Source organism: Brassica napus, chromosome A7 (genome assembly GCF_020379485.1).
Source record: "Brassica napus cultivar Da-Ae chromosome A7, Da-Ae, whole genome shotgun sequence".
NCBI classification, from domain to species: Eukaryota; Viridiplantae; Streptophyta; class Magnoliopsida; order Brassicales; family Brassicaceae; genus Brassica; species Brassica napus.
Genome location: NC_063440.1, coordinates 7,114,204 through 7,258,382, shown reverse-complemented (window position 1 = coordinate 7,258,382; position 144,179 = coordinate 7,114,204). Strand labels below are relative to the sequence as shown.

Sequence of the window (144,179 nt, the reverse complement as noted above, 5' to 3'; positions counted from 1 at the left end):
TATACATGTTTCCAAACAAACCTAATTTGTACTTGAGTTTTAATAAGATAGATTATATCTATACATATTTGTCTCGTCAAACTCTTAAATCTTTTTCACAGTTGAGGGATCACTATAACTCACTCCATTGAATTCACCACCCATCTTTGTTTGAAAAAAAAACTAAAATCTCTTAAGAAAATAATCACAGTTGAGGGATCACTATAGCTCACTCCATTGAGTTCACCACCCATCTTTGTTTGAAAATACACTAAAAGGGATGTCCGCTCTAACAATTTCGTCTCCGTCTACCAAAACAACCGAAAATGTTTCAAAAATTAGACATACGGCTTACTCCCATCTTTGTTTCTAAAGACGGTGTGTCCTAACCATCCAGCAACTATTCCATCCCCATTTTCCAATGAACCCACTCGGAATAACCCCCCTCTCCATTTTATGTATTATTACCAATATAGTATTATATGCTTTCTGGATCATTGTGTTTCCGAAGGAACAAATTCTCAAATATTTTCAATTACAGTAACTAGTGAGGATAAAATACTCTTTTTAATAAATTGTTTTTATTCAAAAAATGATAAAACCTAACTAGTGATTCATGGATTTAGCTATTTAGTAACTTTATCACTCTTTTATTTAAACTAATACTCTTCTCCTCCCTTCTTCCATATTTTTTTTTCATTCATCTTTTTCTTATTCTGTTTTCTTCAATCTTATCTTTTAATTTTCTGTGTCTTTTTAACTTCTCCAACGATTTTTTTCTCTTCTTCTCCAATCTTCTATTTTGATTTTTTCTCTTTTTTTCTCTTCCATTTTTCTTCTTCAGTTCCTTCTTCTTTGGTTCTTTTTCATTGTTTTATTTTATCAACAGATCTGGATGTTAGTAAAATTGATTAAAAATGCATAAGTGTAACTTAGAATCATAAGAGATTTATACTAAGTTGAAAACTTTTTTTCATACAACTTAGTATAATTGGTTCAGAAGTATAACTGAAACCAAGAAAACAGTTATAACATAAGTTGTTCGAGTAAGTGGTATAGTTATAATAATACTTGGTCCACAATAATTTTAGTATAACTCAATATAAATACTGTATAAAACAATATTTATATGGAGTTACTTGTATCAAGTCAATGACAATTAAATATGAAATTTGAAATTTAAAATTAACTACTTAAATTTTGAAATTTGAGAAAAATACCAGTGGAAAAAATGTATTAGTTCATTAATAATAAATAGGATGTTAGATTAAGCGAGATTATTGTATATATGTTCTGATTTTTAAGTGTATCTCAGATTTTGATCCATTTTCGACGGGGTTAGAAGGTCAAAATCATAGATACTCTTAAAATCCAAAACCTAAGCTATCATACTTTCATTTAGTCTCACATACTACTTTTATTGAATTAAGATAATTCTAATATTCTCTTATGTTTTTTTCCTCCAAATTTAATCTGAAATATTAATTTTAAACTTAGTTCAAATTTAAAATTTAAGGTACAAATAGGTGCAATGAATTTTTTTAATTAGATTACTATATTGGGTAATACTAAGTTTTACTTAAAATTTTATACTAATTTATATCATTGTTTGAGTACAACGTGGTATAACTTCATAATAATTGTGCACCTAGAAGGAAGTTACATGTGTACTTACCAATATGTACACAGAAGTAAAATGAGGAAAACTAAAGAAAAGAATGAAAAACAAGAACAAAGAGATTCAAGGAAAAAGAGAGAGAACCAAAGAAGATTGAGGAGGAAGAATATATATTGAAGAAGAAAAGGGATAAGAGGACACATAGAACAAATTATAGATTATAGAAATTTAATTTTAAAATAAAAATGACAGAATGTTTAAAAATTAGAATTTATAGTTCAGTTAGGGTTTTACACCAATTTTGAATAAAAATAATATTTGTAAACTGTACTATATATGTTTTCCTGCTAAATGTTTTGGTGTTCCTCTAGTCATGTAAACTGTACTATATATTCAAACAAGAGTTATTCTTGGGTTCAACCCCTAGGGTGAACCTATAGGTTCACCAATCAATAAAAATTAGTTATTTTATAATCAGTATCTTTTAAAAAAGGAAACAAAATATTATTAATTTATATCATATTTTAAAATAAATAAAAATAAATAAAAAATAGTACTAGCTGCAAAAAAAGAATTAAAAAAATATTTTTAAATCTGTTAGCAAATCACTAAATCCTAAACCTTTGGGTAAACCATAAACCATTGGATAAACCATAAACCCTAAATCAAAAACAATCAACACTAAATGTTAAAACACTAAACCATTAATCCTAATCTTCAAACTCTTGGGTTTAGTCTTTTTAAGATTTAGTTTTTAATGTTTTTGATTTAGGGTTTAGAATTTTTCCAAGAGTTTATGATTTATCCTAGGGTATAGGGTTTACCCAAGGGTTTAGGATTTAGGGTTTAGTGTTATGCTGACGGTGTTAAAAATATTTTTAAAAAAACTTTTTTTTTTGCAACTAGTACTACTTTTATTTATTTTTAGTTTCATTTATTTTAAAATTATGATATGAATTGACAATTTTTTGTTTTCTTTTTTAAAAGATACTGAATATAATAAACTAACTAATTCTTATTGGTTGGTGAACCCAATAATAACTCATTTTCAGCTATTTAAATTATGTTGATAATGTTAGTAATATTAAATTTATTAATTTATGGATAATAATACATAAATTATATTATTCAGTATGATGGTGTTTAGTTCATATAACTAAGAATCACTTTCTTTAGTTTATTAAGTATTGTGATTTACATCATCTGCAAAAAGACAATCTATTTTAAAGTTTGCAAAATTTTATATTTGAAGTTCAAGTTGTTTTTCTCTTAAAGCAAAACTTCAAACTTAATTGCAAAAGTGTTTATATTTTATACTAAAGTTCTTATATTTTCATAATTAATATAAATCCATACAATTTTATAAATAACAAGCACATATATAAAAATATCACAGGAATATTAATTAATAATTTGTTCACTAAAATATAAAATTTTATATAGAATTACATAATTAAGTATTAAATTGCGAATAAAATACCACATTATTACATATATGATCAATTAGTGCATTTGTTAACATTTTTTGTAATATTTTTGTTGTCTAAATCTAGTTTTTAATTATTTTAAATCTTATTTTAAAGTTTTTATTTAATTTTATGTGTGAAACTTAAATTGACCAAAAAAAAATTGAAATATTTATGATATGAAAACATTTAAGTATTGAAACGATAAACAACAAAATACTTAAGAATTATAAATGAAATATGTAATTGTAAGAACTAAAATGTAAATAAAATATGAATCTTTAAATTTGAAATTTTGAATAGTAATTTTTTATATTTGAAGTTATAGAGAGTTTTTGAAGATGTCAGTATAGAGATTATACTGTATATGTCTTTTTGTTCTTTAACCGAAATTATGTGTTTTTACTTTCTTACACGTTTCAGACAGATTTGGATGAGTGGTAAGATTATCAGATTTAAGTAAATATGTAATGTAAATATATCATCACTGAATAAAAAGAAACAACAGTTACAAACCACTTACCCCATAAAAGATCCTACACAAAGGTCTATGACAAATGTTTATTTGAAATAAACATGTGGTTAAGTTAGAAAAAGTAAAAGTAAATGAAAAAGACAAATAGCTTAAATCCAAAACCAATAAAACAAACAAAACTGAAGGCAATTAATCACATTTCAGTCGTGTGTAACGGATAAAAAATCAAAGTTTCTTTCCACTACATATTTTTGTGAACATAAAAAATATTCAATGATCGAACTTCTATTTTTGGCAGTATAAGCTTGTAATCTATTATATTAAAGATCTACATTATTATAATGCAAAAAAAAAAAAAACCTTCTAAAATTTGTCACAATCTCACGATTGATATAAGAGAAAGCACTTGTGAGATACAGACTCGTAATGATGATGCAATCTGCAAATATTGAATAAGAAATGGTTAAAAAAAAGGTGCGGACGAACAAGTAGAATCAAAACCTTGCATCTTCTATTCCATACAAGTAGAAGCAAATTTGTTTTTACGAATATTTTTTTGCATGGTATATAAAAATAAAAATTAAAGAAGTAGTGAACTACATATTTTGTAAATTTTAAACTTAGTTAACAATTATAATTATCATATAACCAAAGAAAAAGTTATAATTGCCATAAACTTTTTTCTTTTCTTTTTATGTAATACTTTATATAAATAATAATGTGAATAGAATTTGTAAAATCATATGTTAGAATAATAATTATATAAACTTATACATTTAATCTTTAAATGTAATCAAGATATACATGTATTTATATATTGTCGGATGGAAGTAGATATCCACTTTTCAAAATATTAATATTTGTGGTTTATTTCGATTTAAACGGATATTAATTTTTAATACTTGTTTTGCTTTGAAAATTTATAGATATCCGAAATTTTTAGATCGAATCAAAACAAATAATGAATGAATCGAAACAAATAAAGAATGAATCAAATTTAACGGATAAAAAGTCTAGCCCTACATACGGTGCACGTAAACAAAGGCGGTCTAACAATGACACAAGAGCACGGTCAGATCAGAGAGTACATTGGTGTAAAAACGTTTATCTTGTATATAAATTTACAAAAAGATATGTGTTCTTAGATATAATATTTGACAAAAATAAAATTTCTAAAAGTATATGTAATAACTAAAATAATATATAAGTAGTTGATGGATAAATGTCATATTTATGTGATTATATAAGATTTTTTTTTAGAAGGTGCATTTTTATTTTCAGTTTTGTTTTGTTTAAATTGTTTTCGGTTTTGTATAGGCTTTTCGAAATATAGTTTTACTAGAAAAATGAGATTGTAGACATCTTTGGTTGGCCATTCCCATAATATCATGGCTTGCTTAGGGTATGAACATTTCTCCTATGGGTTTAAAAGGTATACAGAGCACTAAACGACCCACAAAAATGTACAGAACATACAAAGTGGATGGTGGTCTACAAACGTTATGAGTTTGCTTTTGACCACTTGTCCCCAAGTCTGATGCACTAATTAAACCAGTCTGCAGATTGGCGTTCATGCAAAACTTTTAGAATTTTGTTGCAATGCCCCATAAGTATTTGCTCACCTTTTTTTTAACAATTTCTGGTTCATAGTTTTGTTACATAGAGGGAATGTTGTGCTTTTTTTAAAAAAAAAATGCATGTATATATACGCATATATCGCCAAAGATCTAGAATACAAAGTAGAGAATATTATTTAGGGATAAGGCAGGAGGATGCATAGGCCCTGACCTCGGATAACATTAGAGATAGCATCAGTGGAAGCTAACTCGAGGTCAAAACCATGAGATATTAAGAAGATTGTCAAACAGGGTGGTGGTGTCTCTTAGATAACAGTTCCACTAGGAATCAGAGCATCCTTGATCACTGTAACAATGCCGCTCTTGATGAAGTATCCATCCGTCTCTCTGGCAGCTTCTTGCACATTGTCCGTGTTGATGATCTGAATAAACGCAAAGAGTAGATGATATTAAAACTGTCAGCCGTCTAGACAACTGGAACAAGAGACAATGGAGTTGATAACAAGTAGTTAAAATGAAAATGACCTTGACGTTGTCACCAATACGAGCATTCTTGTCAATGATAGCTCTTTTAATGTGAGAGTCTCGGCCAATGCCAATCGGGATGCTGCCTTTTGCAGCCAGGAGTGTCCTATCCGCATCAGTCTGAAGCCAAAATATCAAAATAACAAAACGAATTTTTAAGAAAGGATCCTGATTCAACCAAATGAAGTGAATTTGATCAGAAACTGTGTAACATACCTCGTAGTAGTCAGCACCCATCAACAAGGTGTCTTCTATGATTGCACCCTCCGATATGCAAGACCGAAGACCAATGACGGAATGGTGGATTTTGCAATTCTGGAGATCAACACAAGAAGTGTAAAGCCTCTATTTCAACATATGAAAGGGTAGAAGGAGAAAGGGTGTTTCTTTTTACCTTGATGACACAACCTTCACCGATCACACTATCGGTAACATCGGCATCAAGCATCTTGGATGGAGGTAAGTACCGAGGCTGTGTGTAGATTGGTGCTGAACGGTCATAGAAGCTGAAATCTGGTACTGGTTTCTTGGTGATCCCAAGATTAGCATTGTAAAAGGCTTCAATGGTACCAATATCTTCCCAGTATCCATCATACAGATAAGCTTGCACCTAGATAAAAAAAGACTTAAGTCAGATAAAAGCACTAAACCAATCCAACAAAGAGAGCGAAACACTTACTCTGAGTCCAAGATCAGTAGCACCAGGGATAACTTCACTCCCGAAGTCATTAGCTCCAGGGAACTGGTCTCGGAGCAAGTCCAACATCACATTCTTGCTAACAACATATATCCCCATACTAGCAATAAAGGGCATCTCTTTGGCCCTTTCGTCATCAAGTCCCAAGATTGTTGTATCAACCTAATCTCACCAAACAAACAAAGTCAGTCATGAACATTTAGAAAAAGCAAACTCCATGAATGAACTGAACTGAACTCTCTCACCTTCATAGCCTTTAACTGCTCCCCTTTAGGCTTCTCAGCAAACTCAATGATCCTTCCTTCGTCATCAATCTTCATAAGTCCAAAAGCCGTGGCACGTTTCTCATCCATAGGAAGAGCAGCAACAGTGATATCAGCGTCGGTCTCACGATGCGCTTGAATGAACTTCTCGTAGTCCATACGGTACAAATGATCCCCTGCAAGAACCAAAAACTCCAACACATTGTGCTCTTCAAACAGCCACAAGTACTGCCTCACTGCATCAGCAGTCCCCTGAAACCAATTGGGATTCTCGGGACTCTGTTGAGCAGCAAGAACCTCGACGAAGCCTTCGTTCTTGTAACCACCCATGTTGCTGGCGTAAGCTCGGGAGAGATGGCGGTTGAGAGAAGCGGAGTTGAACTGAGTAAGGACATAGATCTTGGAGATGTTACTGTTCAAGCAATTGCTCACAGGGATATCAATGAGACGGTAGTTGGCGCCGAGAGGAACAGCTGGCTTCGCTCTCTTCTTCGTTAGCGGATACAATCTCGTTCCAGCACCACCTCCCAGAATTATCCCCAACACACTCTGCCCACATTCATCAATAAAGTAAGAATCATCTAAACTCTTGGCAAATCGAAAGAAAAAAGCTACTTACTCTGCTAGCGTCAGGATCAAGGCAAGTTTGCGAGTTTTGCGAATCGGAAACTGCTTTTGGAGAGACGATCGATGGCGTTCTTCTCTCGTTGCGACGTGGGAGATTGGAGATGATGATCTCCTGCGTTGGGTTGAGTTTCTCTCCGGTAAGAGAAGACGACGAGAACGAGAGAGTCTTCCGTTGAGAAGAAGATGATAATCTACGGGTGTGGTTCGAGGAAGAGGAAGGGACTTTTAAGGATCCGATTGCAGCCATTGTCGCCATTGTTGTTCGAGACTCGAGAGGAGGAGCTTCACTCTTCACTCTTCTTCTTCTTCTGTCGCTATTATTGAGTGACGAGATCTTTTTTATTTTGGCATAAATCAAACTGTTGGTTATTTACTTATCTACCCCTATTTTGGCTGATTTTTACGGGAGTGGATGACGTGGTATGCTCGTATATTCTAAGCAAGAGAGGTTTATTCGTCTAATAATAAGGGTGTTTATACGTTTTGGCGGTGAAAATATCTAAGAGATATATAATATCAAGGTGGTTGGTGGATGTGGAGAGGATGCAAAATGAACGGTCTATTTACTGCTTTGCTGCCTTTTGTTTTCTTCTTCATTTTTTTCTTGTGGTCTATAATATCACGCCCGAGGATTCTCCACCGTACGCTGTTTTCCTTTTTCAAAAATCAAAAATATCGCTTTAGTGTATTGCAAATTTGACTCCCAAAACTTTAAAGTTATAATTTTACCCCCCCCCCCCCCCCCATTTAATTTTGTTTGTTTCCCATATCCAATTTTCCCAATTAAATAAAGAAAACAACCGTTTATTCCCCAACTTGGTATTAAATCTTGGTTGCATCAACGAGTAAGGAATTTTATCTTCAAACTATTATATTAAACAAGAATTCATAAGTAAAAGAGTTGAAATATACATTCTAAGAGTTATATAATCAATGAGAGAAACAAAACTTTAAATTTGGACAATAACGATCATGCTTCAACGTAATGGCCATTCTTATTTTGATGATCAGCACAACATTACACTGCGGAAGACTCAATTACGCCATTCATTCTTCTTGCAAGCCTTAAAATTCAAACATCATGGAACAAATATTCATCATTGGCACTAAAGATCTACTTTGTCCCTTTTTATATATCTAAAAACTTGGATTCAACCCAAGTCACCACAATGGGACTCCTCACACGATGTTTCTTGTCTGACCAAACCAATTCTCCAAACACATAACCCTTACCCAGATTCCCCTTACGCTTCACAAGTGTCACCTTAAACGTCTTCTGCTCTCCAAATTTGGTGAAATTCAAGCTCGTCGGCTTTACCGCAACGTAAATACCCTCTGGGCTATTCACCCGGACGGTATAGGTCGAAGGTCGCCCGATATTTTTAACGGTCCTTAAGACTTTAACTTTGCTTGATGACAGGTTTGGAACTGTGATGGAAGGGATATTTAAGGTTGTAAAGCCTGGTTTGACGGCTTGAACATGTAAAGTTTCTTCTAGAGAAGATGGAGATTTTTGATGCATTATATCCAAGGGAGGATAAGAAGTTGAGTTAGTCTTTGGTGCCTGAATCGTATAATATATTTTAGAAAACAAAATATACTTTCTCATCAAGTTGGAAAATATTCATTCCTACTCTACAACAATAAAATATTTTTATTTAACTGATATTTATGAGTTATTTTTCAATTTATGAGTTCATTATTTCCTTGATAATTCTTGATAACAAATTAATAAAATTTGAAAAACTGATATATGACCCGTACAATGTACAAATGTATCAGTCATAATAAAGTGACACTACAACTAACGGGAAAAACGCCTTATTCATGTCTGAACTAGGGGTTGCTGAGAAAATACATATCCTAACTTTTACTACATGCCAAAATATACCTTCACTAATTAAAAATTTGAAATTCATGTCTTCTGCTCTCCAAATTTGGTGAAATTCAAGCTCGTCTGCTTTACCGCAACATAAATACCCTCTGGGCTATTCACCCGGACGATATAAGTCAAAGGTCGCCCGATATTTTTAACGGTCCTTAAGACTTTAACTTTGCTTGATGACAGGTTTGGAACTGTGATGGAAGGGATATTTAAGGTTGTAAAGACTGGTTTGACGGCTTGAACATGTAAAGTTTCTTCCGGAGAGGATGGAGATTTTTGATGCATTATATCCGAGGGAGGATCAGAAGTTGAGGTAGTCCTTGGTGCCTGAATCGTAAAATATATTTTAGAAAACAAAATATACTTTCTCATCAAGTTGGAAAATATTCATTCCTACCACTACAAGAAAACAGCGGTATTCTGACGGACGTTCCGACGGAAAATGAATTCTTCGGAATATACCGAGGAATTTCCGAGGCAATTCCAAGGAAACACAAAATTTGGCTTCCTCGGAATTTCCTCGGAATATTCCGACGGAATTCCGAGGAAAATTCATCTCGTCGGAATATTCCGACGGAATACCGAGGAAACTAGTATTCCTCGGAAAAAACCGTTGAATTCCGAGGAAATATTATAGACGTTAGAGAGCCGTTGGAGAGCCGTTGGGGGATTTTAAAAATTCCGAGGAAATTCCGACGAACTAGCCGTTTGCATCGGAATTCCGTCGGAATTTCCTCGGACCGTCGGCAGGATTTCAACTATAAATACAAGCACCCCTCTTCCTCTTCATTCACTCCATATCTTCATCCTCCCTCTCACTTTCTTTACACACGAATTTGATTCATAAAAAACATGTCTTCTTCAAATTATTTTCGTTCTTGGATCGATCGACCTCATTTGGATCCGAACACGAGATTGCTTACGGAAGAATACCAACAAGGTATAACCGAATTCATGGGGTTAGTTCACCGACAACCGGAAGCAAAAACAGGTATGTTAAGATGTCCTTGCTCTAATTGTAAAAATAAAAAAGTTATTAAACAATGGGATGTTTGGACTCATCTATATTTGAGTGGGTTTACACGAAGTTACAAAATTTGGTATCATCATGGAGAAACTGATTATGAACATGGTAGTACTAGCGAACCTCAGCCAGCGGTTAGATTAGAAGATCCAATTAGAACGGATGTAGATTACGGTGTAGGTACTGAGCAGATGGTAAATGATCATTTTAGAGGGGAAGATTTACCCAATGCCGAAGCTAGGAGATTTTATGATATGTTGGATGCTGGAAAGCAACCATTGTACGAAGGTTGCAGAGATGGTCATTCAGCTTTATCATCTGCTACAAGATTGATGGGCATTAAGACGGATTATAATTTGGCTGAAGACTGTGTGGATGCGATTGCTGATTATGTAAAAGGTATTCTACCCGAAGATAATGTAGCTCCTGGCTCATACTACGAGGTTCAGAAACTCGTAGCTGGTCTTGGTTTATCGTATCAGGTAATAGATGTATGCAGAGACAACTGCATGATTTATTGGAGGGCGGATGAACAGCGGGTTTCATGCAAATTTTGTGGGAAGCCTCGTTATAAAGATACGAGTGGAAGAGTTCCAGTACCATATAAAAGGATGTGGTATTTGCCTTTGACGGAAAGGTTGCAGAGGCTGTATCTGTCTGAACGCACAGCGCAACCAATGAGATGGCATGCGGAGCACTCAACAGATGGTGAGATCAGACATCCTTCAGATGCAAAAGCGTGGAAGCATTTCCAATCAAAGTATCCCGACTTTGCGTATGAGAGAAGAAATGTCTACCTTGGATTATGTACTGATGGTTTCAGCCCGTTTGGCAAGAGTGGAAGACAGTATTCTCTATGGCCAGTCATTCTTACACCATACAACCTACCCCCAAACTTGTGCTTGCGACGAGAGTTTTTGTTTCTCTCGATTCTCGTTCCCGGACCAGAGCATCCTAAGAGATCACTTGATGTGTTTCTTCAGCCACTAATATATGAGTTGCAACAACTATGGGCTCAAGGTGCTGAAACATACGATGTTTCGTATAAAGAAAACTTTCAAATGCGGGCAGTACTAATGTGGACAATAAGTGATTTTCCAGCATATGGTATGTTATCTGGATGGACAACGCATGGAAGGCTATCATGTCCATATTGTCAAGATAACACTGATGCTTTCCAACTAAAACACGGAAGGAAAACGTGTTGGTTTGACTGTCACAGGAGATTTCTACCACCAGATCATCCATATCGTAGAAGTAGGAATTTGTTTACCAAGAACAAGAGGGTGTTTGACAGTCCACCTCTGGAAATTCGTGGGAAATATTTGAAGACACAACTTAGAGATTTTGGTGCAGAAAGGACGCCAGACGTCGGTGGACATGAGCATTTTCCGGTAGATGGTGTTGGAAACCTACATAACTGGCACAAAAAAAGTATTTTTTGGGATCTCCCATACTGGGAGGATCATCTACTAAGGCATAATTTAGATGTCATGCATATTGAGAAGAATTTTTTTGACAATCTCATGAACACGATCCTTAATGTTCAAGGTAAAACAAAGGATAATTTGAAGTCAAGACTGGATTTAGTCGATATATGTGATCGTTCAGAACTTCATGTTGATGAGAGTGGTAGGGCTCCTTTTCCCATATACCGACTTGATGCAGCGGAAAAGGATGCGTTCTTTGATTGGATTTCAAACGATGTGGAATTTCCAGACGGTTACGCATCTAATTTGCGTAACTGTATCGACAGAAAGGAAGGAAAGTTTACTGGCTTGAAAAGCCATGATTGCCATGTAATGATGCAGCGCCTCCTTCCGTTTGCCTTCAAGGAACTATTACCACGAAATGTTCATGAAGCAATTGCAGGGATAAGTGGTTTCTTCCGCGATTTATGCACAAGATCAGTGACTCTTGAAGGTATTGAAAATTTGAAGACTAACATAGCTGTGATTCAGTGCAACCTTGAGAAGATATTTCCTCCCTCATTTTTTGATGTTATGGAGCATCTTGTTATTCACCTGGTAAGAGAATTGGAACTTGGTGGTCCTGTGCAGTATAGATGGATGTATCTGTATGAGCGGTATATGTTCCATTTGAAGAAGATGGTGAAAAATTTAAGTAGGGTGGAAGGGTCTATAGTCGCACAGATGATCAATGAAGAAACTTCAAACTTTGCCGAGTACTACTTTCCAGCAGAAGTTCAGACCAAAAACAGAAGACCTGCTCGGCATGATGATAGAGGCGAACGGGCAACATATCATTGGAAGGTTCCAGACATTTTCACAGACGTTGGACGACTTAGCGGAAAACCAAAGGACCGTCGACTTACTGATCAGGAGCGCAGTCATTTGCAAACATATTTACTCACCAACTGCGAAGATGTTCTTCAATATGAAAGGATTTTCATGGCAGAAAAGCGGTTAGAATATAGATACGCCACAGAGGACGAACTAGAAGAAATGAAGCAGAGAGAATTTGGTGGATGGATGTTTACTTATGTGAGTGATGGTTTGGCCAGAGGTGAAACATTTGACGATTGGATACGCGAGATGGTCGTTGGACCAAACTTTGTTGTGAAGTCATATCCGAGATTTTGTACTCGAGGATATGCATTCACAACTCAGAAGAGGAGACGTTCGAGTACGACTTACGATGCTGGTGTTTGTTCTGCATCAGGAGATGATGTATACTACGGACACATAAATGAGATTTTGGAAATCAAGTATTTGGGCATGGTTGGATTGCGCTGTACTGTTTTCTATTGTGATTGGCACGACAACACTCCAGATCGAGGTGTGAGAACAGATGCATTTGGTGTTACATCAGTAAATTCAAGACGGAAGCTGCAATATTATGATCCTTTCATTCTTGCTTCTCAGGCCGATCAGGTTTGTTATATCAAGTACCCCCGGGTAAGGAACAGAGATGATCCATGGGTTACTGTTACAAGACTCAACCCGAGAGGCCGAGTTCAGGGAAGTTCTGAGCTGGAAGACCCACTACAACCAAGCACATCCGGCAACTTAAGTGCAGCAGAAGATTTAGGTGGAGTTGGCCTTGTAGTCGATTTAACCGACTTCGGAGAGGAAGCCGCCGTTCACGTAGAGGATGAACCAGTGATTGGAGAGTTTCACCAAGATTCAGATTCAGATTCATCTGGTGATGACGACTCGGAAACAGACTAGCGTCGACCTTTTTTTTTTTTTTAAATATAAATACCGAGGAAATTCCGAGGACAGATAGGTTTTCCTCGGAATTTCCTCGGAATAGATCTTCTCGATTTAAAACCCCAAGTTCCTCGGAATTTTCCGAGGGAATTCCGAGGAAATCTTTATGTTCGTCGGAAAATTCCGAGGAAATTCCGAGGAACTTGGGGATTTGATTATAGATTCTTTTTCCTCGGAATCTCCTCGGAATTTTCCGAGGAAATGCCGACGAACATAAAGATTTTCTCGGAATTCCCTCGGAACATTCCGAGGAAATTCCGAGGAACTTGGGGTTTTAAATCGAAAACAACGTTTTACGGATTGAATAACACGTATATAACCTTCATTAAGTGTCTTAACCAGATTATGATGTTTGGAACTAGGAACTTTGGTGTTTTATCCAATAACAAACACTTTTACGATTGCATGAACGAAAACCACACAACATAAGAGAAACACTTATACACTTTAATAAACGGTAAAGGGAATACTTACAATTATTTTTGAAATTGTGTTATTTCATGGTTTATGATCATCTATACAAAGAATCCTCAATGGTATGCATTATAATTGTATAAGAAATGAAATACGGCGAAAATAATCGATGTTTTAAAACCCCAAACCATGGTTCCTCGGAATATTTTCATTTAACCGGGTAAACCAAGCCGCCAAATATTTCGGGAAAATTGAATCAAAGAATTCCGAGGAAATTCCGACGGTAATATAAAATATTTCCGACGAAATTCCGACGGATAGTTTCCGTCGGACGCCTCATAATATTAGGGCGAGCCCGATCTTCTTCCCCATTTCTCTCTTTCTCTCCGCGCCGCACAGTCTCTCCCTCTCGCGATTTCCGGCGACTCCACCGTTCTCTCTCGCGATTTCCGGCGAATCTCCCCTAATCCTCCCCCATAATCATGTAAGAACCCTATCCCACTCTTTTAGGTTTGATGATTTTGGAATGAGATTTATAGATTTTGTTAGGGTGAATGGTAGATTTGTGTAAAATCGAGTTTGATTATGTATTTCACTTGATTTGAATTTTTTTTTTAGTTTTTATTAATTTTGTGGTTATAAAAATCGAATTTGTAATTATATATATATATTGAAAACGTTTTTTGTATATAAAATCTATTTTTTGCATTTTAAATTCATTTATATATTTATTAAACATTTTTAAAATCTATAAAACTTTTTTTAAGATTAAAAATCATATATATAATGTTTAAAATCATTTTTTGTGGTTATAAAACGTTTTATGTATTATATATATAAAATATAAATTTCTATATTTATTAAACAATTTTAATATTATGAAAACTATTTTTTTGTAATTATTTAACATTTTAAATATTTTTAAAACTATTTTTCGTAATTATTAACTGTTTTTGGGATTTATTTAAACTATTTTTTAAATTTTTAAACTATTTTTTATTTATTAAAACTTTTTTTATTAATTATTAAACTATTTATATTTTTGTGATTAAAAACTATATTTTTTAACTATTTTTTATTTAAACTGTTATTTTTTAATTAAAATTATTAGAACTAATTTTTAAATATGTTTTTTTTTAATTTACAGGTCTAATGATGATCAGATCCGGCCTCGCCAGCGTCGTAGCCGGGGTGGTATGGGGAGCCAGTCTCGGGGTTCTTCCAGCCATGTTCAGGATTCCGTTTCGCCCCACAGCTCATACCATACATCTCCCTCTCCATTACTCGCTCCTGCTGCTCCCGCTCCCGCTGCTGCACCCGCTCCTGCTCCTCCGGGTCCTCCGGGAGTGATGAGTGTTGCGGAGTTGGTTCGACAGCCTGGTCGTGACCATCTTCCCTATCTCACTGAGTATCCACATGGACATGGTCAAACATGGTAATTTAACTTTTATTTTTTTAACTATTTTTTATTTAAACTGTTTTTTATTAATAATTAGTTTTTTTATTAGGTTCAACCGATCCGGGAACGGGATCAGCGCATGGATCAACCGTATGATGTACTCGGCCCTCGACAGGGGACATCCGACTTTCACTCACTTCCCTCTCGAGAAGCAGCATCTGTGGTTTCGTCAGTTTGCGGTAAGTATTCAAATTTTTAACTTATATTTTTTATTTATTAAAACTATTTTTTGTAATTATTAAACTATTTTCTATATTTATTAGACATTTTAAATATTATTAAAACTATTTTTTGTAATTATTAAACTATTTTCTATATTTATTAGACATTTTAAATATTATTAAAACTATTTTTTTAATTATTAAACCATTTTTTAATTATTAAACTATTTTTTATTTATTAAAAATTATTTTTGTAATTATTAAACTATTTTCTATATTTATTAAACTATTTTTTATTTATTAAAACTTTTTTTTGTAATTATTAAACTATTTATATTTTTGTGCTTAAAAACTATTTTTAAACTATTTCAGCAAGAATTCAACTGGAATTCCGATGATACGCTCTCTATCTATCACCATTTTGTCCATAAAGTTATGGACAACTATGGGAAGCAGATGTACGAGTGGAAGAAAAAGTGGGAAGTAAACAAGGTAGTTTTTAATTTATTAACAATTTTTAATTTATTAAACTATTTTTTAAATTATTAAACTTTTTTTTTAAAATTAAAAGGTCCCAAAGTCGATGAACGACACGGTCTGGAAGGAGTTGTGTGCGCATTGGGATAAAGAAGAGACGAAAGAAACTTCTTCCACCAACTCCAACAACCGCAGGAGCGACCGTAAAGGAAAGGGCATCTACAAGCATAACTTGGGTGCTCAATCTATTGCCACTCTGGCGGATCGCATGGTAAGTTCAACCGCTTTTTCTTCAATTATTTAAGTTTCAGAATTTTATTTTTTGTACATTTTTTCAATATTTCTAATGTTTGTTTAATTTATTTTTTTCAAGGCGGAAGAAAATGAGGGCGACCCGGTTGATGATCTCGCCCTTATGAAAAGGGCGTATACCAACAAGAAGACCGGCCAGATTGATGATGGTCTTGTGAGGGACGTGGTCGACCTGGTCCAAACTCAGGTGTATGACGAAGTGTCTCAGCTTCAAACCGATGATGACGATTCGACGGCCTCGACCAACTTGTCCCGGGTTCGAATCAACGAAATCGTTGAATCGGTAAGTTTTTTTTTTAAAAGTTCAATTTAATTATTTCTTGATTTTTATTTTATCATCAATGTATATTATCTAAATTTGGTTATTTATATTTCAGTCGGTTCCAAAGAAAAAGGGACGTTTGGTCGGTTTGGGTCGTCGCTCCCGGTCGGCTGCTCCTTCTTCTGCACCACCGGCATATGTTGATCCAGAAGTTCTTACGGCTCAGCTGAAGGACAAGGATGATCGGATATCTGCGTTGGAGACCCAGATGGCAGCTCAACAGGCGGGCTATGAGACCCAGAAGAGGCTGAACGAGCAGATGATGGAGATGATGAAGAGGATGTACCCGAACGAGGTGTTCCCGAACATTCCAGACCAGTAGTTTTTTTTTTTTTACCAAAAACTCTGAATGTTTTATTTAACTTTGAATATTATCTACTATGTTTTAATGTTTTATGTTTTATTCAATTTTAATTTTAATTTTAAATTCTCGAATTTAAATTTTAAAATTTTTAATTTTTAAAAATAAAAATAACTTTTAAAAAAAATTAATTTTTTCGAAATTCCGAGGGAAAGCAGATCCTCGGAAAATTCCGAGGAACTTTAGTCCCTCGGAAAATTCCGAGGAACTTTTGTCCCTCGGAAAATTCCGAGGGAAACATGTTCCTCGGAATTTTCCGAGGAACTGAAATTCCTCGGAATTTTCCGAGGAACTGAAATTCCTCGGAATATTCCAAGGGACTAAAGTTCCTCGGAATTTTCCGAGGGACAAAAGTTCCTCGGAATTTTCCGATATACATTCCGAGGAATATTTCGTCGAAAATTCCGAGGATTGGGCCATCGGAATTCCATCGAAATATTCCGAGGAAGACGTCCCTCGGTATATTCCGAGGAACCTTCCGACGAACTCTGTGTCCTCGAAGTTTCCTCGGAATTTTGTTTCCTCGGAATTCCGTCGGATATTTCCGACGGAATTCCGAGGAAATATGATTTTCCGAGGAGATATTTCCGACGACTTGTTTCGTCGGTATGTCCTCGGAATAGCGTTATTCCGACGACATACCGACGATTTTTTCCCTCAGTATACCGCTGTTTTCTTGTAGTGTACTCTACAACAATAAAATATTTTTGTTTAGGGAGTTTTTCAAAACCAACCCATCTTTTCAAGTCAAACCCAAAACCTACCTCTTTTTTGTCATTACTATTCATCAATGAAATTTCTATATTATCCCTATGTTTTTGAATTATTTACAAAATTGCCATTATTATTTAATTTTTTTATTAATTTCGAAATTCACAAAAAACCAAATACACCCACACCATTTCTTCTTATTTACAATAATGTCATTATCATCAATTTTTCCCACCATCATGAACCACCACTCTTGAGCTCTTAAAGCTCTAGAATTCAATTTTCAACCACTTTATTTCTCATTCTAAACCAACAAATCTTCATTTCCTATCATTTCTTCTACATTTCCATCTAACATTCATTTTAAAAACTCTCATAACATTCATTTTCAAAAACACAAACTTCATAATTTCGAGTTTTTTCATTAGTGAATCGTTAAAGGCGGTTCTTTTTGTTCATATTTGGAGTTTGGACGGTTGAGAAGGTTGGAAACGAACTTTACACCAGAAAATGATTACTATTTACATGGTTTTCATCTTTTTCAGATCTGTGTCGAGATAGTAGACTGTTTTGTATGTCTACGCCTATATGTAGACATATGATACAGTCTACTTGTCAACGCCCAGGTCAGTTTTGCATTTGACTAAACGATTTGTTTTTGTACCGCAGACTTTCCCGGCAGTCTTCGTCTTTATCTTTGACAACAAAAACAAAAAGTTAGGTAGGCTTACTAAGACGTCTATGTAAAAGAGGTTAGTTTTGCATTTGACCGAACTTTTGACTTTTTATTGTAGACTTCAACGGAAGTCTACGAAGTGTAGACTGCCTGAGAATTTTGCAAAAGGTCAGTTTTGCATTTGACCAAATCTTTGACTTCGTTGAATATGTTACTTTTGTGTTTGACTAAAAAGTTTAAAAATTAATTAAAATTTTATTAAACTGTAGACTTCATATGCAGTCTTCTTAACTTAGAAAAAAAAATAGACTACATGTGAAGTCTACTATTGTATTTTGGTCAAATGCAAAACTAACCCGTCGATTTTGAGAGTAGACTTTAAACGAAGTCTAAAAATATGTAGATGTTCGTTTCCATTTACTCGTAGAAAGTCAAACTTGGTCAATTACAAAACTACCTCTTTATAAAAATATCAAAAATGTAGATTGCATATGCAGTCTACTTCTGAAAGTCAAATTATAGGTGAATTTTGGTCAATTGAAAAAAATAACTATTTCGAAGTGTAGACTGAAATGGAAATCTACATGTATAAAATCACAACTTTTTTTTTTCAAATATAGAAAGTAACCCGTAAAATTTTCAATTGCAAAAACTAACCCAAAGAGTAGACCTATTTGATAGTCTACATTAGTAAACTGAAAAGAACGTCTACATCTTCGTAGATTGAATATGAAGTCTACATAAAAAATTATATTAAAAGTGAATTTGTATATTATTCATTAAGTTTTTTAACATTTTTTATGCTTGACAGTGTGTATTAGTTAATCATAATGGGTTAGAGTGATTTTGAAAATAAAATTTGTTATAATTATGAAAGTATAATACTTTTGATTTGACTATGTTGTTAGCTAATAATTGTAGATGTATTTGTAAGTCTACCTATATAGTTTTATAAAACATAAAATATTTCTCCGCTAATTATGTAAACTGTATTGTTTTCCGGAAATAGCTCTGTTACCTGTTGTATACGTAGAATAGGTGGTGAAAGACTCTTTGTGGGAATTTGCGGTCAATAATCAGAAAGGAGGAAGAATGTTCCTTGTGCATGATGGCTGTACACATGGTGAACTTCTTGAAATAGCACAAGAAGATTATGAGCTGGACAAGAAAATCGAGAAGATGGTGCTAACATATTCCTTACCATACGTCATTTTACAACAAATGACTTCAAATATGCAAATACTCTTCTTATACATGTCACGAAATATCAACAAGTACGGAACTTGATCAAGTTATCTAAGACACACTTTGTACGCCTTTGTGTATCAAGCCAGCGCCAAGTACACTAGAAATTTTTGGATTGACTATATGTTAGATAATAAGTGTAGACGTCTTTGTAAATCTACAAATGTAGACTGCAGTTGAAGTCTACGTCGTAAATTCTATTAAAAGTGCATTTGTGTATTATTCATCATATTTTTTTCGTGATTTAATTATTTTACAATGTATGTTAGTAAAATTTTAATGGTCTTGGATGAATTTCAAAAGTTAATGTGTTAATAACTATACACTTGAAACTTATTGCAAATTTTTTTGATTAGTTTTACTCTTGAAACTTTTTGGGAAAATTTTGTATATATTTTTTTCTTCTCACATGTATGTTAGTTATTATTTTAGCTTATGGTGGTTTTACTTGTTTGGTTGGTTAGATCTTGTGAAAAAATTGATATCTAACAAAAAAATTAATAATATCATACAAGTGAAACACAACTAAAATGAATACAATGTTTATACATTATGCATTAAAAATTATTTAAAATTAATATTTTATTATGAAAATTATTACAGAGCAACATATTAAAAATTATTCTTGAGTATGTTTGATTTTTCATAATCTTGATGCCTCAAATAAAGTCTTGGAAAAAAGTACCTGCAAAATAAAATAGAGTTATGAGAAAAACATAAGATACAAAATTAAATCATATTTTAGTAGACTTTTTATTAAGTCTATGTAAAGTTATTGTTTAGTAAACTTTAGTTGAAGTCTACACTATTGGAAAGTTTTCATATCTAAAAGTGTACATTTAGAAAATTTGAAAATACTTTGTTCTGGAAAATATTTCGAAACTAGTTTTTCATCATCCTTGTAAAAAGCAAAAAGATAAATTATGAATCTATAAATTTAGTTCATTATAAACACAAAATATCTTATAATGAATATATGTAAAGCTACATTTTTGGGAAGATGATTTGAAAACTTTAGAAGAAAATACCTGCAAAATAAGATAAAATTATGAAAAATAAGGTAAAAATTAAAATCATATTTGAATAAACTTCTAATGAATTATGCTTAAAAGTCAAGGCTAGTAGACTTCACTTGAAGTCTACCAGTCCTAACTTTTAAGTAGACTTCATTTGAAGTCTACTCAATCAAAAAAAATTAGATCTGAAAAATATATACATTAAAAATATGAAATAAGTTTAAATCTATAAAACTTTTAAAAATATAATTTAATAGACAAAATAGTAATAAATTAAAGATATAGAATTTTAATATGTAACTTTATTTAAATATAAATACTAGAACACATATTTAAAATCTATAGATGTAAACCTTACATTTTTTGGAGGAGAAGATAACAACTATGGAAGAGAATACCTGCAAAATAATATAAAATTATTAAAAAACATAGAAAAAAATTAAAGTCATATTCGTGTAGACTTCCAATGAAGTCTGCTTAAACTTTGTGATTTAGTAAACTTCATATGAAGTCTACGAGCTTTAGTAAACTTCTTTAGAAGTCTACACTGTCTCATAATTTTCAGATCTAAAAAAAATATATACATTTTGAAATGTGAAAATAATTTTAAATCTGAAAATACTTTACAAAATAGAATTTATAAGATAAACTAGTAGCAAATTAATGCACAGAGCTTGATCTATAAATTTATTTGAATATAAGCATATAAATACATATTGAAAATCTATTAATCTAAAAGATGAAATCCATGAGTAATAATACCTACAAAAAAAAAGATAATATTGTGAGAAATAAATAACATAAAAATACACATTTAAAATCGATAGATCTAAAACTTACTTTTTAAAGGAGAAGATGAAAACCATGAATCATAATATCTAAAATGACAAGATAATATTGTGAGAAAATTTTAGAGAGAAACAAGAGAAATGAGAGAGTTTTAGAAACAATTGAAAGAATTTCAGAGAGAAGGGAGAGAGTTTTAGAGAGAAGAGAGAGAGTTTTAAAAACTTGTGCATCCACTTTAGAGAGAGACTGTATAAATTTTGTTTATATAGGGAGACAAAAATGTAACTAGGTTAAAATTTACGACACTTTTTAGAAGACCTTTCATTATTGTTTCATAGTAGATTTTGGAGTAGATTTACTGTAACATAGTAGACTTTTTTAGAAGTCTACTATAATAATTTCATTATTGTTTTTTATTTATTATTTTAATAATTTTAATTTATGATTTATTTATTTATTTATTTATTTAATAGTTATAGTATATGATTTCACTTTTTTATTCTTAAGGAACTTAACTTAGTTTAAATATAATATTTTTTATAAAAAAAAATAGAAAAATATAGACTGAAAAAGACGTCTTCAGATGAATAGACTTTATTGTAGGTCTACGAAACCATAAACCACAAATCTCAAACCCTAAATGTTTTGCTTGATAATCAAAAAGTCTCAATCATACAAAATATAAACTATAAACATTAATATGCAGATTTAAGTTAATAAAACAAAAAAAAATCTAAAATCTAACCCTATGAAATAAACCACTAAAAGACATAACTTGTTAGAACCTTTTGTTTCTAAACTATGAAAATTGTCTAACACACGATAACCAAATTAGTATATATTCTTCAAAATTGTTCAATTGTATGAAATTTTAATTTATTTACTTCATATTATCCATTATATTGATGATTAGTTAAAAATATCACAATAATTATTTTTTTTACATTTTCAAAATTAAATTATTAGATCAAATTAGAGTGTATACTACAAAATAAGTCTAAAAGGTAGATTTCGTAGGAAGTTTATATATATGTAGACTTTTTTTTATTACGTGTAGACTTCCGAAGGATAGAAGCGTGAAATACATTTCTGTTTTTTTTGTTTTGTCATAAGGGTTAAGTAGTACTTTCACTACACCTTTAGGTTGGTTTTGCATTTGACTGCAAGTGAGGTACACTTTTAAGTTTGACTTGAATATTTAGGTTGGTTTTAGCAAATGTCCAAGGAAGGATAAGAAGTTGAGGTAGTCCTTGGTGCCTGAATCTTAAAATATATTTTAGAAAACAAAATATACTTTCTCATCAAGTTGGAAAATATTCATTCCTACTCTACAACAATAAAACATTTTTATTTAACTGATATTTATGAGTTCTTTTTCAATTTGTGAGTTCATTATTTCCATGATAATTCTTGATAACAAATTAATAAAATTTGAAAAACTGATATATGACCCGTATAATGTACAAATGTATCAGTCATATTAAAGTGACACTACAACTAACGGGAGAAACGGCTTATTGATGCCCGAACTAGGGATTGCTGAGAAAATACATACTCTAACTTTTACTACATGCCAAAACATACCTTAAATTTTTGAAATTCATGCCTAAACTAAGAGTCGATAAAAAATACATATCTCAACTCTTATTGCATGCCAAAACATACCTTAACTAATCAAAAATTTGAAATTTATGCCTAGTCTTTAGAAGTCAACGCTAATCCCAATCTATACTATTATTTGCGAAGTAATTTCTCGTAACAGAGCTCTCACGTTAAAAATCAGGGCAATCTTGTAAATTGGTGAAGACTTGGGCTTTAAGTCGGCTGTGACCAAACGGGCTTTCTGCGCGCTTCGCTGTCGATCGATGTCATGATATGAACATCGATTGATTATTCCTCTTCAATATCGACCGATGGTCGAGCTCGATGGTCATCTCGGGTGCTTGCTCCAAATATCTTCAAAATGCTTCAAAATCATCACTTATTTCCAAATCACTCATGATCTTATAAATATAGTAAATATACTCTATAATATAATAATTATTAGTAAAAGCACCTATAAACCATGGATAAAAATGGGTCAAATCCATGGTCTATCAACTCTTCCAGACTTACCCTTTTGCTTGTCCTCAAGCAAAACAAACAGGCAGTTTTTCTGAAAGAGGTTTTAAAACAACAGGGACTCACATGATTAGAACTTAGAATCATAACCTCTACAATATTGCAATCCACATCTAAAAATTCCTAATCACAAAAGCACATTATACCATATCCTAGTTTAGCAACCAAATTCATCTAGCCAACAACTTAGCAAATCTTGTTTGACATTCCCCTCTACCAACCTCATTTCTTAGCATAAATAAAAGTGTAAGCTTTACCTTGGGGGTATCGATCACAGGATGCAAGGACTTCCAAACAAGTATCTGGACATGTATGTAAACATTAGTTTCTATCATCTCTCTCTACTAATTTTTTCTTTTAGTCAAAGTCTGCTTATATTAGCAAGATCATTGACTAAGATTGGATAGGCTTCCATGAATCAAGCCTTAATGGTGGTTGCCACTAAGTCATGTTCACTTCTTTTTGATCTATATTCTAGGATTATTTGTGAAGCAATCCTTAATGGTTGTAGCCACCAAGTCATGTTCTAATCCTTTACCTATAGAATTCTTATGAAGCAAGCTTTAATGGTTGTAGCCACCAAGTCTTGTTTGAATTCTGATATCTTGCATATTTCCATTGTTTTATCCATCCATCCATGTGCATTTTGATCATATAGATTAGAACTTAGCCATGTTTAGGTTGCATTTTGCATACATGAGTCCTTATCATGTATTGGAGTACCACATGGAGTTCTTGGAGACATTTGGGTGCATTTGGAGCTCAAAAGAAGTGTTTAAAGTGATCATTGGACGAGCAGCGCATGGGAGCGACCTTTCCGGAGCGACACCGTCAAGTCGCTCTGACCTCCCTATCAGAGCGACCTTACCAGAGGGACGGGGAGAAGTCGCTCGCGTTTTCATCACTCGGAGACTGCAAAATCGAGCTTGGAGCGACCTCTCGCAGCGACCCATCCAGGTCACTCCTGAAGCCTGGAGCGACGTTTCGGAGCGACTACTGGAGGTCGCTGCGTGCCTATTGTTTGCTCGAATTCAAGTTTACTCAAGGGCCTTTTGGTCATTTTATTATGTACGTTTTTACTTTCTAAACCTATGTTTTAATACTCTGTAAGCCACCAGGAGGAGATTATCTTTTGTTCTTAAGAAAACCACCAAAAACCTTTGGAAAGTCATCTCTTTGAATCAATTGATCAGTTTGTTATTGCAATTCTGTGTTCTTATATCTATTTTCTGTATTTCTCTACATGATTAATCTGAAATCCAATATGGGTTTAAGCGGAATCATGGAGATTAGTGAGTAATCACCTTTTGAATTCATGGGTTAGGGAGATTAAGGATGATTAGGTTAGAGCTAGGATGTTTTAGTGTAGATCATTATTATTCCTTGCTAGTAGAGTATTCATAATGCATCCTCTGAATTGGCCTCTTAGAAGTTGATCCTTAGGCATTTCCCACCCAAAAGGTGTTCGAGGAAATGCCCGAGACAACTCTTCTAATCTTTTAGCATACTTTGCCAAAGACATTTGTTGTTAGAGGTGCTAAGATAGCCATTAGACTTGTTAGTAATGATTGCTTTCATATTATTCAACCAAAGACATTTGATGTTTGAAATGTGTTAGTAAATGAACATTCATCTAGACATAGAGTTTGTTTAGGATTGTGTCTAAGCTTAAGCTTGTTAGTTTGATTGATCGTTTGCCATCCTTAGTTTGAAACTTGATCACCCAAGGTCGTATGCCCATGAGTTCTCTTTTCCCATAGTCAAGAAAGTATCATTCCGTTATTGCTTTTTAGTTTTAGTCATAGTTTAAAACCCATCTAAATCATTGGTTGCACTTAGATTAAGTGAGTACTTGCATTCTCGGTGCTTTGATTTCTCACAGAACTGGTTCGACAATCTTTTATACTACATCATTTGTCTTAGGAGCCTTGAAAACTCCTAACATCAAATTCCTTCTTAATAAATCTCTAATAGATATATATAATAGTACATATTTTTTTTTTTTATCTATCTATAATTTCGAAAATAGAGAAAGAAATAGTGATTAATCTATCTACACAAGGCTTTACTTTCCAGACTTGTTTGAAGAATCTGATCACATGCATACCAAGCCCCAAGACAAGCAGTTGTGTCAAATTTAGTGTTGGAGGTCAGCTTTGGTTCCTTCAAACAATCTCAGCAAGTGTGAATAGTTGACATGTTGATCCACTTTAGTATCTCTAACTATATGCAATTGGTAAATCTAGAATGATGCTAAAGAGTAGTTAGATAACAAGCAAAATCTATAAGTTCATTATTCCCTTCTTGACTCAATAAAACTTTTTGAAAAACATTTTAAAACTCATAAATAAATTACTATCAGTAAACCTCCCTCCATACTTAAACTACACTGTCCCTTTTGTAAATTCAGTCGGAGTTATGGTGATAACTAAATCATAAGGACTTAATGTAACAAGTTAGAACGATATACCAGACCGGAATGGATGTCACCTGATGTAGAGATGTTGATATCGGTCGCGGCAGATTAGACAATGTCGATAGATGTCGACAGCTTCTCGTCGGTCGATACTCACGCCAATCGTCTACTCGAATCTTTTTTTATGACCTGCAATAATTAAAAACCAATATGAATAGTATATAAATAAAAACTAAATAAATATTACCTAGTAGTGGGTTGCCTCCCACTCAGCGGTTTGTTATAGTCATTTAGCTTGACTTTAGAGGTGATTGGGCTAGTAGTGTTGAAAGCTGGAACTTGTTGGAAAACAAGTATCCATCTCTTCTTTGCGTTTGTTGAACCATGTACCAGTGAAATCTCTCATAGCTTCATCCCCTCTACGCCATTTTTCTTTCATTGTTGCAGTTGTGTTTTCCATCCTCTGCGTGTAGCGTAAGTGTCAGCTGAGATCTCCTCTCCATGGTAGTGTGTTTCGGACATGTCTGATGTCATCTTTGGTACTAGCCGGCCTCGGTTTGTAGCGTCGTCGACCGATGTTCTTTGGTGAATGTCGGTCGATTTGTTGTTGCGTCTGTCGATCGATGACGATGCTTCTGGTCGACGGGCAATGTAACTCTGAATCTCCACCAATTCTCCTTGTATAGCTTTAATCTTGGAAGTCAGCGCACTAATGTCAAGATCGATTGGAAAATAGATGTCATCACATCTCCCACCAAGCCTCTCTTTTGTAGTTTCTAAAGCTCTATAGATCCCTTCTACCATATGATCTATCTCTTCCCTGGTGTAAAAAGTTTCTTGTGACTTCATCGTATATAGGCGTGGTGGAATTTTGTCGACCGATGTTGGCATCTGATGTGTGTTGACGAACGTCGATTGATGTATGTTGATCTTTGTCGATCGACGACGATCGAGCAACGTCGGTATAATGCTGAATTCTGGCTATGTCTTGCTTCATCTCCTCTATGCAAGTAGTTAGCTAACTGATATTATCATTCAATGAATAGTAGACACCATCAAGCTTCATCTGAATAGCTTATTTGTTCTTCTCTTGTTCTCCACAGATTCCATAAAACATCTCACTGATCTCGTCTTTGGTATAGATCTCTGGTGCCAGCTTCGTCTGTGTGAATAAGTTAGCATGTTCAGGAAGACATATATAGCTTAGCTCATCTCTCGAAGTTCTTTCCAGAACTCTTCTGATATCCATGTTGTGAAGACGGATGGTGTTTCCATCTAGATCTCTGGCGTATCCCTGTTCATCTCTGTAAACTCCATACTCATCCTTTTCTTCCCAGAAGAATTTTCTGGTACCGTGGGAATCGAAGGATCTTCTACAGAATTCTGGCTGTCTGTCGACCGATGTTGGGGCGTCAACGTCGATCGATGGTCGAGTGGGATTGCGAGACCTTAGTTTGAAGCTTTTGTCTATGCCACCATCTGTGTCATAGTACTCCTTTGTATCCTTCTGATGGTATTCTGGAATGTTGCGTTGATGAACGAACAAATTTTCTGCTCCATTGGTTGTCTGAAGGATGTCTGCAATATCTTCCCGAGATACATTCAGTATATGTCCGTCTATTGCTCTTGCGTGGCCATCTGGGTCCCTGAAAATACAAAATTCGTCTGGAGTTAGATACTCGTTATTAAATTTATCTTTTTCCCTTACAATGGTTTTTGGTTTAGAGCGAATGTCGATCGATGTTGAAGGATTTAAGTCGATCGATGGTGAAGGGTTTATGTTGATCGATGGACGGTGTGTACTGTCGATCGGATGCGTGTATCGTGTTCTTCCCCAAGCAGTTTCTGATCGATGTTGGCCTGTTTCATCGCGTCTTTGCATGTTGAGAAGTTCCTCATATGTGAAACCTTCATGTAGTTCATCTGCTCCTGGCTCATAAATTGATGTTTCTACTGCATGGCTTTCGTGATGGTGATCATCTGCCCAACTGCTAATCGAATAGTCTCCCTCTCTTACTCGGTTCACTTCCGCGTCGATCGATGAGTAGTTGGCGATGTCGGTCGATGTGCGTTTTCGGTATGTCGATCGATGGTGAGATAGGTATGTCGATCGATGGTGAGATAGGTATGTTGATCGATGGTGCATTCTTTTTCCAAGAGGAATGATATAGAAGTGTATCCTCCTCATCAAGTATGGCTTTGTACTTGGTAGCTTGTTCATCCTCATAGTCTTCATCACACTCTTATGTATGCATGTGTTGTCTGGTGTATGCGGCAATAGTGGGGTTGTAGTAGTCGTTCTCCCAATCATCTGAACAACTATCGACCGATTCTTCATGTGGTGTGCCAGTCGATTTATGATGGCCACTGTCGATCGATGTTGCTGTGTGAGTCTCGATCGATGCTGAATATTTTGTCTCGTACTCGGCTCCACAATGACAAGCTGCAATGATTCCTTGACATTGATTCTTTTGGAGGACATCTGTGGCTTCTTGACTGGAATGGGGTCATAGTGGGCATTAGGATCTATGATCAGACACAATTTGTTGGTTTGCAAGTTGCACACTGCTCCCACTGTTAACAAGAAGGCTCTCCCAAGTAGCAGAAAAGATTTCCAGTTTAGCTTGATGTCCAAGACATGGAAATCAACTAGAACTATGGTGTTACCAATCTGCACCTCTAGGTCTCTCACAATTCCTCATGAGTTCCTCTGGTAATAATCCACAAAAGTGAACAGTTCCAGCGAAGGCTCCACCTGCAGAGCCAGATGATCTGCCATGACCCTAGGTAGGATGCTGACTGATGCTCCTGTGTCGCACAAGGCATGTGGGAATTCAATACCCTTCACCGTGCATGGTATTATAAACCGCCCAGGATTACTCTTCTTCTTCAATGTAATCCTCATCCTCATATTCTCTCTAGCTTCACAGAACATTCTCTTGATGTCTTCTTCGTTCTCTCTAGTTTCTCTGAAGAACATCCACAATATGTGGGTATAATAAGCATCCTCGAATGGTTTATCTATAGGAATCCTAAAAAACTCTCTTTCGGAAATTTTCCTTTTTCTTTTCATTAGCCCACCCTCCTCTTCAGATGTTTCGCCATTTTTTCCTTTCTTCTCCTTAGGGTTCTTCCAGTAGGAATCCTATCCTCTTCCATAGGATCTTCTCCATCATCTGAAGGCGTCCTGACGGTCTCTAGTGGGTTTTCTGAAGGTTTGGGTTTGGGCCTGAGTGCATTAAGATGTGCATCATCTATCTTTGGCATCTGTACTCGGTAGGTAACAGGTGCTCGTCGATCGATAGGAGCCAGAGGTTGTCGATCGATACTGGCCTCTGTTTGTCGAGCGATAGTAGATTCTCCATGTCGATCGATGGAGGTATCAGCTCGTCGAGTGATTCTTACTTTATCAGGGCTGGGCGCATGTGGATGTTTCGCTGCGAACTCCTTGTGAGTCAGGATCCTCACGGCATTGCAAGATACGGTTAACTCCGTTGGTGTCATCGGTCGATGCTCCGGATATCCTGTCGGTCGATTCGGACTGGGCGACGTCGATCGATGTTCGAAGTCTAGCGTCGATCGACACCAATTCGATCCGCCAAACTCATCAGACTTTCCACTTCGAAATCTCCTTCCTGCAGCTTCTCTTCCTTCACCACTTTCCAAAAACCATTCTCAATGATAGCATTCACGTGGTGTTTCATCACATCATCCCCTACCACTCTTGTCAGGGCTTCCTGCTTCTTGACATCATCTCATGTCTGCACAACCTGCATCTCAAGCTTCTTCACATGAGTTGTGGGAACCGAAATTCGCACTGTCGATTTCTGTTTAAATTAGGAAAGTAGGAGAACCCTAGTTTCCCAGAGGTCCCATATATCTGCTAATACCACACTTCAAGCAATCAAAACACGAGATAAAAACGATGAAAATATAAGAAATCGTAAAAAGAGCAAAATGTGTCTTATCCCGAATTCGCGTATGAGCTTTACAACAAGGTAGAAGCCTCGGCTATGAGAGATGTCGGCGAGATTCCTAGTTCTAACAACCTAAGACTGCAAAACCTAGTTGAGTCGCAGCTCGAAATAACAAAAACGGAAAGTTGCGTAATTGCTCTAAGTGATAAGTTTTTTTATGTGCATCTCGCCTAGGACTCGTTATATACTCGCTCCTAGGTCGGTTTGCACTTTTTCCCTTCTGTCCTTAAGCCGTAATAGCTTAAAAATAGAGATATTCCATTTTTCTCGATCTTCGTAATTATCTTCGAAAATTTCGTATTTATCTGCGAAAATTTGATATTTATCTTTCTTTTCGAACCAAGCATAAACCGTCCTACGGTTTACGAGCTTTTGGTTAAGAAATCGTAAGTGGGCTTCGAGTCATGTCTTAGGTCTCTTTGGACTGCCTTTTGACTCGAAACGTTTATTACGGCTTCTTTCGATAAAAACAAACTTTCCGCGGTTTTTATCGTAAAGTTCGATTGATGACAACGAGAAACATGAAATGGGTTAGCCATGGCATGCGGGAGATAGCATTAAAGAGAAGACGAGAATACATGGATTCATGTCTTATCGACGTTTTGGGAGAACTCGGTTGCTACGTGCTCGGTCGCTACGTGCTCGGTCGATACATGCTCGGTCGCTACGTGCTCGGTTGATACGTGCTCGGTCGCTATGTGCTCGGTAGGTACGTGCTCGATCGCTACATGCTCTGTCGATACGTGCTCGGTCGCTACGTGCTCGGTCGATACGTGCTCGGTCGCTACATGCTGGGTCGATACGTGCTCGGTCGCTACGTGCTCGGATGCTACGTGCTCGGACGATACATGCTCGGTTGCTATGTGCTCGGTCCATATGTGCTCGGTTACTACGTGCTTGGTCGATACGTGCTCAGTCGCTACGTGCTCCGGCGCTACGTGCTCGGTCGATACGTGCTCTGTCGCTACGTGCTCGGTCGATACGTGCTCGGTCACTATGTGCTCGGTCGCTACGTGCTCGGTCGATACGTGCTCGGTCGCTACATGCTCGGCTGATATGTGCTCGGTCGCTAAGTGCTCGGTCGCTAAGTGCTGGGTCGCTACGTAGTGACCGAGCCGTGTACGTACTCGGTCTGACGTAGCGACCGACCCATGTTCGTGCTCGGTTGCTACATAGCGACAGAGTTGTGAGATGATTTTTGACTTGATTACTATCTAAATGCGAACAAAGGACAAAGCTTTCTTTCTTATGATGAAACAAGAGGACTCATTGGGCTAGGCATTTGATCTTGGGTGATGTAGATCCAATCTAGAGGTGGCAAGCTATCAATCAAACACTTTCCTTATGCCTAGACACTAAGCTAAACAAGCTCTATCTCTAGATGAATGTTCTTTTGGTAAAGCAACTCAAGCATCTAATCTCTTAAGTTGAATGTTACTAAATCAAACATAGAGATCAAGTCTAATAGCAATCTTAACTCCTTTAACAACTAATCTCTTAGGTAAAGCAAGCTAAAAGCATTGAAGAGTTGGTTCAGGCATTTCAACATACACCTTGTGGGCAGGAAATGCCTAGAGATCTATTTTAGTGTGATCATGACTAAAATAACATTGAGAACCCCCAACAAGCAAGGAAATAAGTAGATCTAGCACTAAACACCCTAGATCTTCTCTAATCACCCTTAATCACCATGGATGATTCAAGGCTAAACATGATTAGAGAGCTAGATAATCAATCAAAGATTAGATCTTTTAACTCAAAGTTCTTTTTTTTTTTATTAGATAGAAATTAAGATCCCCTCTAATTTTAGGATTACAAGAGTATTTATATCTCTTTGGTAAACCTAGTGGTTTCCATTAAAAAGTCTAAAAAGCCCTTTAAAAACATTAAAATTCGACTAAGAGCTTGATTGGTTTTCCCGCTACCACCCGCAAACGCAGCTTTTGCGATTGGTAGCGGTTGAAAGCGTTTCGAAACAATCATACAAACCGCTACAAATCGCTTCAAACCGCTCCGAACCTCTTAAAATCAAAAGCTGGTTCCAGCTAGCGTTTGCGGTTGCGGGCGGTTGCGGGAGGATAATTTTTTTTTCTCTTTTTTTTTAAAAAACCATATAAATACAAAAATAAAAATAAAAATAAAATTTTTAAAATGGAATTATAAAAATACTAAAATATATCTATTATATTTTAATTAATATTATAAAATTTTAAAATAAAAATATTTTCTATAATTTAAAAAATTTAAAACTATAACTTTGAAAATATAATTTACATATTTATTATAATATTATGATTTTTGATATTTTTATAATTATATAAAATGTAAATATTGTTAATTTATTATTTAACCGCTGCTGTATTTGGTAGTTAACCAGTCATAAGTATCCCGCAAACGCACCAATTTCTAACCGCAGAACCAGTCGTACAAATCTCTTAAAACCGCTAGAAACCGCAACCACCCGCATCCACAAACGCCCGCAGCCGCAACCGCAACCGCTGCGTTTGAACCAGTCAGACCCTAAGATAGAGATTCGATGCGGGTTGAAATCGCCAACTCCAACCCGAGTCACTCTCCCCGCGTTGGACCGTCGAACTGCTCCGTTTCATGTGTGCGGGTAAGTGAACCCGCGGCCTTCACCCCGCGTCAATCGTGGTTGCGTCTTCTTGGTTCGTGTGTGCGGGTAATGGATCCCGCGGCTTTCACCCCGCGTCAGACCGTCGAGCTTCATCTCCTCCGCGTGGCCGTGCCGTCTCTTCGTCACAGTCGGGATCGAGGCTCACCGTCGGGATTCAGATCCGGCGAAGAGAAGCTCCGGAACCAGACTCGTCACTTTGCTCCTCTTCGTCACAATCCACCACAAAAGTTTCTCAACCACCACGAACTCCTTCTTCCTCGCCAGGATCCGCCATGGAGGCTCCGGAATCGCCGTCGGGAGTCGTCGCTTCAGTCTGCTCGTCACGGAGGAAGAAGCTCGTGCAACAATGGTGGATTTTGTAGTTTTTGCACATCTGGCCCTTCACCTTTTGGATAATTACGAATTGGCCCCAAAACTATCAAAAGTGCAGAAAGGTCCACCCGAATCAACCCCAAGGTTTCCAATCGTACGATTTAGCCCAGGCGAATATTCAGAATTTGCAACCTTGGTCCCTGGATTCTTGTTACCATCACAGTGGACCCAAAACTTCCAAAATGTACAATTTAACCCTTGAATTTCACCCCAAACTTCCAAATGAGCATTCCAACCCTTATGATATGCAAATGAGTATGCAAATGCAACCCAAAGACTTAAATGCAACCTAAAATGATCATAATAAACTAAAAGATGAATCTAAAACTTATTAAAATTATGTAATATCAAGCGACAGAGCTTGGCTTGTGCGTGGTCCGATGGTCATACTTGAGCTTGTCTGTAGCCGATTTTGATACATGTCTGTTGCCTTCGGACAATCGGTATTTAGTGGTTCGATTGAGATTTGAACAAGATTTTACTGTAAGGCTCTTTGTAAATATTTTTTTATGAAGATTACTTTTCGTAAAAATGTTCATGCCGATTTTTGCGGACTTTCACATTGATTCCGTCGTGACCAATTTTGATCCCAACAGTTAGTCCCCAAGCTCGTTAGAACCATGAGCTTCTAGCGTGAGGTTCTAGTGAGTGGCTTGGCATGTTAGGCAAGTTAGGTGAGTTAGGCGGAATTAATGGTTGAAAAGGTCCGTGGTAAATGGTCTTCTCGCTCTTCTAAAAGTAGACTGCGATAAGATTTGGGCTGCGCCTTATGACGGCTGCCTACGTACCCTTGTTTAAAGGGATCAAGCCTTTCGTAGTTCGTCTTGGAGTTAAGGTTCTTATGACTAGTTTTCCTTTACGGTCTAGCTTTTATGTAGAGGTTATCAGGCGTGTTGCTGCCGATGGCATTTTATATGGGTGTAGAAGAAAGACTACGAGTTGTCATCTCGTAATCTAACTCTGTGTAAACTGCTATATCTGTGATCTGTTTCGAGAGTTTTCTGCAGTGTGTAAACTTGCGGAATTTCTGAAGACGCTCGAATATTGGCAAAGAGAAATTTTGGGATCTCGTATCAGGGTGTTTGATACTATGCCTAGAGATGTTAGAGACCAGTGCGCTGGGTTTAAGGCAAGACCTAGGTTTACTCTTGGTTTTAAAGGGTGCGATGACTAATTCAACTTACGTATCCCGTTTTAAAGGGTGCGATGACTAATTCAACTTACGTATCCCGTTTCAGTTTCATCTTGATTCCATACCGATTTAAAGTCCGCGATAGGTTCTCGGCTTATACGACTTGTATGGTTGGAACCGAGCATCTCTCCAAGGATAATTTTTAAGCCTCCTGGAAGTGCTGACCAAAAAATTTTGGGTTTCTTTTAAAGCGCTAATATCCTTGTGTCGGATGTACGAGAGTCATCTCTACGAGATGGTTAAGTCTGTTTAGGACGTTAAGAGTTTCTTGTGATCAGCAACAAACTTAATCGTAAAAATGATTATTTTGAGTCTTCGCGAATGATATGTTTTGAGAAGATGTTTGTGCGCATGACTGTCTGGTCTTCCAAGAAGGATTTTTTTATCGAGGAAGGAAATTTTGTCGAAAAATGAATGTTGAGGTGTCTGCGACGTCTCGCGATGCTAAAGATTTGTTATTCTTTCGTATGCCGCGTTTCGTGCTTGAAATGTTCGCGGGTTTGAAGATGTTTCGCGATGTTGCAAGGGTTTAGTCTTAGCCCTGCGTTTGAGAAACATTCTGGTTTGACTACAGATGTTCGCAGCCAAAATTGTTGTTCCTAGGATTTTAATAATTTGATATGCGATCGAGGAATTAGGACTGAGGTGTCGCGTAAATTTGCCTATTGGAAGAAATGTTTTCCTTCATAGTGCTTTGTGAAGTGTTGGCCTTCCGAGATCTATTTCGTGCATTTTTAGGATGTTTCGTATAGTTGTAGAAGCTTTGTTACGAATTTTTTCATACATGCTGCGTATTATGGGTAAAACGTTGCGGACTTAAAGTGAATTGTGGAGCGTATTGAACTTGGTCAATTTTTGAAAAGTTTATATTTTCCGTTAACCGTTTGGTTGTTAGGACTGAGTTTCGTTACGAAGAATTTATCATATGACTTCCGACTGTGGTCTATACGATAGTTATTCTCTTAATAGTCACACGACGATTTTAGACAAATTGTAGATTGGCCTTTAGCCGTTAAGTGATGGAACGATGGTTTCTCAAATAGTTTGGCTTGGCGTGAGGGATGTGTTCACTCAGATAGCCAAGGATGTTGTAGGCCAAGGATTAGACCATGGTATTTTAACATTTAAGGTCATGTTAGTTTACGATCGTCCTTAAAGGGGACGGCAAATATTAGTTTGGACCTTTAGTGGTAGGACCGAGGGCCAAATAGTGCTTGTCGAGATTGATAGGCCAAGTTTGTCGGGGTTATCCAAGCTAACATGGCTGTTAGTCGTAGAAAACGATTCTCTGCTCTAGGTTTCAGTTATAAGACGAATATTTCGTATAATGTGATCTATAGTCTTATGAAAATCAAGTGTTTTTTGTCTGAGGAAGACGAAGCCCAAAAGATTTGCTACATAACCATTGTGGAGTCAGCGGCGGGATGACTGCTTTTTCGGATGTGACCAAGGGAAAAGAAAAGCAGAAGCCAGCGAGCCGTAGGGTTCTTCATAAAGCATGTTAGGTTAACTTTAGAAAGTTTTTTCGTAATACTTGGTATGAGTGTACGAAGGATTTTTAGCGTAAGTAACGGGGACTGGTTTCACGAAGGTTGTAAATCGGTGATATGTTTACATGTGTCAAAGTAGCGTTGTTTCTGCGGGTTTTACGAGAAACGTTTCTGCTGTGATTTCGATCTTAGGTGAAAGTCTCTTTGAGTTACTCATGGAGTGTTACCGAAGTTTATTTCAATACGATATAGTCGCAAAACGTTTTTCATAGGTTTTTTGAGAAGATTCTCATGACACATTCGTTTCTGGAACAAATTGGTCAACCAGAGGTGGATCTAGCCAACCATCGGGAGGAAAGTGCTCCTTTTAATGTGCACGATGCTACATCTATTCTCGAGTTTTCTTCATCGCAAATGTTTTCGATGCTTTTCCGTGACTCACTTGGTAGAACGAAAACTGAAAGATATGCTTTGGTGATTCAAGATTTCTCTCAGAAAATCTTAAACGAAACTGGCTTTTTAAAGGCGGAAAGGGCTTCAATACTTTGGCTAATCTTCGAGTTTCAGTTTGATATTGGTATATGTTTTCTGTACGCATGATTGAGACAAGAAATGATGTATAGTATTTGAGATTATGTTCATGATCGTCTGGATATGTTGCTAGCGTTCAGACGAATTTTAGATTGTCGTTTGCCTATTTGGGACGATTTGTTTTGACGAAATCGTTTTCTTGACAATTTGCAAAAGTTTTTGAAGTTTGGGAGTATACGAGTATAGTATACGTACGTACTCCCCTTTTTTCTTTTATTTTTTTTACGAAAAAAAACGGTTGAACCGATACTTTGAAGGGTTGTGTACGTTTTTTCTTCTGAGGTTTGGAATGATCGATAATCCGAGACAACTTAAAGACGACGCTTGGACTGTGATTTGGTTGTTTCCACGTTGACGACTTGGACTATGGCGGTTCCGAGAAAATTGCTAGTAACGAATCGGTTTTAAGACGACGTTCATGTCTAGTTTTTTTTTCTCTTTAGGAAGCGAGCTTGATATGCGTGGCGATCGTTTCTCGATTTTCGGAGAGTTTAGATCAGTTTGCAAGATCTGGCTGAACAGTTATGGAACAATATATCGAGATAGAAAAAAGAGCCAAAGACTTAATTCGGTTTTACGTTTCCTAAAGTTCTATGGCAGTCTCAGAGGCGTTTTTATTTCTTAGTAATTTCCTATGAAGATTTCAAGTCTGATTTAAAAAATTCCAAGTCGGAAATACCTTAGTTCTTTCGAAGATGCATTTTTGTCTATTCTCATTTTTGCTTGCTTATTTCTCCTTCCTCTTCTCGTGTATGTTCGCCATTTTCGATATTGGTGTTTATCCTTTGAAACTTGACATTTATCTTCCGAACTTGACTGTTATCTTCTCCTTAGATACGACGTCGATTTTTATAAAAAGGTTCAACGTAATCGTATAGTTGAGGCGGCTAAGGTGTTAAGTTGACTGTTGCCGTTTTATACCATTAATTTGAATCCATGCGAGAAAACAAGTCTTTGCGGTTTTTTTTTATCGTAAAGTTTCAATGGCAACTCCAATCTAGACGATACAAGAGTTGTTTTGATCGAAATTCGAAGGAGAACGCAAAGATGGAGGTAAGGGCGAGCAAGCCAAGGAGTTTAGACGAGTCTAACTTGTTGTCGTCGTAAAATCTCAACCGAAACTCCGATTGAGACGAAACGAAAAACGTTTCGATCGGGATTCAAAAGAGAACACAAAGGAGTAGCTTTTTGAGGCCTGAAAGGTCGCTATGTAGCGAGCTGGAAGTCTGAAAGGTCGCTATGTAGCGATTAGAAGTAAGCCAAAAAGAGTCCTACTTGTTTTCGTCGTAAAATCTCAACGGAAACTCCGATTGAGACGAAATGAAAAGCATTTCAATAAGGATTCAAAAAAGAACCCAAAGGAGGATCTTTTTGAGGCCTGACAGGCCGCTATGTAGCGAGTGGAGGTCTGACAGATCGCTACGTAGCAAGTAGAAGCAAGCCGAGAAGAGTCTTACTTGTGTTCGTCGTAAAATCTCAATGGAAACTCCGATTGAGACTAAACAAAAAGCGTTTCGATGAGGATTCAAAATAGAACGCACAGAAGGACCTTTATTAGGCCTTACAGGTCGCTACATAGCGAGTGGAAAGTTGGCTTGAGCTTGGTTGCTATGTAGCGACCGAGCCGTGTGCGTGCTCAGTCGCTACGTAGCGACCGAGCTGTGCGCATGCTCGGTCGCTACGTAACGACCGAGCCGTGTACTTGCTAAGTCGCTACGTAGCGACCGAGCCCTGTGCATGCTCGGTCGTTACGTAGCGACCGAGCTGTGTGCGTGCTCGGTCGCTATGTAGCGACCGAGCTGTGTACTTGCTCGGTTGCTGCGTAGCGACCGCGCCGTGAGTGTGCTCGGTCGCTACGTAGCGACCGAGCTGTGTGCATGCTCGGTCGCTACATAGCGATCGAGCTGTGTGCGTGCTCGGACGCTACGTAGCGATCGAGTTGTGTGCGTGCTCGGACGCTACGTAGCGATCGAGCTATGTAATCGATTTGTTGTGCTTCTTTTTTCCGCGATTAACCTAGGGGTTTTCGATGGTTTTTGGGAGAACCAGTTTTACCCTTCCAAAATATTTTCGAAAAATGTGTTTTGGTAAAATCCTTACGCATTGAGATTTCTTTTGTTCGGTAATGAACCAAACTTACGGGGTTTGATAAGATTTATCATTTCCCTTTATGTTTAAAAAGAGAAATCGCGAGCTTGTTTCATCGCACTTCCTGTGGCGAAAAGTCGCATCAAGGTTTTCCATTTTCTCAAGAACTGTGGCGTTTGCGTAGGCTTTGGCCATAGGTGCACTGGCGGCTGGGATTGTCTTACCAGCGTTATTGCGAACTGCGATTTTGTCTTTCGTATTTCCAGACATTGTTTTGATCAAGCGTTTTGTGGCTGAGAGTTAGATTGATCAGTATTCCCCTCTTTCTAGCACCAAACTGTGGGAACCGAAATTCGCACTGTCGATTTTCGTTTAAATTAGGAAAGTAGGAGAACCCTAGTTTCCCAGAGGTCATGAATATCTGCTAATACAACACGCCAAGCAATCAGAACACGAGATAACAACAATGAAAATATAAAAAATCGTAAAAAGAGCAAAAGGTGTCTTATTCCGAATTTGCGTATGAGCGTTACAACAAGGTAGAAGCCTCGACTATGAGAGCTGTCGGAGAGATTCCTATTTATAACAACCAAAGACTGCAAAACCTAGTTGGGTCGCAGCTCAAAATAACAAAAACGGAAAGTTGCCTAATTGCTTTAAGTGCAAAGTTTTTTTTTGTACCTCTCGCCTAGGACTCCTTATAAACTCGCTCCTAGGTCGGTTTGCGCTTTTCTCCTTCTGTTGTTAAGCCGTCATAGCTTAAAAATGGAGATATTTCATTTTTCCGATCTTCGTAATTATCTTTGAAAATTTCGTATGTATCTGCGGAAACTTGACATTTATCTTTCCTTGCGAACCAAGCATAAAACGTCCTATGGTTTACGGGCTTTTGGTTAAGAAATCGTAAGTAGGCTTCGAGTCATGTCTTAGGTCTCTTTGGGCCGTCTTTTGACTCGAAACGTTTATTACGGCTTCTTTCGATAAAAACGAATATTCCGTGATTTTTATCGTAAAGTTCGATTGATGACAATGAGAAACATGAAATGGGTTAGCCATGGCCTGTGGGATATATCATTAAAGAGTAGACGAGAATACATGAATTCATGTCGTATCGACGTTTTGGGAGAGCTCGGTCGCTACGTGCTCGGTCGCTACGTGCTTGGTCGATACGTGCTCAGTCGCTACGTGCTCGGTCGCTACGTGCTTGGTGGATACGTGCTCGGTCGCTACATGCTCGTTCAATACGTGCTCGGTCGCTACGTGCTCGGTCGATTCGTGCTCGGTCGCTACGTGCTCGGTCGATACGTGCTCGGTCGATACGTGCTCGGTAGCTACGTGCTTGTTCACTACGTGCTCGGTCGATATGTGCTCGGTCGTTACGTGCTCGGTCGCTACGTGCTTATTCGATACGTGCTTGGTCGCTACTTGCTCGGTCGCTACGTGCTCGTCGCTACGTGCTCGGTCGCTACATGCTTGGACGATACCTGCTCGGTCGCTACGTGCTTGGTCGATACATGGTCGGTGGCTACGTGCTCGGGCGCTACGTGCTCGGTCGATACGTGTTTGTAGCTTCGTGCTTGGTTGCTACGTGCTCAGTCGCTACGTGCGCGGTCGCTACGTGCTCGGTCGCTACGTGCTCGGTCGCTACGTGCTCGGTCGCTACGTGCTCGGTCGATACGTGCTCGGTCGATACGTAGCGACCAAGCTTGGCCGGAGATCGGTCGCTACGTAGCGACCGAGCCGTGTACGTGCTCGGTCGTGACGTAGCGACCAAGCTCGAGCCAAGCTCGGTCGCTACATAACGTCCGTGCCATGTTTGTGCTTGGTCGCTATGTAGCGACCGAGCTTGGCTTGTGCGTGGTCCGATGGTCATACTTGAGCTTGTTCGTGGCCGATTTGGATACATGTCTGTTGCCTTCGGACAATCGGTATTTAGTGGTTCGATTGAGATTTGAACAAGATTTTACTGCAAGGCTATTTCTTTACGAAGATTACTTTTCGTAAAAACGTTCAGACATTGATTCCGTCGTGACCGATTTTAACCCCAACATGAGTGCTCAAAGTCTCAAATTTTGTGTTTAAGTTGGTGTTGACATAATCAATCTTCCCATTTAAGTCCACTGTCATTCGTTGCTATGTCTCAAAAACCCAATCAAGCATCTCTTCAATCTTGCTCTCTTGAGTAGGCCGCGGTGGCTTCTGGTAGTAGAAACTTCCATAATATATGTTGTTGATGTAGCTATTGCTGTAGGGTTTCTGATACTGTGAACTCTGGTTGAAATTACCACTATTTCCATAGGAATTTCTGTATCCACCCTGGTTCCTAGAATCTTAGGATACAGTTCCACCAATGTTGTTCACCTCTTCTTCTTCCTCTGCTCTATCCGCTGTGTCTACAGCTTCTGCATCTTCAACCAAGCAGACGTGCTTCCTGAGAAGCTTGTGAACACTGTCCAGCTTTGCCTTCACCTCATCCATGTGATCGTTCCCAAGGATGGTGGCAGACTTCTTCCTCTCAAAATCAGTGTTCTTGGAGCTGTTGCTAGATGCTAGGTTTTCAATGACCTTCATTGCCTCTCCTGGATTCTTGGTGTTGAACTTCCGATTGTTGGAAGCATCAAGAGCCATATGGTACTGCACCGCGATGCCTTTGTAGAAAGTACTGAGAAGTTGTACTTCATTGAATCCATGGTGCGGACAGTCTCTCTGATAAGACTTGAATCTGATCCAAGAGCCTTTGAACGATTATGCAAGCTCCTGAGAGAAGGTAGTGATCTTGCTCCTCAAGTCTTCAGCGCGTACTTCATCAAAGAAATTGCATAAGAATGCATTCTTGATGTTGCTCCAGGATGTGAGAGATCCTGGTGGTAGCTGCTTAAGCCAATGCGAAGCTTCTTCAGCAATAGAGAACTTGAAGAGCTTGCATAGGAGACAATCTTGAGGGACTCCTTTGACTTTAATAGCAGATATCAGATCATCGAACCTCTCCAAATTTTCCATTAGATGCTCGTGAGACAAACCATGGTAGGGTATCTGTCTCACGAGTGTGTAGTATTGTGCCTTCAACTCAAAATCCCTTTGAATAGTGGGAGGACGAATGGCTGATCTGTTGGTATAGAACTGATCTGGACGGTTGTACTCAGCCAACGTCTTGGGTCGTGCAACCTCATCTACGGGTGAAGTAGCACCTGTAGCATTAGCATCAGACTCAGGGATTGCAGCCCCCTGAGCATCTATCCTCTGACCAGCTGCATTACGCAGATGACCCTCCTGGTCATGCAGGTCTCCATTATCATCTCGCACAAGTATCAAAGTCGCAACCATGTCTCGCGGCTCAGTATTGATCGATGTCTGGGACGGAGTAACGATTGATGTCGGATGAACGATGTCGGTCAATGGAAGATGAGTGTCTTTGGTCAACAGTGGTTAGCGAGTATCGGTCGACGAAACTAGTGTCTGGGTTGACTGTGGTTGAACGAAATCGAGCGACGAACGGGTATTGTTGTCGATCGATGAGGAGCGCGCTTCTTTTCGGATTGAACGCTCCAAACTTGCTGGATCTGGTGAGAATAGTAGTTGGGTTTCCTTGCTGAGCATGTACCTCAAAATCCAAGAAAAAGTTTTTGTGTCAGAAACTTAACAAAAATTGGATCGAATAGGGGATCAACGCTCCCCAGCAACAGCGTTAAATTTGATACCACTCAAATTACCATAAGGAGTGATTTATACTCTTTCAAATAAGAAGTCGAGTTGTAGTACTTAGAGATCAAATTCACAGGGAGCTAGGAAACCTAAGAAATCTAATATGATTTGTTAAGATAGATGGTTTTAGAGATTTAAATGTAAATTGCAGTTTTATATTGAACAAGTGTTTGTTCAATAGATTGATTCAGGTTTTGGTGCTTTAAAAGAAAATAGTTAGACTTAGGGTTTTTATTTAGGAAACTTGAAATTATAATCCTAGAGATGCCTAATGAGTTGCATGCATGATAATGTAAAGCTCAACTACTTTGTATTAGACGTTTTATGCCATGACATTTTAGTATAACCTATGATACTCTTTTTCGCTCAAGTATTTTTACTCATCCTTAACATTATCCGGTAACAACTATAACTATGATTTCAAGTTACCTAAATTGATAGCAGTCACTTCATTTTGGTATGGGTTAGTTAATGTTTCTGTTTCGAGTCAATAATTCTTGAACACGAACTATATCGACTCATCATTTAAACCATGTTTTTCCACCTAACATATATATTTGTACATATCCATAACATATATTTCAGCTACTACTTTACGTAACACATAACAGTTACTTTATCAGATAACTTTTATCTTAGACATTAAAACGTTTTACTACATTGGAGGGCAATCTTATTCAAACCCCCACTGTGCTTACATATTTTCCAATGAGGGGCTGCTTAGAGGAACATTTTCATTATATTACTGATACCATTCAAATTATCCTAAGAAGTGATTTATACTCTCTCAAATAAGAAGTCGAGTTGTAGTACTTAGTGATCGAATTCACAGGGAGCTGGTGAAGCTAAGAAATCTAATATGATTTGTTAAGCTAGATGGTTTTAGAGATTTAAATGTAAATTGCAGTTTTATATTGTACAAGTGTTTGTTCAATAGATTGATTCAGGTTTTGGTGCTTAAAAAGGAAATAGTTAGACTTAGGGTTTTTATTCAGGAAACTTGGGATTATAATTCTACATATGCCTAATGAGTTGCATGCATGATAATGTAAAGCTCAACTACTTAGTTAACAAGTCCATCAGTATTCGCAATGTTTGAACTTGTCTATTAACTAGATCTAATGATCTCAACTATCGTATATCGATCAATAGAAAGTGTCGATCGATGATCCTATAGGGATATCGATCGATACACCTTTCCCTCCGTCGATTGATTATTCAATAATAATATAGATCGACGCGCTTCTAGTCAAGCATTATGAGCAGGTTGATTGAATGCTTACTAAGCTCACTAGATCAGCTCTCGCCTTACTCATTGCAAGAAATTTAGCTCAGTTAGAATGTTTTCAGGATGAGAATGAAGCTCTCGCTTTTATCTATCAATCCTAGGACAGATTCTAGATAGCTAATCTAGAGACATGCATTAAAGAATAATCCAATTGACAATTACCACAACTCAGAAATCTATAGTTGGGAGCTTATCCCTCTTAACCTATTTAAACCCTAAAATCTAACAATGGAACTACTCAGACATGGCTAAGCAATTCATAACAGCAATTACATAAGAAAACTTCATTAGAATAGTAAATAAATATTAATGGAGTTCCAATCACAAATTATAACTTTGGATCTTCTCTCCAATCTATCAAAATCCTAGAAAACCTTGCTGTGAAAATAATAAAACTAGAAAAGCACACTTTGCCTCTAACATGGTGGCAAAACTTATATAATTAGGTTAAAACTCGTCAGGGACAATCTTGTAAATTGGTGAAGATTTGGGCTTCACGTCGGCTGTGACCAAACCGGCTATCTGCGCGCTTTGCTGTTGATCGATGTCATGATATGAACATCGATCGATTATTCCTCTCCAATATCGACCGATGGTCGAGCTCGATGGTCATCTCGGGTGCTTGCTCCAAATATCTCCAAAATGCTCCAAAATCATCACTTATCTCCAAATCACTCCTGATCTTATAAATATAGTAGATAGACTCTATACTATAATAATAATTAGTAAAAACACCTATAAACCATGGATGAAAATGAGTCAAATCCATGGTTTATCAATTATATAAGAAAATCAAGGTCGCCTCTGATCAGACCTTCAAAAGACCAATCCTTCCTTCCTATTTCTCCTCCCCGCAAGCCTTCCTTATCATTACCTTACTATATAGGGATCCTGCACGTAGCGCGGTTATGGTCAAGCCTACCGCACCTTGTGCACGCCCTACATCTCTTGAATATCCTGGATCCCTAGTATAGTGCACAATATTTTAATTCAGTTAATATTCAATGTAACATCTAACAATATCTAAACCCTTGATGTTATTAAATTAATCACATACCCTGAACTCTCCAGCCGATAAGATCCTACTCTTCCGTGGCCTCCCCGGTGGCCTACGTGTCCTTGGTGGGAGTAGCTTCATACCATCACCACCGGTGGCTGACTCCGAGTCGAACTGACAGTCGTGGACCGGGTTAATTGTGCCTACGTAAGCTAGCCGCCAATATTCGTTACTGTACTCCTCAGCCACGAGTGTTTCAGCACTCTGATTGGAGTTAACAGCGGCTGCAACCGCATGAGTGCACGGTACGCGTAGCGTGTCAAATTCCTTGCAAGAGCAACTCTTCCTTTGCAAATCCACTCGATAATATATCCCCCCATCATCACGAACCTCAAACTCTGCAATGATTATATGCCTAACATCATACCCAGTTGAGACGGAGAAGTTACGGGTCAAGACCTCATGGACTTTCGGCGTCACGGCACCTGCGTTAGAAACCGACGCTGCTCTTTGACACGGAAACCAACCCATCATCATTGACCGTATGTACACGATCAATGAGACAATGGGATACTCCCGGGCTGTCGAAAGTGCCGCGTTAAGAGACTCTGCCTGGTTGCTCGTCATTATGTTGTACCTCGCACCCGCGAACTGCGACCTGGCCCAGTGCTCCAGACCAGTCCCCATTATTTCTCTTACCGATCCTGGGCGTGGAAAAACCCCCAGGCCCCCCGTACCTCTGGCGTATCATATCACCAACGATACTAGTTGTTGCATGGTGGCGGAACCCCCATCTTTCATTCACAGAGCACATGTGTGCTGCCTGAACTGTCCTTATCTCAAACCTAGTGCTTCCTCTAACCTTAACCACATAGACTCGCCATCCGCAGTTCGCACCCCCACACTGTAGGACCATCTTCCCTGGCTCCGAAGGTTTCACCAGGTATTTGAACTTGTTAGCAATGGCGTAAAGATACATATGAAGTTTAAAGGCATCCCTAGTCTCGAATACTCGTCCAACGTATAGCTGGTTCTTCGAAGCCATATCACGCCCCCTGTAACGTCAACAATATGACTCTTCATGTTAATATGTAACCCACAGAATATCATTTAACCTTCTATGTAGCGCCTAACTTATCAGTTACCTATAATCTGGCAATCATCAGCTCCTCCTTCGTAAGGGATGCCCACGGGGACGCTGATCTTATCAGCTTGACTACCGTTCCAGGTGCCCATATTGAATGCCAAACCAACGTCTTCTTCTTGCAACGACAGTTTGTCAGCAGCCTTATCATATGGCAAACCAATACTAGCAATGGTTACCCCTAATAACATCATAACATGTTATCACTAAGTATTACATGTAATTCTCATTATCCGTTGCTATTATTTGTAAACATCAGTAAGTTACCCACCATCGCCATGACAAGTCTGCGTTTGCCCTGAAGGCAGGCCGTCCTGTGGCCCTACATCTGCCCAAAGCGTTGTCAGGCTGACCACGCTTGCCCCAGCAGGCTCTTTCTCCTTACCCTTTCCAGACAGCATCTCGGGGGTTGGTGCAAGCACACCGGTACCTGCTAATTATAGGTTTAGCCTTTAGCGAAAAAAAGTAACTGCTACCATGTGGGCCACTTAAAATGGGGCTTACATTGGTTCTCACAGTTACGTATTATCACTGGCGGAAACTCCTCAGGCGCCATCTCTGATAGGCTTATCACCCCCCCCCCCAACCGCCGCTGGCTCGTCAGATCGTAGTGCCAAATGCGACGAATCAGTATACGAGTCACTTGAATCGCTATCACACATATCATCCCTGCATCCCTCCCCCTCGTAAGGCACCGATGCCTTTTTTATCCTCTCGAACTCTTCCGTTGTGCAGATTTCCCTGAGGACATTTTCGCTGGCCAAAAAGTAACCGTCACGACAAAAATCTGTCACACATTTTACCAAATCTTAGCACACTCCAACTATTTTAGTATCTAAACCACAGTGCTAACTATAATTACTTTTATTTCCTTACCTCAATGTTGTCTGCGCTCGGGAGGCCTCATCACAACCTCATCTTGTTCGACTTCATCTTCCTCCATTCTCTGACGCCGGTATAAAGATACATCTCGGTCGCCAAAGGTTATGTACAACTCCAGACCCCCATGTTCAACCCTTACCGCCATAAACATCTCCACATCGCCGTCTGCTTTTATCTCCACCGGCGGCAATGTGTACTCTCCAGATGTGGTGGTATACTCCGAGAAGTCGTAAGTTAACAACACTGGCTTGGTAGGCAACAAGATCTGATCGAGTTTGTATTTTGCCCGAACTATACCTATGACTGTGCTGTAGCTATCGTTTCTTTCATGATAACGTCATATTTAACCCTAGTGTGATCCACATGGAATTTTCAAATACCTGGCCCTCCTCTTTCCCAGTCTCCGACCTCAATTTTCACCAACTGGCCCATAGTTCCTGCAACGAAGAAAATCAATTATAGTTTGTCTAGTTTTATCAAATAAAACCGGTGTTTTTACACAAAATCAACCTCTCCACGAACGAAATTAGACTGTGGGGATATTTATTTTCGCATACCTTCCTACTATGGCGATAACGTTTACTGTCAACGGAGATCCAAAATTCTTCACTTCCACTCACAGGTTTCGTTTTTGCATATCTCCCAAACAAACACTCTCTCAAGCAGCTAAGTCTTACAACCTATATCTACCCTCCACAGTGCAGCAAATTTAAAATTGTAAATATCTTTGGTTTCTTTACCGATGCCACAGAGGTTATTGCGTCTAAGATTTTCAACACACAAACCGGAAGAAACGTGTGGACCGTATGAGTGTAGGCCAGGCTATGTTGCACAGTGAAGTATGCTTTCTGTCAGGAAATCCAGCGCGTCCTTTTCCAAGCTGCAACTCGACGGATTCTGTGTCAGACGGGAGGGGCAAAACCGTCCATACCAGGCGAGAGAGGTAATGCTTGGGCCGCTAATGTCAGTTCACGGTCACTATTCTATAATGGGCCTGTGTTTAGGATATTGAGCTCATTGTCCCTATACATAATAATAAATAACTATTAAAATAATAAAATAAAATAATTTTGTTTTATGTTTTCGAATTATACTTTTCAAGTTTGAATTTTTTTTAAAAAAAATTTTGATTTTTTTTTCAAAATTTCTTTTTGTAAATCGAAAACTATATTTGAAACTATTTTTTAATATTTTTTAAGTATTTATTTTGATATTTATTAGAATCCTAAATTTCACATTCTGAAAACCCTACTCTACCCCTCAACTCTAAACCCCAAGTCCAGATTAGTTAACCCTGTGAGTATAAATGTTTTTTACCCTTCTTTAAAAATGAAGGTAAAAGTGGTTAGTGTAAACATGAAAAGTGGTACTATGAATGTGGTATTTGTGGCAATTTCTCCAAAATCTTTTAAGAATCTTTTCAGTTGCATTTTTCAAATTTATTTCTGAAAATTGATTAATTTAAATTTTTTCTTATCATAAAATATAATCATAAATTTAATTTAATTTAGTTTTAATTTATAAACGAAACTTAAAAATTATATAAAATATATTAATGATAATAACAACTCAACATTATTATTTTTCAAAAATAGATTCTCCAAAGATTTTACAAAGATTTTGTTGGAAAGAAATATCCATTTCTATTTCTATTTAAATTTTAAAATAAATATCTTATTTATTAAACACATAAGTCATGACTTATTACATGTGTTATTTTTTTAATTAAACTATCTCTTTGAGGTCACAATTTTAAATGTATCTATCATGTAACATTACAATTTATGTCAATAATTTCTAAGACAACTATAATATTCTTATTAATGGTTAAATTTAAATTTACACCCTCTTTCGAAGATGAAACATTTAATCTTTTTACATATGGTGTATATAAAGTTTTACTCAATTATTATTAGCGTTTATATATTTCACTGAGTACTATGTCATCCATACCTTCTGCATGTCGAAGGTAGAAGATACGGACAGTTCCGTCATTCTGCACTCATTAAACCTAAAATTAAAATATAGTCCAACACATGCACCAACCCCTTCGAACCCAAGACCATAAGGTTAACCAACACGGCTATAAACACTAGGCCAAGCTGATTTTCTTAGTATCATTCATATAAGATACATATTATACATTCATGTATTTTAAAAATTAAAAATAGACTCAAAATTAATCCATGAGTAATCCATGATAAATCTTTGATTTTTTCATTAGGTGCTAGGCCATGCCCGAACGTACGGATAGCGCCTAGCGATTTTATTAGCAAGCTCTAAAACGCTCTCTGTGCACCCGCTTATTCGCCAGAAAGCTGTTACATGCTGACCGACCATGGCGAATTAGATTTATTCGAGCAATTAATCGCCCCAAAGTGAAAAGTTCATTGTTTTGTACTTGTGCATCTAAAAATCGCACGCTATGCTATAGATTTTATATACTTGGGTTAAAACTCATAAGATTATGACAAAATACAATGAAATCGTGAAAAACAAATACAGAAAACAATTGTTGAGTTGCATGTCGAAGGTAGAAGATAAGGACAGTTTCGTCATACTGCACTCATTAAACCTAAAATTAACAAATAGTACAAAACATGCACCAATTCCTTCTAACCCGAAACCTTAAGGGTTAACGTCCTCGGCTATACACACTAGGCCATGCTGATTTTCTTAGTATCATTCACATAAGCTACATATTATCCATGTATGTATTTAAAAAAATAAAAATAGACTCAAAATTAATCCATGAGTAATCCATGATAAATCCCTGATTCTTTCATTAGGCACTAGGCCCTACCCGAATGTACGTATTCCGAACAATGATGGTATGGTATACTTATTATTATTTTGTTTTCAAATTCTTAATGAATAAATTAAAGAAAAATAATATTTTAATAGAAATATTTTATTTTCTTGTATGAATATTGTAAGGGATAATGTATCTCATGAAGGAACAGAATGATCAATCTTTTTTCCAGTGTCATTTCGATTATGGTTGATTTTTTACATTCAAACCATGCAGTTGTAGTGGTGGTTTAGCTTAGGTTTGTTTAGCTAAGTTTTTTAAAGGTAAAATGTTAAGATTTTCTAGCTAAATTTTTGTTGATGGTTTTCTTTTTCAATAATAACATTATTGGTTTAAAATCATTGATTAATGATAACACATACATTATTTTTATAAAAATTTATTATTTTTAATTAACTTATTACTTAGAAATAGGAAAAACTAAAATAAGTAAACCATCCAATGAATGCATAACCAATTTAGCAATTTATCTATAAAATTCAATGAATATCTAAGTAATAAAAGGCAAAATGAGAAAAGAGACAAAAAACATAATTTATTTAAGATATTATGAAGTATTCATAAGACTTTTAATTACATTTGTTAATGTATAGATTACTTACACTATTTTAAAGATTTATATTAATTAATTTATTTATTTTTATTAAAAGAATAATCTTTTATGATTTATATTTTAGATACTAGAGTACTAAGGTTGCTCTTACATAATTTTATATATATAATGTCTCAGCTGTACGTCCCTAGAAAATACAACCATCAATTAGAAAACAAACACATCATTAATTAGAAGAGTATTAGGATTATGTCATCATCACATCTTGCTATCATGTGTCTCATCATGATTTCTCTTGTTCCTCTGCATCAATGTATGTATAATGCAATGATGCATATATAAAATATATTCAAATTTCCATCATTTTATCATGACAGGCATTGCAACTATGCATATACAATTATATTCGCAATTTTAATCCTATTTTTTCTTATATAGTGGGAAATGCAGATGGTTTAGAATTCGACAGAAAATGCGTCCGTCTCCTTGGATGTACCGGAAGACGTTGTATTTGCTGTAACAACGCACCGGAAATATTAAAATGTTATGATACACAAGCAGCATGCATGGCTCATTGCACGAATCCAACTATTTGAGTGGCTTAAATGTTAAAAAAAAAATAAAAAATAACCATGTATCTCAATAAATATAATATATATATTATAAAATAAAGATGTTAATAAAATTTTACTTTGGGTATCACAATATATTTATATATATATATCTAGCATCTAATTTATAATATACGTATGATTAAGAATAATACAGATTTGTGTAGCAGAAAAAAAAATGATTTTGTCGTTGTGTGCAACACTGTTGACATGCTTCGACATTCACATTTTCTCTCTTCTTTTTCTTTGTAATTTGTATTCTTGATCTGCTCTTTTTTTCTCTACTTGCAGTTTGTACATGGTTTTAAGCTTCTCAATAAAAAAATATCTTAAGCTTTTCTTTCTCGCTAAAGTTTCCCCTACTATATACTACCATGTTCCTCGTTACTTTTCCTCATACTTCCACACAAACAGGTATAATATCGATCCGCACAAACCTCTCGTCGTCAATCGATGGTGACGTGCTAAGACGAGCCGACTTGTTCGTGGCCAACTTAAGCCCAGAAGATCCACATAATTATAAGACTACCATTGGCCGCCTTTTACCTAGTATTTATGTGTCTGCCATTGTATTAGGAAAAATGCAATGTTTTATATCTTTATTCACATCATATAGTTTTAGGGTTTTCAGTAGATTTGTAACGAAGATCCAAAACTCCTTCAGAACTTGTATTGGAACTCCATTGATTTATTACTCTATTCTATTTATTCATTATATTAAGACTATTGATATGTTTTGCTTTATCATATCTGAGTAGTTTCCCTTGTTAGATTTAGGATTAATTAATGTTTTGATGCATTAGCCAAAACTATTGAATTGCTAGGATGATTACATAGATATCAATCATTAGAATTGCATGTACATACTACATGTCGAACAAATAAATATCAATCATTAGAATTAATGTTTGACATGTACATACCACATGTCGAACAAATAGAAGAGATTCCTTCATATGAAACAAAATACCTCTCACCATTCACCATCACTGTCTCCTTCAATGGCTTATTAAAATTTACCTCCACACAAATTCTCGCATATCTAGCTCTTTTAAATTTTAAAGTTGTCAAATCTACTTTGATCGGCCGCCCTAAACCTTTGGCTATTCCCATCAGTATCGTCTTATGGTAGAAATTCACTGGAATATGTGATAAACGAATCCAAACCGGTGTCGTAACTATCTCATCCTTCAACGGGTCGAACACAGGAGACCATGCTTGTGCCATAAGGTAACTGCCAAACGCCCTCCACGAGCCACCTGATAGTGCAGCCATGTACTCCTCCTCCAACTTAAAGCGTACCATAAAGAAGTGTCTGGGAAGATCCATAACAAACATCGACCCTTTAGGCTTCCATAACTCCTTTATCTTTCAACTCAGACTCAAGATCGGGACGTTTCTCCCCAGAACACTAACGATCATATATCTCTTCCACAAGCCATTCATAGCCGTCAACACCTCCTCTCCTATCGTTATCACCGGTTCTCCATCCTCCCCATTCGGAAATTCCAATCTTAATCTCGACTCCACAAACTTTTCATCCACAACTTCCTCTGGGACAAGCATCCATCCCTCATTGCACCCTACTACTTTCCTCACCCAAGATCCAGGAGCATCTGGCGGCTCTCACGGTGGCCTTCTCTTTTCTCTGATATCCTCCATAGTAGCATATTTTTTCCTTCCTCCTCCAAAACCCTAAGATCGCCTCCTGAAACTCTAGCCGTCATGTTTTATGGAGACTTTCTCTGGCTCTTTTTCAAGTTATAATATATTAATATGCAGCTTATGTAATAGACTTATAAAAACATTCATTGCAATTAACTAAAAAAACCCACTATATTATTTTACTTAGTTAGTCAGAAAGAGTTAATTTGATTAGTTAACTGTTTGTTTCATTTTTAATCTAAAGATTTTTTTTCAGAAATATTAAAACTTTGAAGATTAATTTACCAATTCCAGATATAAAGATTATGAATTTCATTCTTATATGAATAACACCATGACTTTAATATTAAATATAAGTTGTTTCTTGAATCTTTGTATTCTTTTACATTAGTATGAAACAGTCTATGTTTTAGATTTTACAGAGATGACATTATTTATAGTGTTGATACAATTCATGTACAGTATCCAGTGTGTGGGCTTTTATCCAGTATCCAGTTACCGAACAAGAAAACTACATAAGACCCAATAGAGTTGTGATAAATCGTAGAGTATTAGTTTATGGAATTACCCTTCATGAAGCTAGTGATTTCCTTTGTAAATGAGTGGCATATGTAGTAAACAAAAGGGTAGCGTAAAGGTTAAAATAGATAGGATCCTGCTTTATCTTGGGATTATCGATCAAAAGACAAATGGACTCTTACTCAAGCAAGTTTTTGAACACACAGGTAGTATTTTCAAGTTTCTTTCCTTTTTATGTTCTCACTTCTCTCAGTCATGTCTCTCTTTTATAAATGATATCATTTTATTTTTTTAATTGACTGAGATATTTGGACAGGTTTGCATGACCATCTGGTTCTGTAGGTGGAGCCTTCCAAGGAGTCATTCACTTTTGTGGATTGTTCTCAGATGAGCTCAGGAGGAATTGTAAGAGACCTAGAGGTGCATATTTGTAATGCCCTAGTTCCAGTTGATTTCCATGTCTTGGATATCAAGCTAAACTGGAATTCTTCTTTATTACTTGGGAGAGCCTTCTTGTCAACAGTAGGAGCAGTGTGCAACATACAAACCAACCAGTTGTAACTGACGCTCATAGATCCTCATGTCCACTACAACCATGTTCCAGTTAAGAAGCCAAAAAACGTCCTCCAGAAAAATAGATGATCCAGTTTTCATCGCAGCATGCCACTGTGGAGCCGAGTATGAGACAGGATATTCGGTGTCGATCGAAACTCACACCACCACATCGATCGACAGTGCCCACCAGAAACCGATCGACAGTCCGAAGGAAGAATCGGTCGACAGTAGTCCAAGCGATTGGGAGAACGACTACTACAATCCCACCATGGCAACACACACCAGAGACACCATGCATACAGAGGAGTATGATGAAGATTGTGAGGAGGAATGAGTTATAGAGTACATAGCCATTCTTGATGAGGAACATCTACCTCTCCATCATTCCTCTTGGAAAGGGAATTCGCCGTCGATCGACATAATTGTCTCAACATCGATCGACACTCATCTTCGTCAGACAAGCCAAAATCGAGCATCAACCGACATTACCTACTACCCATCGATCGACACAGGAGTCGACCGTGCACGAGAAGGGGATTACTCGATTGGCAGTTGGGCTAATGATCACCATCACGAAAGTTATGCAGTCAAAACAGCAGTACATGAGCCAGGAGCAGATGAACTTCATGAAGGTTTCACATATGAGGAACTTCTCAACATGCAAAGATGTGATGAAGCAGATCAACACCAAGCAGAAGCTTCTGGGGAAAGAACACGTTTCAGCCATACTTTCGACAGAGCCAACCGCCCGTCAATCGACGACAAACATCCATCAACGATCGACATCCGTCCGAAACCACCATCCACTGTAGCGAAAACCCTAATTATGATAATCAATATCTAACACATGATGAGTTTGGTATTTTCAGGGACCCAGATGGCTATGCAAGAGCAATAGGTGGACATGCACTGCAAGTATCCAGAGAAGACATTGCAGACATTCTTCAGATGGCTAATGGAGCAGATAAACTCTTCATGCAACAATGCAACAGTCCAGCACATCAGCATAGGATTACAAACGAGTTCTATGACACAGCTGGTGGCATAGACAATTGCCTCAAGCAGAAGTATAGACATCCTACTCGACCGTCGATCGACGTTAACGTCCCTTCATCGATTGACAGACGTCCAGAATTTGGCAAAAGAGCATATGACCGTTATGGAACTAAGAGATTCCACTTGGAAGAAAAAGATGAGTATGGAGTCTACAGAGATGATCAGAGACATGCCAGAGATGTAGACAGACACATCATCAAAGTATCCAAGGATGATATCAGAAGTCTTTTGAAGAGAGCTTCGAGAGATGAGCACAGCTACATATGTCTTCCAAAACATGCTAGCTCATCCACACAGACCAAGTTGGTACCATAGATCTACACCAAGGACGAGATCAATGAGATGTTCTATGGAGTCTGTGGAGCCCAAAAAAAGAATGAAGATGATTTACAGATGAAGCTTGATGGTGTCTACTATCTACTGAATGATAGCATCAGTTGGTTAACCACATGCATGGAGGAGATGAGGCAAGACATAGTCAAGACCCAAACACAGCGTGCAGCCGAAGCAACCGCACCATCATCGACCGACATACACCATTCAACATCGATCGATGACGACCACACCACTCACATCCGATGAAGTCTCAACCAGATTCTTACACGAGAGCAGACATTGATCAGTTGGTAGAAAAGATCTATAAAACTCTGGAAACTACAGAAGAAAGGCTTGATAGGAGATGTGATGACATCTATTTCCCGATGGACCTTACAGTGATACAAAGCTCGTCGACCAGAAACATCAACATCGATCGACAGACGCAACAACAAATCAACCGACAGTCGCAGACGAACATCGGTCGACGAAGCTACAAACCGAGGCAGGCTAGTACCAAAGGTGAAATCAGACATGTCTGATACACACAACCATGGAGAGGAGATCTCAGCTGACACTTACGCCACACTTATGAGACATCAGTTCAACTTTGAAAGTCTTAAAGATAGATTGCAGAAGATAGAGAAAACAACTGCAACAATGAAGGACAAATGGCACAGAGGAGATGAAGCAATGCGAGACTTCACTGGTACATGGTTCAACAAGCGCAAAGAAAAGATGGACACTTGTTTCCCAGCGAGTTCCAGCTTTCAACATTACTAGCCAAATTGCCTCCAAAGTTAAGCTAAATGACTATAACAAAGCGCTGAGTGGGAGGCAACCCACTATTAGATAATATTTAATTGATCTTTATTAATTTAGTATTTATGCTGGTTTTTAATTATTGCAGGTAAGAAAAAACAAAAAAAAAAGATCAGAGTAGATGATTACTATGAGTATCGACCGACGAACCACTGCTGACATCGAGCGACAGAACATCACCTGCTGTGACCGATGTCAACACATTTACATCGATCGACATCTAATTCGTTCTGGTATATCGTTCTTAACTTGTTACATTGAGTCCTTATGCTTTAGTTATTCACATAACTTCGACTGAATTTACACTGGGGACAGTGTAGTTTAAGTATGGGGGGATGTTCACTGATATTAGTTTATTCATTAGTCTTAATAAAATATTTTCAAAAAAAGTTTTTATTGAGTTGAGAAGGGGATAATGAACTTTTTTGATTTTTGTTTATTATCTAACCACACCATTATAGACTTCAAGTTGCAGATAACACTAACGATACCAAAGTGGATCAACCTGTCAACTATGTTACACTTGCTGAGAATGATTTAAGGAACCAAAGCTGACCTCCAACTTAATTGAGCTCAACTCTGCTTGTCTTGGGGTTTGGTATATATGAGATCGGATTCTTCAAACAAGTCTGGAAGGTAAAGCCTTGTGTAAAAATATCACCATCTCTCTCTTAAATTTCGAATTTAGGTTTTTATATTAAAAAAAATTATTATTATTTATATTTATAATTAGAAATAGAGAAATTTAGGAAAAAAATCGAACATGACTTGGTGGCTACAACTATTAAGGCTTGCTTCATAAGAATTCTATAGGTAAAGGATTAGAACATGACTTGATGGCTACAACCATTAAGGCTTGATTCACAAATAATTCTAGGAAATAGGTCAAAAAGAAGTGAACATGATTTGATGGCTAAAACCATTAAAGCTTGATTCATGGAAGCATATCCAACATTGGTCAATAATCTTGCAATTAAGAAGATTTTGACTAGGGGAGAAATTAGTAGAGAGAGAGAGAGAGAGGATATGAACTATTATTTACCTGCAGGTCCAGATACTTGTTTGAGCATCCTTGCATCATGTGATCGATACCCCCAAGGTTAAACCTACACTTTATTTATGTAAGAATTGTGGTTGGTAGAATAGATTGTCAGACATGATTTGCTAAGTTGTTGACTAGATGAACTTGGTTGCTATACTAGGATATGGTATAGTGTGCTTCTGAGACTAGGACTTTCTAAGGTGTTGGTTCTAAGTTTTAAAATTTGTGAGACCCTGCTGTTTTCAACTTTCAGAGAGACGACATGTATGTTTTGTTTGAGGACAAGCAAAAAGGTAAGTCTGGGGGAGTTGATAGACCATGGATTTGACCCACTTTTACCCATGGTTTATAAGTGTTTTAACTACTAATTATTATATTATAGAGTCTATTTAGTATATTTATAGGATCATGAGTGATTTGGAGGAAAGTGATGATTTTGGAGCATTTTTGGAGATATTTGGAGTAAGCACCCGGAGATGACCATCGAACACGACCATCGGTTGACATTGAAGAGGAATAATCGTTCGATGTTCACATCTTGACATCGATCGACAGCAAAGCGCGCAGGAATCTCGGGACAGAAGAAACATAATGGGTATGGTGATATTATGCTTTGGCCCATGAAGATACAGCTGAGCGTCAGCTGAGATCACGCTTTATAAAGTCATTGTCAACTGATTAAAGATTGTATCGTGAGATCTTCTTCTGTAACAAACAAACTGATCTAGTGAATTCCAGGATGGAGATCCTGAAGAGAGAAGTACCCAGGGTTAAAGGGAACTCTATAATATCTTGTGTCTTTGTACTTTCTTTACATTCTAATCGCGTAAGCACACGAGTGAGCGAGAGAGAGAGAGAGAGCGATAGAGATCGAGTAGAGAACGAACGAGATATCGAGAACGTATCTTCTACAATATCAATTAACCATCAATCACAAATTTATTTCTCAACTCGTCATTATCTAAATAAATTCAAAACTATTTTGGAAGTTCCAAAGAACAATAATAGAACGACAATTCCACAGAAACAGCTTAAACAACAAATCATCATCTTATCCTGTAAGAATCAACACAATCAAAGATTATAGATAAAGATAACGTTGTGACTCGCGTACTTCACTCGCAAGTAGAACATAATTCAACAATTCTACATAAGCAACTTCAAAGTAAAGATAATGGAAATGGATTTTCAATTAAACACCAAATCCTCCTCTTACCTGCAACACAATCAGAGATTCTTCACTCTTCAGAAAGATGATCAAAAGGAATAATAAATGAATTGTCTCTAGCAGCTTTCTCTTATAGGATTCAAACAGAATGATCTCGACCCTCCATTTACTTTTAATCTTAACCCTACACATGTCAGCTATATTAAAACCGCGCTCCTTTCATTTGTTTCTTCCTGGTACTTTTTGTTACTTGATCATATATTGGGCTCTAATTGAATTTCCTAAAAAAATGAATAAGGTTCTAACTGAGTTGTTAAAGAAAAACAAGTTCTAATTGTTTGACTTTTTCATTTGATTAGGATTGGTTCTCGGGATACAATGCAAAAGAGAAATGAGTAGTAGAGACCCATAAGTTGTACGCATCAATTGTCTTTTACCCTTTGCATTTTACCAAATGAATCACCATATTTTACATTTTCAAAACAATAAAATACATGAGGTTTTAGGGATTTGAAAGAAATTAAATCGAAAGCAATTTCGGATTGACACCCATTGCGGTTTGGCACTAAGCTTCAAATCCTTGCATAAGTATACTTTTGAGACCCTTTGAGTATAGAAACCAAACTAGTTTAAGAAGTCTTCACCGTTTCTTTTGAATTCACTCGTTTTGCTTGAGGACAAGCAAATGGTTTAAGTTTAGGGGAATTTATGAGGCACAAATTTAGGTACTTTTAGTACATATATTGTACCTACTTTAGACCTTTAAACCCATCGTTTATTCACTTCACATGCATATTAGGATAGTTTCACATGCATTTCACTTTAGACCCTAAGATCTTTGCATACTTTGTTTCTTTGTGCATACTAGGAATTTTGAAGGATCTAAGGAGGCCAACAAAGCTTGGGGAAAATAACAAAGGAAGTAACAAGAATTTAGCACCAAATTGAAAGATAAACAAGATATCAACCATTACAACCACATGTATCAGTTGACAAAAGTCCAAGAATCAGTCAAGAATGAACGGGAAATTTTGAATCCAAAATCAAGATCCAATCTTCATATCGACCCATATCAACCGATAGGAAAAATGTATCAACCATGTATTTTTCATAATCAGGACGATATCATGCTCATGACGCATATCAACAAATCTACAATTTGGTTTGTCCATGCGCCCTCTCAACCAAATGACTCCAATCAACTATTGAGCTATGTTCAAAAACACCACACTACACAAAGTCACATGCTTATACCATTGTAATATCATCTTCGGACAATGAGTCCATTCATACCACCTGGTCATATAGGCTCCATATATGTCTAATGAGCTAAGAGACTCCGGTCTTTTCTGAGGCCATAGGTCTTTCCAACAAAGCATCTCCTCCAGGTTGTTAGGCGGTCCAGGCCATGACATCCCGGGGAATCTCGAGAGGCGACGTTCTTCTCCCTAAACTATGATGAACTTGTGTGAAGATATGACTCATATCATCCAAGAAAAACAAGTTATATCCTGACTTCTAACATTAACCAGGAAATAAGTGGTAAATTGTTGGAGATAAATAAACCATGAAGAAAATCATCCTCGAATTAGCATGATGACGAATTTCTAGTTATTGCTTCTGGCTTCCAGCTTCCATGTCGCGTTTTCCTCCTACCCCTGGGCCAAAAAGGAAAACTTCTTAATGTGAAAAACATTTCCATATATCATGCTTTAGAAGAATCTATCCTAGATTTTAACATTGTTATCTTTAAAAAGATTCCAAAAATTATATAAGATAGGGATCGACTAATAACTACTTTCAACTTAGATACATGCAACTAAAACTAGGGTTTATATACCAATATGTTGTATTTTTGTTCTTAAGATCAGTAAAACACTATTTTTGATTTTTTTTATTGTTTTACTTTCTGTTTATGTAATGTCACAAAGTACCCTCCTTATTTTACAGTAAGAGATGTATATATCAATGTATGTTAAAAATGTAAAATATCAATGGATTCAAGGAATAAATATATAACACCGAGGGTAAACCATGATTTGTGTTATAAACATCCAGGGCCGTGCTTATAATGTAGTAGAAAAGGTTTTTGCCTTAGCCCCAGGTATAGGATATTCGGGCCCTAATGTCTAAAAGTTTGTAGTAGCGTAATTGCTGAGTGGTTTGTAGTTGTATATGTTCTTAATTAGTTTGATTCTTAATGGCTGCGTGTAGCAGTATTTTCCTTTTTAGATAGGCACTCTTAGGATAAAAAATGTATGCATGAGGATGAACTCCGGTGTTGAGGCCCTTCCTAAAAGCAACTTTAAATATAACTAGATTAAGATCCGTGCTTTCCATCAAATAAAAATTATATATAAATTATTTTTACGTATTATATATATTTTTACGAAATAATAAATATATATTTAATAATTGAAAATTCAGTAACTATTACGCATATAATTAAATTGGTGCGAAGACATAAATAAATTTTATTAATCCAAACAAACATTTTTTTATATTGTATATAATTAAATTTAAATGATAATAGATAATAACATAGATATATAGTATATTTTTAATTTTGATATCTATTAATTAATGTTTTCTACTCATATCGTTTTTTGATCATTTGTATCTTTTTATAACAAAAATTTAAATCAATGATAACAAAAATTATGGAATGTTTAATATTTTTAGTAATTTACTGCAAAGTTTAAAACTTAAATATTAAATTATAAATTTTCAAATATTTTGTCAAAAATATAAATTGTTCAAAGAGAATTTTGAAATTAAAATATTTATGTATTTTTTTATGGTACATGGTTTTAATTTAAACAATATTAGTACTATATATATATATATATTTATTTATTTATTTATTTATTAAATGAGACTTCCTACTTATATGATTTTGCAATCATTTGTAATTTGTCATTAAAAAAAAATTAAACCATGGATCACAAAATTTCAATGTGAGAAGTTTTCACATTTTTAAAAATATATAGGTCTTTTTAAAAAATTCAAAATATAAATACTGAAGAATCTAATTTTTATTATATGAGAAATGTGTTTGTTTAATTTATTTTAATAAGCTAAAATTAAATAAATGATAGAAAATACACTATTTTTTATCAAATCTATATTATTCAAAATCATTCATTTTCATATATACTTTAGCCACATTAGGAAATTCTATAATTTTTATTTAAAGAAAGAATGAATAACATTAATAATTAATTTATGGTTAGTTTGATAAAAAGTTTATTATATATTTAGATGGATCAACATATTTCTATAAAGATTCTAATAATGATTGTGGTGATGATACATGGCTACCTCAAATGTTTAATGTTTCTCTTTTAATATAAAAAGTATATTTTGTATATTCCAAAAGCAACTTCAAAACTTTAGAATGTAAAAGAAAAATTACAGTAAAATTTTATATTTGAGGTTTCAATGTTCAAAACATTATATTTGAGTTTTCATATTTTTGAATTCTTATAGTTATGTATATTTCAAACAAGTATGTTAACTTTGCATTTATCACTTTAGTTCTTATAATTTATAATTTATAACTATTTCACATATAAAATATCAGATTCAATAAATATAAGCTTGTAATGTATTTATATTTAACAAAGAAGTTAATATTTTATTTTAAAATTCAGTAATTGATAATATATTTGAACATTACAAAATAAGTTATATTAAGTCATTTGACATTCCACTTACAGTTTATGATTTAATATGTGTTTTATAGCTCTCATTTATTATAATCTATAACGTTTCTGTTTATAATTTTTAAGATGTTTTATTATTTATAAAAGTTTTGTATTTTCAAATATTTTGATCACTCTTCAGGACTGTAATGTTAATAAAAGTTTTTATAGAATGAAATTTAAGGTCTTACAATTGAAGAAAACCACATTGAAACCTCAAATACCTCAGATTTGAGGTTTAACTAGGGATGGCAATCAAGGATCTGGACCGCGGACCTGGCCCGTAAAAGCTTGTTGTGGGGAGGGATTGGGCCTCCATTTGGTAAGCCCACAAAATTGCGGGTCTCACGGGACGGGTTCAAAGCGGGACGGGTCGAAAGCGAGATGGGCTACAGGTTAACCTCCGGGATTTTGAAGACCCACAACCCTAAGTCCCTATTTCTGCTTTCACCTAAAACATATATATATATAGAGAGAGAGAGAGAGAAGGCGATTCGACGTGATATAGCTCCGGTGATGGTGGTTTCAGGGTCGATGATGCTTATGGTCTCCCAAGTGCCTTCGATCTGCACCGGTGGAGCTTCTTCGAGTCATTATAAGAAATTTGAAAACTCACTTTCCACCGAAAAAGAAGATCTAGTTCCTGCAATGGGTTCTTCATAGTTTTGTCTATATGTATTTGTTCACATTATCATACATTTTTGAGTTTCAGGTTTCAATATATCTTTAACGGACTTCTATTATTCTTATTTGCAGAAGATGAAGTTGATGGTGAAGAAGATAAATCTTCATCTTTTTGTTGCTTGTTGGTGATAAAGATGAAGAACAAGAAGTGTGATTGGTGTTTTCTTTTTATTTATTTCTGGGATTAACATCTTTGATTTGGTGTTGGTTTTATTTAATTTTGGATTCAGAAAACTAAAACATTTGTTATGAACTTATGAGTTATAATATTTGGATTCAGAAACTAAAGTATTGTTTATTTTTAAAATGTTTGGAGTCTAACAAAAGTAAATAAACTAGTATTTTGATCCAACTAAAATCTTCAACTAACAAGTGTATTGCCTTATCCAGTTCAGTCATTGACTAAACTTACTTACTGATGCGTCATGAAACTGATAAAGCGTCTTGAATCATGTCTTGAAGCGTTCAGGAGCCATATGTCTATTTGTAATTTAATGTCCCGCGGGCCGATCCGCAAAGACCTACATGTTTTCCGGTACGAGTTTGGTCAGCCATTTTGAGGACCGCAGCCTGTGCGGACCTGACCCGCCATGACCTGCTCGAAGACGAACCCGCTGCGGTACGGAACGGGATGGGACGGATCAACCTGTTTGACATTCCTAGGTTTAACAAACCTCAAAAATAAAGTTGATTTTGGAGATCTAAGCACCTCACTCAGGGGCGAAGCCAGGTTATGTAGTGTGGAGTCATGTGCACCCATAATTATATTGATATTCAAGTTTTTGTAAGTAAAATCATTTGAATTTTGCTAGTTTAGTGGATAAAAAATAGCTTGTACACCCTCATTTTCCTAGGTTCGATCTTTACCATATGTATTTTTTTTATAATAAATAGTGCATCGACTAAATGAGGTCTAGATTCGCCTCTGACATCACTAGATACATTGTTATATTTACTATCCTAATTAAAAATAAAATAAACATTGTTTTTAGAAACATTAAATAAACATGAATTTATTTTAGTAAAATAAATATGATCTCTGATAAGAAAAATAAAACATAAATAATTAAAATTAAAATTAGCTTTAATTGAGAATAAACTAAATATTTTTAAACATTTATTAAATTTAAGATATTTTTATTGACTATTCACTTACTCATCTACGGCTGGTTCAACCCTAGTTATTATATAAAAATAGATTTGTGGCAACAAAATAATCTATACTATACTAAAAAGAAGATATCCTCAAATTCTAGTTATGCCACGTAGGCAAAAAATTTGTAGCCAATAATAGTGCCATGTCAGCAACAATGAATACCACGTCAGCTCACTCCCTCCTGCGATGAAACTTCACTTACGGTATGTTTTTTTTTGGGCTTTCTATAATGTATATATGTGTGGGCTTTATATAATGGTTGTATATGGGCTCTAGGTTAGTGTGGACCAGAGTTTGAAGTAACAACGTTTCTGTATCGTTTTCAAAGCCGATTTCCTTGAACTCTAATCACAGCTTCTTCTTCGCACACCAGATCTTTGTAACGGCTTCACCATGCTGCCTTTAAGCCTTACAATTAATCTCAGTTAATTCGACCACCACTATTTCTCATTACTTCAGAAAGTTTGATCTCTTCAGATTCTTTGCGATTCAGATCTTATAAATAAGCTTCTCCGGCATGATGGTTCTCACAGACTCACCGCTGCTTCCAACTCATAGCTCAGACAAACTCCTGCAAGAACGATGTCTGCTTCCCAGATCTCCCTTTCTGAGTTGAAGACAGGGCGTTGTATTGGAACCGTTGTCACACGCTTACTCCGCTTTTGGGAAGCGAGAATGTTAAGAAGGATGGTGAATTAATGGGCGTCGATATGCTTTACTTGGATGATCAGGTATTTTCCCAGTTTCTGTTTTCCATGCACAGTTTCTATAGTCCTTCCCATTATTTAATGGGCTTGCAAACGTTTTTTAACTATGAGAATGAGATGATATCATATATCTAATCAAGCGTTTAGTGTGTTTTCTTATAGTTCATGTTTGATGTTTTCATGCAGTGAAGAAAGGTGACACTATCTTTGTTGGGCAATACCTATTCAGTGGCACTGAAACAACTTCAGTTTGGCTTGAGGTAAAAAAAAATAGAAGCTTATAAATGGTCTCTATGTTGAAATCTTAGACCCGTTAAATTTATATTTGTTAAAAAGACAAAAACAGTAGATAGAGTTTTTCAAAGATTATCTTTCTCCTCTGTGCTTCTCATTCTTCTCCTTTGTTTTCTTGATTATAAATCACACAGAATACATAAATTTTTGGCTCTTCTTTGTAATGGTCGAAGCAAATCGACAACATTGAACTCTGTGATGACCACAGTCATGGAGATTGACGATGAAGAAATCGTTTAGATCATAAATTGTCTTAGCAGTTCATCTGGAGATGGGAAAGGTATAGTCTTGATGAATGAATAGAAAACTTATAGAAATTGTGTTTTATAAGGTACAGATTTGAATCACTTACATTACTGTATAAACCAAAACAAAATCACAATAGTTCTTCAGTGTATTATTATTTCTGAACAATAAAACAAAATCTACCTTAAGCAGCAGCTTCTTGATCCTTTGAAAAAGATCAGAGGCTGATCCACTCTTCATATTTCAATGTTCAGGTCGTGACATCTGGAGCGTGAATAAGCTGCGGCTCAGGAGAATGAGATGGTCGGGAAGGAGCCTGAGGTAGAGAAGAAAATCGATCGAGATCTGAAGTTTGAAAAACAGAAGGAGAAGAAGCAGAAAGCTTTGAAGGAAAAAGAGATGGATAATGCTGCGTACGAGAAGAGAGAGATACAGAAACAGGAAGAGGTGAAGTGTTTAAAGAGGGAGGCTGCTGAGGCAGAGAGGAAGGGCATAGAAGAAAAATAAGAAGACGCCCGAGAGAGTGCAGAGCGTCAAGCTGCAGAGAGAGAACCTGCTCGAGCCAAGAGAAGGCACTTCCTCTTGACGGATCTGGAAAAGGACCTGATGCTACACATGCTACAAGTGTCAGCAGCAGTTATTTGATTCTTTGTAGATGCTAGATGTATTCTCTGATAAGTTCTTTGGATCAGCATAAGTATAGACGCATTACATTTATACATAGATGAACTGGAAAACCTGTTTGATGTAATGTGTCTCAAACATTTGGTGAAAATATAATGATCAGGTTTTGAAACAAATATGTACCAAATATTTTAACTACAAGCAGATCAAGAAATTCATCCGTTTTGTTTGCACATCCCTCCATGTTCATGCTGCATGATTCTTCTTCTTCATGACACTTGATTTACAAAGCTCTCATTCAAGCTTTTACGTTATTATAATCGCTTTATTCTAACACAAATTGCATGCGTTGCTTTTAAAAGTTTTAACTTACGAGCCTCTCTTCACACTTAAGTTATTAAATAGTATACCTATTACAATTAAGAGTGTTCAATTCATGAATATAAGTTGATATACAAACCGGTAAAACAGAATAAACCGAATAAAATAATTATTAAAATATAGTAGTATAACTACATATAAATCATATAATATAATTAATAATATCTAATTATTTTATTAATATGATCTTCATATTTAGAATGTAGATTTAAGCAGTTTTATACTTTTTGAGTTATAATTTGTTTTTATCAACATTAAATAAAACATAACTTTTACTATTTTTGTTGATTAAAATTTGTGCTAATATTAAGTTATTTAATAATAGTATGATATTATTAATTTTTTAATTTCCAATTTATGAACATTATTATTAATATTAACTTAATATTTTTACAAATTATTTTAATGGTATAAAAACAGAAAATACTTTATTTAAAATTTAGAATACAAAACTATCTTTATAGTTTAGTAAAACAGATATCTAATCACAAAATATTTTAAAAGGTAAATATATTTATGGTTTTTGGTATAAATTTGAATAAACCGAACACCAATGGTATACAAAGTGAACCAAACCAAAGAAGATATAGTTTTATTATAGAAGCTATTTTTTATAAACCAAAATACCGAAAAACCAAAATTCGGACTGAATATCTCTATAAATTGGCCACAACTACAAACATGTGTAAGATTGTTAAAAAAAATCTCACAAATATGCTATTAGAAGTTAAATATTCGGAGATTGATTGACTAACAAGTAAATACTCACGACCATCCCCAACCAAAAAAAATTACAAATATATACAACAATCTTATTTTCAGTACAAGAAGCCTAGAACACGATTCACAAACCCAAATACCTTAACAAACGTTGAACCAAACGCTTTTAACATGCCTAGGGTAATACATCCAATCACTATAAAAACTTTACATTCTAATCTTCATAAGGACCAACCAAACGTACTTACTAGCAAACCCACCCATTTTTAAACATATATTAGCAAAAGTTCAAACTTCATGTTTATGATTTCAGTAATTAACATTTCCACCATAACTACCTATAAATTTTATGGTCTTTTCTTAGTATGCATAGACTCAAATTATGTGTGAAATATATTTAAGCTCCCATACACTTTTTTTCAGCTATACGAACATCAATGAAGTGCTAACAGTGTATTTAATACACTTCCCCTCTGTGATTGACCACTGTTCTTTAAGAATCAATACTTCCAAACTCTAATACAGGCCACAAACAACATTTGCTACCAAAACATAGTAAAATGGAAATAACAAATAGCCAATATTCCGCGCGTAGCGCGGACAGACTACTAGTTTTCTTAATACAATAATATAAATAAGATCTCGGTACTAACCAATTATGAAGTCTTAAAACTTTTTGATAATCTGAACCAACTAACTAACGAAACATCACCATGGAGAGAGATAGAGAGAGGGAAATGAGTTGTATTTTACGCAAAAAAAAAACAGACAAACAACAACTGGCACTAAAGGAAAAAAAACCAATTTAATCTGTTATTATAAGTTTATGCTCCAAAATAAGAAAAACAAAAAAACAACAACTGGATATGAGAAAACAAATAGAAAGTCTATTTGATAAGATGAGGCAACCTTCCATGTCTTTACGCGTCATCATCATCCTTACATTGAGATTTCTCTTCTTTTTCCTAATCATTATTCCTTAATCTATTTTCTCCTCTCTTTCTCTCTCTCTGTCCAGATCTCAAGTCAATTCTCCCAGAGCCTATCTTCTCAATTTGATCTTTATTTGTTCATTCTTGGATCTGTCGAGGATTAATTCACGACCCTCTTAGAGATCTCCGGTACACCATTTGGCTGATATGTGAAACATATTTACCATATAATTTGATATTGTTTGTATGTAAAAGTATATTTAGGGGATTGGAGAGAAGCGATCATGTCCTTTAGATCACATTCGACAGGGAGCAGTCAATTTGCAGAGAAGATAACCGATGATCCGGTAACGTATAAGACGGCACAAAGCACCGTGACATGCATATATCAAACGCATATATCTGGGTTTTGGAGGAATGTGACGGTTCTATGGTCAAAGAATCTAATGAACCATTCGCTTACGGTCATGGTCACAAGCGTGGAAGGCGATATGAATTATTGCTGCAAGGTTGATCTTAAGCCGTGGCATTTCTGGAACAAGAAAGGCTACAAGTCCTTTGAAGTTGAAGGCAACCCCGTTGAGGTGTATTGGGATTTCAGGTCTGCGAAATTCACGAGTAGCCCCGAGCCGAGCTCGGACTTCTACGTGGCTCTAGTCGCGGAGGAAGAGGTGGTTTTGTTGGTGGGTGATTACAAGAAGAAGGCTTTCAAGAGAACAAAATCAAGACCCGCTTTGGTCGAGGCTGCCTTGTTTTACAAGAAAGAAAACGTGTTTGGGAAGAAGAGTTTTGCTACGAGGGCTAAGTTTTACGACAGGAAAAAAGAGCACGAGATCAACGTGGAGAGCTCTATCTCCGGGACTAAAGAGCCAGAGATGTGGATAAGTATTGACGGGATTGTCTTGGTACAGGTCAAGAATCTGCAGTGGAAATTCAGAGGGAACCAGACCGTGCTCGTAGATAAACAACCTGTTCAAGTCTTTTGGGATGTTTATGATTGGTTGTTCAGCGCGCCTGGGACAGGGCATGGTCTGTTTATATTCAAACCAGGGACCGCAGAAGACAGCGACATGGAAGGAAGTGGTCATGGTGGTGGTGGTGGTGAGAGTGATACGAGCACAGGGAGCAGGTATCATTCGACCAAGAGTGGCTCTTGGCCGCCTGAATTTTGCCTCTTTCTTTATGCTTGGAAACTTGAATAGTAGTCTTATCAAAAAAAAAAGAAGCTTTTGTCAAGAAAATGTATTATACGGGTTTGATTGAACTCGAATGGTGACATAGCGATTAACATTATCACAAATCACTAGGGTACGATATATACATATCGTAGTCAAGGTTTTGTCTGTTCATCTATTGTTGTTTCTTGTGCCTGTAACTTATTCTCACTTTTCGTTTGTTATTGACAAGTTAACAACATCACAATCATGACTTCTAGTGATCAATTATGCTGTAGGATTAATTGTAATGCTTTAATTGCACCTCATAACAATCGTTTCTACCAAAGCGCTTTTCTTTGTTGTTGTTTTTGGTCTTTTTCAATTTATCACTAAGCTATGAATTTTTTCTTCGTCATAATATTGTTCAAATTATCCTAAAATAATTTGTTTTCTCAGATAAGAGATTCAGTTGTATTATTTATGGATCGAATTCACATGAAGCTTGGACACATAATAAGCTAATCATATTAAAACAGTAAATAGCAGAAAACCAGTAAATCAGTTGGTTGCGAGATATATAAGAAAATAGCTAAACATAGGATTTCTGACAATCAAAATTATGATGTATAGATGCTAAGCGTGTGTGATAAACCATCTTAGAACTCGAATGCAATAGTAAGATATTCGGTTCTCGTTGTGAGTATTTGATGACTAAGTCTTTGTTCCAGTTCTCGCATGCGAACAAGGAATGTGTATTGATCGATACTTCCTTAGACAAGCATTAACGTTCTAATCAATATTAACTAAACCAGCTTTCGCATGTGTCAAACAACCTATAGTTCAATAGAATTATTGTCAGATAATAAACTTACTTTCATAATTGTCAATATCATAAGTACAGAGTTCTAATTAGATACTTTAGAACATAAGTAATAAGATCAACTATGTTGAAAGATCCTAATAATTCATCCTATCAATTCCATGTTTCAGTAATTCATCTTAAACTCTAACAAACCTAGATATAACAAAAGAAACTACTCAGACATGATCAAGTAAAGCATAAAAAATAGTCTAGATATAATGCATAAATAAATTAAGTTACAAAAACTGGAGTTCCTCTGTAAAAGTTATTGATTTTCTCTCCAAAAGCTACTAAGTATAAGGCCATGATTAATTTCGGTCTCTTAACTGAGGTTCTTAGATTCGGCTAAGAGACGGTTTTTAGCTTTTAACTAAGAAAATCTAAGATCTGTCTCTTAAATAAGAGATATAAGAGATATAAGAGACATCTTTTAGCTGAAAAGTATAAAAAGAAATGTTAAATCATGAGTTAAGAATTCCAAATAAGAGATCGGATTAATCATGCTCTAATGCCCTAAATATTATGGTATTATGGTGTGGTATTGTGTAAAGATGGTCTCTTGCCTAAAACAATGGAAAAAATCTATATTATGTTTAAAGTCGGTCATGAATAATCTTGTAATATGTGGATCTTCTTGGCTTGAGTCGGTCTTGAAACAAGTTTTGCCTGCTACTCGCACTCGTGTCGAGCGACACTAAGAGTGTAGTGTCGATCGACGCTCCTTCTATAAATATCGGCTTTGGCTTTGATTTTTGGGACAACTACGAGTTTCCTCATCCATAAGCTCTAAAAATGCTCCATAATCTCCGCATTGCTCTAAAACATACATAGACCCGAAAAGTCTCTAAAATAGACTCCAAACACATGTAATATACTCTAAAAAAGGACTTATACCATGGCTGAAAACTAGTAAATTCCATAGTATATCAAATATCAACCTCAAAACAAAAACATTAATCTTGGAACCAATCCTAGAAAAGATTGAAGATTATTTACGTGAAATCAAGTATAGTTCTATAATATTATCTGAGAAGATAGTTTTATACGTGACGCTTTCATGTTCAGTCTCATGATGGTCAATTACATTAATATCTTTAATAAATTTTAATTATTATGTAATTATAATTATTAATGTTTCTCTTTTATTTTTATTAATAACTTTTTAAATAACAAAAAAGAAGATACATATAAATCTTCCTAAATATATTTGGGCTGTTTTATGAATTATCCTTACACTAATTTATTCAAAAGTCAATAATATATGTATACTTGATTAATTTTAACAAATAATTATTTTTTAAAAAATAATGTGGATTTTTGAAATATATAAATGCATATAATCAATTATACATAAGAAGACATGATATCTAAATTATCCAAATATTTTATACATGTCTTTTTAATCAAATATTCATTTTTATTGCAAAATATTTTCAACTATATTATTATTTATACTATTAAAAATGAAAGAGTTTTAAAAAATCTACCTATGAAAAGTTGTTGGACCATTTCATTAGACTTAACTATTTTTTTGGTCTACCTTATATTTCTCTAACTATGCAATAATCAATTACCTTAAAATTCTCTAACTATAAAATAATGAATGCTCTTATTTATTACTCAACTTACTATGATACACCAAAAAATTATACATAACTCCATTATACTAAAATATATCATCTTACCAAAACATGTCTCATGAATCCATAACCAAAACGTGACTGGTAAATTTAAATACCAAAACCATATTGTTCTTTGGTGCCACCAACTTTGCAACATTTCACACTATCATTTATTTTTTGACCAAATGCTTCACTCTATCATTTTTTCGTTGATCGAAATGTGGTTTTTCAAATGAATATGTTGATATTTCTGAAATATTTATCTACACAGCTTATACATCATAGATTCTCCTTGACTAACACTTCTAATAATTTTGACTATATTTTAAAAGAAGTTATTTTGCATACAGTTTAACAATTTATTCTAAATATATTGTTAGAGATTATTTTGTGTACTTTAATTTAACAATATATTCTAAATATATTGTTATGATGATTTTTGATAATAATATATTATAGATGCGATTGAAAATTTATATTATTAAAAGAAAATATTTTTAAAAATATATTATAAAAGAATTTATAACATCTATATAAAACTCTTTATTTTTTATCCTACCATTAACTACAATAACTATAAATAATTTAAATATTTTAAATAAATCCTATTATTATTTCTCATTTTGTATGATACACTTCTCTAATTATTTTTCTTATTATCATCCAATGTTATTGTTGTTATTCAATAACGTTATATACATCATATATTATGCTCAAAGATGGATATATAATATTTAGATATCAATTATTAAAATGAAAGCATATATCATACAACATATTATATCATGACATCTAACATTATATAATTCTAAATATTTACAAAATCAAATTTAATGAAAAACACTTTAGCAAATCATTTGTTAAAATAAAATTATATATATATACGTTAAATTATTTTTTATTACGTTAATATATTAGAAGTTTCATTCATCTCTTAAAATATTATTGAAGATTATTTTTTTCCTACCATGTCAACCAAATGCCGGGTCACACTTGATTGCATGTTTTTTCGAAGTTTGCATGCTTTAAAGAGTTTTCATTAAATCTAAACCAGCTTATATACAAGTCATCGTGTTTACTGGTTCGATGACGGGTCCAAACTTGATATAAAAGTATTGTTTTCATCTTGAAAATAATTTATTTGAAAATAATAAATGCACTGAGTCTGATCAATCCATATAATTTTTTTGAAAAAAGTAATCAAACGATTAAAAATATAATTACATTAACTAACTAAATAAAAATAATATTTTTTTATAATAAAATTTTGTAACATAATAATGTATAACAAGACTAAAATACTAATTCATATCATATATTTTTATCAATTGAAAAATAACCCGCACTTTTAAGCACGGGTCAAAATCTAGTGTAATGCTTATTTTGTAAAAACCAGGCATTCCCACATAACGCATGAACTCTATATTTAATTTTAACCATTGTTTTGAAAACTGGAAAGGACTGACCGGTCGAACCATTACTCATTGCTCTATTCGATTAGAGGTTGTGTTAAAACTGTCTCTTATGTCAAACCGAGAAAAGTGGTGAAACAAAGAGTTATTGAACCAAATACCACAAAAAAGAACATATCATGTATATCTAAATCTAAAATATTTCAACTAAACCAAAAATTTAATAGAAATCGAATGCCTAAAATATAAATTATATAATAATATTTTTTTAATTTAATTTAAGAAAAAGTATTAAAACTATTTACCATAATTTTTTGTACTTTTATTTCAAAAGAATTGTAGTAGTTAAATTTAATTAACAAGAATATGTACATATATATTATAATTTTATTTCAAATTGATTTAAATATTTAAATTATAAAATATAATGAGATTATCACTAAGAAAACAAATCTAATTTCTAATCATATTGATATATTTAGTTTATATTATTTTTTCTATCAAAACTGTGCTACCTTGTTATCAAAACCGTATTATTATTTTGTATCAAAACCCAAACTACTTTTTATCAAGGCCTTGAATGTTGGGTGTGGTTTGATGAAGATCTGAAGCGTTTTATTTTTTTGGTCGCCATTCACACTTGATAACACATAAACTGGGTTGCAAAAATAAACCAATTGTTGTTTAAATTATTAAAAAGAAAGTTTGAAACACACATGATTAAGGCTAGGCATGGGCATTTTAACCTGGACCCAAACCCGACCCGAAAATACCCGACCCGAAACCGAACAAAAAAATTATAAATACTTTTTGGGTCTAAATTTATTTTACCCGAAAGAACCGGAACCAAAAATAACTGACCCGAATAGACCCGATCCGATAAGAAACGATTTGTACCCGACTTAAAAACATGTATATCCAAAACTATGATTTTTGTGTTCTATTATATATATATATATATATATATAATTTTATGATTTAGTTGAAATATTTTTTGTTAACAACATTTGTTATTATTTTGTAACATTTTTTAAGTAATATGAAACTTTAAAATGTAAAATTTAGTGTTTAAAATGTTTTATTTTAATTATTAATATTTTCATTTAAGTTAATTTGTAAAATTTTAGATATATATGACAAATATCGATTAAATTTGATGGAGTTAGGTATGTCATGTCATTTTCAGATCCTAAATATCTGAACCCGACCCATACCCAATATGAACCTGAAAAATTACGGGTATTTATGAGTATTTTATTATAGACCCGAACCGACCCAGATCCGAGAAGAACTGACCCGAACCTGAACCAAAAATTTTAAGTACTTATTGGGTCCACATATTTAAGACCCAGACCCAAAGAAACCGGTCCGACCCGAACGCCCATGCCTATTAAGGCTCCAAGTGGTGAGAGCGGATTGAATGGTATGGGACAGGCGGATTATGAAACAATTGCGGTTCGTCTAAAATGAACATGTAAAAACAAATGGTAACATGTATAATGAATAGTGTAGCTGCATAATACATATGCTACATTTATATTTTAAAATTTTAAAAATTAAAATACTGACATAATTTAAACAAGTTTCTATTCACAAATGTATTTTATTCTTGAACATTTACCCCTTTTAAGAAAAGTTATTTATGAAACTTGAAACTATTTGTGTTAATTTAAAGATTGATCAAAGTATATGTTAAATTTATAAATTAACAAAAGATTTTCAGTACCTTATATTTATATTGATTAAACATTATTTATCTAATAATATAAATATTTAGCATAATTAATTTATTAACTAAAGAATACACATCTAAACTTTGATTTATGTATATTATATAGATGAAATATTAATGATTGTGTTTGTGTTTTTCTGTATTTTATTAGTTACAAAAATATCTACCTCTAACCACACCATTTAACTCTCTTTTTAGCTCTAGTGCGGCTCAAGAACAAAATTTTACTCCCTTACTTTATTCTTGTAATGTATTATTATTTTACTTGTCGATATAATAGCAAAAATGGTAGTTGAATGGCGACATATTCCCGTGGTGCGTTCTTGTTGTTCCGTTTAGAACATTCAAGGCCTAATTTTATACCACCTATAGTGTGGTTGTCAGATGAATATGTGTGGTTTATTTTTTGGTTACTCAATTTTTTTTTTAAAAAATAGGAAAAAATAAAGTAACTAATTGTAAAATAATATATATGTGTGTGTGTTTTAAATTATATTAGTATCACTAATTTTTAGTTTGTAAAAATATAAATATATTATATTTTACAATTAAACTGATCATTATACATGTCAATATCTATATTATTTTTAACTGTTTTGTTAGACGAATCACAGTTATTCTACGATATGTGTTTTCTTTATACTAACTGCAGTTAAAGTGTAGCGTTATCCAATCCGCTTGTCCATATAGCTCAATCTGCTGTAACCATTTAAAACCCAATATCTCAATATATTTTTTATCAAATCGCTTATCCCACAAACCGCATAAATCGCAGATAGACTGTACTGCACTTTATGAAAAACATAGTTACCATTTGAATCTGTTTATATTATAAAACCGTTACCGTCAGGCCTTTTAATAAAAACTTTGTGTGTATTAATTCACATTTTTTGAAAAATGCATCTGGATAATTTTTTGGGTTTTTGGTAAGACAAATTAAAAGTGAGAAAAAGCTGATTGGTGAGTGGACCTTATGCGGTTTCGAAAACTTTTACCGAAATCCGCATCTTGGCACCTGTTACAACTGATTGCCTAATTCAAAAAATGGAGTATGCTCTCGCTCAGCTATTGGTTTAAGCAAAGTGAGGAAATGATTTTAACTTGCATTTCCCGCACATAATAATTTCCTCCAATAAGGGGCAATATTCCAAACCCTAAAATTCGAAAAGTCCCCCAAATCCTCTCTACCCACCCACCCCCATGGCGTCGGAAGACCCGATGAACAACACTGCCGGCACCGACGACGAGACTATAGCTCAGCGGAGAAAGCGACTCCGACGAGTGAGCTTCGCCGACCGGGAGATTACCTCCGTCCACATTTTCAAGCGCGACGAAGATTACGAGACGCCGCCGAGTCCGTCCGCCTCGAAGCCCCGAAACGTTGAGACATCAGAGTCTGAGGACAAAGTAATTAGGTTTTTCGGCGAATTAGCTGATAGCGAAGACACTGAAGGAGACGAACCTGTGGAGAAACTGTTCCTGAGGCCCAAAAGTTCGCCTTCTTCAGGTGGTAGCACTATTGCTTCTGCTACAACTACTGATGACGGTAAAGCTCCCTTTGATTTTGAATTTTACTTTAAAAATATGAATCTTGAAATTGAAATCGACTTTGTTTTCTCCGAATCAGAGGACAGTTTCTTCGGACCAGTGTCTTCCCATTTTATCAACCCTGGGAGACTCTCAGACGCTACGATCTCTGAAGACCACCATGATATGACGATGGACTCCACAGCCTTTTCAATGCATTTCCGGAGTCTTGTAATGTCCGAGTCTGGAGACTTGAGCAGCCATCGTGTTCCAGTAGAAGTAGAAGAGAAAACACCAACTCAGGTTACCTTTAGATCTGATGATACAGGGAGTGCAATGGTGTTAACTTACCCTAAGAAGCTGTTCCCTAAATCCCCTGTGCCGGTTGACAAAGGAAGTGGTGGTGGAGATTCCAACGACATGAGTCTCGTAGGTGATGATTCTCGAAAATATGATTACGGGCATATAACTCCTGCCTTAGCTGCTCTGCTGGGAGATGAGAGCAAGGAACCGGTTCCTGCATCTCCAGACAATAGTGTTGAAGCAAGATCTCCAGTGCCTGAATTCTCCCTGTTCCCTCAGAATGGAAGCATTCCTGTCGGTATAAATAGCACTGATGCTTGTCAAATGCTGTCACCATGTGCTTCTGGCATTCACCCTCGAATGGAGCTGCAGGAATCAGGAAGGGAAAGTGCGTATTTTATTGGTAGAATGCAGCAGTCTTCTTTATCTTGTGTTACGCCTTCTCCTCAACAACTTGGAAGCTTTGTGAGCAGGGAAACTCTCGCACTAGTTGAGAGCTTGTCAACCATCCAGAAAAGCAAATCCAGACTTGGATTGATTCCACCGTCCCCTGCTTCTGCTCTTTCTCAGAGAATTAAGAAATCCAAGCTTCAATTGTCCGGACGCCGTTCTGCTACTACCCCATCAACTATTGGCAGGGAAGATACAGGCGTCCGCCCGGAAACACGTAAAGATATCCCCATTACTAACTTGGATGATTTGTTATCTACACATGATAACCGAAAACCAGTGTCTGAAAATCATGGCGCACCTGATCAACTTAGCTGTGGTGCCTTGAGCCCTGTTGTTGACAGTAGCGATGTGTTTACATTCTTAAATCCAGAAGGAATCTCTAATTCTAAGATTGAGGGTTCACTCTTGAAAGAACAGGAAAGAAATCAGACAGCCAGCACCCCTGATAAGTTTGTGTCATCTCTAGCAAAATCGTCAGATGCGACTACCTCAGCATTGAACAATTGTGTTACTCTTCAAGATCAAGAGCAGAAAAGCAAAGCCATCGGCAATCCTGAGACTGAAGATGGACGCTTGGCCAAGGATTCTGTTAGTAATCCTTCTCTGAATACGTTATCTGACCATATGGATTCCCTGCTTGTAGAATCTTCTGCTATACTCAGCGAGACAGGCTTCTTGAACCGCTCTGCTCAACAAAACGACGAAGACAGCGTGCTGAACAAAAATAAAAAAGGAACCAACAACATCAGGGCTGCCCATTGTGAAACTGAAGTTATCTCAACTGAAGACTGTCCTGTTCTAGTGACACAAGACCGTCCTGGTACAGCTGGTTCTTCACCTTTGGACAGAAGTAGGAATGAGGCTTCACATGCTAAGGTATAATTCTAGACCCATGAATTTTGAAGACCTATCTGTCCATGGGGCAAATGGATTACATAACCGTTTCTGAAGGGAATAGATCTTGTGATCTCTGACTCTGAGACTGTAGTAAATCTTCACATTGGCCTTATACACCGACAGCTGAACGAGAGCTATTTGGACTCAGATCCCATCAAAGACATTGAGCTGTGCATTTAAGAAATGATACAACTAATGTTGAACAACATTTTTGAAAATTTGCAGGGGCCATCCAGATTGAAAAGGAAAGCCAGAGATGGTGATCCTGCTGCCAAAAGTTGTAGCCCCAAAGTCAGGCAAAACACACAGGATATTTCAAATCCAGTGATGGACCACCCTGATGGAGACGATGTTAGCAACTGCCGCGTAGTTCTTGAACAGGTAAACTGGGTAGAAGTAAGTACTGTTGATAACCTGGTATATCAATGGATGTTAGTTCCACTTTTTCATACAGTTACGTTACTGTTTCCACTACCTCGCAGATTCCAGGAAAGGTATCAGAAGAAATTAATCAAATGTTTGCACCATTGGCCAATAAGCTGAACTCAAGACAGGTATTATTTCTCTCTGTTAGATCCCAGTATGGTTACTCAGATTGTTCTCCTTTCAGCTTTTGTAGTTTGAGAACTAATGTTCCAAAATTGTAGGTATGCAAGCTGGAAGATATGTTAACATACTTGAAGAAGGTTCATTTGTGTGAGATGCTTTGTCTTCAAATTAAATCTCAGGTCCGCCTAAAACAAAACACTTTGCTATCATGTACCCTACATATATGTAAACTGATGATCTTGTTCTAATTGTAGAAAGTATGTAACGACTTGACTGATGCTAAGACAAAGAGGTTCTCCCAGTACTGCCTTTATATATTCTTCAGAATAAAATAGTGTCAAGTGTGTAACATTCATTGTGTGTACTATTTCAGACGTGCTGAGAGTAGATCGTTACTCTGTAAGTTAGCATATGAAAAAGCCAACCTTGAGTTGTTGCACCTCAAGCAAGAGATAATGATGGTAATTACTTTGTTCCTCGTTTTAAAATCTCTGTTGATTCTGCTTGCTTGATCTGTATCACTTTTCCATGCAGAAAAAGTCTCAAGTAGTTACCACTGGTCTACAAACATCTGAAACATTGAGGTTGAATTGTGCCAAGCTTTTACGTCAACATGGTTCCAATCCTACTGGCTTGTTAACTGCTGTTCAACCACATGAGGTAACTATACCACTTTGGAATACACATTAGGGGAATATGTTGGTTTGTCTGGTCCTGACAGTGTTTATAAGTAAGACGCCTCACAGGCTCAGAATGGTTTTTGGTAGACATGGAAATTTTTTTTTAAGAAAGATGAGTTTTCATGCTACTGGTAGATGTTTACATCTCAGATGTAATGTATCGCCCCCGGGGTTTCATGATACTTTTGTAGATAAGAGATGGATGCTATTACTTCTATTATTTGTACTTAACACTTATCTATTAACATTTATCTAGGCCACTACTAGCAAGGTAGCAGAGAAAACACAGGAGATCGAAGAATTGGACTCAAAAATCAAGACCTTGATCAAATGTTTTCCTGCGTGCGACAAGATAACAGGAGAACCTGCATATACAGACGCTGTTATGATTGCTGAAGATGAATTGAAAAAGAAAATGAGTTGCAGGCTTATACGTCAGGATATTCTGGTAACTACTGTCTTATTTGAAATAAGTTATTTCTGTAGACATGGAGATCTTAAGCAAGTATTCTTGTTTGCTATGTGAGTAACTCTTGTGCTGTTGGCAGGTCTGGAAAGTTGACAGTTTAGGAGAAAAGAATGATTGTCAGAGCATTGTTCTAAATTATGGTGGCTTGATTCACCAAAGGTTGGTCCTATTTTGTTTGTCTTTCAATAATATTTATAAGGAATATGTTTCCTATATAATGAACGATATGGGATTTTTTTTTGGAAATTTTCTTGGATATACAGGCTCACATTAAAGCCTGGACATGCTTCATGTGTAATAATTTCAAACAATTTGAGTGATGCATTCATCAAGGTAAGAGTAACGAACTTCTTTTCCTTTCATTAAACACATCTTTCTTTCGTTTCTAATCAAGGTATTGTTCTCCAGCATCTACCAGACATGAATGTTTCAACTGCGTTTAACTCCTTGTTTAATGCTGAATACTCCCGGGAGTATGTTGGTACCAGTACGTTGTTGGAGATTACACAGGTGAGTATGTGTCCTAGTTTTGCTGTTATTGCTCTCGTAATACTATGATAGCATATTAGGTAATTTTCTAATGTTGATGAGCTATTTTTGTGTCACTGTCAAGTCATGTTTGCTTTCTCTTTAGTGTTTGTTAGTTCATCTAGAAGAATCACTGTTTAGAAATAACTTTGGTGTGTGCTTTTTTTTTGTCTCATTTTGATCTGAACATGCAGAAAACTAGCCTGGTCGTACATAATCTGCTAAATGTGGCTGAGGAATTACAGTTAGCTAGAATGGAGATACCTAATTTGGTCCAAGGACAATTTGAATCTCCATCAGGTGATCGATTTTTCCTCTTAATTTTCCTTTTAGTGGTTCTAGGCTAGCTAGTATGACAATAGTGGTAAATTTCAGAAATCCTTTAATGACTAGTTCGAGTGTTTTGTTGATTGCAGCAGAGCAGCTTTATTTGCAAATTAGCTTTGTTGATTGCAAAAGCTTGAGAAAAGCAATCATAACTCTCGATATGGCATGCTTGACCCAGTAAGCAGATTACGGTCATGCTCAGTAACTAACTATCATCTTTGTGCATAAAAGACTTTGGATAGTGAAACTGTTTGTGTTTTTCTCTATTGTAACAGTGGGATGTATCCCGACGACATAATTCCTGGCGAAGTTTCAGGAACAGAAACAGACGGTGTAGCTTCGAAACAGTTGATGAAAGAGATAGAATCTGCAGTGGATGGTGTTGGCGTTGGATATCCTCGGATACTGAGACTCTGTCGTTGCGTTTCCAAGTTGTTGCAATCACAAAGCAGGAGATGATGGTCTCATTTCGCAACACTTTCACATGTTTCTGGTTTGTTTTGTATATATACGGCACAACGTTTGAAACAGAGTGGTGAGACAGTGACATTGCTAGCAAAGTCCACTAAGCTTTAGTCCAGCATAATTTATTAAACATAAATTGCTACTTAACAACACCCATTAACCCTTAAATCAACTGGTGTGACGCATTGTAAATAAGTGAAAAGAGTGTAGGCCACTCTTATCCCATGTTACATTGAATCTATTCTAGATTTTGGAGTGATGGGTTTACTTCATATGCTACCATGTTGATATTACTTAAGGAATCTCCTATCTTGTCCCAATTTGTAAGACAAACCTTTAAATACCTACTGGTCAAATAAGTACACACATTCTTCCTTATCCATACAACGTTTTGTAAGCCTGAGCTGTTTTTTTTTTTTTTGGGACAAAGCCTGAGCTCTTAATACACACATAGATAGATTCATCAAGACTATGTTCAAACAAGAGCTTCCATTACACATGGGTCTACTACATACATAAACAGCTCACAAAATATGCACAACAGAATACTCCCATCTCCGGTCTGAATCTGATAAAGAATCAACCGTGACGCAGCCTAATTTCAGAGTAAAAAGTAGTAGTAGCTGTACACAACAACAGACACACCCAACCCCCAGGAAAACTCTATACAAAGAAAAGTAGTCACCAAACATTAGAGGAAACCAGCTGGTCGTCTGCTGCGACAACAACAAGAGGAGTCCTACAGAGTGGGCAAGTGATGTTCCAGTAGTCTATCCATTTCTCCAAGCATGTTTTGTGAAACAAATGGCCACATTTTAGCTTGTTGATCTCTGAATCCTCTTCGAATTTCGACAGGCATACAGAACACTCGTTGTCCGCCTGTTTCTTGCACTTGCACAAGCTCTCAAACTTCACTGTGGGGGTCCTGTTCCTGAATTCCTCAAGGAAACTCTCAGGCTGGCAGACCCGGAAATCAAAAGACTCTGAAGTTTGATTCTCTGAAGATGCAGCTGCTGCTGCTGCTGAAGAAGGAGAGAGACGGATTCCTATTAGCTGAAGCACTGACCTGAGAATCCCTTTGAAGATGGAGATTGACAATGCTGTGTTAACTAATATCACGCATAGCATTCCTTCTGATGGACCAGGAAGGCTTGATAGACCCATCTTTCAACTCTTTTGGATGTTTCAAAAGGTATGTAATTCTCGGAAGCCGATCAGATCTTTGTTCTTCTCAGAGAGATGTGATCTGAAAAACAACAACGTGGGCTAATTAGTACATAACAAAGAAGGCTCAAATGAAAATAAATCGAGAATATATTAAAGATTTAATACACTTGAAGCAAACCACATAAATGAAAATCTCCGTATGCATATATTATAGTAGTTAGTAGTCACAAGAAGAGTAAGTATAACCAAACACAACAATCTGCTCAGAGAGCACCAAGAAAATTCCATATTTATGAAAATTTACAAAAACTTCCTTCAAACCGAACTCAGGGCATTGATGAAATGGAACGGTTTAACATGTTTGTTCAACTCTATAAAGTTAGCCTTATCAACCGTTCACTTTAGAACATACACTGAGAGGTTCCATATGCTCCAACCCATTCATGTCAAACCTATGCTCAATAAGTTTAACCTATGATTCTAGTTTAATCAAAGTTATGTCAGTGAATCAAACAATATTTGGCTCCTCTAAAGCATTGAGATACTTTATACTAAATCAAGAAAATCTGAAGGATTCAAGATTTGGCTCTAAATAAGACTAATTTCAAGTCTTTTCAACTCTGATCAAAACACTGAGATAATTAAAGTTAAATATCAAGAATCATCAAGAAAGGAAAAAAGGAAGTAAAATGCCAAGGACTTAATCCTTCAATTATATTTCATACCAAGAAACAAAAAAAAATCAAGAATCTTTTGATAAAGCATCAACCTTTTTCTGTGCAAGTTAAGTAGAACAGATACAAGAAGAATAAAAACTGGGGCAAATCCAAAAACTACAAACCTGGAGACAAGTATGAGAGGTGATGATCACCAATTAAACGAAAGATTGAATCTTTATTATAAAGTTTTGAGTTTCTGTTGAAAATAGTGATGGGAATCTGAGAAGTGAGAGATGGATGAAAGAGGAGCTTCTTCCAGTTGTTGTTTATAAATAGCAAAGCACATGAGAAAGCTTCCAATAATATTTAACCAAAGAAGCCTTAACTAAGGTTAGACAAAGTAAAGACAAGCTAAAAGAAAAAAAATGAAGACAAACTAAAAGAAAAACTAAAAGTATAAACCGTAACCAAACTACACCAAAGTTTGAAATCATAAAAATCCAGTTTAATATATTGTTCAACAATTGAATCTATCATTTTTACCCAAATATGCACGTTTAAATTGTTCAGTGCTCAATCTTGAATTCAACTCTCCTATGCTATACTAATGAGTTACGCATTCGAAACGTTTAAAACTCCTTTTTAAAATTTCTATGAGTTTGGTGGCCACTGGCTGTGTTAATTTGTTTATAACTACTAAATTGAAGGATAGTAGGTATAGTGGAGAGCTATTGCTAATCACAATTTATGAGAACATCACAAAAGATACGAACCAAATTTTATTAAGTATTATTTTAGCTTAAACTAACATTAGATTCTACAAAATTGTCATACAAAAAACCGACATAAGGGCTATGGAATTGATTCGAAAATAAAGTGGTTTAAAATTGATTTTGTCGTTTTCCTAATCTGCAAGAAGATACATGGCACGAAACATTAGTTACATTGTACTGAGTAAACCTTACGTTGGCCATGTGTCATCTCTTGGCCCCCATAGGTACTGCGGCCTTCATGTTCCATGATTTGTTTTCTTTCATCTACTCATCTGTCTACTTCCTCCTCCTTTTGAATTATTTTGATGTAGACGCAAAATTGTAGTTTGGCATTTTCTACATCTATATTTGTAAGAATACTACAACGCTCCACATGGGTCCCGACGTTATCAAAACAAATAAGGGTGCTAACCATTAAGCTAACCGCTTTACAAAACTTTCGAACTGAAGCTAATGATAATGTTCGGAACTAAATATTTGTTTAACTAGGTTTGGATGGCCCAAACAAAACGTAGAAGGAACACAAACCAAACGTTGAGGAAACGCACCAACAAACAATTTCATAGATTCCACACTAAATTGTACACTCAACTAATTATATGATCATTGATACTATCATTATTTAATTAGCAGAATATGTATGTTTTTGAAACTTCTAACTCCAATTTATCATTGCAGAAGTCACTTGGTTGTAGTTGCGTAATGGTATATGCTTATCCTTTTGTACTTTTGGGCGTATGCTTTATTTGTGATGGTTTTTTGAGAACTCCTTACCATAGAAACTGACCAATCTCAAGGTTAAGTGAATACTTGCCAAACATTTAGAAACATGGCTAAATTCAAAATCAAACTTACATAATAGTTATAATATATAGAAATAAATATAGCAAAAAAGTTAAGAAATAAAGTTGTTTTAATCTGTTCTAAAATTTAAAATAAAGAACTTTATTCAGGTCAAGGATGGTATAGCATACTCGAGGGCTTTCAGGGATTGATGGGTGCAAGGAATATTAGGGCATGTCTTTCACCTTTTCATGCAGAGATGGAAGCTTTGATATGGGCAATGGAATGTATGAGGAATTTACATCAGTTTCAGGTTACTTTTGCTACGGATTGTCTCAATTGGTGAAGATGATTTCGGAACCAGAGGAATGGCCGGCGTTTGAGAGTTACCTGCAAGACATAAAGTCACTGAAGACACGTTTTACTAGCTCAGAGATCATTCATGTACCCCAGACGGAAAATCAAAAGGCGGATAGTCTAGCAAGATGTGCTAGAAAACAATCGTCTTTCGTCGTTCACATGGATGCAGAGTTACCAGTTTGGTTCGCAGAGTCTATATGAGTCTGTTTGTTGATGACAAAAAAAAAAAAATTTAAAATCATTGCGTTCATTTATATTTTTTTCCTGCATTTTATTTCATTGATTTCAAATCAAGACTAAGACCATTTTCGGTGTATTCTCTTTCTCTCTAAAATAAGGGAAAATAGGGATGTGTTTTTCTCAAATGTATTTCTCTTTTTTTCTCTAATTTTAATAGATTTTTTTTTTTACAACGAACACTTTTTAGTTAAAATTTTAGAAAATTAATTTCATTCGCTTTAATTTTTTGAAGATTTTCATAAAATTGTAAAATTATCTAGACTAAACATTTATTAAATAAAAGATACATTATAAAAAAAAGTAGACATTACCTAACCATCAATATTACTATATATTTCACAAATGATCAATTTAAATATTTGGCTCAAAATTATTTATAAGTAAAAGCCATATGAAGCTTTTAAAATAAAAAAAAATAAAAATTTAGTGTTAAATATAAAATTATAAGATTCACTCTTCAAATAAATAATTTAACTTTCAAATTATGATTGTAAAAATTAAAAAAATCCCTATTAAAGAATTATTATGTAAACAAAAGATATAAAAAAATTGTATTTCTCCAGAGGTAGTTTATTTATAATTAGAAAATGCTAAAAGTTTAAAGATTATTTTTAAAATGAAAAATATGACTGTAATAGCAAATGCTATTTGTCCGGAAAAGATAGAATTTCACATTCATAATACAATTTTTCATGTCTATACTAACTATTTTTACTCACTTTTAAAGAAAGAAAGAAAATATTTATAATTTTTCAAAAAAAAAAGTTAGAATTTCATTAATACAAGAAATATGCAATATCTGAATGAAGCAAATGTGTAAGCCACCGAGTGGAATAAAGAAAATCATTAGAAAAACAGATATTGTCGGCTCTATGTTTTTCTATGGGGTTATTTGTGAAATAACCAAAACAAAAATCAAAATTAGTTTTTTAGAGAGAGGCTAGAGAGAGATAGGAATAGAAAAGAAGAAAGAGAATATGATTTTGGTTAGTTTGTTAATTTTGGTTTTTTGTTGAGTTATTGGATGTAATTTCTCTTTTTCTATCTCATGAGCAGTGACATTGTTTTCTCAAGGAGTATATGCAGATGTAGTTTAGTGAAATTTCGAACCAAAACTGTCTACCCTGATTCCCGAACCAGAGTAGCAACAGTGATATTCTTGGTTATTAATGATCCCCATTTTGTTAGTGCAAGATGACACAACAATAAGGTAATGCAGAAAGTAAAGCAAGAGACAAACAACTACAAGCAACCCTTAAGCTTTATTAGAAATGACCTTGTACACTCTATTACAAGTTCTGCTTAATCAGCTTTACACAGTCTGTTACACCCTAACAACTGCTACTGAAAGATTCTTAAGCTATCCGCTTGTGTCTCTCTTCCGTCGAGTACTTCAGCCACTGCTTCATCACGACATAGAACACTTCCAAGAGCTTCTCTCTCTTTCTATAAGATCAGCCTCTATGTTTCTGTCTCTCTACAGACGACCCCATAGCTATCTTATATTATTCTCCACGTTCATGAAACCCTAGTCTCCAAGGCAACATGTATGGACATCTTCCATAACAATAAGTGCAACTTTTCTTTTTTTTGGAATGCACTTATTCCTCTTTTTTTAAGTCATAAACTTGCTCCTCAAGTTTATTCCTCTTTCCATATCTCCAAGATACTCCATTGCTCTCCAAGTCTACACGACTCCAGCTCAGCACCTTGACTCCACATGGTCTTCACCACTCACTACAACGCCTGCTTCAGCAACTACGTCAGCGACTACTTCAGGGCGGACATCTTACATCTTCACATTTAACATTTTTAATCTCCTTCAAAAATAATATATCAATTACACCATAAATATATATATATATATATATATATCAAAAACCATTTATCCAACAGATCTGAGAGCTTTAGTGTGTGACTGAAAAGTCTCTCTAGAGTAAATTATTACTCTGATTTTAGTTTTACTCCAAATACCACTAAATTCTTTTCAATCAGGTGGAATATATTTTTTGAACTTTTACTCTGTCAAACTCAGGTTTACTCTACATTTTACTAGAGTAAAACTACTTTTTATTTTTCCACTCTTTCCCATCATTTTTATTTCCACTCTTTTCCACTATTTATTTTTACTCTGCCTTACGCTAATAATACCAGTCAAACCTTTAGCCTTCACCTTCTAAACTAAAGAAGTTAGTGCCAGATGTTGATGATCCCCATATTTTGCTGTCCCTAAGTGGTCCCGAACGACCCATCAACCATATGCAATATTAGTAGAATTTATTTTAGTGTAATAGAGTAGACAGGTTACTACATATCTGATCCGAATTTAAAATCATTTCCGACTAATTTTAAGAGGTGGGCCGATCATTTAATTTAATAAAAATCAAACTCATGACCAACATGGATACACGCTAAGTCTCAAGAAATACCATCACTTGATTTATTTAGTAGAATTCAAAGTGACATCATAGTCACATTTGTAAATATGAATTCAAATCGGCTCTAGCTAGTGTTATTGTACTTACCTCCTCTGTTGGAGTGTAGAACTATTTCCTCTGAATAAAAGTTATGTTTGATCAAAAAGAATGGGAGGCGGAGTCGATTCCTGTTTGGAAAGACATGTAGCTGACATTCCCGCTCCGGCTTCGGCTTGCTCTGAAACAGGATGGAGAATCAGACATGCCCGCTCCGCCCAGGCAGAGGATTTCCAAATCTTCTTGTGCTCGATTCCATTGCCCTCTCTCTCACCTACAGCAGATTCTTATTACTGGCAGGTTGCTGATGTGAGCACAAACTCTTTCTCTGCAAAGCTAACATGGGAAGCGCTTCGTCCTCGTGGTCAGACTCAAGTTTGGTCAGACGTTATCTGGTTTAAAGGTTCAACACCAAGCCATGCATTCATGATGTGGGTCGCTCAGCTAGACAGATTACCAACTCGATCATGTCTGGTGTCATGGGGACTTCAGATTGCTGATTGTTGCTGCATCTGCAACACTTACCGGGAAACGCGAGATCATCTTTTCCTCAGATGCTCTTACAGTGAACATATTTGGTCTGTCGTTACAACTCGGCTTGGGTACAGGCAGACACTCTTCCACACTTGGACAGCCTTCATCTCTTGGTTAGACATAAAGGACAACATATGCTCCTCCATTCTTCGCAAACTCGTCTCTCATGCCACCATTTACAAAATATGGCAGGAGAGAAACAATCGCCTTCACAACAACTCCACCACTCCGCCTCTAGTCCTCTTCAAGTCCATTGACAGACTGATACGAGACTCCATATTTGCGAGACAAAAACGCAAGAACTTTAAGAAACTGATGCAAGCTTGGCTCAGATATGACTAAGCTTCTATCACTTTGCTTATATTAGTTATTATAGCTCTCTTAGGCCTCTCTCTGTTTTTATTTTTTTTGTCTTAGATTGGTCTCAGGTTTTAAACTTTTTGTAAAAGCAAAACTCCTTCATTTGATAATGATATTCACATATTTATCAAAAAAAAAAGACATGTAGCTGATGAATGCATCGACACCGTGCTCGATGTTAGTCACACTAATCTAAACGTCCATCTTTGCAAAATCAACCAAAATACGCAGTTGTATGGAAATTCGTTTTAAAAAATAAAAAGAATGTTTATTCTCTAAATATTGATGAGTTGGAAATGATCTAACATAATTTATTTAATAATAAACAATAGTAAAACCTTGCTAATCATATCCTAAATTCACTACTCTTTCTATAACCTAAAAGAAAGCTTACTACAGCTCTAAATATAATTAGAACTTGATCCGTGCATCCGTACATGTGTTTATTTTTATAAAATAGACATATAAAATTTTTCATAACACAAAAAATATAATTGATAGTATATATTTTAAATAAATATGTTTAGATACAACCGATTTGATTTACCTGATATTATTAAAGATGGAAATATAATGGCAGAAATTAGTATTTTTTATTTATTGTTTGACATCGGCAGAAATTAGTATTTATTTGGTGAAATAAGAGTTTATTATTAAAAAAAAACACTTTGTTTAAAAAAAAAATAGATAGATTGAAATCTTGACCCAGTGGAGAATCATTCGACAAATGACTAGAGAAGCTTATCAGTTGGGCTGAGAATGGACCTGAAAGAAAGATACCAAAAATATAATAATTGGTTATTGGGCTTAGAGAGCTTCACACGTATGAAATGATATCCAAGACACGTGCCACAACAACAAGGCGCCAAAGCCACCAAAGAGAAAGAGGAGAGAGACCATATCCTCCCGTTATCGTCATCTGCTTCACTTCACCTCCCTCCCTCCCTCCCTCCCTCCCCGGAGTCCATTTTCTTAGCTCTCGCTCGGCCTCTCTGAAACCAAACCCAAGCTCCTTCTTCATCTCTCTCGCTCTTTCACCACCTCGGCGCTACTGATTAACTCCGTTTCCAGGAGACTGACTCAACAACACCATGGACGTCGCTGAAGTTCCGTGGCGCCGTCTTCCTCAATTTTCAGTTTCTCCACGCTCCTCATGGCTTGTTTCTTCTGGGTTTCCTGTTTCTTCGTAAGTTCTTTCATTGAGGCATTGTAGCATACACTTTGTATGTGCTCTCATTAAAAATTGAAGCTTTTGGATATATGAGATGGGTTTTCTTATTGGTCTTTAAAAGCTTTAGAGACTTAGAGCTTGAATGAATTGAGAGTTTTAGTTTTCGGGAAGATGTTGGATTGTTTAAACATTGCACCTGAAACTGGTTGTGTATATCCATCTGGTGATGGCTAGGCTACACATTTCTGAAAGCTATGCCTGTTCTGAAAGATTGACTATGTGTTTGTACTTTGTTTCTCCGTGAACTTAGTAGAATCTCTGTCGTTCAACAGATATATGTTCTCTCATATCGAACGTGGACAGAGGTTTAGGCTCACCTTGTGCTTTGGGGTCTCTCGTATCCGTGCAAGGTCTGCTACTATAACTGCTGCACAACAAGGTAACTGGGAGACCAAACCTTTTCTGTTTATGGAAACTCAGTTGAGTCGTAACTTTTGTTTTCTGCATTCTCAGAACATCCAGCCAGGCTTCTCAAAGGACTATGCGAGGTTGTTTGGATCGTGGAAGCTGACCTTGCACCCAACGAACATCTCTACGTTACTGGAGATCCTTCCGCTTTAGGTAGCTGGGAGCCAGACTGCGCCATTTCAATGTATCCCACTGGGAATGATAATCAATGGGAAGCTAAAGTCAAGGTATATCCATTTATTTGTTTCGTTTTAAGCCATAGGGAACGTAAGTAGAGATGTATCATTAGCTAGTTCAAGTCTCGTATGCTTATAACTTAATGTGCTTGGCAGATTGCTTCTGGTGTCAGTTTCAGGTACAATTATTTTTTAAAAGCTGGATATGATTCTTCCTTTGACGTCATCTGGAGACCAGGGCCCCAGTTTTCCTTATCTCTGCCTTCGGCTGTCAATGGAGACAGAAAAGTAATCATAAGGGATTCATGGATGAGTGTTTCCTCTCAATCACAAGACTCCTACTTATGGGGTTCTTGGATCGATGATGCTCACCTTTTACCAAACTCTGTTACTTCAGGTCATAGCGAAGGTAACACATCTGGGTGGCTCCTCCTCTTTTAGTCTCTTTTCATCATTTGTAAAATATTTTAAAACTCAAATGCTTCCAGTGTTTTGGCAGATGAATGCACTCTCTCCGATACTGCTGTGGAAGTCCCAAGACCACTTTTGAATGATAAACAATTAGAAGATGAATCTTTCTTTAGTGATGAGCTTGCAACCTTCTCATCAGATAACTCAGATTTTAGTGCGTTATTTTCTGACAACTATCAGCCTATTGAGGAACCATGGTTTCTTCAGGAACCTGTTACCTTGCAACATGCAAGGAATATGCAGTCTGATAGCGAACAAGTTGTTGAAAGCAGTGAAGAAATTGAAAACGACTTAGATACTGATGAGGAAAAGCACCAGCCGGCTGAGACTCTCTTACCTGATGATGAATTTTTCAAACGAGAACCCATTTCTACTACGATACTCATCAACTCGTCTATATGTACCGTGCAAAGGATTGCTGTATTGGATGGTGAGAAGCTCGTTGAGTTGTTGTTGGAACCAGTTAAGACCAACGTGCAGTGTGATAGTGTTTACCTGGGCGTAGTCACTAAATTTGTGCCTCATATGGGTGGTGCTTTTGTGAATATCGGAAGTTCTAGACATTCTTTCATGGACATTAAGCCAAACAGGGAACCATTCATATTCCCTCCATTCTGTGATGGATCAAAGAAGCAACCAACTGATGGTTCTCGGTTCGACTCCATTACCAACATTCCAGCTCCACATGAAACCGAACACGCCTCCTATGACTTTGAAGCAAGTAGTTTATTAGACATTGATTCAAATGACCCTGGGGAATCTTTTCATGATGATGACGATGATCATGAAAATGATGAAGATCATGTCTCCGATGCTCTAATTAATGGAACTGTCGTTAACCATGGCGGAGTGGAAGGTGCTTCTGACAAATGCAATCAAGGAGATGAGCTACATCTTGACGTTGGATCTGAGAATGGCTTCGTTCCTCTGGAGAGAGAACATTCAGATTCTCTTGTGTCTAATGCATCAGTTGCAAAGTCTCCTAAGAATGTGTCGTCTAGGGATAACAAGTGGATTCAAGTTCGGAAAGGCACCAAGATAATTGTGCAAGTTGTTAAAGAGGGCCTTGGTACGAAAGGTCCAACTCTCACTGCTTACCCAAAACTGAGAAGCAGATTCTGGGTATGGCATTGTAACTCTAATCATTTCTTTCTTACTATTCTATTTTCTGAGTGAAGTATGTCTTTATAGGTATTAATGACTCGTTGCAAACGAATTGGAGTCTCAAAAAAGATCTCAGGAATTGAGAGAACCCGGTTAAAAGTTATAGCAAAAACATTGCAGCCTCAGGGTTTTGGTCTGACTGTAAGGACTGTAGCTGCTGGCCATTCTCTAGAAGAATTGCAGAAAGACTTAGAAGGTCTGCTTTTAACCTGGAAGACCATTACGGAAGAAGCAAAATCTGCGTCCCTTGCCGCAGATGAAGGTGTGGAAGGAGCCATTCCAGCACTGCTACATAGAGCAATGGGTCAAACACTTTCAGTTGTACAGGACTACTTCAATGACAAGGTAGTTAGGCTAGTGTCCATATTTTCCTCCTCCTGTGGCTCCTTTAGGTTCTATTGGTTGACATGTCAAGTGATAGTAAATTTTTTATTTAATATAGGTTGAGAAGATGGTGGTTGACTCTCCCAGGACATACCATGAGGTACATTTTCCCCATTCTGCTCAAGTGAATTTATTAAGAAATGGATAGTGTGTTGAAAGAAACATTTCCTTGTTGTAAACAATGGGTCTTATAACCCTCATACAATTGTTGATTTACACCAAATCTTTGATAATATTTTCAAATGCTAAAGAAAATATCTATAGCTGCACGTGTCATTTTCTTTCGCTACCAACTACTGCACTTGCTAGTGTTTATACGTTTCCCATATACTAGAACGGCTTACCCAAGTGGTGGATACTGTATGCAAACCATTTCACTAACGAGTATTAGTTTCCAGGTCACAAACTACCTGCAGGATATGGCACCTGATCTTTGTGATCGAGTGGAATTGCATGATAAGGGTATCCCTCTTTTTGATTTATACAACATTGAGGAGGAGATTGAAGGTATTCTCAGTAAAAGGTATGGACCCATGTCACCCACTTTTTCCTTCCTAGATATCTTCATGTAAATGATCTTTTCCGTCTTGCAGAGTTCCACTCCCCAATGGAGGTTCGTTAGTGATTGAACAAACTGAGGCGTTGGTCTCTATTGATGTGAACGGAGGACATGGAATGTTTGGTCAGGGTAATTCACAGGAGAAAGCTATTTTGGAAGTTAACCTTACTGCTGCCAGACAAGTATGTGATACATATTTTGCTGGTGGATTACATATTCATTTGCCGAGCCTTACGGCAGAAAATCTGCTTCTAAAATTGCCTTAATAATTATTCTATTCTACACATCTATAATCTGATTCTTGGTGAATGCCTTCACAAAATTTTAACATTGAGTAACTGTGCGAGGTCTACTTGTCTTGTGTAGTTATCCTTGGAATCTTCTCAGTTTTTGCAATATGCTAATCTTGCAAAGTATTTATTAATTATTTCTTGATGCAATAATGATGCAGATCGCAAGGGAGATTCGACTGAGAGATATAGGGGGTATCATTGTGGTAGATTTCATTGACATGGCAGATGAATGTGAGTTTGAATGTCATTGTTATTTGTGCAATTATATTCTTAAAAGTTGTGGATGGGAAAATCCATTATCTCTTGTATATTCTTGTGCCTTTGTGTGTTTCAGCAAATAAAAGACTCGTTTATGAAGAGGTTAAGAAAGCAGTGGAGAAAGATAGGTCACTGGTAAAAGTCTCAGAGCTGTCTAGACACGGACTCATGGAGATTACTAGAAAAAGGGTATAGCCCTCAACTTGTGGATATTTTACTCTTCCTGTAAAGCATGTAATCATGTGTCTTGGTGTAGCGCGTCCACTGTATACTGATACAAATGTGAGCTCTTGATTTATACTTAATTGCAGTGAATCTACTTTTTTTCATCTACAGGTTCGGCCGAGTGTAACATTCATGATTAGTGAACCGTGTTCTTGCTGTCACGCAACTGGTAGAGTGGAGGCACTAGAGACTTCCTTTTCAAAAATTGAACAAGAGATTTGTCGGCAGCTCGTGAGTGCATTAACATTACAACCTCAGATTCTTTTGTTCCATGTCTTGACGAGCTAAATGTTTCAGGCAAAGATGGAGAAAAGAGGAGACCTGGAAAACCCCAAGTCTTGGCCAAGATTCATATTGCGTGTGGACAGTCATATGTCCAGCTTCTTGACTACGGGGAAGAGGACGAGGCTTGCAATCCTAAGTAGTGCCCTGAAAGTATGGATTCTCTTAAAGGTAAGTTTCAAATCCTTCAGCCAGAAGTTATGCATCGATGAGGTTGTGTCTGATTATTAACTGAGGCACAAATGTCTTTTTGTAGGTTGCTAGACATTTCACAAGAGGAACCTTTGAGGTTAAACCGTTCATGGATGAGAAGACTGTAAACGAAAGACCGCATCAAGTTGCCATATCATTGCTCAAGAAAGCTGACGCCATAGCAGACTCCTCAGGCAAGAAGAAGCTCACTCTTATTCCGATGAAGAAGGATAAGACCGGAAGTAAACACAGACGATGAAACATCTTTTAAAATTTCGCATCACTTCTGCTAGAGGTCTGAAATGATACTGTTGTTGTTAGTTGTACCGAATCGATTTTGTGTATCATCAGTATCTTATTCCTTGATGTTTTGCATTATAAAGATATAGAACCAAACCATAGAAGGAACAGAAGGTCGAATACTGGTCTAAAGGTAACAAAGACGAAACAACAGTTATGGGAAAGAAAGCTATTCTACAAGGACAAAACTAAAAACAAGTGGAACAAGGTGGTTCAAACAACAAAGAAAGTGAGGAATCTAAAGATAGAAGATCAAGTAGCTGCAACGTTGCAAGTCCCAACACCATCTTTGCAGTCGTTTGTAAGATCATTGAATGTTTCAATCTGCTTCTTCCCTCTCAAGAACACTTCTGTATCAACAGATGCTCTCATGTAACCATCAAACTCGACCGGGTTGCCTCCATTAAGCTTTGTGGTCTCCGAATACCACTCGCTGCTCTCGTCCCACAGGTCTTTGTACTCGTCAAGAAAATGAGTAGCGTACTTGTCTTTCAAAGGGTTGAAGAAAGATAGTTCCGCTTCATTCGTTGCGATGTAGAGATTCCTTCCTTCTTCTACTTTGTCCTGCAAGGTCGACAAGAGAGCACTCGGAGAAGTATCTTTTTCAAGATTGGGCCAAAGCTCCGTGTTTCTAGCTTTCTCTCCTCTCTCGATATGCACTGCATCGTAATCCCAGTTTAGCCTCGAAGCAATGGCAGAGACGATCTCCATCAACCTTCTTGACTTCCAGAGAAGATGCCACGGTCTTTTAACGACAGATTCTGCATCTCCCTCGCAAACTCTGTACCAGTAGTTATCAGGCTCTACTGACCCGAACTTCCTCATGATCAACGTGTCTTTGACATCGGAAAGCTTCATGGGCGTGACCCTAAAGTCCTCCACGAGATGAAGGCCCAACCTAGTCTTCTTATTATGCAACTTCCCCCACTCTGCCCAAAACTGAGCCTCATCCAAGACAGAAGCAGCTTCTTTCAAATGCTCGAAATCAAAGTAGAACCTAAAGTCCTTCCCTTCCTCGCTCTGCCCAGAGGAAGTGTAGACAGAGGACAGACAGAGAGTGAGATCCATGACCAAAGTCCGGTTCAAATACTGAGCTTCACCAAGCGCACACAAGAAGCTCCAAAGGAAATGGTTCATGCTCTTGCACCGATCACCTCCACCGACATAAACCAAGTACTTGCCGCTTGTAAAAGCCTTGTCAGACTCAACCGTAGGAAGAGAGTCATTAACAGCTTCACCAACAAGAGGCAAAGAGAAATCATCTCTCTTGGCATCAGTCTTCTCGAAACCAGCTTTCTGATTCCTCTTCCTCTTCCTAGCGTTCAAACCAGAATGATACTCTCCAATAGTGGCCACGCTAAGAGTACAATTGTCAGACTTGTGAATCACAAACCTTCTGTAATCCTTGTAAAAGGCAGCAGACTTGCCATCCTTAGGCCTATAACGCCACGCCATGTCACAAGAGTTGGCACCTTCACCAACCGCAGGCTTACCGAACTTGTAAAAGTGGATGTCTTTGAACCTCTCAATGGTGGCTTTCATCATGAGATGGAAAACATCAGAGTCTTTGCAATCAACGGGGACGCTCGCATCGCAGTCGAGCTCGTTCTCCTCGCTGGCGGTGGCTTCCACGTCGGTGATGTTGATGAACGCCGCGAAGGCCGTTTGGTTAACGGGCATGAAATCTTCGCCGGTTTTGACGACGGACTCGTCGGATCGCAAGGTGGCGTTGGATGTGGAGGTGAGGAAAGTGGTGATCTTGTCGGAGGGGTGGAAGAGAGGGTCTTCGGGCTCGTATGTGGCGGCGATGATGGTGAAGACGAGGACGCCCACGACGAAGAGGGAGAAGCCTATGTTTCCGATTAGGTTAAGTGCGTTTTGACCTAGGTTCTCCGGACGGAAGCCGCCGGCTCGGTGAAGCGCAGATCGCCCGAACATTGCTACTTCCGGTTCAGATCCGGAGGCACTTGTCTTGGTTACAGCTTACAACGGAGGAGGATTTGAAGTATGAGTGCTACTGTGTGTGCTTAGAGCCACCGACAATGCCAGATTTTGTAATTTAACCACAAACAAATAAATCACTATAGTGTCAAATTAATAAACCAAGGTTCCACTTAAAAATTGGGAAGGCATTGTTTACGTCATAAAGCATCAGTATTTGTAGTTTTATTTAGTTACATGCACAAAACTATACCAATAGTTAATCTTTAAAGTATAAACGTAAATATATAATAATATTTATTATATCCTATCTTTTTGAAAATCTCATATCAAAAAAATATAGTGTAAATTCATCAAATTCTAAAATATTTAATATTAAAATATTAATATAATTTTGCATTCATACTTCAAAAAAATTAAATATAATATAAATTAAATATATAAAAAATATATTTGGCTTTTTTTTTCAGACATTTGCCAAACATGAATTTAAATGCAAATATACTTCAAATTCAATCAAATATAAAAAAAAAACTTGAAATTAAATAAAAAGCTTTTTCTTTACAAGTCTTCTAGAATGTAAAGTAAATTTAGGGCTAGAACACTTTTTCATAAATCTGCTAAAATGTGATGCACTAGTCAATTTCTTCAAAAGTCTTTTACACCAAGTTTTATTAATCTAAATGGATATTTTGTCTTCTTATATAAAGTAAATTACCACTTTCTCTTTTTTTTTTTCAAATGGCTGCAATAAAATATAAAGTTTTTTTTCTAAAACTCTAAAATCTCTCTCTAATCTATTTGAACTTGAAGATATCAAATTTTATATTAGTTTCTCATCTTTTTTTTTCATGTCTTTCTCACCACCTTATCTTGTATTTAAAAGGTTTTCATTGCATGGTTTTCATCATCTTTTCTTAAAAAGTAAATCTATAAATTTTAGATACTTATTTTTGTATTTTTGTCTGCTAGATTCGAATAAAACTATATATTCAACCTAATATGATTGTTTTTTATTATTTAAGCCTAAAATTATATTCTAAAAATTTCTCTGTTTTAAAATAAATTTTAACGTTTTTGGACATGCAGATATTTTCAGATCTGAAGAGAATATATCAAAGTGCAGACTTTTTTTTTTGGAAAGATTTCATTAGCATACTTCTCTAGAATATAAAATATATTTTTGTTTTTGTGTGTTAGACTCAGATAAAAATATATATTAACTTATTGTAATTGTATTTTTCTTATTTAAGTTTAAATGTCTGTTTATAAAAGTTTTTCTTTGTTTTAAAACTATTTAAACATTTTAGAATATGCAGGTTTTTCATATGCAAGGACTACATATCGGATTCCGTTAGGAGACTTCTGGAACATATTTCATTGAAGAAGTCCGTTAAACTAATATTTAAACGGACGATTAAAAATTTCAAAGAATTTTGACCACAAATTAGAATACTTCGCAACTCCTCTGAAAATTTTGGCGCACATGTGATCAGATTTCATTTAAAATTTTAATTTTCCGCTTAGAGCTAGTTAGAAAATTTCTCTAGGAGTCTGCTAAATTATAGTGCACTAGCATGTTGACAATGGTGTTCCCAATCATGTTTTACTTTTGATCTATTTGATGTATAGTAAGAAATATGTAATATATGCATTTTTTATATAGTTTATATAATGTTGTAAACAACACATCCATTTTGTCTACAATCTATTAAAACAAAACTCTTTGTCTAATGTTTTGTTCATTCCTTCAAATTCTTGTAATCATAAATTGTTATCTTCATTGTATATCATTTATTAAGAAAAGAGTTGTACAATTTAAAAGGAAGCTTATGTGTTGTCCCCAAAACTCGGTAGATAGCTGGTGTCTTTCTCGTGCTTGAATTATTTTTTGGTCTTGATGCATAGTTTGTTTGTTTGTTGTGCAGATTGACATCCAAACATTGCTTCCTGCCCGGGACGCTTCCTTGAGGACACGAAGACTCAGCGTTTTCTTTTTCTTTACGAGAATTCGTACAGACTAAAGACATGATCGACTTTCGATCCCAGCAATAGCGATGATCGGAATGTACTCCCCGCGAGCGTATCAAAACCGAGCTTCTGGAGCCAATAATCATTATTCTTTGATCCTATTCCTAGAAATTTATTACAAACGTCTTTTTTCTTCGTAACAATTATATCCAACAAGACCCATCAAATACAGAACTCAACAGGCAAAATAAAGACAACTCGGTCCCGCCGGTTATGTCAAACCGAGCTAAGGATAGAAATGGGCCGAGTATAAAGAGAGAGGAGGGGTGAGAAAAAGGGAATTCAGAAACTAGAGAGGACACGAGCGGTTAGAATTAGGGTTTTATCTTTGATTCTTTGTTCTTGATGGAAACCTTGTTATTTTCTCTTGATCTTTAATCAAACTCTCTTGTAACTTGTCACATGATAACCTACGGAACACGTATTGAACACCACCTCTTGCAACTGATTGAATGGAGAAAACTTTACATTCAGTCTTATGCAACTCTCTCTTGTGCTATCATATCTCTAACTGATACGATTTGTTGCATATTCACTCGATTGTGCAAGAATGTTAAGAAACTTGAAATTTGTTACGAGTTATCCTTAAACTTGGGTACGTCGACAAGGTTATCTTGTAACTTCACTATGAGTTTGTGATTGATTAGTTTGGCCATTTAAGTAAAAATTTTAAATGAAGAACAGATCAAGAATTAAATGAATAGCAGCTGTACATTGTAGTTTAACTCAAGATCTAAACAGCAGAACAATATGCGAAGTAAAAAAAAAAATCTGTAAGAAGTACAAAGTACACAAGAAGCTGATGAAAAGTAGTATGTTCTGCAAATGAAGAAGAAACGTGAAAGAAACGCAAATGAAAGATTTCAATACAAGTCCGTGAAGTCATATAATGGTTTTAGAGCCTAAGATAGCCTCTTCTTTCTTGAACTATGTTTGGTCTCTTCTGGAACGATCTCCTATTAAGGGACCAACTTCTATTCATAGCTCTCATTCTCCACCAAGAAGCTATCCGACTATATAACGCTGGAAAACCAAAGCAGGACAACACTACAACCAGCATTATGAGACATATGTACATCACGTTTCTAAATCCATCAGCTAGCTCAGGATTGCTTTGTCCCGTCCAAGGAACTCCTCCAACGTTCATCCCAAAAACTGGCACAGTAAAAAACAAAAAGGTTAGGTAGAGTTAGAAAACAGATAATTGAGGTTTTTGGCGAGTTTTATATATAACCTCCGGTGATGATTGATAGAGGAAGGAATATGATGGAAAGAAAGGAGAGGTAATAGAGCTTTCGGTTGATTTGCTCAGCTTGCCAACTATCCAAACCAGCTTGGATTGCATTCACACGGTTCGCAATGAATCCTACATTCTCTTTTAAACGTCTCAACCTCCCAATCAACTCCTCCAAAGAGTTGATATCTTCTGCAAGAAACCAATGCTTCGTGGAACATTTTTCCTTCACTCTTGGAAACACTTGTTCTCCATGTGCAATCACCTGAGATTCATGCAAATGTTCTAACTCAAGAGTAGATACAAACAATAAAAGTCACTGCAGAGACAGTGAGAGAGTGTTCTATAAGCTTTAGGCTTGGTGACACATACCTGCAAGAGACGCTGCAAGTTGAGATGCAATTTCGGGAACCTTCTATCATCCAGCATCTGTTTCTTCATAGCAAATCCACCTATCGTCCAAAGAAGAAGACGATTATTCATATGAAATACACAAAAACCTTCTAACAAGCTGCCACATAATTTGATAAGAGTGCTAACTAACTAACCTCTATCCATCTCGAGTTCCACCGCATCCAATTCGATCTCAAGTTTAGTGACAACATCTTGAAGCTGATCAACATGTGTATCAATAATATGAACAACGAGGTTGGAAACAGAGGTTGGGACAGGGTTATCAGCTTCCTCAGAGTGATTCATGGTCAGCAAGAACTCAAGAACATGCTCCTCAATGACAATCCCACTTCTTTCCTTGTGCTCACCGCGATAGTAGGAAGGAGAATCCACACTAGGGACTTCGGAGAGAAGAGACTGACCCATAGGAGAGAATCCTAGCCTAGGAACACGTCCCAAAGAGACAGTAATGACGGAGTTCTCAGTGATCCTAGCAGCAATCTTGAAGGTAAAGCTGCTTGAAGCAGGACCAGGAGAGTTAACTCTAAACACAAGCGCCCCATCAACATGCCCGCAAAAGGGTCCGTTACTAACAAGAGAAAGAATGTCTTGCAGCTTCAAGGGAGGACAGAGAGCGTCTATAAGATGCTGTGCGGAGTGAGAGAGCTTCTGGTTTCCTTTAGGCAACTCAACATGATACCAACAAAACTCTTTGCCTGTTCCTTCTTTGAGATCCCATTCTTTGTTGTAGTATTTGCCATCACCGTCGAATATATAAGCTCTTTGCCTCACCATGCCTGAATACTGAGCCCTGAACCTATGAGCGTCTCTAAGAGAAGCGCTCGTCAAAGACTCGACATCTGACTCATCTCCTCCAATTCGATCTTCCTGCTGCATCCTTGCTTTGTTTTTTCTCTCTCTCTCTCTCGGCAATTTAAGGTTGGAGCTGCTGATTCATGCAAGTAAAATAGAAACCTTTTGTAATCAAACTCCTGAAACGAATCGGTGAATGCAGAATCATATGATTAAGAGTTGTGAATCTGGAACAAGATCGGGGATGATTGACTTACATGCAGGGATCGAAGTGAGGCTGAGATCACCGGAGACTAATCAGAAGAAGCTTTGAATCTGAAGAAGTTGTGGAATCGTTCTCAAGAGGCGAGCGATCTCGTGGAAGGATATGATGAAGAGAGAGTTTGTTGAGAAAGGTCGGAGCTGGCGTTGACCGGATAAACACGTCCACTCTCTCCGACAAATTTAATGGCACAGATTAGAGATGTTATTTTTATGAACCTTTCTTGTCCTACTAGAGAGCTAGAAGAACCAATTATATGATGAACCTTTTATAATAATTGTATTTGTCTTATACACAAAAACATATGATACCCTTTCATAGATTGGATAGTATTCCTTTCATAAAGGAGTTGATTACACCCAAAGACACTTTTTGTCTTTCTTTTACATTGAGAGACACTTTCCACATTTGACACACTTTATGGTGGGGCCTAGGCGTTTTTTTGACAAATTTACCCTTAATGAGAAGGAAAAAATGTTTGTGGACATGGATACTTGAAAATTTGTGGACATAGGTACATAAATGTTTGTGGACAAAACAAGTTGTGGACGAACAATTTTAACGAACATATCTCTTATACACATCTACATCTTGTATAAATGATATTGATTATATAGAACGAATGATATCGTTTGAACCAATAAATTGTGGATATACAAATTGTGGACAGGTTGATATTGATTATATAGAATGAATGGTATCGTTTGAACCAATGAATTGTGGATATACAAATCATGGACGGGTTGATATTGATTATATAGAATGAATAATATTGTTTGAATCAACAAATTGTGGATATACAAATTGTGGACGGGTTTCTGACCTTAATCTTGCTGATAAAAAAGTTCAATTTAATAGATCAGCGCAAGATTACATCAACAACCAGAAGAGAAAACACTAATAAAAAGCAATTCAACATCAATAGTCTTCAAATTTGAGGATTTATGTGGATTTAATTCAATCAAGCCAAGAACTTTAAAATAGATAAAGCTATCTCGTTAAAGCCAAGAACTTTGTGGACAAAAAATATGCGTGGACGGAAGATGTGTGGATGAGAGATGCGTGGATGGGAGACGCGTGGACATGAGATGCGTGGACGGGAGACGCGTGGAGCCACTTACACCACCACTGTAACTACCCTCACGTCTTACACCACAGCCTCCATAACCACCACCGCTTCCACTGCGGTATCCATCGCTTCCTCCACCGTATCCACTACCACTGTATCCACCACCATCTCCTCCACTTGAGTAGCCACCTCCACCAACCACCACCATTGTATCCACACTCACGCCTTCCACCATCACCTCCATAACCACCACCGCCTCCATTGCGGTATCCATTGCTTCCTACACCACGGCCTTCATCGCAACCTCCATCGTTTACGGGACTAAATTTTGTTCATAGGAGAGATTGAGATCGAGGAATAGAGATCGAGATTCTGAGATTGAGAAATAGAGATTGAGATTCCGAGATTGAGATAAAAAGATCGAGAAAAGACAAAAGTGAAAAAGAGTATTAATGACAATTTCAGATGGAGAAGGTTAGGGTTCAATCTCTTTAATCTCTCATGTCTGAGTTCAACATCTGGATCTAGAAAATGTCAGGGGAGAAAAATTTTTCACGATTTTGTATAAATTGAAGAGATAAGGTTTGGTTATTAGTTAGAGAAAAAAAATATTGTATTTTAGAAAAAAGTAAAAAAGCAAATCAATTTGGTTGGTTAGAAGAAAAAGTAAAGATGTTTCTTGTTGAGGGTTATATTAGTAAACCTAGCATAAAGAAAGTGTGTTGTATCACAATGTGACTCTGAGTGAAATTAATAAGACAAAATGTGTCTCTGAGGGTAAAAATTTCTTCATAAAGACCAGTACAATTACTTAGTTGTGAAGAGAATTTGCATTAAGGGTAAAATAGATAGTAATCAATGTCATCCAAATCCACCCATGTATTTAAATAGACTAATTATGCTAACTTTCAATAGTAATAAATATTTCATTAACTATACATCTTGATATGGCAATAAATATTGTTAAATTTCAATAGTAATATATATTGCATAGATTTCTTTGTATATCTCACCATGACTAACTTACTACATCAACAAGAAATAATTAAAAAAAATATATATAATTTGTGAAATCTATATTTAACTATAATAACGCTTTTGTGAGTTGTTTCACAGATTTACTAAGTTAAGGGAAATTGCCACAAATATCACATTTATAGTACAAATTTTCATGTTTACACTAACCACTTTTACCCTCACTTTTAATGAAGGGTAAAATACAATTATACCCTTAGGGTTAACTAATCTATACTTAGGGTTTAGAGTTGAGGGGTGGGGTAGGGTTTTTGGAATGTGAAATTTATGATTCTAATAAATATATAAATACTTAAAAAATATATAAAAAATTTAAAAAAAATAGTTTCAAACATAGTTTTCGTTTTTCAAAAAGAAATTTGAAAAAAAAATAAAAAACAAATTCGAAAAAAAAATTCAAAAAAAAAGTTTTATAAAAAAATTCGAATTTGAAAAAGTATATTTCGAAAAATAAAAAAAAAAATTACATTTTTTTATTTATTATTTTTTATTTATTTTTTATTATTTTATTATTTTATTATTTTTATTTTTTTTTTATTTATTTATTTATTTTTTTATTTTAGAAGATATAGACTAGGCATGAAAGAAACAAGAAGTCTTAAAAGAAACATGTGACAGAGAAGAAAGAGAGGAGGCGTGCTTCAAAGACTTACATGTTTTGAGATGCTAACCTTTGGAAGTTTTCCCTGAGCTGCAAGCCTCCTCAGTCTTGAGCTAAGGACTCTTCTAAAAGTTGGCGGCACTTCATGCCTTGGCTGCTCTTTCCACAAATAAACCACAAGCTCCGTTAGGAAAAGTTGTAGCAACCAACTTAAAAGTAGAATCAAGAGAACTATAACAATGTGAAAATAACATAACTAGCTCTCCCTTATATGTAGATGATTAAGTCTCTACCAAACTGTTTATCAGTTTATGAGGTTCTGACTTCTGATCAATGCAAAAAAGAAGCGCAAAGAGAAACTTGTCTCTAACCTCGATGAAGCTGAAGATGGAACCGAAATCAGATCCATTTGGATCCGCTAACTCAGAGATAGCTTCAAAATCATCGCGTCATACCTGAAAATAGCAACTCATTCAGAAGTTTAGCAATGCATGAATTAATCTATTTTAGGATTGATAGAGTATATCATCTGAGGACAAACCTGGGAGCGTTCTTGTTATCCACAACAAAGTTATCAACGCTAAAGTCAGAAGAAGCACTGTGTGGAAGGAAAGTAGCTGGCGAAGAAGAAGAAGAGTTAGCATAAGGAGGTGGAGTAGCGGTAGCAGCAGTAGGTGAAACAGAAGCCAAAGTAAAGAACATCTTGAAACTGCTTTGTAACCTGGAAGACCATTGACAAGCAATTCAAATAACCTGATCTCACAGTAAGAACATCTTGAAACTGCTTTGTAGCTCCCATAAGTTTTGTTTTCAAGTCATCACAAAATGTTTACAATGATTTATAAGAATTTATAAAAGGGTTTACAAAATCACTTACAAGTGTTTATAAAGATTTTATATAGAATTTATAAGGGTTTATAAAAGGTTTAAATAAGTTTATAAAAAGTTTATATAAGATTTGTAAGGGTTTAAAAATGTTTTAATGGGTTTTGAAGAGTTTATATAGGGTTTATAAAAGAGTCATAGATCGCAAAACCTTCTGATTCCATTCCAACCTGCTCAGTCAACCTCATTCACCAATAGTACAAATACTGAGAAAAAAGATCTTAAATCATTCACAAAGAGTTCAAAAACTAACAGTCTCGCCATCGTCACGAGTAGTCCCAGTGGAGTTGATGTAAATGTATACAGGCTCCTTGGGATCCAGCCACTGAAGATACATTAGCTCTGCCACAACCATCTCGGTAACTACCAGCACCAGCTGAATAAAACACACAAAAATTTCAATCAGCACCACAACACCAGTTTAAGTCTATGCAGTCCAAAGAATCACTTACAAACATTCCAATGTAAACAATTCTCCCATCAAGAAGCATATATGGTAAGTCTGGTGGAGGAGTTCTTGGCATGTGCTAGTTATACGCCATTGATCTTTCAACCTAATTTCAAACCAACAGATATGATGAAACAATGAATCAATTGATGTGTCAACTATAAAACTCAATAAATCATAGTTTTGCTCAAGTCAATTTTGAATACATCACCGTTAAACTTCCAAACTCAAGAACATAACGAAGTTAAGGCTTAATACTTGACGATCCTTTAAATAGCCTAGGAATCCATCATCTAGGGATTGGAATTGGAAGGGATGAGTTCACCTGAGCTGGCGAAGACATGAGCTGAGGCGAATCGAAGATGTCAATATACGGCGGCGGACTCATAAGAGGAGGCGTTTGATCACCAAAGGCTTAAGCTGCTTGACACGTTACGAGCTACCGGAGCCATCGGATCTTCACCAGGACGATGCAGCCGATGAGAACAACTATGGAGGTGGATATAGCAATGGCGAATTGACGATTCTCGATGAGCATCAAGCCAATTCGGCGGCGACGGACTCATAAGCGGAGGCGTTGGCCATGTTGGAGACGATGATGGGTTCTCCATTTCTTTTGATTAGTTAGGGTACAATAGTCTTTTACCTATTAAAAATTTAATGGTAAAATTAAAAAATGTAAAGTTGAAAAGTGGTATTAGTGGCAATTTCCCATCAATTTTTTTTTTAACAACCGCTATTTCCCATCAATTTATCTATAGAGAAAGGCCAAAAAAAAAAAAAAGTTTTAATGGAGTAAAATTATATTTAAAAGCTGGGAAGAAAAATCAAACAATTTTTTTTGTTTCCTAATTCAGAAAGTTGTCGTTCTCCAGCCTTAGGGATTCAGGAGCTTGAGAAAAACGAAGAAGAGCAAGTCGTGGTTGGCGATCAAGAGTAAAGACAGTATCTTTGTCTTCCCAATCCTTGTTGATCTGGTACGTTTCACATCTGAAAAACCTCGTAATCCTCTTGCCAAAGGATTTAGATAATCGACTTCATTGTTCCGCTTATAACAATGTTGTTTCTGGTTCACGCGCTAGTTTTTCTAGCCACCCATATCGATTTCCCCTTACGCCTTGTTGCACAAATGTCGAATCTATCATAGTGTCATGTTGAATAAAATCTGCACGCCAAGTGTTCGTCAAAATGCCATAACGAACCCTTTATATGGCAATCCATATCTGTGCGTCGAGTCTTCTTAGGTCCCGAGTGTATCTGTTGAGTTACGAACGTATAGGCTCCTCTGTATCACTCGCATCTTACTCTCTCTCTGTTGTATTTTCTCTTCTTCTTTGGCAGAGATAGACGATCGCTGTTGCTTGTTAGGATGTCTAGGCAGAGTCAGTTATTTACGCTGCTTAGGAGAAGGTTTCATTCACCTTCGTCTAGTGATGCCCCAACGGAGACCTTAAGAAAAAGGATAACTGATTTGCAGAAAAGTAAGAAGCGAAGGAACCCAATAAAGAACCAGTTTCTCGTTGAGGTTCCAGAATCAAGATCCTATTTGGACACGGCAACGATGCCTATGTTCCTCGCCGTGGTCGGTATTGCATTGTTTGCAAAAGTGTTGATGATGGTACATCCTTCTTTCTTCTTCTATTCTTTGTGAATTGTGTCTTTAGCAGCTATCTTTTATGCTGCTTCACGCTTTATGCCGAGTCTTCATTGTTGGTTTGTTGCAAGATTGATGATTCGAAATCTCAAGAAATGATTGAACGGAAGATAAAGAATGCACCAGAAGGGCAAGGCACAGTGAGGATGATCGAGCGTGAGGAGTGGGATGAGTTTAGAGAAGTAAGGCCAAGAACACCATTTGAGTCCAAGCTTGCCCGCCCAAACGCGCAGATAAGAACTGGAGAGCCTGTGCGCAAGGTAAAACAAAAACAAAAACAAAATTGCCTTATTACCCAAAACAAAACCAAAACCGTCATGTGGTGCTTAAACTTTGGTATCGTTTCCATTTTAATCAGGATGACTTGAAGAACTGGACGATAGACGTGCTAACAAATGCGCTTTCGCGAACTGAAGAAAGTGTTCGTCGCGGTGGTTCCAGTTGATTTTCATGTATTTTCTCAGTAATATATAATCCTGATAATCTTGTAGTCGCGAAAAGTTTTCTTATGTGGATATCAGTTGTGTTTGGTTGTGAACTTGAGTGAGGGGTAATAAAGTGGCAAAACTTATCTGGATGTTTCGATGTTGATCAATATGAAATCAGAAGAGCTCAAAATTCACGCGTTTCATTAAAATCATTGAACTTCTATCAAAACTAATTTGTTCCAAACGCTAAATCATTACACAACTGATTGAATGGATCATAAGCCACAGGTGGAGGCAGCTTTTTGGGTAGAACCGTATAAGCAATTACTTTGACGAAATGATGCAACACGCAGACCCAATGAATAGTTACTGTGTAGCTCTTATGGTTTCCCATCACACGGATCTTTAGAGAAATGGGCAGAGACGAAGTGGGAGTCAAATACAGGGACTTCTGAGCTATGTGAGAGCGGTGATGCAGTTAATCAAGTTCCAACAATCTCTTACCAAGAATTGTATTTCAATAGCTGTTTTCTAGTTGTTGTTTATTTCATAGTTACAACACCTGCTAAACGTGTTAATTGTATCAGGCCCCAAAGATGGAGAAGTTTGAAATCCCAGCAAAGATTAAGTTTCTTGCCGGAGCCAGCAGAGTCAGTAACAGAGGGCAAATAAAGGTCAAGTTCAAAGACGAATGCCTAAAATATATATTACTTTGACAATTTTGTGTTTGACTTTCCTTTCATTAACATTTATAGAAAACTTTATTAGTTCTCTCTCCCTTGTTATACAAATACTAGATTAAGACCCGCGCCTTGCGCGGGATGAACATTATATATATAAATTAATTTATATATTATATATTTATAACATATTATGAAATAATAAATATATATTGAATAATTAAAATGGCATTATGTACTACTTATATAATTAAATTGGTGTGAACATATAAATAAATTTTATAAATCGAAAAAATATTTTTTCTATTTGATATAATATATAATTAAATTTAAATGATAGTAACATATATATGGTATATTTTAATATTAATATTTATTAGATGATGTTTTTTGCTCATTTTTTTATCATTTGTATCTATTATAGCAAAAAGTCTAAATTAGTGATAACAAAATTTTCACTATGGGATTAATGGTTTAAGTAATTTATAATATTTTTAAAAATTAAGCTGTCAATATTTTTTCAAATTTTTTTATCAAAAAATGTTCAAAGTAAATTTCAAAATTAAGATATTTAAGTATTTTTATATGGCATATAGTTAAATTTAAAATGATACATATATTTCTATATCTTTTATTTTTGATACTTATTAAATGAGACTTTCAACTTATATTATTTTTTAATTATTTGTATCATGTCATAACAAAAGTTTTAAATCATAGATCACAAAATTTGAATGTGAAACTTTTAAAAGTTTTAGTAATTTATACTCGTTTTTAAAAATTCAAAATATAATATATAAATAATTTTTTTAATTTTTCTTATATGGTTACTGTGATTGTTTAATTTATTTTAATAGCTTAAAATTAAACAAATATAATTATAATACACACTTATTTTTATCAAATCTTTATTATTCAAAATCATTAATTGTCATATATACTCTAGCCACATTAGGCAATTCCGTAATTTTATTTAAGGAAATAATAAAGGATATTAATAATGTATTTATTGTGGTTTAATAAAAAGCTTATTATATATTTAGATGGACCAACTTATTTTTCTAAAAATTCTAAGAATCATTCTAGTGATGACATGTGGCTACAAAAAAATGTTGCAATGCTTCTCAAATAATATATAGGGGATTTCTCATTCTAACTCCATCAATAAAAGGGCAACAGAAGGGAGCAAAAACCATCAATCCAATCGTGATGTTGCTATTGACTTGTGTCAGAAGATGAGGCAGAAGAATCTGTGGGAGCTGTAGTCTCTGACAATGCTGGTCGTAAGAGAAGATACAAAGAAGGTCCCAAGAATGGCACCACGGATACAGGTAACAGCCAACGGCCTTTATCAAACCTGTAAACAAAGCAGTGCGTTAGAGGTAAAAAAAAACACAAATGGAAACAGTTTTTTTTAAAGCAAAACGCGGTAGGACTCACCATTTTCTGGCGGTCATGTCATTGTAAACCCAAAACGGAGCAAAAGCAGAGAGTAGGCAGAAATCTAGACTCGTGACATGTATCTGCTTTAACAAGGATTATTACTAAGTTATTGTTATGTTATAAAGAAGAGGAAAAGAGATGATGGACTTACGAATCTGCTCTCTCGAAAGTACTGATAAAACTCTTTCCAGTCACCGGCGTTACCAACTAAAGCATAAAGAATCAAACCCAGGCCTGCAACAAGAGTTGCCCCAGCAGTTACTTTTGATTCCAGAACATTGAAAGGCCATTGTCTAAGCTCAGACACCGAAACAGGAGGAGAAGGAGGATTCCACAGTGCAAAATAAGGTAGCAAAGCGTAGACGCCACCAAAGAAGGAAAAAACAACGAAAGGCCATGCCTGAGTTTTACTGTCAAACGAACATTAGCTATGAGAATTAAACTCTTTAAACTCAGCAACAAAGGAAGCTAGTTGAAAGATTGATGATGGATTGTTATATTTACCTTCGACCAGTGGGAAGTAAGAGCATAGCGTATACAACAGGCCATAAACCCATTATATACCATAACCCAACAAGGATCTGGTTCATTCTAAAACCATCATCGCCTTTCAAATTCAACAGCTTTTTCACAAAGTACAAGTCTTGTGTCTGCATAAAAAAAAAACATAATAACTGAAAACACAATCCATTATCACATCTAGAAATTGGATTTGAGAGGAAGAAGGATTACTGGGGTTTGATCAGGAGCAAGATTGAAGCAGTAGTAAAGAAGCGCACCCCAGAGAGCGAAAAGCAATACGGAGCTCGTCCAGTCTCTTCCTTCATCTTGAATTTCAGTTTTGTCTGGATCTGGGTTGTTTAGTGAGCTTCTGCACACATGGAAGAGACCCTTCTTCTCGTGTTTCAAGAATTGACTCTTGTTGTTGCGAAGGAGAATTCTATCGGGTTTCAGAAAAGGCAAAGGAGCTTTTGATTGTACAAGGGTGAGGTTTCGGGATTGGGCTTTTCCGGAGGGTTTTAGATGAGGAAAGCGAGAGAAGTTGCAGGAGATAGGGAGGTTTATACTGTCCAACATTTTTCTTCTTCTCTTCCAACGATAAGGCTTAACATGAAACGCCTTAACCCAAATCCTTTCAATAGTTATAGACTTTCCCCTTCAGTCTCCACCAAACATTTAAACAGGTTTTTATAATACTTACAAACCCTTTTTGTAGTATATTTGAAAATGATTTTTTTTTTCAATTTTCACTTTTTTTTTTGAAATTTATGATTTTTCTTTAATTGTCTCTATTTTAATTTGATCTTATTTATTTTTTGAATTATTTGTTATTTTTTATTTATTTTTTTAAATCTTTATTTATTTTTCTCATTTTTTTAATTTATGAGTTTTTGCTAGATTTTATTAATTTTTTTTGTTTATTTATTAATTAAATTATTATTTTTTGAAAAAAAAAACTTTTTTAACATGTTCAGCCGGTCATTTTTTTTTTCTTTGGAGGTTTTTTATGATAAAAATGTCACTTTAAAGGTTAAAAGTATTAGTGAAAAAGCTTCAACGTTTAAAGTGCTAGAGTGTCACACTTTCAAGGTTTTTTATTCGATTTTCCCGTGATTAGATCTGACGTTGTTTGATTTTTAAAGAGTTTTATATGTTTTTGTACGATTTAATATGATCGGAGAGTTTAATATGACTTTTTTTTATATCAATCTAAAATGATCTGAAATTTTTTTTGTTTTAACTAAGAAAATTGATCCAAAAACTCTAAGATCAATTGAAAACTTTAAAAATCTATAATTTCAATATTTTTAATAACACTGAGTTTTTTTTTATCATGAGTATAATAAGACTCAATTAATACTCTATTAACTAAATTGGGGACTCTGAGTCTATGAAGACGAACAGAAACGGTTGATTGCGAGCATCTTGTATCAAACTATCTGTTCGCGTTATAGTCTTTGAAACATGTGTGATCTTGAAAGTTGTAAAGCTTCCTCGGATCCGTTCAATTTCTTCTAGGTAGATTGCAAAAGCATATCATTCTTTTGGTTTTCAAAGTATTTTCACCAATCGACAATAATCTGTTGCAAACATCAAATGAAATTGTCGAAGATTTTTTATATATTCCATCGTCCATATATAAGATTCAAATTCCGCATGTAGTAGAGAAAGACAATTCCTAATATTCATCGCTTCCATCAGGCCACATCAAAACCCTCAAATGTGTTGTACCAGCTTTGACCAGAGAATGCTTCTTTATCTTTCCATCAGCCGTCTGTAAAACACCACCTCCATATCCTTCGAAACGAAATTGGATTCTCCTCTTTTGTGGTCTGGGATCAATACCAAAGTATCCATGCAAACTAAGCATCATTTATGTGAGAGCTAATCCTTCAAAACAAATAATTCATATTCGCGAAAATAGAATGCAAAAACTTTCCGGCGGTGTTACAATTCATACTCACTCACAGAGCGCAACGTTGCACACCATGGAAGGTCTAGGTCAGAACCGAGATGGTTAACCAGCTCTGAAACCTCTTTTGTGGTCTGAGATGGTGATGTATGTTCCACATGTTGCATTTGTACCTCTTGAGCCTCCTTCCAAATAATTGCCTCTGTATGTGCTAACATTAACATATCCCTAGGATCTCTATCAGTACCAAAGTATCCATGCAAACTAATCCATGCAAACTAAGCATCATTAATCCTTCAAAACAAATAATCCATATTCGCGAAAATAGAATGCATAGAAAAATTTTCTGGCGGTGTTACAATTCATACTCACTCACAGAGCGCAACGTTGCACACCATTGAAGGTCTCAAGACGACTCTTAGGTCAGAACTGAGATGGTTAACCAGCTCTGATACCACTTGTAACGCTTCGACCGTCCATGGCTAATGAGCCTCGAACGCTCGCTCAACCGGCCCGTGAACCCCATAATATCACTCAAATTACCCTAAGGAGTGATTTGTACTCTCTCAAACTAAGTATCATTTATGTGAGAGCTAATCCGTCAAAACAAATAATCCATATTCACAAAAATAGAATGCATAGGAAAACTTTCTGGCGGTGTTACAATTCATACTCACTCACAGAGCGCAACGTTGGACACCATGGAAGGTCTCAAGACGACTCTTAGGTCAGAACCATGATGGTTAACCAGCTCTGATACCACTTGTAACACCCCAACCATCCACGGCTAGTGAGCCACCAACGCTCACTCAACCGGCCCGTGAACCCCATGATATTACTGAAATTACCTTAAGGAGTGATTTGTACTCTCTCAAATAAGAGGTCGAGTTGCAGTACTTAGGGATCAAATTCACGGGGGAGCTAAGGCACACAAAAGATCTAGAAGTTATGTGGTTAAGCTAGGCAAACATGTTTAAATGTAAATAGCAGTTTGTTCGTTTGATTGATTGGAGTTTTAAGACATATATGAAAGGCGTAAGGCTTAGGATTTCTATTCAGACAATCAGGATTATAGAGATATAGATACTAAGCATATATTGGATATTCTAGAACTCAAATAGTAAGAATAGTCGATCAACTTCCGTATTTTTAGACTATCTATTGCCGGATCTAGACCTCAACTAGGGCTGGGCATAAAATCCGTAACCCGAAATCCGAACCGAACCCGAACCGAAAAATCCGATCTGTACCCGATCCGAAATGTAAAAGATACCTTAATGGATCTTGTAGGGTGTTATAAAACATATCCAAACCCGAAGTGTTATTAACCAAACCCGAACGGATAACCCGAGAATCCAAAAAACCCAAAAACCCGAAAAAATATCAGAAGAAACCGATCCGAATGTCTAAATTAATATACAATATAAATATTTGAAACATAAATATGTACTTCAAATATTCGATTTCATATTTATTTGGATATGACATCTAACAATAAGTATTTAAAATTTAAATAAATACCTTAAATACTCTATTATATACAAAGAAGTATATATTTCTTATGTTTTACTTTTGAATTTTAGATTTTACTTTGGATATATCCGAACCGATCCGATATAACCCGAATCCGAATGATATATGGTTACTTTGGATATATCCGAATCGATCCGAAACCGTAGTGTTATATCCGAATCCGATCCGTACTTGTAAATTTACTAGAATGAGACCTAGGGGGTGTTACAAAATAGAACTGAAATCCGAAAAACCCGATCCGAACCCGAATGGGTACCCAAACGCCCAGGCCTAACCTCAACTGTCGCTTGTTGGTCTTGAGAAAGTGTCGATCGATACCAATTAAGGATTGTCGATCGATACACCTTTCAGCCCGTCGATCGATGCAACTACTGAGTTGTCGATCGATGAACCTTCCAGGAAGCTTTACGCACGGCTTTGACGTGTTCACTAGGTTTAGATAAATAAGCTTCTGCTTTTTTCTAGAAATCCTAGCACAATCCAAACTAATTCAGACAGACGACCAACCTTTTACTTGCGCCCTAATATCTATAGGCAAGATCCTAGTTAGCTATTTTAGAACACATGCATTAAGAACTGTTTAATTGATGGATATCCTAATACTTTGCAATTCTATACTTTGGGCTAATCCCTCATGTCTCAACCCTAAATCTAACAAAAAGAATTACTCAGAAATAGCTAAGCAATTCATCACAAAGAAATATGAAAGCTCCATAAATAGATAAGAGTAGAAAAACTTGGAGTTCCAATCACAAATCTCTGAAGGAGTTCTTGGATCTTCTCTCCAAACCTAAGACTCTAACAATTTTGCTGTAAGAAAAGTATGAAAGCATGTGTTGCGTAGAACAATGGCAGAACACATAAATATTAGGTTAATACTCGTCAGGGGTAATATGGTAATTCTTGTGGGACTTGTGCTTAAAGTCGACTGGAACCAAATATGGCCTTTGCGAGCTTTGTCGTCGATCGACACACCGTCGATCGACACACCGTCGATCGACACACCGTCGATCGACACACACTCTGTGTTGTCGATGGTATACTAAAAATGAGTAAAATCCATGGTATATCAACATCCCCAGACTTACTATTTTGCTTGTCCTCTAGCAAAACAACGAGCAGTCTCTCTGGAAGCGATTTAAAACAGCAGAGACTCACAAGATTTAAGAACTTACTATCATCACCTCAACAAAATTGCAGACCACATCAAATCAATCTTAGCTTAGAAGTACTTTTTATGCAATATCCTAGTTTAGCAACCTATTCCACTCATCCAACAAATTAACTAATCATGTCTGACTAATGATACTACTCAAATTATCCTAAGGAGTGATTTATACTCTCTCAAATAAGATATTGAGTTGTAGTACTTTGGGATCGAATTCACATGGAGATAGGGAACCTAAGAAATCTAATATAATTTGTTAAGCAAGATGGTTTTAGAGATTTAAATGTACATAGCAGTTTAATATTGAACAAGTGTTTGTTCAATATAATTGGTTGAGGTTTTGGTGCTTAAAAACGAAATAGTTAGACTTAGGGTTTTTATTCAGGAAAAATGGGATTATAATCTATAGATGCTTAATTAGTTGCATGCATGATAATGTAAATCTCAACTACTTGATCAACAAGTCAATCAGCTCTCGCATGTTTTGACTTGTCTATTAACTATATCTAATGATCTCAACTCTTGTTATTGTGATCAATAGAAAGTGTCGATTGATAATCCTATAGGGATATCGATCGGTACACCTTTTGCTCCGTCGATCGATTATTCAAGTATGATATCGATCGACACGCTCTAGTCAAGCTTTATGTGCGGGTTGAATAATAGCTTACTAAGCTCACTAGTCAGCTCTCGCCTTGCTCATAGCAAGAAACATAGTTCAATTAGAATGTTTTCAGGATGAAAATGAAGCTCTCGCTTTTATCAATCAATCCTAGGGCAAGTTCTAGGTAGCTAATCTAGACACATGCATTAATGAACAATCTTAATGACGACTATCACAACTCAACAATCTATAGTTGGGGTTAATCCCTCCTAACTTATTTAAACCCTAAAATCTAACAATGGAACTACTCAGACATGGCTAAGCAATTCATAACAGCAATTAAGTATGAAAACTTCATTAGAATAGTAAGTAGATATTAATGGAGTTCCAATCACAAAATTATAACTTTGGATCTTCTCTCCAATCTATCAAAATTCTAAAAACCTTGCTGTGGAATTAATAAAACTAGGAAAGCACACTTTGCCTCTAACATGGCGGCAAAGCTTATATAATTAGGGTAAAACTCGTCAGGGGTAATCTTGTAAAATGGTGAAGACTTGGGCTTCAAGTCGGCTGTGACCAAACGGGCTTTCTGCGCGCTTCGCTGTCGATCGGTAGACAGATATGAGTATCGATCGATTATTCATCTCCAATATCGATCAATGGTCGAGCTTGATGGTCATTTCGGGTGCTTGCTCCAAATATCTCCAAAATGCTCCAAAATCATCACTTATCTCCAAAACACTTCTGATCTTATAAATATAATGAATGGACTCTATAATATAATAATTATTAGTAAAAACACCTATAAACTATGGATGAAAATGGGTCAAATCCATAGTCTATCAACTAACCCCTCTACTGACCTCATTTTATTCATATAAATAAAGATGTAGGCTTTACCTTGGGAGTATCGATCACTGAACACATGAAATTAATTCAAACAAGTATCTGGACCTACATGTAACCCTTTTCTGGTTTCCCTTCTCTCTTCTCTCTTTCTGAATCCCTTTTTTTTTAACTAAGCAAAGTTGTAGGCGAATAGTGGGGTCATCAATAATGTATCTACCCCTCGCTTCCAAACAATGTATGATCATTCTATTAGACTAAAATAATGGGATCGCATGGGACACTCCTACCTCTCTACACCGCAAAAAATAATCTCAATCTTTTGTAAATATATATGGATTCCAAAGAGAGGTGGAAGGAAAACCAGGGACACTAAGTCTAATACCTTCCAGACTTGCAGGAGGATTCCGGTACAATGTATACCAAGCCCAAGACAAGCAAGTTAAGCTTAATTAGGTTGGAGGTCAGCTTGGTTCTTTCAAACATTCTTAGCAAGTGTGAATAATTGGCATGATGATCCACTTTACCATCTATAGTACAATCTTTTTTTTTCCGTCAATATGTTTTTAATATTAAAGGAATCGGGCCAAGCCCAGAACAGATTACATGATAGGGCCCAACAACCAACCAGGCTAAAACTCGTTATCCAATTGGGCCAAATACCTACGGCCCAACTTGAGAAAATCCTAAACTCATCGACGATTTGAGTGCAGCCGCCTCGCATATCATACTTTTCGATGCGAGGACACGTGTTTCCATCCTCGACGTCGAGGGGACATGTGTCGCGAGGTCGTCGCAACACCACCGTTTCTCATCATCGCCGGAGATCCAAACTTCGGATCGCCCGACCAAACCGGAACTCCATAGCTCCTCCAATCTTCACCGCAAACATCTTTTGGCCTCTAATACCGGAGAGAATCGATCGCCGCGGCGAGATCTCATCCACCACCGTTCACCGCAAAACCCAAAAGAAAGCATTGCATGCATCATCACCCTTTCCACCGGAGAGCTTCACTCTCCTTCGACGAGAACACAAACAAACGAACCAAGACAAAAACGCAGAATTAAAGACAAGCGAGATAAAATAAACCCTAAAAGACTAGGAGCCGAAAGCCGGCGGCGCAAGGCTGTGTAAGCCTTCACCCCCCGGAGACTAGAGCCGACGACGGCGGAACTGAAGAAGCTTCCCCACCACAGAGACAAAAGACCGGCGGCGACGGATCTGTGAAAGCCTCCGTCTCCCGGAGAAAGAACTCGAGCTACTAAAGTCTTAACCGCGCCATCCTTCCAGCAACCGCGTTGTAACTCCAAGACCAAAAACCGCGACCGGTTGATGGCTGACCAGAGCTCAGACAGGCGGAAGGCGGAGGAGACGAGGAGGAGACATGGCGTGTTGATTTTATCTGAAAGAAAAACGGGCTCCAGCGACGGCACGGACGCTCACGCGCCGACCGACCGCCGGACCCCCCCTCTATAAAGCTGCTCTCTCTCTCTCTCTCTCTCTCTCTCTCTCTCTCTCTCTCTCTCTCTCTCTGGATACAGTGGATGATTTAGAAAATATTGCATCTATAGTACAATGTACAATCAACAATTCTAAGAATGGTGTTAAAGTGTGGTTAGATAAGTAAGGAAAATTGTAAAAGTTCATTTTCCCCTTCGTAACTCAATAAAAACTTTTTGAAAACTTTTATAAAACTCATACGTAAATTAATATTAGTTAATCTCCCCCACAGACTTAAATTACACTGTCCCCAGTGTATATCTAGTCGAAGTTTGGTGATAACATAAATCATAAGGAGAATATGTAACAAGGAAAATGATATACCTGGTCGCTGATGTCAATGTCGATCGATACAGGAAAGTGTCCATCGATCGGTACTGGTGTCTTGTTGTCGAACAATGTCAACTTTATCTCATCGGTCGATGACAAGTAAACGGCTCCTTGGGTCTCTTTTTTGTTTTTTTCTGGTCTTTCTATTTTTTTTATAACCTGCAATAGAATGAAAAACACCTAAAAGTTAAAGAAAATACCTAAAAGTTGGTTACCTCCCACTCAGCGGTTTGTTATAGTCATTTATCTTGACTGTGGAGATTGTCTTTGACTAGTAATGATCAAAGTGACCATTTGGTTGTATGCAAATGTCCACTTCATCTCTGCTCATCCGAAACCAAGTGCCAATGAAGCTTCTTATGGTCTCATCTCCTCTAGTCCACTGATTCTTTAATCTTTCTCTAGCAACCTCACTTGCATTCATCCTATGCTGAAGATTTCCAATGCTACGCTGTTGCATTCCAATTCTGGCATGTGTCGATTCTGAGATGTCTTTCAATTCCTGGTAGACATCTTCTTTCAGCAAGTCTTGAGAGAAAGTAATCTCATCAAGCTTATCCTGTAAGAACTTCTCGGTTACCAGCTTTCTTCGTAATGTTGTAAAGTCGCTGTCGATCGATGGGAGTGTCCGTCTGTCGATCGATGGTGGCAGTTCTGCTTGAAAATCAAGATGTCTCTGAATCGTATCCATCTCTTGTTGCAATGCATCTTGGCGTGTGGTCAATGAATCTACGTCGTAACGGAGCGGCTAGTAGACACCATCAAGCCGGTAGGTGAATGATTGTAACCTATCGTCGAGTGATACAAGTCGAGCGTCGATCGATGTTCGGGTGCGGGCGTCGATTGATGGCTGGATGATCGGTGATCGATTTCGATGTTCCTACGCCAACTGCATGTTGTTTCTGAATCATGGCTATGTCTTGCTTCATCTCATCCGTGCGTGTGGTCAACCAACTTATACTGTTGTTGAATGGGTAGTAGACGTCATCGAGCCTCTTTGAATGATAAGCATCTGAAGTCCAAATAGCACTGTAGATCTTTGATACCAACTCATCAATCTCTTCTTTGCTGTAACTGGCTTTGTCTGGTACAGTCGGTATTGGTACCTTTGTGTACTATGGTAGACCAATGCAGATGTGGCCAATGATCTCACTCAAATTACCCTAAGGAGTGATTTGTACTCTCTCAAATAAAAGGTCGAGTTGTAGTACTTAGGGATCGAATTCATAGGGAGCTAGGAAACTTAATGGATCTAATATGATTTGTTAAGTAGGAAGTTTTTGAGATTTAAAATGTAAATTTGCAGTTTTGGTTGAGCAAGTAATTGCTCGATTGATTGGTTGAGGTTTTGGTGCTTAAAAGAAAATAGCTAGACTTAGGGTTTCTATTCAGAAAACTTGGAATTATAATCCTACAGATGCCTAATGAGTTGCATGCATAATAATGTAAAGCTCAACTATCAATTCAAGAAGTCCATTAGCTATCGCATGTTTGAACTCGTCTATTAACTAGATCTAATGACCCAAAAAAATGTGTTCGATCAATAGCAGTGTCGATCGATAATCCTATAGGGATATCGGTCAATACACCTTTAGCTTCGTCGATCGATTATCCAATATGAATATTGATTGACGCGCTTCTAGTTAAGTTTTATGCGCGGGTTGAATAAAGCTCACTAGATCAGCTCTCGCCTTACTCTTAGCAAGAAACTTAGCTCAGTTAGAATGTTTTCAGGATGAGAATGAAGCTCTCGCTTTTATCTATCAATCCTAGGGCAAGTTCTAGGTAGCTAATCTAGAAACATGCATTAATGAACAATCCTAGTGACAATTACCACAACTCATCAATCTATAGCTGGGGCTAATCCCTCGTAACCTATTTAAACCCTAAATCTAATAGTGGAACTACTCAGACAGCCAAGCAATTCATGAAAGAAATTAGGTTAGAAAACTTCATAGAATAGTAAAATAGATATTAATGGAGTTCCAATCACAAATTATAACTTTGGATCTTCTCTCCAATCTAACACAATCCTAAACCTTTTGCTGAAAGTAATAAAACTAAAAACACAGAAAAGCACACGTTGCCTCTAACATGGTGGCAAAGCTTATATAGTTAGGTTAAAACTCGTGAAGGGTAATCTTGTAAATTGGTAAATCTTGGGCTTCAAGTCGGCTGTGACCAAACAGACTTTCTGCGCGCTTCGTTGTCGATCAAAGTTTAAGTGTGAACTTTGATCGATATTCCTCCTCTAATATCGACCGATGGTCGAGCTCGATGGTCATCTCGGGTGCTTGCTCCAAACATCTCTAAAATGCTCCAAAATCATCACTTATCTCCAAATCACTCATGATCTTCTAAATATAATTAATAGACTCTATAATATAATAATAGATAGTAAAAACACCTATAAACCATGAACGAAAATGAGTCAAATTCATGGTCTATCAGCCAACCATTGCGATTCTCTGTAAATAGCTCGGATGTCCTCCTTGGACACATAGATGATTCTGCCATCTTCAGCACGTGTAAATCCATCATCATCTCTGTATACACCATACTCGTCTCTACTCTCCCACAATTGCAACTTTAAATTTAAATCATTAAACCACCTTGATTAATAAATCCAATTAGATTTATTAGGTTCCCTAGCTCCTTATGGATTTGATCCCTAAGTACTACAATTGAATCTTTTATTTGAGAGAGTAATTCACTCCTTAGGGTAATTTGAGTGATATCATGCATGTTTCTAGATTAGCTACCTAGAACTTGTCCTAGGAGTTGTAGACACAAGTGATAGCTTGCATCTCACCCTGAATCCATCCTAACTACCTGAATAAAAATCCTAAGTCTAGCTACTTTCATTTTAAGTATGAAAACCCCAAATCAATCAATCGAGCAACAACCTTACTCACAAACATGTCTTTTGCATTTAATCATAATCAACATAGCTTAATCAATCTAACTAGATTTATTAGGTTCCCTAGCTCCATGTGAATTTGTTCCCTAAGTATTACAACTGAACCTCTTATTTGAGAGAGTAATTCATAATTCACTCCTTAGGGTATTTTGAGTGAGATCAAACTTGGCGCCGTTGCCGGGGAGCTTTGATCGCTTAATAGATTTAGTCTGATTTATTCTAGGTTTCTTCTTAAAACCACTTTTTGATAATAAAAAAAAAATTCTTGTCTTTTCAGGTGCATGTCCAGTAGTACCAGAAGCAACAAGAAAATTCAACTGATATTCTCATCAGATCCTGCAAGTTTGGAATGTATATGTTAAGTTAGGTACTCTGACATATGTTATTCAAATTTATATGTAATATATTTTATTGTTTATAGATTTTTTAAAACTTAAAGCATATAATAAATTTTAAATTTTTTAAAATAATTTAAATTGGTAATCCAAATCCGAACCGTATTCTCAAAGATCTAAACCGAACACGAAATCCCAAACATACTCGAAAATGAACCCGAACGCCCACCTCTAATCACTATTATATATCCTATATGTCATCATAGGTTACAAAATATGTGTTATCATATAATTAATTGTATTTTTTACGTACCATCAAATACGTAATCTTATAATTAATAATATTTTATATGTACAATCATATAAATAATCACATATATTATATTTTTAAATTTTAATGTGAAATATAAAAACCATAATTTAAGTTGGTGTTTGAAATTGGGCTTCGTATTGTATTTTTCTTATATATATATTGAAAACATTTTTATAATGGTTATTGGAAAATATGTTAGTAAAAATTAATTTTTGAATATATGTATATTTTTGAATGAATTTTTGGCATATATCAATTTTAAATTATTATTTTGATTTGGATATGTATATCAAGTAAAATAAGCCATCACTTTCTATTATAATTTAATACTTCCAATTTTTTTTAATAGCATAAGCCCATTACTTTTTTTTCCTAACTTACTGTTATCCATTTTCCAAACAACATTATATATTTTGTTTAATACTATCCATGTTTCCAAACAAATAATTAAAGTATTTCTAGTTTAATAAGATAGACTAGATTTTGACACGCGCGTCCGCGCAGATGTATTTTTTTTTTTTAAATGATGTTATTTGTTTTATATATCACTATTTAGGGTTGGGCAAAAAAACCGAATTCGAAGAATCGAACCGATCCCAATCCGAATAAGTAGTATCAAATCCGAATCGAAATTGATTAAATATCTGAATTATTCAAAATTTTTGTATTTGAAGAACTGAAACCTAATCCGATCCGAACCGAAGTATTTTGGGTATCTAAAATAAATTTATATACTTATATATGTTAATTATGTTTTAGATTTAATATATATAAAAACATCCAGAATATATATGATACTTTTAAGTTCAGTTAAATACTTGAAAATATTTACAAATAATCAAATGTTAATATCTAAAATATTTAAAATATGCTCAAAACTCCAAAATACTTAAATAAATATTAATTCTCTATCCAAATATTTAAACCAAACCAATTTATATGTTAAGTTAGGTACTATGACATATGTTATTCAAATTTGTATGTTATATTTTCTATTTTTATATATTTTTAAAAAATTAAAGCATATAATAAATTTTAATTTTTTAAAAATAATATAAATTGGTTATCCAAATCCGAACCGCATCCTCAAATATCTGAACTGAACACGAAATCCCAAACAGACCCGAAAACGAACCCGAACTCCCACCCCTAATCACTATTATATATCATATATGTGTCATCATAGGTTACAAAAATATGTGTTATCATATAATTAATTGTATTTTATACGTAAAATCATATAAATAATCACATATATTATATTTTTAAATTTCAATGTGAAATATAAAAACTATAATTTAAGTTGGTGTTTGAAATTGAGCTTTGTATTGTATTTTTCTTATATATATTAAAACATTTTTGTAATGGTTTTTGAAAAATATGTTAGTAAAAATTAAATTTTGAATATATGTATATTTTGAATGAAATTTTTGATATAAATCAGTTTTAAATTATTATTTTGATTTGATATGTATATCAAGTAACATAAGTTTAATATTTTTTAATATAATTTAATGGACTTCCAAGTTTTTTAATAGCATACGCTCATTACTTTTTTTCCTAACTACTTACTGCTATTCATGTTTCTAAACAACACTATTTTTGTAACTACTATCTAAGTTGCCAAACAAAAGTTTAAAATATTTTAATAAGATAAATCTTATATATTAAAAGAGAAGTCACAACATTGATTCATGTGTGATTTTTTTTAAAAATGGACCAAATGGACATATTCCTAAAAAGTCATGTTACATATCTCTAACCTTATCATTTAATTTTATAAATTTTTATTGGACTATCAATAATTGGATTTAAAGAAAATATGATCCATTGGATTTATGGTAATATAAATTAAATAGATATAATTTAATGTTGTAATACTATACATTCATATGTTAAATATTTAAATATTTGTCGATTTTAACTTTTAAAATTATAAAGTTTTTTTTTAAATAAAAAAAATCATATTATCTAACAATGATTAATCTTTACTACCTTAAACTATATAATTTATTTTAAAAATTAAACAAAAACTAAATGTTTAATTATTTACTCGATAATATAAATGTATGGAGCGAACAGTTTAATTTTTTAAAAACTTTCTAAATTTGTGAAATATTACAATATCTTTGAATAGGACAATAAAATAATATTTTACTAATCTTTATATATATAGTTACGATTTTAATAATAAATAATAATCCAAAAATATATATATATATAGAAGAAGATACAAATACATGTGAAAGTTTAAAACAATATATTCAATGAAAAAAATATACCGTAAACTTATTATGTTTGAAAAATTGATAGACACATATATTATAATATATACCAATTTAGAATTGAAAACAAAATATTTATATAAAAATAAATGAAACAAAAACCTGCACGGATCGAGATCTAGTATATATTAAAACTCGAGATCGCTAGCAGATAATCACAGCTTAATTAAATAAAATACTAGAGTTGACTTCTCTACGTCTCTCTCCCCACCACCAAACCTTCCAATTACATTTTCCTCCAATGCCACACTTAAAACTAAGCTTCGTTATCACACCTATCTTGGACAATGTTTTTCATCTTACTTAGAACATAGTTTAATACATCCTCTTTGAATTCAAAATCCACACTAGATGGCTATTCCCACGTTTAGTGTGTCGTCGGACTTTTCTCATTCTTCTGACTTTTGCAACAAAGAAATCTTCTTCTTCATCCGAGCTTTCCATGATTGTCTTCTGGTCTCTGAAATCTTCATCAAGGAAATCATCAACTGATTGCTCAAACTCATGCTCATACCTATCCACAAGCTCTTCTTCCTCTTCTTCATTAGCAATGATGTTGTCATCTATCTATGTTGTCTTTTTTCTTCAACTTCTCAATTATTTTCATTGTCTCAAATAATAGTGTCCCTAAACCAAAAAAAAACATAAAAAAAAAAATCAGACACAATATTTCAAATAGTAGAGAATATAAATAGAAACCAAATGATTATGCAAGATATGATATAATCACCTTCGAACATGTGGGGCAACTGAAATTTCTCTTCATACTCCATATTCAATAAGAGAAGAAACTAACAGATACTTTCAAGGAATCCCTGATACCTCTTTGATTTAGGGCAGTTTTGTATTTCAACGTTTTCTTCTTTAATTTTTTTTTATTTGTTTAGTGGGTATGTGGGTCGGATTAGACCTTGATGGGTTATAACTAAGTTAAACATGATTAATTTAGATTATATATCACAATTAAGAGACAACTAGAGAATTTAGTAGAATTTAAGAAGGGGGGGGGAGGAGAGGGGGAGTTAAATAATATGATACTTTTAAGTTCAGTTAAATACTTGAAAATATATACAAATAATCAAATGTTAATATCTAAAATATTTAAAATATGCTCAAAACTCCAAAATACTTAAATAATTATTAATTCTCTATCCAAATATTTAAACCAAACCAATTTATATGTTAAGTTAAGTACTCTGACATATGTTATTCAAATTTGTATGTTATATTTTCTATTTTTATATATTTTTAAAAAATTAAAGCATATAATAAATTTTAATTTTTTTAAAATAATATAAATTGGTTATCCAAATCCGAACCGAATCCTCAAATATCTGAACCGAACACGAAATCCCAAACAGACCCGAAAACGAACCCGAACTCCCACCCCTAATCACTATTATATATCATATATGTGTCATCATAGGTTACAAAAATATGTGTTATCATATAATTAATTGTGTTTTATACGTAAAATCATATAAACAATCACATATATTATATTTTTAAATTTCAATGTGAAATATAAAAACTATAATTTAAGTTGGTGTTTGAAATTGAGCTTTGTATTGTATTTTTCTTATATATATTAAAACATTTTTGTAATGGTTTTTGAAAAATATGTTAGTAAAAATCAAATTTTGAATATATGTATATTTTGAATGAAATTTTTGATATAAATCTGTTTTAAATTATTATTTTGATTTGAATATGTATGTCAAGTAACATAAGTTTATTATTTTTTAATATAATTTAATGGACTTCCAAGTTTTTTAATAGCATACGCTCATTACTTTTTTTCCTAATTACTTACTGATATCCATGTTTCTAAACAACATTATTTTTTTAACTACTATCTATGTTGCCAAACAAAAGTTTAAAATATTTTAATAAGATAAATCTTATATATTAAAAGAGAAGTCACAACATTGATTCATGTGTGATTTTTTTTAAAAATGGACCAAATGGACCTATTCCTAAAAAGTCATGTTACATATCTCTAATCTTATCATTTAATTTTATAAATTTTTATTGGGCTATCAATAATTGGATTTAAAGAAAATATGATCCATTGGATTTATGGTAATATAAATTAAATAGATATAATTTAATGTTGTAATACTATACATTCATATGTTAAATATTTAAATCTAATTCTATTTGTTATATGCATATATAGGGGTGTCAAAATGGGTCAAATGGGTCAACCCAACCCAAAACCCAAACGGGTTTACTGTTAATGGGTCATGGGTCAACCCAACCCATTTATTAAATAGGTTGGATTGATCTATGACCCATTACATTAAATAGGTTAGATGGGTTAATGGTTGACCCATCGACCCAATATCTTTATAATAAATTATTTTTAAGTTAAGACCAAGTTGATCAAAATGATAAATGTTTTTTGTGGTTTAGGCGGAAAATAGCATTTTTGTGGGAAAGTGAGTTTTTCCAGTTTTGGCGGGAAAATGCGTTTTTCCGGTTTTGGCGGGAAAATGCGTTTTTGCGGTTTTGGTGGGAATATGCGTTTTTGCGGTTTTGGCGGGAAAATGCGTTTTTGCGGTTTTGGCGGGAATATGCGTTTTGCAGTTTTGGCGGGAAAATGCGTTTTGTGGTTTTGGCGGGAAAATGCGTTTTTGCGGTTTTGGCGGGAAAATGCGTTTTTGCGGTTTTGGCGGGAAAATGGGTTTTTGCAGTTTTGGCGGGAAAATGTGTTTTGCGGTTTTGGCGGAAAAATGCGTTTTGCGGTTTTGGCGGGAAAATGCGTTTTGCGGATTTGGCGGGAAAATGGGTTTTTGCAGTTTTGGCGGGAAAATGTGTTTTGCGGTTTTGGCGGGAAAATGCGTTTTGCGGTTTTGGCGGGAAAATGCGTTTTTGCGGTTTTGGCGGGAAAATGGAGTTTTTGCGGTTTTGGCGGGAAAATGGGGTTTTTGCGGTTTTGGCGGGAAAATGGGGTTTTTGCGGTTTTGGCGGGAAAATGCGTTTTTGCGGTTTTTGCGGTTTTGGCGGGAAAATGGGTTTTTGCAGTTTTGGCGGGAAAATGCGTTTTTCGGTTTTGGCGGGAAAATGCGTTTTTTTCGGTTTTGGCGGGAAAATGCGTTTTGGCGGGAAAATGGGTTTTTGCGGTTTTGGCGGAAAAATGTGTTTTTGCTGTTTTGGCGGGAAAATGGGTTTTTGCGGTTTTGGCGGGAAAATGAGTTTTTGCGGTTTTGGCGGGAAAATGGGGTTTTGTGGTTTTGGCGGGAAAATGCGGTTTTGCGGAAAAATTGGTTTTTCAGTTTTGGCGGGAAATTGCGTTTTTGCGGGAAAACGAGTTTTGCAGTTTTGGTGGGAAAACTTGTTTTGTAGTTTTGGCGGGAAAACACGTTTTGGCAGAAAAACGTATTTTGCGGTTTTGGCGGGAAACGCATTTTACCACCGAATAAATGATTGGACTTTAGAGAAACTCATGATTTTTTAATTTTATCAAACCTTAGAATTGAGTTTACTCATGGTTTTTTTTAATTGAAAACAAAATGGGTCAGAATTGACCCAACCCAAAAAATCCATTAACTTGTTAACCCATTAACCTGTTAACCCATTAACCTGTTAACCCATTAACCTGTTAACCCATTAACCTTTTAACCCATTAACCCATTGGATCAAAAATAAACAGTTCATTTGGATTAATGGATCAAATTGGGTTAGGTCAACCCATGGGTCATGACCCATTTTGACACCCCTATTATAGGGGTGTCAAAATGGGTCAAATGAGTCAACCCAACCCAAAACCCAAATGGGTTTACTGTTAATGGGTCATGGGTCAACCCAACCCATTTATTAAATAGGTTGGATTGATCTATGACCCATTACATTAAATATGTTAGATGGGTTAATGGTTGACCCATCGACCCAATATCTTTATAATAAATTATTTTTAAGTTAAGACCAAGTTGATCAAAATGATAAAATGTTTTTTGTGGTTTAGGCGAAAAATAGCATTTTTGTGGGAAAGTGAGTTTTCCCAGTTTTGGCGGGAAAATGCGTTTTTGCGGTTTTGGCGGGAAAATGCGTTTTTGCGGTTTTGGGGGGAATATGCGTTTTTGCGGTTTTGGCGGGAAAATGCGTTTTTGCGGTTTTGGCGGGAAAATGCGTTTTTGCGGTTTTGGCGGGAAAATGCGTTTTGCGGTTTTGGCGGGAAAATGCGTTTTTGCGGTTTTGGCGGGAAAATGCGTTTTTGCGGTTTTGGCGGGAAAATGGGGTTTTTGCGGTTTTGGCGGGAAAATGGGGTTTTTGCGGTTTTGGCGGGAAAATGCGTTTTTGCGGTTTTGGCGGGAAAATGTGTTTTGCGGTTTTGGCGGAAAAATGCGTTTTGCGGTTTTGGCGGGAAAATGCGTTTTGCGGATTTGGCGGGAAAATGGGTTTTTGCAGTTTTGGCGGGAAAATGTGTTTTGCGGTTTTGGCGGGAAAATGCGTTTTGCGGTTTTGGCGGGAAAATGCGTTTTTGCGGTTTTGGCGGGAAAATGGGGTTTTTGCGGTTTTGGCGAGAAAATGGGGTTTTTGCGGTTTTGGCGGGAAAATGGGTTTTTGCGGTTTTGGCGGGAAAATGCGTTTTTGCGGTTTTGGCGGGAAAATGGGTTTTTGCAGTTTTGGCGGGAAAATGCGTTTTGGCGGGAAAATGCGTTTTTGCGGTTTTGGCGGGAAAATGGGGTTTTTGCGGTTTTGGCGGGAAAATGCGTTTTTGCGGTTTTGGCGGGAAAATGGGTTTTTGCAGTTTTGGCGGGAAAATGCGTTTTTCGGTTTTGGCGGGAAAATGCGTTTTTGCGGTTTTGGCGGGAAAATGCGTTTTGGCGGGAAAATGGGTTTTTGCGGTTTTGGCGGAAAAATGTGTTTTTGCTGTTTTGGCGGGAAAATGGGTTTTTGCGGTTTTGGCGGGAAAATGAGTTTTTGCGGTTTTGGCGGGAAAAATTGGTTTTTCAGTTTTGGCGGGAAATTGCGTTTTTGCGGGAAAACGAGTTTTGCAGTTTTGGTGGGAAAACTTGTTTTGTAGTTTTGGCGGGAAAACACGTTTTGGCAGAAAAACGTATTTTGCGGTTTTGGCGGGAAACGCATTTTACCACCGAATAAATGATTGGGCTTTAGAGAAACTCATGATTTTTTAATTTTATCAAACCTTAGAATTGAGTTTACTCATGGTTTTTTTTAATTGAAAACAAAATGGGTCAGAATTGACCCAACCCAAAAAATCCATTAACTTGTTAACCCATTAACCTGTTAACCCATTAACCTGTTAACCCATTAACCTGTTAACCCATTAACCTTTTAACCCATTAACCCATTGGATCAAAAATAAACAGTTCATTTGGATTAATGGATCAAATTGGGTTAGGTCAACCCATGGGTCATGACCCATTTTGACACCCCTATGCATATATATATATATATATATATATATATACATATATGTAAAGAATTATATATATGCGTTATATATTATACTTTATATCAGTTTTACAATATTTTTATAAATTAAATTTATTATATTAGGTACTAGAATTTTAAAAGTTAAATAATGTTTTATTTTTGTAATAAAATGTTATTATTAAATTTGCAGTTATTTTTAAATTTTATTTTATTTACGGATCAAATCGGATAGTCTTTAAAATTTTATAACATTTCGGATATCCGAGTCACCGAATATCTAGGTGACTAAAGATAGAATCGACACGAATGCTTCCAAATACCCAGATATTCGATATGTGTCCATCCCTATTTACAGATACAATTTTATTCTTTATATGAAAAAATGACTAATGTCAAAGAATTTTTTATTTAAATTAATTTTAATTTTATCTTTCATGTATTATTTTGAAAAAAATGTCATTTAATATTAATTAACAATATCTTTATACATTTGTCAACTATTTTTATATACTTTTTACATACACATACATGTGCACCTTGATGTGAGAGCGTTGTAACTAAGTATTCACCACAACTAAAGTATCTAATTTTTTTGAAAGTTAAATTATTTTTGCTTAATGCTTCTTATACTACCGACCAAATTGTAGTGAAATGATTTGTCTTAATAATTTATTTATTTTCTTAAACTATTATCTGTTTAGAAACTATAATATGAAACTATTGGTTCGACGTGACGACTATCTAAAATTCATAACATGAAAATAAATAAATAATATTAATTTTTGGTTTTTACCGAAAACCAAAAAATCAAACATTTTAACCGAATAAACTAAATTAAATATTAATTTAAAATAATAGTTATATTTTAGAAGATTAAAAAAAAAAACTTAAAACCGATTCAATAATCATGTCTCGCGGAAAGCGTGGGTTATTACCTAGTTCATTTATATTTCCGAAATTTGACGTACCAAGGTTCACCGTTTATTAGCCATATTATTCACTTATTAAGAAAAAAAAAGCAATCTTACTTTATTTAACTGAAAGTAATGAAAATGGAGTTGTGGTAACATGTAGTAAGAGCATTTTCAACTCCAATTCATATTTTACTTCAAAATAGAGTGGGAAATGGAGTAGTTAACAAAAATAAAAGTATTATTCCATTTATAGAGTAATGGTTTATTTTTTGTTTAGTACTCCATTTCTCGCTCTATTTTAAAGTAATTTTTTTTAAAAATAAAATAGAGTGGAGTGGGAAATGCTCTTAGTAAAGTGGTCATATGGTAAACTATACTTAGATTTAAACAGTTGAGTTTTTTATATGTTCTATCCCAATAGGAACACATTTAATGTTACATAGTAGATTTCTTCCCAAAAAAACGAACACACTGTATGATCCTAATTTGAAATGCATTCCGATTAATGCTAGAACATTACCGGATTGGACTATCACGTAAATTACCAAGATCGAAGCCTAAGACCACAGTTTCCGTAGGTGTGATTTTGTTTTAAAGGAAGCTCAAACCTCAGGAAAAAGTGTTTTAGCACATTTGTATATCTCGTTTACCACTTAATTAGACCACAACCATGTAGGTCAGACCCGGCACATGGCACAAACAGAGTAAACGACCGCTTAGGGTCAAAAATTTTATTGTTTTTCTTTGGGCTTAAATTTTGTTATAAAATATTTAAAAAAAGTTTTACGAAGGAAAATGACTCATTTTGTAAATTGAAAAGTTTGATCATTATTATTATATTATAACGAAGGCATAACTCATAAAACAAATAACATCATAACATATCACAAAACAAGCACAATGAAGTGCAAAAAGTACTATAATTTACACCACGATATTTATTCAGATAATAATGTAGTACAATACGAAATTCCCACCCGAGGAAAAAAAATAGTATAGAAAGCATTGAGTGTAAATACATCAAACTTTGATCTCAAACCTTGAATACTTGATGCATCCGATAGAGATATCGATCTCGATAAGATTATCTTCTTCGATGAAACCGTTGAACTCTGCGAATATATCAAAGAGCCTAACATCTTGGAGTTTGTTGTTTATATAGAGATTGTTCTTCTTACTAGTATTGTGGTGACCAACGTAGTGACCACTAGGTAAACACAGCTCTATAAGGCTCTCATCATCAGGGATTGCACCATCTTCATCCATTCCATTACCTATTTCAAAGTTTTTCTCCGGTTTTTCTTCGATGATATTTTCAGTGGCAACACAGTCTTCTTTTTGATGTAGTTTTGATGATTGGATTGAAGAAGGAAGAAGTGAGATTGGGAAGAAAAAAGAGGAGAAGAACAAAGCAGCTGAAGTGAGGAGGAGGTGTAAGAAGCGAAGTCCAAGAACGTGAAGAAACGGAGGAGCAAGAAGAGAGAGCCATGAAGCAGGTCTCTTCAACAAAATCGAAGCAAAACTCATGAAACAGTACTCCGCTTCAATTTTCTTGACAAAATTCATTTTCAACTCCCAAAAAATATTAGATAGATGAAACCCTAAGAAACCAAGAAGAAAAAGGTATCCAAGTACGTGGGTTTGGATTTCTTAATCGGAATAATATCAAAATGTAAAGGCTATAAATAGAAATACCACCTTAGCTAAATGTAAAATAAAAATTATTAATAAAAACAGAAAACCGGAAACCAGTCCATTGTTTGTTTGCTTCGAGATTTGAGGAGTAACAACTCCAACCCTGCACTAATTAAACAAAAATATGCTTGCGTGCATCATGTGCTTTGCTGCAAAATTAAGCATGAATCCATACCAAAAACAATCAAGCATGAGCCCAGTATTTCGATGTGTATGTGTGTGTGTGGAACCAACACATGATCACTCGTAAACGACATCCAATACAATAAAATAATAATTTAGACGGATTTTTTTTGTAATTTTCTAACGGTTCAATCTTGCTCAAGAGTATTTTATGTTCACTGGAAGATTTGATGCATAGTTTCTCAAATTGAATAAAAAACAGTAGTGTTTAATGGGTTCAATTGTGTTGGTTCCTCCACCATTTGAAACACTTAGACAATTATATAAATCTAACTTCTACAAAAATAAAGGTCTACACAATTGTTCTAACTCTGGCTAATTATATCATCTTATATAAGTTTATTCTGATGTAGTATACGATCATCTTATATATGTATAAAATTCCTCTATCAAAAACAGTTTTACTGATATTTTGGGCGAATCAATCTACACCCTTTTGGTAAGTATATTATTTACGAAACCAAGTACATTTCCTGTATATATCCAACAAATAAAGAATAATCTGAGCATCTGAAATTGATTCTCTTGGAGACTTCGAAGCCCAAAACCCTTGATCTTTGAACTTGTAACACTCTCCAAGATACAAAGAGATGGTAAGCCATGTGCCAAAATCTGGCGTCATCTTACTTTTTTGGGTAACAAACATGTATCATATATATTATTATATATAACTTATTTTATGACATTGTCATTTTCGTTTCCAGTTGCAGACGATGACAACCAATGGAAGTGATTACTGGCATGTTTTATTGTTTTTATATTAAACATACAAATTGTCGTCCGGACATGGAAATATATATAAATTGACAAATTGAAATATGGTATAATAATAATTAATATAACATAAAATTACATTATTATAATAAACACACATATATTTAATTTTGTTTAAGATATTAAAAGTCAGTGAAGTAAATCACAGCACAATAGCGTTACAAGTTATTGTGTCGTACTAAACAAATTAAGAATTTTACCAAAATAGAAAAATACTATCCTTATGTTGTAAATTCAAATGAAATTGATTTTAAATTTCTGATACCTTTGTTTTTAATACATCTTAAAAACTTTTAAACTCTTAAAAAGTTAATGATTAGTATAAACATATATTTATGAATTTATAGACAAACATTTATGGTTGAATTCTTGTTAAAATAAATGTATTTTATGAAGTTATGAATATATATTCTGCCAATATTTCTATAATTTACATTCTGCAGAATATATAATAAATCATTTTATATTATCTTTTTTTTGGACAATCCATTTTTTATCTTTATCTAAGATGCTTAATGCGGTATCTATTGACTAGTATCCAAACATTTCATCATAATAGAATTTTCAATATCATCAACAAAACCTTTAGAATTTTTATTTAATAAATAAAAAATCATAGAATGTTTACATTTGATAAACTCTTACTTACAAATGGCTAAACGTTTTTCATATTTATGAAATTTTAAATTACGAGTGTCAAACAAAGTTAAAAATGAACTTACACCAAATCTAAATAATTATTCATATGATTTTTGTCAATTTCTATATATGTGTGAATACGTCTAATAAACAAATATACTGTTCTATGGAAATTTCAGATGAGTTTTGTTAGTTTTTTTTTGTTAAAATCAGAATAAAATTATAATTGAATAATCGCTACCAAAATATTCGTCCTCTACAAAATTATCACTATTAATTTGGTTATAAACGAATATGTTTAATTGGTGAGTTCGAGTTTACTCATAAAATATATGATCATATTTTATGATAATTTTTCAGATTTAATATTTTATTAAAAATGGATGAGATAAAGAAAAATAAAGGAGAAAAAAATACATTTCGAAATATTAGATAATAGATACGAAATTTCTTGATGTTGTAAAGAAAATTAATTTTGTAAATTACAACCTTACCAAAATAGTATACTTGTTTTCATTTAAATATTTACTTTTATGATAACTGGCGCAGTTTCTTTTTGTTCTAACAATTTAAGGCATATTTAGATTTTGAAAAGGAAGAAAATGAAATCATAGGGAAAATAAAGCCACTTGTCGGCCAGCTGCAGACCTAAAGCTAGGCTTCCTATTGTTTGCAATATAGGCTACATAAATTCTTGGAGTTATGAATCAATTACCTATACTTATTCAACTAATATTTTGATTAACTAAAGCTTAATAGTCTCGAAAGGGATGTTGTTTGCTTACACTAAGTACCCAATCGATAAGATGGGACCATATTAAACTTAAGAGGGTGGAACTATAATGATATTGAATACTCCTTCCGGTTTCCTAAGTAACATTTTCTAGATTTTTTTTATTATTCATTTTCTATATTGTTAAAATACTTTTGTATATTTCAAAAAAATATTAATTGAAAATATTTCAATTGATTAAATTTCTTTGGTAGGTAGTTATTAGAAAGTATATAGAAAAAAGAATTAAATTCTTAATAAGCATGAATATTCTAGAAAATTTTATTTTCAGAGACGGAGGGAGTACACTTAACTCTTATATCGATTTTTCCTGTAAAATATAAAAAAACGTGTTTATATATACATATATATTTAAGTGAAAGTATAAAATGTGAAAGGCTGGCAATTACTTTATAAAATGAAAATACTCTTTAAAATGTGAAAGGCTGGCAATTTACTTTATATACATATATATTTAAGTGTTTACGATCACTTCCTTTAGTAGAAAATTATACAATCATATAAGTTGACTGAAAATTGATTGTACTATCGACTGTTAACTCAAACTTTTTTGACATAACTATGACCATATATTTTTTCTTACTAAAATAAAGGTTTAGTTATATATACACATATTTTTCATGTGTAAAACTTAGCTGAAATTAAAAACAATAAATTTCTACAAATTTATCATTGATTAACAGTAAACACAAAGATACAAAAATTAGTTTAAAGGTTTCTGAATTATTTTGGTTTGTCTTGCTCTTCGGATTCTCTTGTATTTTTCCTGATTCGAACTTGTTTTGAACAATTTATATATGTGGCTTTCCAGTAATTCATTCATTAAGTAATTAATCTAGTGATTCATCGAGATTTTAGATTGAAAAATTTGTCCTAATTTTGAATTAGGATTTTAAATGGAGGGAGTATATATAGTACACTCGTATCCAGTTTTAGATTGAGAGTTTCTTGTGTTTTTTTATTGTTTTTTAACATCAGATTGTGAATTTATTTGTTATTTATTTGTCAAATTTATGAAATATAAGATTGGAGTGAAGAGAAGAAAAGATCTTGGATAAATAAAAATAGTAGGTAGTTACATTTTGGGAAATTACCAAAATACCACATTCATAATACCACTTGTCATGTTTATACTAACCATTTTTACTTTCACTTTTAAAGACAGATAGATATATTTATAACTCAATGTTTAACTAATCTAGACTTAAAGTTTAGAGTTAAGGGATAAGTAGGGTTTTTGGAATGTAAAATTTTGGATTCTAATAAATATATAATTAAATACTTACAAAAAAAGTTAAAAATAGTTTCAAAAATAGTTTTTGATTTTCAAAAAGAAATTTTGAAAAAAAAATAAAAAAAAAATCAGAGGAAAAAAAAAATTTATAAAAAAAAATTTAAATTAAAAAAATATAATTTGAAAACATAAAATTTATTTATTTAAATAATCTTTTGACTCTTAACGAAGAAGATGTTTTTGAAAATGTGTTTTTTAGTCATGGTAATTATAAATAATGGTACCAACAAAGTGATAAACATGAAAAATTCTCCATTTTTTCTCTTTTTCCAATCATTATTTTGGTTTTAAGCACTATTTTGTTCTAATTATTAAAAAAAGATCTAAAGAGTAATTATGTGGCATATTTTAATTGGTCAACTGAGTTGTACTGCAGTATATAAAAGATTTGTTTTAGTTTTTACACTTTTAACATATGTTTACCTATTTACCTGATATCAAGGTTCCTGACATCCTGTAAATATATGTTAACTATCCAGCTTGGATTTGAAGAAATAAATGGGTAAAAGAGTTTGTGACAAAAAAAAAAGGGTAAAAGAGTTATAAGGGAACGACTTATCAAGGTTCCGGTAAAAACAAACGAAATGCACGTCCAAAACGTAAGACGTCGATGTGGTGCTAGAGGACGTGGTAACCGAGGTGGGCGTGGAGATCGTGGCCGTGGGAACCGAGGACGCTAAGGTTAAGTATTTACTGGCGTATTGATGATAAAGGTTTGAAATTTATGATTTCAAATCTCTAAATCAATTGTATATATATTTTTTTAAAATGAATGTTAAATTTTATTCATAAAAAAAAAACTCTTTACATCAAGTGTATTCTATGTTTATAAATAGAAACTCAGCTACTCTTTTCGACTCCTAAACTGTACTTTATTTACACTCTTGTGACAAACCAAAACTGCAAAATGTCTTCATAACCCTTCTCTCCATGTAGTTTCATCAAGCTAAGTTTGTTCCTCGTGCCTTTATCAACAAGCTTCATCAGAGCTTGAAGGGGTAGCGGTGGTTCTCCATGCCTGCGTCTGTTGCGTTCTCTCTATATCGCATAGATATCGGCTTGGAAAGCATAACGAGTACAGAACAACTTGTATTTCTCCATATGCCGATCAATAAGCAATGTATCAATACCCGACCATTATGCAGTGTATGAGTTCTACAAAATACATTTTACTAGGTGCTCCCAAACCTGAGTTGAGAAAGAACACTCAAAGAAAAGATGGTTTCGGGATTCTGGAGTGTTCTTGCATAAGACACAGGTTGTGTCAATGCCTTGACTCCATTGAGAGATCCGATCCATAGTAGATAGTCTTCCCCTAGTTGCAAGCCAAGCCATGAAAGCAAACTTAGGAGTAGCCTGCGAGAACCATATACCTTTCGACCATGGGCACTGCGGCTTCGCCTCGCGAAGAAGCAACCAAGTCTCATGAGTAGAAAATTTTAGTTTGTAGCCAGATAATCGTCTCCACATGTCAACATCATCTTCAGCTGTGTTTAGTTGGTCTCTAAAGGAGTCAAGGGCCCTTTCAATATCTTTCAGCAAGCTCGAGCGATGCCTCATTCTTCTTCGAGAAGTCTGAAGGACATCTTCCACAGTGGCATCTCTTCTAATACCCAAATCTATTAAACCTCTCTCGCTCAGAACATCCATTAGTACTCCTAGGTCAGACCAGCGATCGTACCAAAACGAAATGTGTCTTCCATTGCCTACAGCCTTCATGTAGAAAGACTTAGCTACATCCCGTACCTTGAGCATTTTCCTCCACATCCAAGACCCTGCTTGAGTCTTTCCATTCACTTCCCAGAAACTTCTCTTTCTAAACAAATTGTGCTTTATCCAGTCCCCCCAAAGGGATTTCCCTGAGAGCATTCTCCAGGTTAACTTCTTTGAGCGGTCTTATACCCAAACCCCCCCCCCCTCACTCTTGGTCCAACAGATCTCTTTCCAAGCCACTTTTGCGCCTGTGGACTTGAGCTCCGGACCGGTCCATAGGAATGCAGAGCAGAGTCGTTCTATTTCATTCAGACATTTGCTTGGAAGTCTGAATGCAGTGGCCCAGAAGTTGACTATACTCATAAGCACGGATTTTATCAGTTGCAACCTTCCGGCATAGGAGAGGAAGCGGCTAGTCCAAGTGTTTATTCTACCTCGAATCTTCTCGATGAGAGGGACATAATATTTTTGTCCCATAACCTGTGTCATCAGTGGTAGGCCCAAGTAACGCACAGGAAGTTCACCATCCATAAAAGGAAAATTTGTAAGGATTCCACACTTCACCGGCTCTGTAACTCCCGCCATGAAGATTGTGAACTTCTCAAGGCTAATGCAGAGCCCCGACCACTCCGCGAACTCATTAAACACCGTGAGAGCGCCTTCAATCGATTCTTTGGAACCTTCCACGAACACCATCAGATCATCTGCAAAGCACAAATGGGTGAGGGAGAGAACGTTGCAGTGAGGATGATATCTGAACTTCTTATCTTGTACTTCTTTATCCATTTTCCGAGAGAGCACATCCATACACATCACAAATAGATAGGGGGAGAGCGAACAACCCCTGTCGCAAACCTCTAGAGCTTTGAAAATGCCCTGCGAGGTCACCATTTACCTGCATCGAGAAGGATGGAGTGGTGACACACAGCTTGATCCAATGGATGAATCTCTCTGGAAACCCCACCACCACTAGGATTTGGAGGAGAAATGGCCATTGAACAGAGTCGAAAGCCTTCGATATGTCGATCTTCATTACACATCTCGACGAAACTGAGTCCTTATGGTAATCCTTGACCAGCTCTGAAGCCAGTAAGACGTTCTCCATCAACAGTCTTCCCTTGACAAATGCAGATTGGTTCTCGGAGATCATTCTTGGTAGAAATACCTTTAGCCTATTTGCCAGAATTTTTGAAATGACCTTGTACAGCACATTACAGCACGCAATTGGTCTAAAATCTCTCATCTCAGCAGAAGTAGTCTTCTTCGGAACTAGAGCAAGGATCGTAGAGTTGATGCCTTTTGGTAAGAATCCCAACCGAAAGACAGACTGAACAGCAACTGTGAAGTCATGCGCAATCACCGGCCAGGTAGTCTTCAAGAATTCACAAGGGAATCCATCAGGCCTTGGAAACTTGTTGGAAGGCATAGAGAACAGCACCTTGCTTATCTCTTCTGCTGTGACCTCAGCTTCCAAAGCTTGACAGTCTTCAAGAGTACATCTGAATTCAGTGATCTCCCTTAAGTCATCTTCTCCCTTAAGTATATCTATTTTTAAATAACTCTATCACTTTTTTTGCGATAATGAATAAAATTTATTTTTAAAGAAATTATTTACCTTATATCGATAAACACATATTTCTGTGAAAAGAATACCATGGTTTTAGTACTTACCTACGAGTATTCAATATAGATTTAGATATCATGTAAGTACTTAACATATACAAAAACACAACTGAATCAAATGATTATTTGCTTATTTTTGATTCACATTGTCATACAAAATACTGTAAAATTACATCAAATGCAAAATCTGATGAAATTATTCAGTAGAAGACTAATAACCTTACATTCCCCGGGCATTCAGTTCTCGTTTCGATTCCGTTTTGGTTTTTCGGGTTTTAGAGGTTTAGGATCCGTTCAGGTATTCAGAAAATTTGATTAAGTTTCGGTTCAGTTTTTTTGTTTGTTTTCGATTTGGGTAAAAAAGTTAGAAACGAGTTAATATCCAAGATAATTCAGATCCCATTTGGTTCCGTTTTTGGTTAATTTGGGTAAAAAATCAGAAAATTGGGGTTTCGCATTTTTGTGTGTTTTGGATAAAAATTTGTATAATTTGGATAAGTTTAGATATTTTCAATAAAAAGCATTCTGATAATTTGTTTTTCGGTATTTCGGTTTAAAATAGTATTTTAAATTATTTGATTGTTTGCATTTTTTATAGTTTATAAGTATAAAAATTTGAGTACCCATTCAGTTCTTGGTTCGGTTCTAATTCGATTCCAGTTCGGTTCTGGTTCTTTGATTCAAGAGATATATGATCCATTCTGGTAATTGTTAAGATCCAAAACTATACTGAACCCCTTTTTTGTTTGGTTCTTCGATTCCGGATAAATGGGCCCAATACTTACATTTAAATACAACATTTTATGGATAATATCATTAAATTTTGATCTCTATCTGATTTTAGATCCTCAGGGAGCACTACACAAGATTGCTTTGTTTTGTGTTAGATCTGATTTTTTTTTCATGTTTAGATCTAGATTTTTGGCTGTTGTCTAGTGAAAAGGAAGGTTATATTTAGATTTAAACAACGTTTATGGATTTATTTCTCGAAAATATTGTTCATAAGGTTATGGCTCTGTCAAATTTTGTTGAAAATTTTCAGAATTTTTTGTGGAATGATTTTTCCAGATATGTTCTCATATCCGTTCTAAGTCTTGACAGCTGAGAAAATCTGGTTGAGGATTTTCTGAAAATTCTAGGTTTTAAACAAATTCGGAAGTGCCTATTTTGTTATTTAGCTCATATCTAGTTTTCTGATTTAAATAATTATTACTCGGTCCATAGGAAGGTGATGTTTGGCAGGATTTATATATATATATATATGTGTGTGTGTGAATTCATGGATATGTTAAATTGGCCTAAAAGAAGGTTTAGTGTTTGTCTGAATTGCACATACACCTGTGATAGTTAATACGTGACGATTATATGGTTTTAACATGTGAATGAAAATCAGGCTAGAGGAAGGTTTATTTTTATATTGTTAGTATTTAATCATTGTAACAAGAGTACCACAAGTAGTCGATATTACTGTCCAAAGATTTGATATTGATGTTACGTTAGGTATCTTGGATGAAAAGTATAATCAATTAAATTTATATTGATTTATTTAGATAGTGAGTTCCTAATTCGGATTTGCTCTCTTTTCAACTACTTTGTCTGCCAAGTTAGGATCCATTCCAACACTTGCGCGTTCCAATTTTTCAGAATGGAAAAGTAAAGTTAATGTTCTTCTTGGGTGAATGGATCTTGACCTTGAACGTGTTAAAGATGATGTTGGTAAGGGTTCTGCTTAAAAGAAACATGCTAAGGTTAAAGATATATATTTTGCAGAAAAGGTGTAAAAATAAAGTGGGACTGCCCTAAGTATCACACTTGGTGTTTTAAGAAAGGTATGTTCCTTGTTTTGGTCTGTTCGAAAACGAACTTAGTTGAAGTATCTAGAAAAACTTGGTGGTAAGACTCTGGTGCTACTACTAACATCAGTGTTTTGCTTCAGGGTTGCCTGAGCTACTGAACCCCTACAGATGCTGAAAGACGCATTCATGTGTCTAGTGGGGTTCTGAAGCATGTTAAGGCAATTGCGCATTTTAGACTCTTTTTAGTTCTGGTCATTTTTCTGAATTTGAAGACGATATTTGGTTTCTAGTCATTGGTTAGAAATATCAGGTTATTCTTGTATAACTTAGAAAGGAACCACTATTTTGTCTTTAAATTCAATATTTATTGGGACTGATAAACTTTTAAAAAATGACAGTCTTTATATGCTCTAAGGATGAAAGTTTTAAGTGTTAAATCAAGAGCTACTAAACAAAAGTTTGAAGATAAAAATTCAGGAACTCGTTGGCACCAACACCTAGGTCACATCTCTAGAAATAGAGTTGAGCGTCTTGTATCATACGGTATTGATATCTTGCATATTTCTGTTGTTTTATCCATTCATCCATGTGCATTTTGATCATATAGATTAGGATTTAGCCATGTTTAGGTTGCATTTTGCATACATGAGTCCTTATCAGGTATTGGAGTACCACATGGAGTTCTTGGAGACATTTGGAGGCATTTGGAGCTCAAAAAGGAGTGTTTAAAGTGATCATCGGACAAACAACGCACTGGAGCGACCTAACCGGAGCGACGCTGTGAAGTCGCTGTGGCTACCCCTCCGGAGCGACCTTACCAGAGCGACAGGGAGAAGTCGCTCGCCTTTTTGGTTCTCGGAGACACGAAATGGCTCTCGGAGCGACCTCTCGCAGCGACCCAGCGAGGTCGCTCCCGAAGCCTGGAGCGACTTGTCGGAGCGACAGGGAGAAGTCGCTCGCCTTTTTGGTTCTCGGAGACACGAAATCGCTCTCGGAGCGACCTCTCGCAGCGACCCAGCGAGGTCGCTCCCGAAGCCTGGAGCGACTTGTCGGAGCGACGGGCCGAGGTCGCTGCGCGTCTCAATTTTGCTCGAACTTATGATTTCTCAAGGGCCTTTTGGTCATTTCATTATGCACGTTTTTATTTTCTAAACCTATGTTTTAATACTCTGTAAGCCACCAAGAGGAGGATCATCTTTGTTCTTAGAAAAAACCACCAAAAACCTTTGGAAAGTCATCTCTTTGAATCAATTGATCAGTTTATTATTGAAATTCTGTGTTCTTATCTATTTCTTGTGTTTCTCTACATGATTAATCTGAAATCCAACATGGGTTTAAGAGGAATCATGGAGATTAGTGAGTAATCACCTTTTGAATTCATGGGTTAGGGAGATTAAGGGTGATTAGGTTAGAACTAGGATGTTTTAGTGTAGATCATTCATATTTCCTTGCTAGTAGAGTGAACATAAAGCATCTTCTGAGTTGGCCACTCAGTAGTTGATCCTTAGGCATTTCCCACCCGAAAGGTGTTCGAGGAAATGCCCGAGACAACTCTTCTTAGCTTTTAGCATACTTTGTCAAAGACATTTGTTGTTAGAGGTGCTAAGATAGCCATTGGACTTGCTAGTTATGATTGCTTTCATATTATTCAGCCAAAGACATTTGATGTTTGAATTGTGTTAGCAAATGAACATTCATCTAGGCATAGAGTTTGTATAGGATTGTGTCCAAGCTTAAGGTTAATAGATTGATTGATCGTTTGCCATCTTTAGTTTGAAACTTGATCACCCAAGGTCTAATCCCTATATCCATGAGTTCTCTTTTCCAATAGTTAAGAAAGTATCATTTAGTTATTCCTTTTAATTAGTCATAGTTTAAAAACTCATCTAAATCATTGGTTGCACTTAGATTAAGTGATTACTTGCATTCTCGGTGCTTTGATATCTCTCAGAACTGGTTCGACAATCATTTATACTACAACATTTGTCTTAGGAGCCTTGAAAACTCCTAACATCAAATTGGCGCCGTTGCCAAATTCTGAGTAGATTTAAACATTGAGATTTAGTCAATTGCTTGAGACTAAGTCATTTTTATTTTCTTTTGTTACTGACTCTTCTTCACCTCCCTTTAATCTACAGGTGTATGAACTTGCGGAGCTGGGGTCCATCAAACCTAGTTCCAAGAGCAGCAGACATCAGAGCTTTAGAGAGAGAGAGTGTGCTAGAAAGAGAAGAGAAGAAGAACATCAGGCTCAATTGCAGAGACTGAACACTGACATGGGAGACGTTCATCAGGATGATGCAGGCGTCAATGGCACTAACAACAATGGTCCACCTAACCAACAGCGAGCAGCTCGACCCATTGGCACTTACGACCGTCCAAACATTCATGGTTATAGATTGGGAATCCGAGCACCCGCTGTGGCAGCCAACAACTTTGAGATCAAGTCAGGACTCCTCAACGTGATCGAGAACAACAAGTATCATGGTTTGGCTCTAGAGGATCCATTCGATCACTTGGACAGGTTCGACAGCTATTGTGGGTTGTCAAAAACCAATGGTGTGTCCGAAGATGCCTTAAAGCTCAAGCTATTCCCTTTCTCTTTGGGGGATAAGGCACGTCAGTGGGAGAAGTCTCTACCCAGCGACTCCATCACCACTTGGGATGACTGCAAAAAAACATTCTTGGAGAAGTTCTTCTCTACTTCAAGAACTGCTAAGCTGAGAAATGAGATTTCCAGCTTTCAACAGAATGGCTTGGAAGGTTTCAGTGAAGCCTGGGAAAGATTCAAGGGCTACCAAGCTCAATGCCCACACCATGGCTTCTCTAAAGAGAGCTTGCTGAGCACATTCTACCGTGGTGCTCTTCCTAAGTACAGGGCCAGACTGGATACAGCTAGTAATGGGTTCTTCTTGGGGAGAACTGAGGAGGATGCAGAGGAGCTGGTTGACAACATGGTTAAGAGTGATGCAGTCTACAGTGGAGACCACGACAGAGGCAGTAGAACCGATGATAAGCAGACGAGGAAGGAGTTGAAAGCTCTACAGGATAAGATAGACATCCTCATTGCTGATAAAGCTACCCAAGAGCAGCTGCACTTTGTTGGCAACCCAAGCCAAGAGACACCAGTTGTTGTCCATGAAGTTGAGGGTTTGGAAGGTCAGGAAGAGCTGTGTTTCATCAACAACAATGGTAGCTGGTACAAGAAAGAGCCCACCTTTCAGTACAACAACTACCAACAGAAATCCTATTCCAACAACCAACAGAGTGGTTACCAGCCTCGAAACAATCAGCAAGGCAGATATCAACCACAGCAAAACCCTCCTCCTGGTTTCAACAACAAGGGCAACCATTCTTCTCAACAACAATCTAATCCCTCTACCTCCACTCCTCAAGTCAGCAGCACTGATGCTCTACTGAAACAAATCCTGGAGTCTCAAACAAGAAGTGAGAAGCATGTTGGCTATGAGTTGAAGAATCTTCACTCAAAGATTGATGGGAGCTACAATGAGCTCAACAATAAGTTCAGAGCTTTGGAGAACCAGTTTGCTGCCATGAACACTCAACAAAATCGCCAACAAGGTTCTCTACCTGGAAAGTATGAGCAAAACCCCAAGGAAACCATGAAAGCTATCACTCTCAGGAGTGGTAAGGAGTTACCTCAGAGAGCTCTCACCAAGGATGCTGAGAAACAAAGTGAGGGGGTTGCCATCACCATAGATGATGAAGTGGTGATTGTTGATGAGAAGATCAATGACGAGATCTTGGAAAAGATAGTGGAAGCCAAAGGAAAAGGAAAGGTTGGAGAAGAGAAGAAAACAGTTAAAGATGGTGAAGTTGTCACTCCTGCAAGTGAAAGTTCTTTTGTTCCTCCTGCCTATGAACCTAAGCTTCCATTCCCAGGTCGATTCAAGAGGCAGTTGCTAGAGAAGTACAAAGCTCTGTTTGACAAGCAAATGAGTGAAGTCCAGGTCACAATGCCCATTATTGATGCTTTCATGCTGATTCCTCAGTACAGCAAGTTCCTGAAAGATGCTGTAGCTGCAAAGAAGAAAGAGATGGAGGGCATGGTGATTCTCACTCATGAGTGCAGTGCTATCATTCAGAGGCTGGTCATTCCAAAGAAGCTAGAAGATCCAGGATGCTTCACATTACCTTGTGCTCTTGGGCCTATGGTATTTGATAGATGTCTTTGCGATTTGGGAGCTAGTGTCAGCTTGATGCCCCTATCTGTTGCTAAGAAGCTCGGTTTCACTCAGTACAAGAAGTGTAGACTTTCTCTGGTATTGGCTGATCGTTCAGTTAAGTACCCTGTGGGTATCTTAGAGGACCTCCCAGTGATGGTTGGAAATTATGAGATCCCTACAGACTTTGTAGTGCTTGAAATGGGTGAAGAAGCTCAAGACCCTTTAATCCTTGGAAGGCCTTTCTTAGCCACAGCAGGAGCCATTGTTAATGTGAAAGAAGGAAAGATTGATCTCCATCTGGGTAAAGGGCACGTTCTCCATTTCGACATCAAGGAGGTAATGAGGAGACCAACAGTTCAAGGGCAGGTGTTCTACATTGAAGAGATGGACGCCCTTGCTGATGAACTCCTTGAAGAGTTGTCACTAGAGGACCCTCTACAGCATGCTTTGACTGTAGAGAAAGAGGCTGAGGTGGTTGAGAACCTGGAGAGTACTGCCTATGGGATGATGCTGGATTCACACCAGGGGTTTTTCAGTAAGGATCAGTACGAGGAGCTTCCCCAGATGGTTCACCAAGAAGTCTCAGTCACTCAACAAGAGGACAACCAGCAAGATGACTGGAGTGAGCTTAAGGCACCTAAAGTGGAGCTTAAACCTCTTCCCCATGGTGTAAGGTATGCATTCCTTGGTCCTAATGAAACTTATCCTGTCATTGTGAGTAGTGAACTTACTGAAAATGAGCTATCTGAACTTTTGAAAACACTTAAAAGATTTAGAAAGGCAATAGGTTACTCACTAGATGACATCAAGAGGATATCACCCTCTTTGTGCATGCATAGGATACATCTTGAGGATGAATCAATGACTTCTATCGAGCATCAAAGAAGGTTAAATCCTAACCTGAAGGATGTTGTAAAGAAAGAGATTCTTAAACTCCTAGATGCT

At 35.8% G+C, this 144,179-nt stretch overlaps 11 protein-coding genes, 1 long non-coding RNA gene and 1 other non-coding gene across 18 annotated transcripts; 6 read left to right on the top strand and 7 right to left on the bottom strand.

Moving 5' to 3' along the window:
- Positions 1-5,253: 5,253 nt before the first annotated feature.
- On the bottom strand, positions 5,254-7,519 carry LOC106366674 (glucose-1-phosphate adenylyltransferase small subunit, chloroplastic). Its single transcript, NM_001316202.1, is given in 7 exon segments — positions 5,254-5,537; positions 5,641-5,760; positions 5,857-5,955; positions 6,035-6,250; positions 6,320-6,499; positions 6,583-7,149; positions 7,220-7,519. Coding segments are annotated over 7 exon segments (1,563 nt in total). The 5' UTR covers positions 7,484-7,519; the 3' UTR covers positions 5,254-5,420.
- A 41,497-nt stretch (positions 7,520-49,016) lies between these two features.
- On the top strand, positions 49,017-50,274 carry LOC125576665. The gene is made up of 2 exons (XR_007315099.1): positions 49,017-49,888; positions 50,014-50,274. It is a non-coding gene; the product is annotated as an uncharacterized LOC125576665 (long non-coding RNA).
- Positions 50,275-66,697: 16,423 nt separating this feature from the next.
- LOC106366673 lies at positions 66,698-68,198 on the top strand. The gene has a single exon (XM_013806333.3). The coding sequence runs from the start codon at positions 67,061-67,063 to the stop codon at positions 67,976-67,978; it is 918 nt and encodes a 305-aa protein (XP_013661787.1). The 5' UTR covers positions 66,698-67,060; the 3' UTR covers positions 67,979-68,198.
- A 6,374-nt stretch (positions 68,199-74,572) lies between these two features.
- On the top strand, positions 74,573-80,031 carry LOC106366670. 3 transcript variants are annotated; one of them, XM_013806330.3, is made up of 15 exons: positions 74,573-75,107; positions 75,189-76,720; positions 76,967-77,137; positions 77,224-77,295; positions 77,389-77,469; positions 77,545-77,582; positions 77,664-77,751; positions 77,825-77,950; positions 78,227-78,418; positions 78,519-78,598; positions 78,703-78,772; positions 78,848-78,949; positions 79,162-79,267; positions 79,387-79,471; positions 79,570-80,031. In XM_013806330.3, exons 1-15 carry the CDS (start codon positions 74,762-74,764, stop codon positions 79,751-79,753), a joined length of 3,273 nt encoding a protein of 1,090 aa, XP_013661784.2. In that variant the 5' UTR covers positions 74,573-74,761; the 3' UTR covers positions 79,754-80,031. The 3 variants fall into 3 exon arrangements, with proteins under 3 accessions (XP_013661784.2, XP_013661783.2, XP_013661785.2); XM_013806329.3 differs by having other exon boundaries at positions 74,575-75,107; positions 79,384-79,471; XM_013806331.3 differs by having other exon boundaries at positions 74,576-75,107; positions 76,967-77,122; positions 79,384-79,471.
- A 200-nt stretch (positions 80,032-80,231) lies between these two features.
- On the bottom strand, positions 80,232-82,022 carry LOC106366671 (probable E3 ubiquitin-protein ligase XERICO). Its single transcript, XM_013806332.3, has 2 exons — positions 81,768-82,022; positions 80,232-81,005 (listed from the first exon to the last, which is right to left on the bottom strand). Exon 2 carries the CDS (start codon positions 80,921-80,923, stop codon positions 80,441-80,443), a length of 483 nt encoding a protein of 160 aa, XP_013661786.1. The 5' UTR covers positions 80,924-81,005; positions 81,768-82,022; the 3' UTR covers positions 80,232-80,440.
- A 4,304-nt stretch (positions 82,023-86,326) lies between these two features.
- LOC106362925 lies at positions 86,327-87,091 on the top strand. The gene has a single exon (XM_013802748.2). It carries the CDS (start codon positions 86,327-86,329, stop codon positions 87,089-87,091), a length of 765 nt encoding a protein of 254 aa, XP_013658202.2.
- Positions 87,092-88,009: 918 nt separating this feature from the next.
- LOC106366665 (ribonuclease E/G-like protein, chloroplastic) lies at positions 88,010-93,149 on the top strand. Of its 2 annotated transcripts, XM_013806323.3 has the most exons (14): positions 88,010-88,295; positions 88,613-88,719; positions 88,794-88,975; positions 89,081-89,333; positions 89,424-90,517; positions 90,587-90,904; positions 91,002-91,043; positions 91,342-91,466; positions 91,537-91,684; positions 91,954-92,026; positions 92,130-92,242; positions 92,390-92,509; positions 92,576-92,731; positions 92,817-93,149. In XM_013806323.3, the coding sequence occupies exons 1-14, from the start codon at positions 88,201-88,203 to the stop codon at positions 93,009-93,011; spliced, it is 3,021 nt and encodes a 1,006-aa protein (XP_013661777.2). In that variant the 5' UTR covers positions 88,010-88,200; the 3' UTR covers positions 93,012-93,149. The 2 variants fall into 2 exon arrangements, with proteins under 2 accessions (XP_013661777.2, XP_022544345.2); XM_022688624.2 differs by lacking the exons at positions 88,010-88,295; positions 88,613-88,719; positions 88,794-88,975 and having other exon boundaries at positions 89,090-89,333; positions 89,413-90,517.
- A 2-nt stretch (positions 93,150-93,151) lies between these two features.
- LOC106366667 lies at positions 93,152-95,168 on the bottom strand. Its single transcript, XM_013806325.3, has one exon. It carries the CDS (start codon positions 94,988-94,990, stop codon positions 93,305-93,307), a length of 1,686 nt encoding a protein of 561 aa, XP_013661779.1. The 5' UTR covers positions 94,991-95,168; the 3' UTR covers positions 93,152-93,304.
- Positions 95,169-97,698: 2,530 nt separating this feature from the next.
- LOC106366668 (zinc transport protein ZntB-like) lies at positions 97,699-99,979 on the bottom strand. 3 transcript variants are annotated; one of them, XM_013806326.3, is made up of 5 exons: positions 99,722-99,979; positions 98,807-99,600; positions 98,631-98,710; positions 98,259-98,523; positions 97,699-98,179 (listed from the first exon to the last, which is right to left on the bottom strand). In XM_013806326.3, the coding sequence occupies exons 2-5, from the start codon at positions 99,546-99,548 to the stop codon at positions 97,920-97,922; spliced, it is 1,347 nt and encodes a 448-aa protein (XP_013661780.1). In that variant the 5' UTR covers positions 99,549-99,600; positions 99,722-99,979; the 3' UTR covers positions 97,699-97,919. The 3 variants fall into 3 exon arrangements, with proteins under 3 accessions (XP_013661780.1, XP_022544346.1, XP_013661781.1); XM_022688625.2 differs by having other exon boundaries at positions 98,807-99,643; positions 99,722-99,971; XM_013806327.3 differs by having other exon boundaries at positions 98,807-99,597; positions 99,722-99,970.
- A 4,566-nt stretch (positions 99,980-104,545) lies between these two features.
- LOC106364355 lies at positions 104,546-106,040 on the top strand. Its single transcript, XM_013803948.3, has 4 exons — positions 104,546-104,741; positions 105,106-105,382; positions 105,490-105,678; positions 105,777-106,040. The coding sequence occupies exons 2-4, from the start codon at positions 105,134-105,136 to the stop codon at positions 105,861-105,863; spliced, it is 525 nt and encodes a 174-aa protein (XP_013659402.1). The 5' UTR covers positions 104,546-104,741; positions 105,106-105,133; the 3' UTR covers positions 105,864-106,040.
- A 1,524-nt stretch (positions 106,041-107,564) lies between these two features.
- BNAA07G04580D lies at positions 107,565-109,148 on the bottom strand. Its single transcript, XM_013806321.3, has 5 exons — positions 108,702-109,148; positions 108,474-108,619; positions 108,121-108,379; positions 107,967-108,049; positions 107,565-107,883 (listed from the first exon to the last, which is right to left on the bottom strand). Exons 1-5 carry the CDS (start codon positions 109,044-109,046, stop codon positions 107,742-107,744), a joined length of 975 nt encoding a protein of 324 aa, XP_013661775.1. The 5' UTR covers positions 109,047-109,148; the 3' UTR covers positions 107,565-107,741.
- Positions 109,149-129,434: 20,286 nt separating this feature from the next.
- LOC106362924 lies at positions 129,435-137,284 on the bottom strand. Its single transcript, XM_048735466.1, has 5 exons — positions 137,244-137,284; positions 136,484-137,127; positions 135,838-136,332; positions 135,289-135,774; positions 129,435-130,186 (listed from the first exon to the last, which is right to left on the bottom strand). The coding sequence occupies exons 1-5, from the start codon at positions 137,282-137,284 to the stop codon at positions 129,558-129,560; spliced, it is 2,295 nt and encodes a 764-aa protein (XP_048591423.1). The 3' UTR covers positions 129,435-129,557.
- A 4,480-nt stretch (positions 137,285-141,764) lies between these two features.
- On the bottom strand, positions 141,765-141,871 carry LOC125576855. The gene has a single exon (XR_007315278.1). It is a non-coding gene; the product is annotated as a small nucleolar RNA R71 (small nucleolar RNA).
- Between the last annotated feature and the right edge of the window lie 2,308 nt (positions 141,872-144,179).

Bases quoted from the DNA above. Each gene is read 5' to 3' on its own strand.
- LOC106366667 (XM_013806325.3), bottom strand. From the start codon at position 94,990: ATGTTCGGGCGATCTGCGCTTCACCGAGCCGGCGGCTTCCGTCCGGAG.
- LOC106364355 (XM_013803948.3), top strand. From the start codon at position 105,134: ATGTCTAGGCAGAGTCAGTTATTTACGCTGCTTAGGAGAAGGTTTCAT. The intron at 105,383-105,489 runs GTACATCCTTCT...GTTTGTTGCAAG, and splicing joins TTGCAAAAGTGTTGATGATG to ATTGATGATTCGAAATCTCA. The intron at 105,679-105,776 runs GTAAAACAAAAA...CATTTTAATCAG, and splicing joins CTGGAGAGCCTGTGCGCAAG to GATGACTTGAAGAACTGGAC.
- LOC106362925 (XM_013802748.2), top strand. From the start codon at position 86,327: ATGGGAGGCGGAGTCGATTCCTGTTTGGAAAGACATGTAGCTGACATT.
- LOC106366665 (XM_013806323.3), top strand. From the start codon at position 88,201: ATGGACGTCGCTGAAGTTCCGTGGCGCCGTCTTCCTCAATTTTCAGTT. The intron at 88,296-88,612 runs GTAAGTTCTTTC...GTCGTTCAACAG, and splicing joins TCTGGGTTTCCTGTTTCTTC to ATATATGTTCTCTCATATCG. The intron at 90,905-91,001 runs GTAGTTAGGCTA...TATTTAATATAG, and splicing joins AGGACTACTTCAATGACAAG to GTTGAGAAGATGGTGGTTGA.
- BNAA07G04580D (XM_013806321.3), bottom strand. From the start codon at position 109,046: ATGTTGGACAGTATAAACCTCCCTATCTCCTGCAACTTCTCTCGCTTT. The intron at 108,380-108,473 runs GTAAATATAACA...TTCGTTTGACAG, and splicing joins TTACTTCCCACTGGTCGAAG to TAAAACTCAGGCATGGCCTT. The intron at 107,884-107,966 runs GTGAGTCCTACC...CTTTGTTTACAG, and splicing joins GACATGACCGCCAGAAAATG to GTTTGATAAAGGCCGTTGGC.
- LOC106362924 (XM_048735466.1), bottom strand. From the start codon at position 137,284: ATGGTATTCTTTTCACAGAAATATGTGTTTATCGATATAAG. The intron at 137,128-137,243 runs GTAAATAATTTC...CACTGAATTCAG, and splicing joins TATGTGTTTATCGATATAAG to ATGTACTCTTGAAGACTGTC. The intron at 135,775-135,837 runs GTGAGGGGGGGG...GAATGCTCTCAG, and splicing joins AGAGATCTGTTGGACCAAGA to GGAAATCCCTTTGGGGGGAC.
- LOC106366671 (XM_013806332.3), bottom strand. From the start codon at position 80,923: ATGGGTCTATCAAGCCTTCCTGGTCCATCAGAAGGAATGCTATGCGTG.
- LOC106366668 (XM_013806326.3), bottom strand. From the start codon at position 99,548: ATGCAGCAGGAAGATCGAATTGGAGGAGATGAGTCAGATGTCGAGTCT. The intron at 98,711-98,806 runs GTTAGTTAGTTA...TTTGGACGATAG, and splicing joins GGAACTCGAGATGGATAGAG to GTGGATTTGCTATGAAGAAA. The intron at 98,524-98,630 runs GTATGTGTCACC...CATGAATCTCAG, and splicing joins ACTTGCAGCGTCTCTTGCAG to GTGATTGCACATGGAGAACA.
- LOC106366673 (XM_013806333.3), top strand. From the start codon at position 67,061: ATGTCCTTTAGATCACATTCGACAGGGAGCAGTCAATTTGCAGAGAAG.
- LOC106366670 (XM_013806329.3), top strand. From the start codon at position 74,762: ATGGCGTCGGAAGACCCGATGAACAACACTGCCGGCACCGACGACGAG. The intron at 76,721-76,966 runs GTATAATTCTAG...GAAAATTTGCAG, and splicing joins ATGAGGCTTCACATGCTAAG to GGGCCATCCAGATTGAAAAG. The intron at 77,470-77,544 runs GTCCGCCTAAAA...TTCTAATTGTAG, and splicing joins GTCTTCAAATTAAATCTCAG to AAAGTATGTAACGACTTGAC.